Source organism: Tetrao urogallus (assembly GCF_951394365.1).
Source record: "Tetrao urogallus genome assembly, chromosome: 6".
Classification (NCBI taxonomy): domain Eukaryota; kingdom Metazoa; phylum Chordata; class Aves; order Galliformes; family Phasianidae; genus Tetrao; species Tetrao urogallus.
The window spans coordinates 27,121,819-27,265,997 of record NC_136819.1 but is presented as its reverse complement, the minus strand read 5'-3'; the positions used below and the strand labels follow the sequence as shown (position 1 = coordinate 27,265,997).

The 144,179-nt window shown below is 37.8% G+C and overlaps 1 protein-coding gene across 1 annotated transcript; it reads left to right on the top strand.

Moving 5' to 3' along the window:
- Window positions 1-72,796: 72,796 nt before the first annotated feature.
- SIPA1L1 (signal induced proliferation associated 1 like 1) lies at window positions 72,797-137,880 on the top strand (the record flags this gene model as incomplete). Its single annotated transcript, XM_079537272.1, has 20 exons — window positions 72,797-74,294; window positions 78,657-78,787; window positions 79,428-79,616; window positions 83,944-84,118; window positions 91,796-91,899; window positions 93,291-93,448; window positions 96,250-96,826; window positions 98,162-98,436; window positions 101,339-101,617; window positions 110,719-110,868; window positions 115,594-115,718; window positions 118,457-118,575; window positions 120,989-121,428; window positions 126,851-127,090; window positions 128,110-128,275; window positions 131,603-131,846; window positions 134,051-134,197; window positions 136,273-136,387; window positions 136,879-136,960; window positions 137,737-137,880. 20 exons carry the CDS (start codon window positions 72,797-72,799, stop codon window positions 137,878-137,880), a joined length of 5,358 nt encoding a protein of 1,785 aa, XP_079393398.1.
- Between the last annotated feature and the right edge of the window lie 6,299 nt (window positions 137,881-144,179).

Genomic DNA, 144,179 nt, shown 5'->3' with positions numbered 1-144,179 from the left:
TAAACAATACTTTTGTTGACTTTCTTTGTCCAAAGAGGCTTTGATGTAGTCTTACCTTGTACCTTTGGTTATTATAGACTTTCTAGATCTGACATCAGCCTATGGTGCTTGCTAACTCTGTCAAATACAGCATTTGTGGCTATGACTTTATTTTGCTTTAGTTCAACTTTTTTTTTTCTGCTTAGCTTGTTGAGTAGAAGACATGGTAAATCAGCTAATGTAATGCCGTTTTTTGTCTGTCTGTGTCCGGGATTAGTTAAATTATCCATGTTTTGTTCTCAGCACAGCAAAAGGATGCATTTTCAATAGACGTATTCTTTGGATGCCTGATTAAAGGTTAGAGTGACACAATCAACCTGAGCTGAGAAATCATGTGAAATTTCACATTTTGCTGATACTTAGCCATTTTCCCCTCCTGTGTCAGAAATGCTTGTACCAGTGAACATATTGTGAATGAAATTGATCAGATTGCATGAGATTTCAGATAACTGCATTTTCCTTCTTTCCCTTCTGCAAAAGAGAAAATAAGTGGTAAAAGTGAGCCTCTGCAGTGTCTTGCATTGCCCTCCAAAACTAATTATTTATTATTGTTTATTTTATTCTGTAAATATAAAGGAAGGCAGCATTCTGCTTATTTGTACTTAGTAAATTTAGTGAAACTAGAAATAAGTGTGAATTTAAGTCAGTGTAATGTAGACTTAGTTAGAATTAAGAATTGGGAAGAAGCTCCTTTTTATAAACAATTTCTTTGGATAATAAAAACTAGAATAATGAGAAAAGAAACTTGCTTTTGTCCATTAGGTGAACTGGCAAATGATGAACCCATAACTTGTATTAAGAATATGACCTAAGCTCTGAAGTGTTTTTGCTTCTGTAATCAAAGCTCTGCAACTGTGACTGCGTGCCATGGGTAATGCAGTTGTGCCTGGTGCCCCAGAGAATTCAGACTGTCATGGTGGGAACTTCAAGGAGGAGTGCTTGGAGCATCAGGAGAAGTAGCCTGAGAAGTCCTGTGTAGAATTAGTTCTGTTCTTTATTTGAAAATGTATTTATGTTTTACTTGGTTGCATTTTTCAGTCTGCAAATAGCTGCTTTCACCTGCTTTTCAGAGAGGCCATCTGAGACTCAAAGCTTTTGTCAAACTGGCCTTTATTAGTCTTTCTTTTCCTCATTTGAATTATTTTCATTCTTTTCTGTTTCCTTAAGAATTGGTAGTTGTAGAAAAGTGTCATAAATAGCAGGCTGCAATTTAAACCATCATATATAAATAAATGGATTTCCTAGGAAAATCCCTATTTAATGCGTAGGGACACACGCCACCTTTTGGGATATACTACTTTTCCAAGTGATGACCAAGAAAAGAACCACAGAAGATTGTCCTGACTGATGCTGTAGATGGCTGAGTATCTTCCAGTGGAAGTTCTCCTCCCTAAACATTTGAAAGGGGAATAGCATGGTTACCACAAATGACTCTGGCAGCAGTTGCCACATGAACTGCAGAATGTAAATGAGCTGTGGATGAAATGTCTATTGCACCTGGAATACAAACCGGTATCCACCTCTTCTAGACTGACAAGTCAGCATCTTGTGTGCATGCATGTGCATATACATATACGTATATATATGTATCTATATGTGTGGGTTTAGAAATGCAAGCAGAAGATATCTGAAAGAAACATCTTTGTTTTAGAATTGTGAAACTGGATAACTCTTTTTCTAAAAGATGCACTGAGTACTACACCTCCAGCACCCCAGCTGAAGCTGCAGCTCCTGTCTCAGTGTGAAAGCCAAACTTTCACCTAGCAGCACGCTGGGAGATTGCACTTCCATCTCTTTGGCAACATTTGCAATGAATTTATGAAGCTATTTTCTTATGCTCTGTACAGGTTATTACTGCTAACTACCTGAATTTGTTGCCTTTAAAACGGAACAAAACAAATGCTGATTCATCATTGAGCACTGGATAGGAAGCATTTGGAAACAGGTGTGAAAGTATAAACAGCGAAGTAGGAAGAACTTAAATTGGTGGTCAGCACTCTTGTTTTATATATGCTGTAGTCTTTGCATGTAAAATAATCCAGAATGTTAAAAAAAAAAATAGGTTTTTTTTTTGAGTTTCTACCACAGTTGTGAGATTTTTAGTATTTTTAATGTCCTGTTTCTATGTAAATGACTTTAAAAATAGTTCCAGGCTTTATATGCCCCAAAGTGTTATTCTTATCCTTCAGTGCTTACCTGTTTTCTTGAATCTGGCAAATATACTGGGATGAAATGCTCTCAACATCTAACCTTAGAATAAGGTAATGCAAGATTCTGAAGGGTATTTGCCAAGACCTTGTGCATTGAATGTCAACTTATTCTTTGGTAAGCTATTTTTCATGTAAGCTACACGTCTAGATTTTACTATTTAACTGTATCTATTTAAGGAATATGGGATTTTCTTCATTTGTGTAGTGTTTGTGATGTTCTGATGTGTCTTTTTTTTTTTCCTTCCTGAGCACCAATAATGCACACGACTGAACCTGTCAGATTCTCTTTTGATGCACATGACAGTCAAGTGTTTTCAAATGTGTCACTTGTCAGTAGAATTTCTTTCTGATCTAAGCCCTCTATTGAGTATACTTGCAGCAATGCTTTAAAATGCTTATTAAACTCAATCTTCTATTACTTTAACTTTGAAGTATGAAAACAATGCTTACTTGCCTTTTTTTTTTTTTTTTTTTTTTGCTCTCTGCATGTCTGATTTTTTTAAATCTGTTATTCTCTTTAGGTGCATAGATGAAGATTGAACTGTATGTGTGTCTCTGTTTATTTTGATTTCTGGAAGTAATTCTGGAATTCTGTTTCACTGATAAAGTGGATGTGCTGCTTAGGTGGCCTTCCATATCTTTGTTACTGCAGCAACTGTGCTCTTAATTGTTTATATTTTTAAAGCCTAAAATCTTCCCATTAATTTGCTTTCCTTTGTATGCTAAAGTAAGTCTTTTAAAGATGTAACTTCTATTGATAACTTGAGAGTTAGTGATGTATTCTTCATGCTGTGGCACTGACAAGATGTGACTTATTTGGAAACTTCTTTCAAGTGCTCTGTATCATCACATAGGAGCCTGCATGTCACTTACCTGTTTCATCTGTTTGTTGTTGATGAAATCAGTAACATGTTAAATACAGAGGAGCAAATTGAAATCCACTGGCATTATATGTATTCCTTTTCACCACCCCCACTACCCCATACGGTATCAAGTCACTGTATACCATTGTAAATTTATGACCTCTTCAGGACTTAGTAGTCTTTGATAAGATCTGTTTTGGTCTACAGGGAAATTACCAGTATTTCAATCAGTGAGAATGATACCCGGTGAGAAGTATGGTAGTTATCCTTACTGGGTCAGAGACAATTAAAAATCATTAATACTTGTTTCATTTCCCTTGTTTTAAAAACATGAATTTGTTCCCTACAGCAAAGTATGTTAGGTATTTATAGTTAGCATGCCTTGTACATAGGACAATGAAGTCCCTTTGAGAAAATGTCTATAGTAGACTCTCAAAACTGGAGGCATAATCAAAGCGGAACTGAAAACTACTTTGAGAGTCACTGAACATACTGCCTGTATAATTTCTTCCTGATTTAGTATATATGGCTGAAGGTTTTGGGGAAGCGTGTTAATAAAATAATAGAATGAGCCAAAGAAATATTTTAAAGGGAATTTTAACATCTCTTAGAAGAGAGTCTTGAGTAGACAGCTTTATGAGCAGTCAATTTGTGGATTGTCAGCTCAATGAGTAGCGACTGTCAGTTCATGTAGGTTTAAAAAAGAAAAGAAAGGAAAGAAAATGGAGAAAAGGAAATTGGTTGCATTCTCCCAAACCTAATAAATGCCTACTTACTCTTTATAACCAGTTCTACCTCCTGAACTTTTGACTACTGATGTCTCTGTTAGTTGTGTTTGATGTGGGTCAAAGTCTTCATGTGTGTTAAATATACTTTTACTAGGCTTTGGTGTCATGACTGTGGATGTTTTGGATTAGACCCTGTTGTACATGTTGGGGTAATAGAAGAGTATCTTGTTTGAAAATCCTACTTTGATTTTCTTGTTTAGATGTTGTGCACATAATTGAATAGGAATGGAAGCTGGAGGAAACTGACTTGTTGAGGTGTAAGTGATTAATATTGTGCTTCCTGGACAATGTTAATGCAGCATGAATGGATCCGAGTTATTGCAGAGAATTGTGCTCTTCTAAACTGTTGCACATTCCCATCTACTATTCTGCTTGCAGAGGCACTCTGGTAGCTATTCAGTGAATTGGCTAAAAATTGTTCAATATTGATGTTAACTTGTTAAGGAAGAAATATCACCTTCCCATTGCCTTAGTGTTCTTAATCTGGTTCATTGCATCACCAAGTGACTCTTAATCAGAAAGGGCTGAGAGAGTGGGAAAAGACAGGACGACGTTCCTCTGCAGCTCCCGCTTGTTCCAGACGATAAAGTATGCATGGAATTAGACTGGAACAGACAGTTTGACCCTTAAGGGCAAAGCTAGAGTTTCCAGTACCACTTCAGTGTTTGTGTCCAAGTGCTTTTTTAGGCAAGTGTATCCTTTGGCGTATTCAGACCTTAGTGTTTTATTGTTTATTTATTTTATTTTATTTTTTTAAGATATTTGTTCCCTTTCCAGTAGTGAGTAATTGGAGAACTAGCTGAGAACTTGTTAAAACGCAGCAACTCAAAACAGTGAGATTCCCTAGCAGTGACAGTTAACTCGCATTTATTTCAGTGTAGGGTGCTGTGCAGTGATGCAGTGACTGTCTTGGGGGGGGGTGCCTGCAGGGGCTGTGCTCTCACTGCTGAATGACTTTCACCCTCAACTTGTCGACCTCAGCTATGTCTCTAAAATGAAAGAATTGTTCTTGTTTCACGCAAGTGTAATAAAAAAGAATACTTGAATACTTCAGTAAGGAAGCTATATGTAAAATTTGATTTAGTCCTGTGCTTCAGTGTTGAGCAGTGCTTTCCATAACTCATGCAAAACCAATATGCTTATGTATTGTTTTTTTTTTTTCCCCTGTGGTTGGAGTAATAAAGACCATGCAAGTTAGACTGTGACCCAGTTAATTCATTTACCAGACTTGCATTTTGTCTTCAAAAGAAAAAGAATATTTAATCAAAATTGCAATATGAAGACAACTGATAACTTGTAAATATTTCACTTTCAAACTCATATATCACTGGCAGCTGTTTACTCTCAGTGTTGCTGAGACTGAGAATTTTAAATAGTTAGAAGAGATCAAGTTAAAATTGTATTTTGGGATTTAGAGCTCTATAGGAGTAAGAAGGCAGCTTTTCATATGTACAGAAGAATACCGAATATTTTCTGATAGCTTTAATAGAATGAATTACAAGTTCAGTACTTTGTTTACTGAAGGGCATTGTCATGGCTTGTTACTATAGTGCCAGCATCTTTAACCTATGAAGTTGGTCGATAAACATCCTTCTTTGCTATAAACATCCTCTTGACCATCTGCCAACTATGGCCTGAGAGAAAGGAGGAGAAAGGTAGAAACTTTCACTTAAGAGCTTCTTTTAAGGCATATATCCTATTATGTGTTTTGCAGAGAAACAGGTGGCTTGAGAAATCAACTTACAAATGAAAAAAAAAAAATTCATTTGTGCCTTCTTCAGCATGCTATTTGTCCTGTATTCATAGGACATGTTATTCATAAGGATGTTAAAAATATTAATTGTAGTTAAAGATAAATTGTTTGAAGACATTAGGTTGTATTTCTCAAATCTAAAGTTATATTCGTAAACTTTCTGTAGTCCACAACATTTATAGGAAACAGCCTTCTCAGGAAGTTATATCAAGACATTCTGTCATTCTCCCACTTCTTCCTTTATATTTCCAGCTCACGACGCAATTATTGGTAAATTAGTGAATATGAGCCATAATTTTATTTGGTGGTGAATTAAGTGTAAACTTAGCACTCACATATCTGTAGATGTTTTCTAAGAGGAGTGTTCCTATGCTGTTCTCTTAGTAGTTATCCCTATTTTTTGTTCATTATTACATATCCCAAGTAGCCTTCCTCTACTAGCACATGTTTTGCTGGGGTTGACAAACCTGGAGATGGCCTGTGGCACATTGTGGGAATGGCACGTGGGCCTCACAGGTATCTATGGTGCTTCCTTCTCTGCTTCTCATCAGGAAGGAAAGTTTTGAGAGGATCTTTGTTCAGGACTGGTGTTTAGTGTTGGCATCACTCCTCTGATGGGTGTTTTTGTTGTTATCTTTATTTTGATGGGGTGGTTTTTTTTTTTTTTTTTTTTGTTAGAAATGCTGACGTTGATCACTTACCTTTAACGTTTGTAGTTACAGCTGTGTCTTTTTCCTGAAGTGATAGTTTCTTGTGGGCATTGGTTGTTTTCCTCTCATGACCTGCCTAGTCAGTGAAGGTTTGATTGGCAAGATGATAAGGTTTGTTTTCTGTAACTTGTGTGACGTGAGTGAGTACTTATGGGGCTGTGCTCTCCTGGCTGTGGTGTAGTGTGTTTTTGTAGGCTCATTGAGTGGGATTGCTGCATGCATGGCAGGAGAAGGTGAACATTTCCTTCCTGAGATGTGTGCTGGTGAGAGGCAGGTGGGTTTTCAGGAGAGGCTGGTACTAGCAAGGTTCTTTACATGTTTAGTCTAGATAGGAGGGAAAGAAGCCTTGTGTTTCACTGTGCTACCTGTGCTGGGCCCTCCCCAAATAGGGCAGTGCTGTTTTCTTAACACTTTTGTGCTGTGTAACTGTGGTGGTTGAGACCCTGCTGATGGGGAAGCCCTTTTAGGTCAGTATAGTTCAAAGTATACAACCCACTGGAATGTCATAGATGTGTATGTTAAGCTTGAAGCTGTTCTCTTGACAACAAAAAACCTTCCTGTTTTTTCACTGAATCAAAACTACAGCATGTATTTATTCTGTACCTGAAGACTGAAGTGATACTTAGGATGGACCTCTATTCTGAATTTCAAATGCTTTTCAGTAGAATATACTGGTAATTTCTATTTGCGGTGTTTGAAAATGAGCACCAAACTATTCTTGTATGTAATTGCTGGAGAACCATTTCTGACCTGTCTGAAAACTAGCTTAGCAGAGCATTTTCACTTATGAATTATGAGAATATGTGCCCCAGGTCAGATTACAATATGTTAACAGGGTGCATCAGACTGGGCTTACTTGATTTGTCTCCCATCTCTGGGATGTGAGGAGTGCAGAGGCCCCTCATCAGTTCCTGTCATCAGTCAACCTAGAAAGGGGAACCACAATATGCGGTAACTAGATCTGTGGTGTTTCTTTCAAATGCTTCTGCTGAATCTCTTAGACTAAATCAAACTAAATGATAACCTGACTTTAAAGTGTATTGGTAAGTTTTGAGCTTACTTGTGCCTTATGAAATTAGTATCTTGAAGTTCTGGTATTTTTGCCCTCAAAATTGGTGAACAGCTGGGTGAGGTAAAGTCAGGGGTAACTACTTAAGCCCAGGGGATAAGATTTTTCATTTGTGTGTCTCAGAGCTCAGCCCTCTGTCTTGGCAATTGCCTTTTTAGTAGTCTTGGACTGAATCTGTGCTTTCCTAGCAGAATTGAGAATGTTGCTTCCAGGAAGCTCAGGATGTGGCGGTGTGGCCGTGCCGGTCTGGCATGAGTCTGTGGAGTCCCTGGGCAGATTCGTCTTGCTTCCATCATCCCCTCTGTTTGGTGTGCTGTGCCTTTCTGCCTCTGGATGTTGTTCCGTACCCATTTGCAGTGGGCTGGGACCGGAAGTTGATCCTGCTGAAAGCCAGCTCTTGTGAAGACAGGGGCACGAGAGCCCCCCACGAGCACACGCATGCTTTTATAATGGAATCAAATGCTCTTCTATGGGCCTTTAGGAGGTTACGGAAATCACTTGCCACTTTTGGTACGTCTGTATATTTTTTTTTTATAAGCAGAATTTATTTAAGTTCTGCTTGTGCTGCACATTCCTGCTCTAAGTTGTTTGAATTCTACGTAATTCATTACTGATGTTTTCTTTCTCATGCTCTTCCTAATCCTGTCTGAAGATTACCACTGTGCAGTTGTAACGGCTCTGTCGTGTTGTTAGATTATATGAAAGCCTTTAAGACCTGTCTTAGCCTCTTCGTGGATGTTACCTGGGGAGATGAAGGATCATGTAATAGCCCTAAAGACTTTCAAAATAGGTATTTAAATACATGGAAAGAAAAATCTGCTGCTGGTTAATTCAAATGGCCGCAGTACAGCTGAGAGAATCTTTTCTGAAAATGTTTTCCTATTTTGTAAAGTTGAAACTGTTCTCAAGACAGTGAGTATGAAAGCTAATCTTAAAATTGTTCAAGAAATGCATTTAAAACTTGAAGAGTTTCACAGTAGGTGCACCGACAAGCTTTTGTAGATAAGAATAATGTGGACAGTACCTCAGAATGATAACTTGTTACAAGGACTGTTTGTTTTGTTCAGTGTAAGAGAACAAGCAATTATTTTCAGATGTACTGGTGTCTGTAGATATTGAAAGATGCCCTGACACGCGCAGTCCATAATTTCTATCTAATAGTGCTGCTTACTAGCACTTTTGTTAGGATAGCTCAGTGAGCTCTGCAAGTTTCAGTTCGGCAAGTAGATAACCTTGCTGTTTTGTTGTTATTTTAGTTTTCTTCGTAATTTATTTTCCTTTATTAAAAATTTCCTTATCTCAGTTTCCTTCATGATATGGCAGTTTCTTCAGAAACAAGGGTGCCTGGATTTTGATATGCTCATTTAAAATCATGAACTGTTGGGTAGTGTATCTTCCTTTGTATTCAATGCTGTTAACTCGGAAAGGTTTCAAAGAGCAGCGTTTTTGGGGAACCAAATCTGCTATTTTAGCTCCCTCTCTCTTGTCTAAAATAGTAGGAACCCCTGCCAATTTGTTTTATATCCTCACTTGGGTTCAGCCTTAGATCTTGTACTTACCTGATCTACCTTCCTGTCACAATGCTTTTAAAAATGCTGCGTCCACGGACAGGTTCTGCATCAAGATGGACAAAGTCCAGTAACTGCTCCTGGTAATAACTTTGGCAGAGACCCTTTTTCAGAAGACTCTTCAATCTTCATGAAGTTTATACAGACTCCAGAAATTAATTCAAAATACCCGAAGTATATCTATTGGAAGTAGTCCTAATTTCTTGGTGCTGTGTGTATGAGAAGAGCAGGAAAAGTACACATTTCTGAATGAATGGTCCTATAGGATTATGAACAAATGAATCTCCTATTTCAATATGAGACTTTCAAAATTGCTTTGTTTTTAATGAAAGAACTGAAGGCATGGACCAGTTTCTCACCTATGGCCGGTCAGCCTGGGCACAAATGGTTCTGTAATGGCGAAACCACCTTAAGAATAGTAAACAAGCAGTTATATAGAATGAGGGCTGCTCTGAAAGTAATGCCTCCTATTTTCTCATATTGCACAAAGTGCTATTATGCTCTATGTTATTAGTCCTGGGTTCATAAATACTTTAATACATTTCTTTTTTAGTTTAGATTTATTAAAAATAATAAGTACAGAATATTATGTAATTCTCTTCCCTTTTTTCTCATGGATAAATGAGAACTGAGTTTTCAGAATGTTACATCTTGGTTTATTAGTGAAGCTGCTGCAACTTTGGAATGGATGAGAATCAATTCCGAAAGTTGGTGTGTGTTCAGATAAAAATCTAACATTGAAGAGGTTTGGTATGCAGTTTGGGAGAAATTATATTAACATTGTTTCCTTTATTGTGTGTAGTTTTGTTAATATTCATGCAGATGCAAAAGTAGCTGGTTCTGCTGCAACTCAAGTATTTTCTCATTTGAAATTAATGTGAAACGTGGTTTGTTTTTCCTTCATCCTGTGTACTGAGATGCATGATATTGCATTGTGTTTTAGGCTCAGGATCTTCATGGACTATAATTATTTGGCCGCTGTGAGAGAGATGTTTTCATTAAGGGGAAAACTTCAGAACAGAAAAGTAAAATTGCTTGTTTGAATTATTTAGAGCTCTTAGATATATGGTCAAATTGCTGGACTATGTCTGTTTTTAGTAAATTCTTAACAAAAATTCATGTAAGCCTTAGTAATGCTAAGCAGGTCTACATGTGCTTTTCTGATTTTTGAATTACACAACTAAAAGCATGACCGTGAAATTTTGTTTACAGAACACTTTATCTTGAAATGCAGATAGATGAGCTTCTCTTTGAGAAGAGTACAAAATAGTTTGTAATTTTCTTGACAAAGCATGCAAAGAATCCTCTTTGGTTTTTATCTTAACCTGGCAAAGAACTAACTTTCTGCAAAGAAAAACTGATTTTTAAAAAGGCAGTATTGGGTAGCAACAAATAAGCATGGCTGCTTCTTTCAGAAGGTGTATGATGAAGTGGGTCCTGCATTTGTTGTTGGTTTTTTCCTTTTCAAACTTAAGTATTTGCTTTGCTTACTTTAGAATGCTAACTGTTGTCACTGACAACATGTTTTCACAATTGTTCTGTGAATACATCGATGTTTCAACTCAACTGGTTCCATCACAAGACAAAAGTATTAGCTAACAGATGAGAAGCTTTTCAAGCCACTGGTACTTTCTTGTACAGATACTAGTGAGAAGTACAATTATGTTAAAGGTCAATGAGAATTCTTTTATGCTATTATGTTCATGTGCTGTGTAGCTAGAAAAATCAGCTTCTGAAAGTGTAACCCATTGTGATTGTGAATAATCAGGACAGGTTATGGCTTACAGCATTAGGATGATGTGAAATGAGAAGAAGCCTTTTCAAATAAAATGAAAAAAGGAAATTTTATTCTGCAGTCCATTTTGAGAAAAACGCTAGGAATTACAGTAACTGACTCCTGTTGACAGAGCAGTAAAGTGGTTAATGAATTAAATGCAATGTTACTAATTTTGATTTATGCTTTAAACCCGTATTAGACTATAAATCTGTATCAGGTTTCCTTTCTTGCTTTGGTGAAAGTAAATAAAAAACAACACAAAATGAGAGAACTCAGAACTACAGATTCCCAAATGTACCAACTTGGGATGAGTCTCCGATCATTAAAAAAATTGAAGCATAATTCCATTTCAAATCTATTTCTGTACTGCTATTGCTAAAAAGTAAATGAGAGACTAAAAAGGTTTTGCTTGCTCAGCTTTCTTCATTGGCAGTATCGCTGTAGAAAATTTCCTAAAGATCCTGAAAAAGCAAAAGGTAAATATCCTCTGCATTTCAATGTTATTGGCTGTGGGAGTCCTGTTGAGTTTTCTTCATTCTTAATGGTTGGTCTCAATGGAAATCTTAGCACCTGAAGGTAGAATGCAGCTTTCCACATTGCCTCCAACTGTTCTGTAGAATGCTAAGAGAAACTGAAACATCATTTTACCTGAAAAATAAAATTGTGGAAGAATGCAAGATATCAGATCATTCTGGCAGTAAGCCTCAAAGCAAATGTTCTTTAGCTTGACAAGCTAAGCATGAAAGTATATGCCTTATTAGGATGCAAATTCTATGTATATGACTCATTTGTTGTGTAATGTTGTCATGCTTTTTTTTTTTTTTTTTTTTTGCTTTATTAGAATCATATATGTATTACTATATAGAGAGACTTTTAAATGACTCTATTTCACTGTTCAAGAGGATGAAGGTCAAGGTGACTGTAATTTCAAAGTTTAGTAGCAGTCTTGTATGCCTTCTTTTATAACAGATTACTCCAGTTCTTGCCAAATCAGGGATTTTACTTCTTACTACTTCACACATCCCATTATTTGTTTGAATTTGTTTCTCCATTGCCTTATTTCTTCTCTTCCATAGTTGTTTCAGATTGTCTCTTTCTCCTGAGGCTCTGATGGTGATGACTTTAACTGCTATTGGTATTCCTACTAACTTGGGAAATGAATGGACTTGGAAAGTGCTTAGGAAGTGGAGGAGATGATTTTTAAGGCATCTGAGAAACACCTGAACTTCTTGCATCTACTGTCAAAATTTCTGAGTACTGTTAGATTCTGATTAGAACAAACATTGCTAATTCTTATTATTTCTAAAATTTAATTTAAGAGCTGAAACATTCTCTTTCTCCTTGTTTTCTATGTGTGTGTTGTGTTTTTATTTTTAAGACTTTAGATGTAATTTCAATACATTCTGATGTTATTAATTATGAAAGGCTTCTGGAGCTTTGAACTGTTATTGTGCAGGTGAATTTCTGATCTGAGAACAGCTTTTGTGGGAGGTGGCAGAAAGGAGGGGAAGCAAAGCCGTTCTTGTTTGGGAAGCAGGATTCTGGAATGAGGGAGGAGATGAAGCCACAAGGATTCCTCAGTGCTTATGGTGCTGGTATTGACATCTGGAAGGTAGAAAACAATCTGATGAATGCTGTTCAAGTAGCACTTTTTAATTCTTTCTAGGGTGATATAAGAAAATAGCCTTTCTCAGTAGAACCGAGTTCTTTCTTCTCTCCCCCTATGTACGCCTACACCAGTGTTTTTTCAGTTCTGCAAGTGTGTTTTTTCTCACTCACCCTCTGGTGTGTAGGCGGCCTTCCCAATCACAACTGAGCTTCACAGGCAATCTCTTTTTTTTTTCTTTTCTTTTTTTTTTTTTAAAGTCATCTTTACACAGCAGGTCTATAATTTAACATCAAAGAAAAAGAGAATTGAGAGCTCTGGTTTAGAATTATGATGTGTCTCAGTAATGGCTGAGTGGAAGAAGTTCGCCCTGAAGAAAGCAGGGGAAGTTTTTCTTGACCAGAAGGCCACCACCTGTGGAAATTTACTCACCTGCTGCCAAAATGAGTTGTCAAACTATCAGAAGTGCAATCACAGGCAGACTTTAAACACTTCACTTGTGTCATTAGACTGAGTTGGGATTGAACATTTCTACTTCCAGATTAGAATGTGAATCTACTTGCTTGAACAGGCTTGGTTTGTTGGTCAGTGGAAGTTTAAAAGTAATTTTTCTCTGCCTGTTACTTTTAAAATGAGCTCCATTTATAATTGAGATTAGGCTGTAATTACTTTCGCAAGCCCTGATAGTGCTGCCTGGCACATCTTAAAGAGTTTTGGTCTGCACTAATGTTCTTGCTATGAGTATTCAAACTTTACTCAACTCTTGAAATACTGCTGGGAGGGTAACAATAGGTGGGTGACTTGAATACTTTTCAGCAACCTGACATTTTGAAGATCACTGTAATGAAAGAATTAATGCTTGTGCCATGGTTATACTGCAGCTGAAGCTGGCATTGCAGCTGACAGCAGCTGTCCTTGACTGCTTGGTCTGTCCCATGCTGTCTCTACTTTACATCAGTGCAAGTACTAATGTGGTCTTGCAGTGAGCTGCGATTTTGGGAAACCAGATTGGAGAAATGATCTAGGCCTTCTTCAGGCTCCTTATTTAGAGTGAGGTTTTAATCCTCCTCTGGCATGATTCACTGAGCATCTCTACTAACATATGAGTGTGGTGAGAGCTGAGGATGACAACATTCAGCGGCAGTTTGTGATCCAGCTCCTGCTTGTTCCTCCATGGAGTTCCTGGGACTGCAGCATCAATCTCCATGGTTACATCTGCTCACTCAGTCTAAATATAGAGGGCTCCCTGCATCTACGGATGCAAATTTTTTTTGTAGCAATAGACAGAGATCAGATGGTAAGGTTAATGCTGAAACAGTACAGGCTTTATTACAGTGCAGTGTAAATAGGAAGGACTAATTTGGAAACTTTTCTTGCTGCTCTTAGAGACTTCTTAAAAGTCTGCAGTTGGTGACTTAGATAAATTTGCTCCTGCTGTCCCTTGTGCTTGACGTGTGATTAGCTTTGTGCTGAATAGTGAGGAAAAGTGGGCCACAGCACTCAGAAGTATCCTGGTTTTTTAGGTGTAACCAAATGTTTGTTTAATCCCCAAATGTTTGGCAGAGTATGTACCAAGAGAAAATCACTTGATTCAGAGAAAGGGTGATAAAAGAAGGTTGGGATTGTTACAGTGAGAAACTTCTCACCTAAGCATGCTGAGAAGAGGGAATCTTAGCTGCAGAAACTGAAATTTATGGTATTACAAATCTTCGGGTTCCTTCTGGCTTCTGATATTTCCTAAATATCCCTTTACCTTTTGAGAAAGATTTCACCTTTTGATTTCCCATTTGAATTTTGTTCCCGTCTGTGTAGTCTTCCTGTTTCTGAGTCACTGGCAGCTTTCGTTTGAGCTTTCCTTGTCCCTTCAGGAAGCTGAACAGGTAAGAATGCATGCTCTTACTCCGTGCTGATGGTTATCCTTTGCAGCAGTGCTCCTTGCCATCTGATCAGTGTTGGCTTTGCAACTGCTGACAGCATGCACTGTTTGAAGCAGTGTGGGAGGAGGGTGCTCTCCAGAAGGGTTAATGGGGTAAACTGCCTTCCTTGGAGCACCAGCCCATAGCCACTCTGCAGCTGAATGCACCTGCTCTGTGTGAGAGCTTTCTTCATGGGGGAGATAGGAGGGTACTGGATGATTGCTCCCTCCTCACTTCCTGCTAGATGTTGTGGGTGTGTTCCTGAAAGCAGGTTGTGCTCTGTTCAGGCAGTTACAGAATGCATGGCTTTGTCACATTATCAAAAGCACAGCAGATCTTGTAGGTGGTTTATTTTTATCTACCTGTGGAACTGAACTCGTTGTAAAGAAAAAAGGGATGGTTATTCTGAATATGCCTGCTTGATTCTTGGATCACAGGCTAAAAGCCAGTCTCTGCCATTCTTTCACTGAACCTGTCATATACTTTTAGGGAGTTAATGAAAAGATAAAGATGACGTTGCAAGCATGAGATACTACAGTTCTGTCCGTTCAGCCTTGCCATCTGCCTAGTATCTGTACAAACCCATCACAGGTGTGCAATGGCTCTGGTTCAAGAAGGCGTGGAAGACTGGAAAATTGCAGAGCATGGTTTTGGTTTTTGCCAGGGGTTGGGGAGTGGTGGTGGTGGTGGTGGTTTTGCAAAGATAGACGGGGTGGATTAGCATTCTCACTGAGCAGCTTCCTCATCTAACTCAACATGTTGCACAAGTCGTAGTGCTCCCTGGAGGGAAACAGCCAGGGTACTTGTGAGGGACCACAGTGAGAACAGCATTGAGGTCTGGATGAAGATCAGTTGGAGCTGATTTGCAACCAGGCAAGTCATTGTCAGAAGTGCTGTTATGGCCCCCTCCTCCAAAAACATTATAATGATGTGTTTATTGACAAATGCTTAAATATACAGATGTGGGGTATGCAAAGGAAGCCCAGATTTGGAAATGGCAAGCACTGTAACAAACATTGCTACTAAAAAAAAATACCCTATCTTGTAACCATCAGTGTGTGGTATGTTTAAAGAAACAAATAGAACTTTTATTTGAGAGAATTAGTTACGCAACTTTTGTTCATTATTTGAAATTGTTTCTGGAGGAATTGTTAAAATTGCTGAATTCCAGCTCCTAACAGCAGTAGTTACAGTTCAGTCTGTTCCACTAGCAACTTTTCTTATTGTTTGTAAGCTCATAAGATTTATATTCCTGTACGCTCAGACTCATATGCTGAAATTGATTAACAAGTTAACCATAACATCAAGTAACTTTTCCAGAAATTTAGATGTGCTCCAAGAAAGCTGAATTTTCCTTGTTTTTAATACCTTTACATATCTGTTTATATTTAGATGGAAGGCATTCGGTAGCTTTAACTTATTGTTGTCTTTAATATGTTTGTGCCGTTTTTGATAACTACAGCTTCTATCTGTAAATGGAATGGAATTGGGGAAATGCCTGGTATTCTTACCGTTCTCTTTTGTAAAATGCTGCAGAATTAATATTACTGATGTTGTCGAGAGATTGTTTGTACTGTACTGGAAAACAATTGCAACTGGACCCTTCAATTGAACAAAACTTGATAATGTTCTTAATAGCTAAGTGTGCCCTTAATAATAGGAAATATGTTCATGAGAAATCTCACATTCATTTCACTGTGTCTGAGGCTGAATGAAATGTATATTATTTCAATTAAGTGTATGAGAGTAAATTTTTGAGTAGCCGTAAGGATTTTATGTTTAGATCACTGTTCTCTGTTGGTCAGGAACTGCAGAGTGGGTGGGATTGGCAGGGCCAACTGAGTCCATCTGCCCAGCCTTTGATCCAGCAGGGATACCCAAAGCAGGATGCCTGGGGCCATGGCTGTGTGCCTTCTGAACATCTCCAAGTTGGAGACTCTACAGCCTCTGGGCAGTCTGTGCCAGTGCTCCATCACCTGCACAGCACAGATACATTCCTGGTGTTTAGAGGGAACCTCTCATGCTCCACTTGTGTCCGCTGCCTCTTGTATATGCCTATGCATATGCTGTCTCTGCAAACTTCCCAATTTCAAAATGGTTAGACACACCTGAATTAGCTTTGATCTAGCTAGCCTGGATTAAAAAAAGATTGTGTGGATTTAATAGCGTGGATTTTAGCATAGCCTGTTTGAGACTGCCAAGCAGTGTTGGAGCTTAATCTCTGCAATCCTGTGCCCTGGAAAACAAATGGTTTTTGTAAGGCTTTAATGTTAGAGAATTCTGTAGCTCACATAGGTGTGGAGAGCTGTGACTTAATGTAGTACATGTATTGTTTGCCATGTGCGACTTTCCCTGGCTTATCTTTAACAGATGGAATGCAGTATACCTTAGAACTAGCAAGTATTTACTTCATACTGTGTAGAATCATAAATTTACAGTGATTACCAAATGAGATGTGTACTGTGATAGACATTTTGTGGGACTGACTGGTGAAGCATTAGCAACCTGGGTATCTCTGCAATCCTTAGCTTGCATGTTACAGGGGCTGCTCTGAAAGTAATGCCTCCTATTTTATTACATTGGCCCATGATATCAAAGGCAGATGCTGGTGATATGGCAGGAGAGGTTGAACCTTTTCCCAACTGTTGCATTACATTTTGTTGCTGTATGACAGATGGCAACAGAGGGGTGGTCTGGCAGAATGGCGTCTGACATGGAAGTGTGTACGAAGCAAAGGTGTGTCACTGAATTCCTCCATGTGGGAAAAATGGTGCTCACTGACATTCGTCAGTATTTGCTGAATGTTTATGGAGACCAAACAGTGGATTTGCACGCAGTGAGGTGGTGGGTGGTGCGTTTCAACAGAAATATGCTTGATTACTTTGTGAAGTGTTTTGTGAACAAAAGCAACTGCTACTACCACAACTGCATTGACCATAAAATTTACTAAATTCATGCTTGAAAACAAATATCTCTAGTTGAATTACAGGATTTATTTGGGAAGTATCCCATTTGAATGAAAATATTTCTGGGAATTTGGCAGTGGGCAGTCCTTAAAGGAATTCTTATCTCCCCAAAAGGAAGAGAAGCTTCATTGTAGCCTGCTAGGTGAAAGATCAAGTTTCTTCTCCCTCTTACTCCTGACATTCTTCCTGCAGGCATTTTATTTTTTCTTCCCTTTTTTAGCATCATTCTTGAATTGCGAAGGGAAGAACTACTTGTAGTTTCTTTATGCCAAAGTAATGTAACTGTTTTGCTCCCTTTTTTTGATACTCTTGTTTGTTAAATCATTAGTGGATTGGCCACAACTTTGTGTTTTGAGTTTTCTTTTGCAGATATGATAGATTCAAGGAGGCTAACTAATAAATTGCAGTAACACACGAAGCTGTCACCTGTGAAGATCAGAGTTCATTCTTTCCACTTGAGATCAGAGAAGATCAGCTTGCTTTTCAGTCTAATTGCATTCACTGCTTATGCATAATGCAAAACCACAACTTTAACTCTGTTCTATGTGATGAAAGATAAAGACCAGTCTAAGACAATATGATATTAGCTTTTCAGATCCCATAGTGTGAGTTATGTCTTTTTATGTATAAAACATAACATACGCGTACATACACATCATAATGTGAATGATGCCATGTAACTTCAGCATAAGCAGCAGTGCAATTAATAAATAGCATTTCCTGTTGGTCTTAAATTGTTTAGATTTTTTTAGTGTGTTAATATTCATGTATGTTATTAGAGGATGGCCATTAATTTATATAATTATTTCCATATTTGAAGGCTTAGTACTAAGGTGTAGTTCTTTAGAACATTGATGCTCTGCTATTTTTTGTGCTGATTTTTTTTTATTAGCACTAATATTTATTTGCTTTTTTTTCCCCCAGCATATGTGAATGACCACATTTTTATTTTAAAACAAAGAAAGTTTATTAGCAGAAATTGCAAACATTTTCTAGGTTCAGGTTTCTGGAAACTCATCTTTGGTTTTGTGTGTGGTATATTGGAAAATGTCACAGAATAATTTTCTCCAAATTATCCAACTCAGGGTGGCAAAGTCTCTTCATGTTGTGGAATAAATTGGATAGTATAAAAGGTGTATATAAAGGTGGTTTGGGGGTGTGATGTGGTGCACTTACTGTTCTTACTGGTGAGTATTTGTACATGAGCAGGCCTTCCCAGATCTTATGAGGGTGGCCCTTTCATCCATCCCATCACTGTCTTGTCATCTGTGAGGCTGAATCCCTGGATCTGTCTGGGGCTTTCAGCTGTCCAGAACAGAGCTGGCCTGGCTGGCCTCTGGTTTGAAGCCAAAAAAAAGCAGCTTCCTCACCTGTTTGTTGGATCATCTTATTCTCTTGGTCTCAGCACATCTGAATTTGTTTGCAAACTTCTGGTTAGGCAGCTGTGGTACAAGAAATACTGCAGATGACCTTTTTCCCTCTTTTCTTTTTTATTTTTTTGAGTTTTCTAAAATCTTGTCTTATTATTCCTATAATGTGGCCCTTAAAAATCTTCACTTCTTAATATGACAGTCAAATGTTGGGGTAAGAGCCACTGCTGTTCTCACTAATTCATGCTTCTGCGAGGTCAGCAATGTTTGTGAAGATCACAGCCCATATTGCAATGTGTGTGTGTAGGGCATACAGGAAAGATATGATCATTCGTAGTTTGAGGAAGTACTGAATAATTATTGTTTAAACTCAAGTTCAACATTTGTTTTTTTTTTTCTTCTTGCTCTTATTTTCTTCTTCTTTTGAGGTGTTCTTCTTCAGAATAACTTCCTCCTTTAGTACCTCTTCTACTCTCTTCTAGAACCAGTGCTAAAGGTCTTTGCAGAATGGAGGAAAAGTTGATGTTGAGAACCAGCACATAACTCCTTCTTTAGAGGTGGAGAAAATACTGCTACAGCCTCTTTTTTTTTTGAAAACAATTGGCTATTGGGAGGAGGTTGTTTGGATAGAGAATGAGCTGTGAAATAACTGGAGACTGAATGTCTTCCCAGCTGGGATTAATTTGGAATCAAAAGTTTATAGCATTCTTTAAACGTTTACATGCTAGGCTGGGAGGGAGTAAGCAGGGACAGGCATACATTCCTTGCAACTCTGCTTTTTGCTTCTGTCCTTGACTATAAAAGGGAAGCAGGAATAGGTATGGTAAGATTTGAGGGAAAGGAGAAGGAAAAAAATAGAGAAAAGTTAAAGGCAGTGGCTATTTAATATCTTTACTGTGAAATTAAAATTTGGGCCAAGTACTCCCTCTGGGATTGTTCTGCAAAGAAGTCATCGTGTCTTCCTTCATTGGTAAAGGCTAATCCGGGTTTTTCAGCTTTGCTTTTATTAAAATGGCTTGGATATAGAGAGGAATGTTGATACTCGTGACCAACTTAAAAGAGCAGGTTAAATATTTGGACAAGTTGGATTCGTTTTCTCATACATTAAAATCCTAGCAGTTGTCTTTCATCCAGAAATCACATTATAGCTAGCTTATCTGCTTTTGGTTGAATCAAAAGTCCCGCTGGCCTAGTGGTGCTGCCTCTGACAGAACCTGGCAACAGTTGTACGTGGAGGAATATGGGAATGATTTGTAGGCTTACTTGGTGACTTCTGGCTCAGGAACTGAATCAGGGCCTTTTTTACTCTTCATTGCCTTCCTCGTTCTCTTTTTCATTTTTCTTTCATTTGGAAAGAACAGCGTTGCATTCAGTACTCAGGGTAGAAGTTCTGTGCAGTGACATGACAGAGGACCAGTGTTCTCTTCGGAATAATTCACAGTGCTGTGCAGGTACAATACAGGTGTGTTTTGTTGTTGCTGCCATTTTTTTTTTTTTTTTTTCCCCCAAAACAAGGGATGTTTCCTTCTTTTTCTTTCAGGAGGCATCGTTCTTTCACCCTTTTTTTTTTGGTAGAACCAATTCTTGAAGTAAGAATTTGTTCTGAGTGATCCAGCTAGAAGCATTATACAGACTGATGCTCATATTGTTGCCCCAAATGCAAATACCATGTATCTTTAGAAGAACTTAATTCTGTTTTAGTATCTATGCAGTGACGATCAGTTCTAAATTGAGTGGTTTAATGTTGGAATAGTACCTCTTGGCAATCGGATTGCCGGCACATCTCAGGATCACACCAGTCATGGTCTGTGTGAATTTACAACATCTTTCTTTTGTGCTTTTTTTTTTTTTTCCTTAGCTAATCTGTCTGGACATGAAATACAATTTTCATTTTATTTAATCAGAATTTGTTGGCTTGTATGCAATTTGACTTTGTGGCTTATACTATCAGTTTATTTGTAGTGCAAGCACATCAGACCAATAATATCAGATTTAGTATTTGGAAAACAGTTTTTGTCCAGCGAATACTTTTGGCAAGGAATTATGGAACTATATTTGAAATGTTTTTAGGAATGAGCATTATAAAAAATGAGAAACAGCTATGTCAAGATGTTGTGCTTTGCAGTAGAGCAGCTTATGTGGTATGGAGTTTCTTCTTACTTTATAGTACCAAACTTTAAAGCTTAGTGGGCACGGAGTGATTATGTTGTACCATGCTATACTTTGTGTTACAGAAAGTGGTCTTTCTTGTTCCTGGGTTGAACAGCTGATAAACACCCCCACCTTTTATTTTTCTTTTCCTTCTCTGTACTAAGGAATAGGAGGATCCACCTTCATTCTGAAATAATGGTGAAACTATTGGAGATAATGTGCTGTTAAGTAAGTTTAAGCTTGTTTAGTTGAAGTTACTCGTTGTATATTTTGAGGCTGAATCATTTTTGTTCTGAATCAACTCTTGTTTTCTATTTAAGATAATAATTCTTTTCCACGGTGCAGCCTTACTGAAAGGAGAGAAGAGCAGCTGTGTTTACTGAAAAAAATAAAAACAAAACAATTACAGAGATTTGTTTTCATGTGTGGAAACAGTGTGGCAAGGTGTAATGTTTAGTGGTGATCGTATCTTTTTGGTATTGTAGTAGTTCAGAGATACTCGGTTGAAATATTTTTGTGATGGGCAGAAATACGCTTACTTTGTGTGTACATACTGTTTCTTAAACCTGCTTTAATGATGACTTGCCTTTCCTAGCAGCTTTTGAACTTGCTGATTTCAATCATGTTTAGTGGATAGGTGCAAGTGTCAATTATACTAAGTTCCAGACAGCTTGTGCAGGATAGTGGCTTGAATGGAGTTGTGTTGCCCAGCTGGAGAGTGCAGTGCGAGCGCCTCTTGGGCAATGGACCCAATAAGCTGAGTAAATGAGGAGAGAGGAAGGTCCTTTGAAACATAGGACAGTATTCAGTAAGAAACCAAACCCAACTAGGTTTCTTTTGTTAGTCTTGGTGTACTTGGTTTTTATTATACTATTCTTACTTTACATTGACCAAACAATGTGGCTCTGCTTGTAATCCAGATTTACTCAAGGATATCTGTGAAATTAGTATTTTTATTAATGGGAAATATGCACCTGAATGATCTTGTAAAAGATTTGGTTGTATAGGGTACTCTTGAATAACACACAGAAAGTTTTTCCTTAGGGATTTTGGAGATGAGACAGTTTGGATGTTGATTTGAGGAAAAATGTATGTAGAAATTAGAAATTCTGATGAAGATACAGAGACCATGGATTGTCAGGTAATGGAGATATTAAGGGAGTACTTCAAAGTTGGTATTCCTTCATCATCTTGCCACGTGCAGATCTGTGCTCCTGACACCTGATGCTTTTTAAACAAAGGCAATTGTTTCACTTGTCATCTTTTGTTGTAATGTGATCTGTTGGGAGTTTACGTGGATCAAAGATGACCCAGAGTGTAAGATAATGTTGTCCTTACCTTATTAGTAAGAAAGTGTGTTGTGTTATCAGCTAGAATTAGTAACTATTTCAGTAAGTCCGTTTTGTTAGTCTGAGAATCTTTATAATGTGTTCTAGTGCATTCATTATACTTGTAAGAGTAAACAGTGTAATCATAGATCTGTCACAAGCAGGAACAGAGGCTACCTCAGCATAGTTTCCTCTTTATATCAACAGGATCAGTATAAAACATAACACCTTTCGGACTAGTGTTTGTTTTGTATAAACCAGATGGTGCTTTCCTGTATTTTGATGGATTCTCACTTAGAAATTCAGTAATAAACTTCTGTGTGTCAGAACAGGATCTAATGTATAAGCATCTTCATTCTAACCAAAAGAATGTAAACAAGTACATGAAAAAGAAGCATAAGTATCCATCCTCTCTATCCTTCAAAACAAAAGCAAATCCCCAAAATACTAGGGAGTTTTGTTGATGATATCAAGGTGCCTCTGCCTAACCTATTCAAGAATGAAATCCCTCGCAGTGATGTAGAATTTCTTTTCTGGACTTCAAAAAATGTTTAGACAGCTGTTTATTCTCTAGTGTAATGTTTTATTTTATTTTAGTACTCCAAGTATAAAAGCACAGATTTTTAAAAATTTACCCAGTATGCAGACCAAATCATTGTCTAAAAATGGGAATGCTGGACCAGGAGTCACAAGCTTTGAACTATATTGCAGACTTTGCCACAGATTTCTCTTTTAATCATTAGTCTCTCCATACAAAGCAGTTTCTTGCCTTTTAGAGGCATTGATCCTTCATGGATTTTACACAATGACCATGTAACTTGGCAGCTCTTGGTGGCAAAGACCTGTTGGTGAATAAGGTTGGGGGTTCAGTACTGAAGAGCTCTCTGCTGGTTGTGCAAGCTTGCAAGATCTCAATGTAGAGGGGAAATACTTTGAGAATTGTTTTCTGATGGAAAACGCTATGCAAGGAGAGCTCATCTTCTCTAGGATGATGATAATATTGTCCCTATTCTCTATTGTACTTGCATACCAACAAGTGCTTGTATCCCTTCAGGAGTAGTGGTGTCCTGTACATGTGGATATTTCTAACTTGTTCTCTTTTACTACAGTGTTGTTTTTTTCCAGCTTGCTGGATTCCTGATGGTGGCTTTTTTCCCCCCACAAAATTAAAGAACTGTAGGAGTTTGAAGCAACCTTTAGAGATCAAGTCATACTCTCCTGCTAAAATAGATTCTGTACCACAGGTTGCACAGATAGGTGTCCAGATGGGTCTTGAATGTCTCCGGAGAAGGAGGCAACCTTTCTGGGCAGTCTCTTCCAGCATTTTGTCACTCTAACAGTGGAGTTCTTCATTGTTTTATGTTAGTGTTGAACTTCCCATGTTTTGGTGTCTGGCTGTTGCCCCTCGTTCTGTTGCTGCATGCTGCTTGTACTATTGAGTCAGCGCCATTGACTTAATTCCCACACTCTAGATATTTATAAAGGGTGATGAGGTTGTCTCTCAGCCTTCTCTACTCCATACTTTGAAGAGTCCCAAGTTTCTCGGCCTTTCCTCGTATGGGACTTGCTTCAGGTTCCGAATCATCTTTATTACCCTCTGCTGGACTCTTTCTGGGAGATCCCTGTCTTTTTTGAAATGAGCCCAGAAGTGGACACAGTATTCCAAATGTGGCCTCAGTAGAGAAGAGTAGAAGAGAAGATGACTTCCCTTAACCTGCTGGCCTCACTATTCTTAATGCACTCCAGGATACCATTGGCCTTCTTAGCTGTAAGTGCACAGTGCTGGCTCATGGCCAGCCTGTTGTCCATCTGGGCACCCAGATCCTTCTCTGCAGAGCTCCTCTTCAGCTGGTCAGCCTCTAACCTGTACTGATACCTGTGGTTATTCTTCTCCAGGTGCAGGAGTCTACACTTGCTCTTGTTAAATCTCATTAGGTTACGCTCTCCCCAACCCTCCGGTCTGTCCAGGTCTTACTGAATGGAGCACAGCCTGCTGGTGTGTCAGCCACTCCTGCCAGCTTTCTATAATCAGCAAACTTGCTGGAGATGCAGTCTATCCCTAGATAGACCCAGTACCAACCCCTGGGGAACACTGCTAGGCCTTCAGCTAGACTCTGCACAGCTGATCACAACCCTCTGAGCTCTGACGGTCAGCCAGTTCTCTATTTTTTTTCTTCTGTTAATGCAGATGTCAAGAGAGAGATGTTAAGAGGATTAGTTAAAAACAAACACAACACATTTATTCTATGTACCAAATTAATAATTACTGTGTTTTTAGTTTCTGTAAGTGGCAAGTTAGTGCGCAACTAAACCACTGCATTCTGTCCACAGAGTCAGAGAAAACAGTGTGGTATATATATTTCTTTCTGTCCAAATGTCAGTGGTTACTTTCTTTACTTCTCTGGCAGTACTGCAAGTACCTTTCCTGGAATTGGGTTACTTTTTCATTCCTTCAGGAGCAGGTCTGTTGGATCAAGAAGTCATGTTTTAGTTTCACAGGTAGTTTAGCATAGTTCTGGAGATGTAATCAAAGTCTTTTTCTGTCCTTCAGCAAATATTTTCACATGATGTGTAAAGAGTCTTGGGTTTCCAAATGGCTTTGCATGTTATTCCATCTTTTCAATCTCTGAACTAGTAAATATGCATGCTTTTGTAGAAAAAGAAGAGTAGTGTCTATCTCTAGTTTTTTTTTGTTTTGCTATTGCCAGTGCCTGTTTGCCACTGTGCATCCATCTACCAGATCACAGAAGCTGATCTGTATATGTGAAAAATGTACTATTAAATTTTTCCCAGCTAGGAATGTTGATGAAAGAACTAGGGGTAAAACCTAAATAAGAGTTGATTAAAGTCTGAATTCTGTGAAAAGCTGAAAGATGGTGTCACATTTTAGTATGAAGCTGTTAACGCTTCCACTCTGATAAATGCTTTGATTATCTCTATATTTATGTAAATTTGTGCCAGATTTGGCAAAGTTTGAGTTGGAATATTTTTGATGTTTCAAAGGAAACTTGAAAAATAAAATTGGAGCTAAAGTACATCTGTGTACGGTGCTAAAATACATGTGTGTCCACAGACATCTGGTAGGTAAAATCCAAATTATTTCATATTGAAGGTATATATACAAAGTATGATGTGTTTTGACACTTTGAAAAAGCAAAAAATGAAAACCTTCCCATTGAAACCAAATTTCAAAGTGTGACTGCATGGAATACTGCCAAATGTGGAAAAAAAGTGCAGATAGCGTTAAATCTATTGCAATTTTCTGATATCTGCGTTGTTTAATTCTAATTAAGGTATTTCAAGTTAGGTTTACAAGGAGAAGAACTTCAGTTGGAAGGAATTCTCCTATTTGAGGAGAGGAGGCAGAGAGAAGAGTTATCAGTTTAGATGTATTGTCACTTAAAGTAATTCACAGAAATGCGTTTGTACTTAAAGGCCATAAAAAAAAGCAAGAACTTTATTTACTTTAAACACATCTTGGAAAACCAGATATGCGTAACTATATATTAAGAAGATGAGTTTCTGTTTGTGGCTGCTTTCTTCGTTTTTAGTAACCTTAGAAATAGATTTTAATATATGTTTCTCAGAATGCAGAAGAATTATCTGCATGGTATTTCATAGCTAGGGCTATTTGTTGTGTAGACTTACAATATTTCCTTTCAATTCTCGTGCATCATCATCTCTGTACTTTCCAGAATGGTATCTGCCTGAGTGGAGCATCATGTTTATGACTTACACAGCCTGTGATCCAGTACAGCTGAGTTCTTTTCTGCTTTATTACTCATTAGTTGACTATTTCCTTTTTTTTTTTTTTTTTTTTTTTTTTTTTTTTTTTTTTTTTTTTTTTTTAAATTTGTTTATCTCTTTCATACCTATAGTATTTTGTTTTGCTTTCATCTGAATAGACCATATGTTGTTGGCTTTGGAATCTCTGATTTAGCAGCCTCACCTTTAATTGCAACTATCTCCTATATGCTCCTTGGTCCTCTGGTTTGGTGGCACTGACAGATTCTTTCAGTATTCTCCCGGTTGGGTACCCGCAGTATTAATGGAAATATGAAGCAAAACTTGATACAGGACAAGTTTTAGCAGACTCAACCTGAAATGCTTTAATGCTTCCCCTGTATTTTTATTTTTATTTTAAACTAAGCCGCAGTTTCAGTTCTCTGAAAGAAGATTATCCAGCAGTTACACTCACATACAGCAATTATTTCAGATACATGATCTGCAGATCATGTTGGATGGTGTCAGAGGCATCACTTACATAAATCACATCTGCCTGCTCCCCTTAGACATCTGCCCAGTCAAAAGTGAATATTTTATTTATAATTTGATTGTAATTTCTTTAACTTAAATTGATTTCTCCCTTGTTCTTTTTCCTCCAGGGATATTTCCAAATCTGTCTTGAGTATCTGAGTTATTGTATTTGTCCTGTCACTCCTTAAATTCACTTTCTCCACTTAACTGTTGTTGAAAGACACATATAATATTCTGGAATCTCTCAAAGCAAATCAGTAATGCTATAGGAATGATTTAGACTAGTCATTTATATACTTTAGGATAGGTTATTGTAAGTAAGTAGGTGGATTAAACTGTTCGAGTTTTCGGATGCACTGGTAATTAGATAAGCAGGTAAAGCACTACAGATTAAAAATGTAATTCGAATACATGTGCTGGAAGCTGAAACCACTGTGACTAGAAACTGTCCTGACATCCCTAATGCCTCCTTTCATAAATATTTGCTGTTTGACAAGTTTATTTTGTGGAATACTGGGCTAGTATTTGAGCATCCTTTAGTGGTCCTGCCAGTGATGTGACTCAGACTAAAAACCCCTACTCTGAGAAGATAACATCTTTCTTACTTAATTCCATTCTATGGAGTAGAACTAAATTTAAGCAGTGAGATCAAGATGTTAAAGAGCAATGCAAAGCTAAATAAACCGATGTGGATTCAGTATGGCTTAGTAGATTTTTTCCATGTAAGTTTTCTGATAACTTCTATTTGAAGAACGGGCTTCTGTTTGGTCTGTCACATCTGGGAATGCACTCTAAGTGCAAAACAAGTAGAAAATAATTCCAAATAGCTGAAAATGTAGTTGCACAACAGAGCTTAATATTAGCTTGCTTTTTCTAACTTGAACGAAAATTTGAGGACATTTTCTAAAATCAAAAACTGCAAGGCCTAACCCAGTAGGATTACATTACTGACTATAGGAAGATATACTGCTGAGGGAAGGTTGATTTTCTTTTCCGTCTGTGCTCTTCTCCCAATTCAGCAGGGATTAATGAACAGCTGGAAAAATCCATGAAGTTAAATGCAACGTCCTGGATTATGGCATACACAGGATTTCACTGAACGTGTTTACTCGGGTGCTGGCTTTGAAAGCAGTGGTGCTGGCACCGCCGTGTGCTGACTGGGGTTGGTTGAGAGGCCTCACACCACAGGGTGGGAGGGAAGAGGCCTGAGCTCCAGTGTGAAGCATGCGTTGATGCTGCGTTGAAGTGCGTGGTGTGTCTTGGCTACCTTGCTGAGTTTAGCTAATGAGCTATATATTTCATATAAATAGAAGAGAAATAGAAGGAGAGCTGTGTTGCACCAGAGGTTTTGCATGCTTGTGGGTAAGCCTGTCCTATGCATCAAAAAGCTGTTCAGGGGGCTCTTGACCTGTCCCAGTTTAAGCCTTTTATTTCAGTGACTTTTAACTTGGGCAGATGTTTACACATGATTTAGTTTACTGCTCTGACTGTCAAGTTTGCTGAAGAACGCACAGTTGGCTTCACTGCCTCACGATTTGCAAACATGGCTACACTTGGCACATGGTAGCAGAGCACCTGAGCCTGCCCTGGCGTGGCGCTGCTGTGTCTGTGGGTCTTCCACTCTAATTGCTTTTTTCAGAAGTAGGTTCTGTTAGCTGCAGGTCTCAGCACTGAGCGTGCAGAGACAATCTGTTCAGTATACGTGGTGCTTTCTGTGCTGGCATCAGTGTGGTGTGGAGGGAGGAAGCGCTTGTGATTCACATACCAGAGGGCTGAAGAACAGAAAGAAAAAGATGCTTGGCTGGGAGACAGAAGGACAAGCCACTAGGAGGAGAGAAAGAAAAGAATGTAAGAGCAGGAAACCGTTGAAAAGAAAAAAAAAAAAAAAAAAAAAAAAAAAAAAAAAAAAGGAGGAGGGAATAGGAGTTTGAGTGAAGAGAACAGAAAAGTGGGAGGAATGGATTCATGAGCAGCAGAGGTTCTGGGAACAGCGAAGTGCATACAGTTGTTTGGCTTTGAAATGTATATGTGAAAGTACTGCTGCTTGATAGCATTGCTGATACAAAAACCTGGGATTTTGTGGCATTTGCTCTTGGTAGGAGGCTTCTTTGTCAAGAATTTTGTTCTTAGACTCTTTGGCTGCCTAGCTCTTGAGTTAGTTAACTCTGAACAAGAATATTTTATCTGTATATTTTGCTTAGTTTTCTCTCTATTTTACCAGCTGCTACATCTTTGAAGAGAGATTTCCTGTGCCCTTCCTCAGATGTCTGTGATACTACCAAGAGGAACTGTCTTTCTGTAAGTAGAACTCTTCTGTGAATAGTACATTCATAATCTGAATTAATTGAAAACACTCATAGTAATGTGTGTTTGCAGAGAAGACCGAACAGTTTAGTATGTAAAATTATTTGTCTTATATTCTGATTGTCTTAACCTCAAATTATGTATGATTTTTCATGGCTCATAACTGAGAATAATGATAGATGCTCAGGGGAAACTCCTGTTATTTTTTGCTTTGGACGTTTGAAATGCACAGTAAACTTCTATTCTTAGCTTAGACAGTGATAATAAAAGCAGTACGTGTCTCTGTCAACATTGGTGAAAAATAAGTCTCTGGGGATTTTTGAATGTTTTATTTAATGATGAGAACTGTAAATCTGTCCTGTGTGGTGTCTGAGTGAGCTGTCTTATATCAAAACATCATTAATTCATTTTTATACTTTACAGCAGTGTTTTGGGAATAAGTACTGGAATGAAAGCCAAAAGCTCCCCTCTAGATTGCAAGAATCACATTGTAGGGATTGTTGAGGGGTTGATTTATATTTTTTGGTTTAGTAATTTTAAACAGGAGGAAGAGGGAATGGTCTTGATCTGCTTACTTAGCTTGGTTTGGCAGTTTAATCATGGTAGTGCAGCCATCAGACCTGTGCACATATTTGGGCACTTGAAGATGGGGCACCCAATGAGATCTTGATTTGCATTTATACTTAATTACTTAATTACTATCAAATTGTGGAAGTAAGGACTTACAGAAATTGCATTTGTTTCTTTTTGAATTGAATTTGAATTTGTTTTTATTTGAATAGTGCATTTGTTTCTTCAGTAATACAGATTCTTACGCTGTGGACTCTTGATTTTAATATAGTTTGAGCCATGAGTTTTTTTTTTTTTTTAATATACGTGTGTTGTATTTGGCATTTTTCTTAAACTTGGAAAGTGTACGCACATCCCTCAAGTCTTTAGGATAATAATGAACTTTGTTGGAAGTCTCTGAATGTGTTTTACAGCTGGTAGCTTTATGTTACAGCTAAACAGTACTGTGAAAGATGGGTGTCTTGCTCCTGCTCTTTCTCTTCCTTGTTCTGGCACTTACCTGAGCCTAAGCTGATGTGACACATCAGCAAAAAGAGGCTGTTTTTGTTTTTGTTAGGAGCTAGTTTTCTACTGTTTTCTACTATGTATTTGTAATGCAAGGAAGTAAGCGTGTGCCTGGAAAATTCAAGAATGGAGCAAGGGCAGGAAGGAGAATTAATCTCCTTTCTCTTAAGCCCTTAAATCTCATTTCTGGAAGCCAGAGAAATGCATCTGCTGGATATGCAGGAGGAGATGAGTAGGGCCAACACTTGGAAGCAGGAGCTGGTTTAGGCATAACATGAACAGCAGCTAATCTGGGAGTTGCAGGGATTGGGATGGAAAAGGCAGAGGGGTGTGCAAGACTGCTTGGCTCGTGCAGCCAGAGGGGGGACTGCATGGCCCAGGTGACAGCTGCTTGGAACAAGCCAGAAACAGCCCCACGGTTCCCCATCCCGTGCGTGAGGGGAGTGTCAGGGAGACATTTTCAAGGGAGGGAGGCTCAGAATCTGCTGCGGTGATCAGTCAGTTTGCAGAATACTCAAGCCAGGAAAACTAATGGGCTGCCTGTACTAAATGCTTTCTGCTGAGAGGGAACAGTATTGCGGTTATAAATGCAAGTGTAGGAATCGAGTAGACGCAGTAGTGGTACCAAAAAGTAGCAGTTGTGAATGCTTTTACTTTTTACGTAACTCAAATTTTGAAATTTCAGGGTTTTTTGGTATGCAGAATTAATGGCAAGCATGGATGGCTTATTTTGTGAGCCTTTTAATGCTAAAAACAGCAAGTAATGAGATTACTGGATCCTATGTCACAAACCCTTGACATTTGTCTCCCCTCCAGGAAGGAAGAAAAAAAAAAAAGAAAACAACCCATCCGTCTATTATTTCCTATTTGTCATTAGTTAAAAAAAAAAAAAAAAGTCAAAGCTTTGCTTATTGGTCTGATTGCTCATACTTAAAATAATATCATAAATTAGAACATCTAAGTGATGTTTTAGGTGTAAAACTGTAAGAAGAAATTTGTGAAAAGGAACTTGACCTATAAGACTCTTTAGCCTTTATAATCTGGTGTAAGTGAATCAAGCAAAAAATTGCAGAGCTTGCTTTTTCTCATACCTACTTTACATAAGTGTTCTTTACTGGTACCAAAACTGTATTTTGTTTTCATGAATTTAATAGTCTTTCCAGCAATTTCATCTGATCATTCACTATTAGGTTTGTGGGTTTTTTTTGTTTTTTTTTTTTTTTTTTAAAGTATTAGATTTATTTTTAGAAGTTCAGACTCTTAGGAATGAGGCGATATCACTTGAGTAGGCCAGTTACTGGAGAAAGAGCCATACACAGTGCAAAATATGAAATAATGGGGCTAGGAGCCTGTGCTGTCCCCATTCAGTTTAAGATAGCTGGAAATATAATAAAGTAAGCAAATTATTTGATGAGTTAACAATGAACCTAGCTATAACAATTCGAACAGAAGCAAGGATAGCCAACAGCTTGTCAATGTGATGGATGGCCCCCTAAGTTGTGTATGTTTTTTTTTTTTTTTTTTTTTTAAAGGAAATCACTCAAATCTATTCCTTTCATAGGATTTACCAGTGTGTGTGTGTGTGTGTGTCCTCAGCTTCTGGCTTGGGAGTCACCAGTGGAATGTAAAGCCTGTCCATCATCTGTGAACTGAAGTATTTTCAATAACCATGCAATTGAGCAGTGGAAGAGGAATAATTAAATGTCTTATAAAATGCTGAAGAAAACAATTAGCAAACAGAAAACTTGGAGGTCAATGTAGAAGCATCTTCCTGGTGGTCCCCAGGCTAGGCAGCATGGCAGTTACCTCTCCAGCTTTTCATAAGTGAGGCTACCCCAACTGATTTCAGTTACAAACATCCTTCCTTGCCTATGCTGTTGCATCACACTGTGCAGAAGTTGTTCTGTGTGCGCTAGTGGTGTCTTGGCTGCTGGAGTTGTTTGAGGTCGTGCATGCTTTCCCTCCCTCCCCAGCCACATTCGTCTCTGTGATGCATTTGACAACGTTGCCCTTTTAGATGCTCATGTCTGATTTAATGAGGCCAGGGGTGTTGTATCAGAGCTTCATGGAAAAATTGCCTTGAAGGAAGGCGTATAGTGTGCCATGAGCTGGTTCTAATTACCAGCTTTGTCCCAGAATTTTCCTTGGAAAGAGAGGCTTTACATCTTGAAGTTAGCCAGTGGGAGATTTTCATAAACCGAGCGAATGTGGCTTTGTGAATCTGTAAGTGCCAAGTGAAGACTTCTTTTTGCTAAGGTAATGCATTTGTGAATGGAAATTGCTTTGCGTATGAAGATACAGGATTGGTTTTTTTGTGTTAAATACCAATATCAATCTGTAGATGATTGTCATTCTGCTTCTCAGTTACTGTTAGCTGAGACATCAAATACATGTTAAGGGTACTTAAAATTGCTCTGTTTAAGAATACGCAAACAGATGTGTCCTATTGGGGATGCACTCCTAGGTGTAGGAATTTGCAAGTTACTGTAGCCAGTTGGTTACAAGTTACTGTAACCAGTAATACATGAATACCCTTCTGAAACAAGAGCCAGTGAGAATCAGGGCTGAGGAGTTTATGCTGGTTTATGTGTGTGTGTATATATATGTATATGTATATTCCCCTCAATCTGCCTCCAGTTCTATTTTGGAACTGTTCAAAATTGTGGAGTGGATGTGCCTTACCTGCCCCTGAATTTTCAATGCTTACAGTGGTGTACAATATTTAGGGAAGTTCAGAACAGTAATGTTACCAGTCCCTCAAAGCAGGGTTCAGTAAGAACACTTGTACTCCAGGTGCAAATGATTCTTAGCAGCAACATTTGTTGTTGGAGAAAGTGATTACAGCTTCAGCATTGCATTGTGACCGTCATGCTCACCATAACTTCAAGTGTAATTGGCTATCACCAAATACTGTTGATCTTTCAATAATTTTTAGTGGACATCTTTCTTATCTTTCCTTTATCACTGTAAAATCTTTTCTTTATGAAGACGTGCTGGCTGCTAGAGTTATTCGGATGTTTCTTAAGGTCTTACTGTAGCTCTTTTAATGTGTGCATGTTAAAAGTTTGTGGTTTGATTTTTGTTTGTTTGTTTCTCAGCAGAGTATTTAAAAACTTTCTGTATAGGTGCCATATTATCAGAAATGCTGTCTTACCAGTAGAATTTGAAAAAAAATCTTGAAGGAAGCACCTGAACAAGGAATTCTCCTAAAGAAAATAAGATTGTTTCTTGGACTGATTAATGTATTTTAATCTGTTTTCTCTATCTATAATCAGATTTGGGAATGCAGGTTTTTCACAGTATACCTGCACTTTTTTTGACCTGTGCTTAAAATACACAGGCAAAAGCTACACCTAAACAGAACATTCTCTTACCTCACATGTGAGGATAAAATGTGATACAAAGTGTGCTGTCACTGAGGGAAGATATCTGAGTGGTGCCTAGTGAGTCAACACATTGCAAGTCCATTTTTTCCATGTCTGTATGGGAAGGGAGGGAGGGAAAGTGATGTTTTGAGTGGGAGGCTTCTTCCAGATTTTTCACTTCATTTTAGGTGAAGTCAGTGATTTACATTTGTTAATGGCAAAAAATCAGTTCAAGAAATGGTTTTAATTTAGTGAAGCTTTTGTATCCTTGATTTTTTTTTTTCTTCTAGTACAGAATATTGTTGCAACAATTCTTTTCTTACACTTTTTAACCAAGGAGAAGAAATTACCAATATGCAGTCAGATTTTTGATAAAATAGTTGATGTGTTCTTTCATGTGACTTGAGTTCTATGGAGTTCCCCTAAAATGCTGTGAATACAAGTATTTCCAAAATACCAGTGATTGTTTTTTAGTTCAGATAACTTACTGTAAGATAGTTGGTTAAGAAGACCTATGGTCTTCTTAAGAACAAACATAGTGGGTCAGGCTGTGCATTCATTTACTGTAGCAGCCTTCTTTAGATTGTCATGCTTACTGAGTGTCACATGCTTAGAGAAGAGCATGAGAGCAGGGGAAGCATGCAAGGATTGGTCTTTACTACCTTCTTCACTCTTTCAGCAGACTCTTGAATCAGTGGAAACGTATGTACATAACATGCTACAGTAGATTATGCTTTTGTTTATTCATGTAGCAAGAAATGTTTCTAAAGTCTAGTAATATTCTATTCTGTGTTGCTTGTACAGATACTGTCATTGTTTTGAAAATTGTATCTACTATTTGCTGCCCAATGTATGTTAGGAGAAAAAGCGAATGATGATTTCCTATGCCTCTTTTCCATGTTTTCCATGATTTTATAGACCTTCTGTTTCTTATCAACTGTCTGCTTCAGAGCAAAGGGCTCTTAATCCCTGGCAGACGCTGAAAGAACTTCCTGCTTGCCTGTTCCTGCTTCCTTCACTGTCATTAATGTTCATACAGTCACACGGAGACACAGATTGAGGGAACAATCCAGCTAAAAAGTTCTTTTCCCCATCCTTACATACTTCTAACAGTTCAGCTTAGCTAGCCCATCCCACTGTGTGATGCATGGGCATGTGATGGCACAAACAGGAATAAACAGATGGAGACATCCTTAGCTATGTGGGCTTCAGCTCCGTCTGCTCTCTGAAAACTTCTTGGAGGTATTCTCTCACCTGGCATTAAATGAAGGTTGCTTACTTTATCATTGATTATACACTTTAAAAAAAAAAAAAAAAAAAAAAAGGTATAGCGAAATCATTTCCAAGCAGTAGACATGAAGTTAAATTGATCTTGAAATTGACACTGCAACTTTTTCTTTGGTGTTGACACCAGTTTGATCTTTTAGCTATCAAACTGCCAACTTGTCATTAAATTTTAGGAATACAGCACCACTGAGACTTCAGAGTCTTATCCAACTTGGTCAAAACTGATGTATGGATAATTGGTTTAATTTATTTGGAGAGGAAGGGTAACAACTATGACTACTGAAGTCTGACTTGCTTAGGAGAACTGGAGGAGGATGGGAGGAGATGAATTCTTTATTCAAATCTCAGATGGCTTGTTTTGGAGAATCTTGTGCTTTTTATTTCCTTTTCCCCTCTATATTGCTTTCATTGGTTTTACCAGTACAATAATCTCTTCAGATCATGCTGAAAATTGCCTCTAACATTTATCTAAACATGCTGATTTCTTCTGCTTCTATAAATTTCACTGTACAGCTGGAATAGCTGTGCTCTGCTAACTCTACATAAAACAGAGATGCATTTACTAGCTCCATAACGTTTATGCTTCTGGAGCTAAGTAATCTTTGCATTTGGTGGAGTTTATAGAGGGCTGTTTTCCCAGTAGAGAGACTGGGGAAAATACATCATGCAAAATCTTCAGGAATATTATTTCCAGTAAGTCATGAATGAATACCAGATGGCTTTGAAACCTACTTAGCTATCTGTTTTTGTTAATCTTGCTTTGCTTGCTTGAGACCTCAAAACTTATTTTCCCCACCTGCTGATAAATACAGAGTCATAGGAATCACCGTATTGGGTCAGACCATCTGTTCTTTAATTAGGACTTGTAACAGATGCTTCGGATGACTATGCACAAGAACCTACAATAGCCGTTATGATATTAATATTCTCCAGGAAATCTCTCTCTGGGTCCTGTTAGTTCAGCTTCTTGTATCTTTTCCAGGTCTTTATTTTTAAATATTTTCTATTGTGATGGTGTTTTATCTTTTGTTCTCTCCTTTAATGTTAGCAGGCTTTCAGCTTTGCAATCCTGTATCCCTCAGCAGTGAGTTCCCTGGGTTAACGTATGAAGAAGTATCTGTTTGATTAATGGTGAACTCACCAACTTTCAATTTAGTTGAACGCCTTCTCTGGCTCTGACAGTATTCTGAGAAGTATTCTTGATCTACCTTTCCTGTTCATTTTCTTGGGAAAATAACTTAATTCTTGCTGCTTCCTCACTGCACGTTGAAACTTCTGTGCTTCTGGTTGTTCTTGGTTCCTGTCTCTGAAAAGCCTTCAGCTGAGCTGCTTTAACTGGATGATTCAAATTTCCCACCAAGCTTCAGTTGAAAAAACACTGTTCTTGCCTGTAAGAGAAAATTTATCTTCTTATGCTGCTGGAGGTGCGTAATTCATAGGAAATACTATTAGTATTTTAGGTTTTATTTGAGGAAGATGTGTTGTGTTGTAGTAGTGAAGATGGCCTTGCAAGGGAGATACCTATGTCTGCTGCTATAACGTTGCAGCAAAGAGAAGGGTTCTTACACTGCATGTTTTCAAAGCTGCTTTCAGAGAGCATGGCACTAAACTAAAAGGTGGGGAGAGTTCCTTTTCAGGGCTAGGGCTGTGCCTGTGTTTTCTTTGACAGTTCTAAATCCAGATCGAGATACAGCACTTTTCTACTGCAGTGTGAGTGATATTGAAAGAATTGTGAACTGGGGAGCAAATGTTGTTTGCTGGTAAGTAGCATTGATGTTAACATCTTAACAGTAGCTTCCAAGCTAGGGGTTGTGGGCATGGGACCTCAAAGAGCTTAGTGTGCTCGGCTTTTTTTTTTTTCTGTATCCTGTGCTGATCTGAAATAAAATTAAGAGCAATTGATGTAGAAACCAGTTTATATAGATAAATATTATAATTTTAAGTGCCTGAGCAAAAATGGATCTTTAGCTGTCTTTGCCTTTTTCTTTTTCTAATGGGGCCTTTTTTCTCCATGGAGTACTGTTTGTGAAGTACCGCCCTCTTTATATCACTTACATTTTTCTATACAGATTCTTAGAAAACTCAATAAACTTCAAGTTGAGTGTAAGTTAGTAGCTGAAGGAATCAATAAGTTTTGAGTGAATGGATGTGAAGGGAAAAAAGAAAATTAGGAGGAAGAGGGACAGATTGATGTTGGATACATTCATTGAAAAATGAGGTGTTGCACCTTATCCTGACTAGCAAGGGAGTGCTAGAGTGGGAAGCCTCTGTTATGTTGTGCTCAGGTTTCCAAGGAGATGTGAGATATTTTTGAGAAATTGAGAAATCACGGAAAAAGGAATTTTAAGTTGCATGTCAAACCACAAAATGCAGTGGCAGGAAGATTTGCAATATGAAGTATTTTAAGGGTAGAGCTTAGCTCCTCTGTAGCTGAAATACTTTTTCACCAGTGGTAATGATTAGTGTTTAACTGAGAGCTCTTTTAGTTTGATAAACAGCATTCTTTTCATTTTTAACTGCTTGGAGAGAAGACTAAGCACCAAAGATAAATAGACTTTATTTATCCCAGTGTCTGGAAAAGTTCTTTATTCAAAATTAAAAACCCTAAAAGCTTTCTGAAAAAAAAAAATAAATAAAACTGAGATGGTTGAAAAATGCTGGAGATACAATTCTTGAAATAGTGTTTGGCTTGAGAGTGTTGAACGGGTAGGTACTACAGACAGAGCAGTCAGGAATGTACTGTGTCTGAGACGCTAGAAGCTACTTAAGATTATACAAAGTGTTTAAGTCAACTTCTTGAGCAAACTGGAAATTTTCACTTGACAATAGCATGTGTGTAGCATCCAGCATTTTTGCAAGCAAGAGATAAGGCACAATGCGATAAAACCTACTCAAATATGCTTTGGAGCTCTGGGTAGCTACAGTAAGTCCTTTGAAGCCAGAAGAGCGGACTAATGTTGCTAATTATATACATGTGCAATGTTCTGTGAGAGAACTTGCAAATTAATGATCAAGAAATGGACTTCTTTGTGCTGTCTTGACACTCATCACGTTCTAGAATATTTTAGTGCAGTGTTGCTAAGATTTAATTCTGCAGCAGACTTTCTGATACAGAGAGAGACTGAGTAGCACCTGTGCCTAGGTTACCTCTAAGTATATACTTTGTGCTGCATGTTATGTATAGTCTTAAGATTTGTCATTGCTGTAGATGTATTATGGTTCTTCTGGCTTTATTTCTGTTTCATCTGTTAATTTGAATCATGTCTTCACTTCTCTACTCATGTTGTCACAAGGTCGGCTGATCAGCATCTTCCTCACTCTTGTATTATTTCTGCATCTCAGGTTGGCTAGTGGGCTGGTAGGACATGTAGCAGGCAATTTGGGAGAATGTCTGAACATCTGAAAATTCAGTGGGATTGGTAAGTGGAAACTGCGAATGCTGTCATGAGCAAATAGTAAAAAAAAAACTTGGTTGTTTCTCACAACTGCACTTCCTATTTCTGCTCATAAATGAGTTGATTTTGACTTTGAATATGTATAAGTGGTGAAAGTGGAGGAAATAATACAGGGGTGAAGTGGAGAAGGACAGGTTTTTTTTTTCCTGTTGGTATTGGCACCTGGGTTACGTAGGGCACAGTGAGCTCGCATGCCTCAGTCAGCACTTCAGCTGTGCTTCTTTCAGGCCTGAAGACAGCAAAGTGAAGATTGTTTAATAAGCAAGGTTCCAGTGAAACCTCAAAGATGAGAGAAATTCCAAAAGGAAAATAAAACGCTCATCTGTCAGGATAGATTTGCTGGCTGCCGTTCAGAACAGAAAGCTGCAGAATGCTTGTGGCCAGCTACATGAATATGACCATGTTGAACTTTTCCATCCCCTTGCATGCGTAACAGAACGTGCTTAAATCAAAATGATTTAGGCAGGCCGCAGTTGGTTAATGTGCACTTTGTGTTTAAAACTTTTTTGAAAGTAAATAGTTGTTTTTTATATCAGTTTTATTCTGAAGGTTTTGTGAAGTTTTTACGGTGCTGAGGATTTGTCTCTTCAGTTGTCTCCTATATAAAACTGTCATTGAGTTTCTTTAGAAATATGGTTTTGCTGCTATAAACACTTAGTTTATCAAAGCATGTGGGAATGGCCCTTCTTAAATGCAGGAGTTTTTTAGTAATTTTATTCTTTAAGACTAACGAATAGGGTATCTCAAAGCACAGGGATCTTGTCCAAGGAAGGGTCTTCACTGCAGTGTGTGCTTTGATGTAAAGTCAAAAGAATTACTATCTGCATAAGATTTAGCAATGAAAATAGTAATCATGATTCTGCAAAAAAATTTTTTTTTTCTTTTTTGCTTTAGAAATCAGTATTCTGAACTCACCAGAGATTTTGCAGGAAGAAGTGGCCATCTAAGGAATTAATTTAAGATTTATATTAAAGTTGTCTAAACAGCTTCCAGCTAATTGCGTGCTGCAATTTGCGTGGCACTGTTCTCTTTGGGTCTTGCTTCCAGCAGCACCCCAGAGCCATGTTGCAGCCCTTGTTCTGCATTGGACACTTCTGCTCATTTTCTCTTCTCCCTCGTCAGCTGTGCCAGTGTGGAGTTGGATCAGGAGTCAGCTTCAGTTTGTCTTAATGAAGCAATCTATTAAATGCATTCTTCGAATTCAGACCAGTCTGTCTGCCTTTCGCTGCAGGAGTTTGGCTCAGCGAGGCAGGATTGCTGGCACTGCCACACAGCTAGGCACTGTGACACTCAGAGCTGTTCTCCCTTGGTCAAGCTTTGCTTATTTTGCAGAGCATTTGTAGATACAACTTTAAAGAATACTGAGGGGAGTAAATATCTTTTTTTTTTTTCTTTTTTTTTTTCTCCAGAAGGATTTGAGGGGAAACTAGCCATTTTTTTCTTTGTTCCCATTGAGTGGTGTTTGGGCAGTTTTGCATGTAGTTATCATTTATCACTGAAATCCTCCTTATCTCTTGCAAAAGTCCACTTTGAAAGGACAAGAAATCAGTTGTTGGATTCCTGTTCTCATGCACAACTCACTGGGAAGCAGAAATCCTTAGCTGGGGTGCTTCATAAGCTTTTCTGTTTACAGTAAGGTGTTTGAGGCTGGCCTTTTACTAGACATTGGCTTTGAAAGGGAAATACCAATGCGTGATGAGAAGAAATGTGCCTGCCTGTAGAAAAACATGCTATATGAAGTAATGGGATGCCCATAGGACAACGTGAATATGCAGTTAATGTGTATAAAAATACTGGTGAAACAGCACTGCTTTCTTAATTAAGGGACATTTTCCCCTTGGAGATCTTAAAGGTGGAGTGACTGCAGTGAGACATCTACACCTGCCTTTTCTCCTTGCCAACCTCCTTGAGGCGTTTCATTACTGTGCTGTTAGGGAGTCACCTTTATGGTGCTCCATGCGTAGCATTACCTGTAGTGTTGGAATTATCGTTCAGTTTGTGAAATGAGAACCTCACAGAAGCCTTTGGAACTAATTAAATGCCATCCTCCTGGGGGCTGTCCTCTGTAAGCAGGAACAACAGAAGCACGGTGCTGTGCTGAGCCCCTGAGCGGCTGAAGTGTTTCCCCAGCTGCTGCTTCTGCCTGGGCTGACAACTTGTAGCCGTTTTATCACTCACATTTACATGGCAGAGCTCTAAGCAGAAACCTCAGGGCACACTACTGCTTAATGTATAATAAATAATATTTGCTTTCTTTAAAAGACTAAACGAAATGTGTATTCTGTGCTTTTAACAAGAATCTCTATAAACATTTTGTACAGCTTCAAAATCCATCTAATCTTTAATGGGTTGTTAAGAGATCTGATTAATAAAATGTATTTTCTTAGTACTGCTGTCACCAACGTATTTAAATAAAAATGCTGTGGCTGAAAGCTTTAGAACAATAAACAATTTCCTAATGGAGCGGTGTTGAGAATAAAACAGAAGTGCTCTAGAAGGCACAGTGTTTGACAGTTTGAGGAGGCCAAAGGAAATTTGTTAGTGACGCTAAATCTGGAAGGTGACTTATGCAGATTAGGACCTGGTAAGGCTCAGGGAGCCTTTTGCTGCTTGTTTGAGTTGTCTGCTTCCTGAGAAGTTAATCTGATGCTTATGGCTTCTTACAGCTGCTTGACTTGCATGAGCTAATTTTAGCTGCTTTATGGTATACAACAGGCATGTCACATATTACTCTTTTTTTTCCTTATATTTGTGGAGGAATTAGGGAAGCATTTCACTGAATGTTAACTAATTCTCTGAATCAAATCTTTCAACAAAATATTAAAGAACAAAAAGCAGTTTTATTTTCCAAGTTTTTTTCCTTGGATATTTAGCTTTCATCAATGTGCTGTTTGCTATCAGTCTTCCATTCAATACAGTGTGTTTCAGTTGTTAATATGAATAGACAGTGCAGAAGGCATTTCCATGGCTGTGCATCTATTTCTTCCTATACTTGAAGAGAGGCATTAAGATCTGTGTCTTCAGTGAAGCTTTGAAAAAGTGACTGAGACTATTGCTCCACTCTAGGGAAATGATGTTTTCATCTTCTGCGTTTAGCTCTGTGTCATGCTGCTGTAAGAATTGCTCACTGTTATCCCTGTGGGTTGCTCTGGTGAAAGTGTGTTTGTAGGACAGGCCCACAAACTTTTAAGTGTGTGTTAAAGGAATTGCTGAGGACGCGTTTCAGGTCCCTTTCAAAGATACAGCATGCTTCATCTACAGGCTTTCAGTGTTTGAAACCATAGATTCAAACAAACAAAATGCCCTTCTATAAAGTGGGTAGTGTCTATTAATGAATGCACGTGTAGTGTCACAGTGCTAAGGAGATCAGTTTCACTAGATGCTCAGCTGTCTCCTAGCTTCCAGCTGCTGCTTTCCCTACATTTCACACCCAAATTGCACAAAAAGTATTTATGGCAGGAGGGAAGGTGGAGTTAGGTGCATTTGGAGCATCTTGGGCTAAAATAACTAGATATTTCTTGTTGTACTCTTCAGAATAGTTTAATCTGAGTGCATTTTGAAATGGCACTGTAATATTAAAAGAAAAGCAGTGCTTACAGTAGGAAACCTCATCCACTTCTTTTGATCTCTTGTGTAATTTCTTCTAGTGTATCTTGCTGTGGGGTGTGTGTGTTTTGTTTTTTTTTTTTTTAACATGTATCATTAAAGCATCACAAAAGAGCTTATTGTCCGAAGGGCTGCGTATGTGCACAATATCTGTAAGGGTCTTAGCTTTCAAAAAAGTCCTGTATCACATCTCCTCTTTTTTCATTTTGTTCTGTGAAACTTATATTTACATTATTCTACTCCAACGCTGCCTACTTTTAATGAAGTTTTCATATGAAGTGGTACGTTTGTGCTTTCTTTGACCTCAGTTTTTTGAGCTCTTAGTCTAGTACAAAGGTGTCTGTAACAAACTCTCTATTGTATGTGCTGTTTCTATGATTTATTCTCATTTGTTGTCATGAAGAGCTGTGGAGTAAATAGGTCCCGGAAGATACACGGATTAGTAATGGCTTTAATGATAGTTTTTCATGAGTAGCATTTTTACAAGGGAATTTAGTTCAGTAGTGCTGGTGCTCTAACTTGGTCTGTTCCAACAGCCGTTACTCATAGTGCAATTCACAGCGCAGCTGGAAAATGAGAAGGGACAGCTCCTTGTTTCACTGCAAATGGCTTAATAAACATTATGATCCACGCCAGAACTTTTAATTGAGCACTTTGTAAATAAGTGTTATTAATCATTCTGAAATACTGGCAAAATGAAGAGGAAAATGAAAGAAACTACTTTGATTTTTAGTTAAATGCGTGAATTTTTCTCATACCCATCTACTTGGCACGCTTCCATAGAATGCTGCATTCAAAGGCTCTTACCAGATTTTGGGGATTCTCCCTTTCACTGTCTAACTAGCATTGTAAATACATGCATGAAATGTGTATTTACAAATTATGTAATTTTTTGTGATATTTAGAGAGAAAGGTTCTGAAATTGTGTGCATGTTTTTTTCTTCCTCATAAGCAATATGTTATTATTTTTCATAGTGATTTGTTAATACCATCCTGTACTGAAATTGTTGTAGAACTGCTGCAGCCCAGTCTGTCTTGGCCAAAATTTTCTTCTAGTTTAAATTTTTTTTTTTTTCTCAGTGAGCCAAGTGGGATATCTAACTGCATGTGGATAGTTCAGTTTTGTGTGTCACCATAGTATCTACATGGATATATCTGCTGTATAATATAATGTTCTGCTTATATATTTAAAGGTTAAATGTAATATTTTAAAAAAATTTAAAGAGGTCTTGAATTGTCATCTTCAATCATTAGTTGGTTTTTTTTCTGCTCAAAGTTTTCCCAAGAGTTGCAATAAATGTCAGAAATCTGATGTACAGGAAGATGGGAAATGACGAGAGCAATTGATAGGAACGAATTTTTAACTGTTACCACCTAGCTTTAAGGAATCAAAATCTACAATTGCTTTTGCTTGAATTGGAAGTTGCTCACAGCTAAGATGAGGCTTTATAATTCAAGTATTTGATAGTGTTCATGATAGATGATATTGATGTCCCAGCTTTCAGTATTGCAGATGTATTCTTAAGATTGCGTATCAGGATGGATTATGCTTAAATGGCTGATGAATTCTTGATGAAAATATCAATATGTTTAGTAGAATACAATGCTGGATGGGCCTGCCAGCATTTTATGCTTGTGGAATTTAGACCTACAATTCTTTATCTTTAAAAAGTAGAGTGTATCAATGAGCTTAAGAGTTTTGATAACTTCAGAGAATGAACTTCTTTCATTAAATGGCTGTTACGGTTTTCAGATTCACCTAGTGAAAGTAACTATATTTTAAAAGATCTAGCACATTTTTTCCACTGCTGCTGTGGAGCTGCACAAGTAAACTGCAGGCACCTCTATTCCAAATTCTTCTTGCTACTGTTCTAATATGTAAGAAATCTTTCTGAGTAACTATTATTGCATGGAATACCCCTGGAAAGCAGCTGTGGACAGAGTGAAGTACTTCATACTGGCATGCAAGTAGTGCTGTACTTGCTGAATAAATTGCTGCCCAGCTCACTGTGCTTTCTGCTGTACAGCACCTAGGCCAGCTAGAACAGAGCCCATGCCAGGGTTAAGTCAGCTACTTGTTCTGCCCTAGCTTGTGTTGTGCCCATCTTGTGTTTCCTTTACCATTGCCTTCTCTGTGAAGCGCTCTGCTTGTTGCATTTCATCTCTTGCTGCTTCTCAGCCCTTTTGTAGGTTGCAGAACTACTCACCTCTGTGTGCGCTCACTCTGTACTTGAATTTATCTGCCTGCCTTGGATTATCAGCTGTTGGAGCTGGAGTGGGATGAGTTATCCAAAAGGGATGGTTCTGTGCTATGTTTGTCTGTGCATTTTTTTTTTTTCAAGTTAATAAACCAGTGTATGATATGCTCTGTTACATTTCAGGTGAAGATTGTATAGTTTCCAGTTTGTGTTCAGATGTTTTGTTTGAAATGAAGTTAATTCTGTTGATGGAAACTGTTGGTAATTTGGCATCTGTTGAACATTTGTACTGTTTGTTTTAAAAGCAGTTTCTATTACTGCCTTGCTGTGCTGAACTTGAGCATTGTTCTAAAAATACAGGTTGTGTTTTTTTGAATGTTAAGGATTGTGTGATTCTATAGTTGTCTGTATATAATTGATTGCTGAAGAAGAAGATGGTGGTTTTTTTTTTTTTTTTTTTTTTTTTTTTTTTTTTTTTTTTTTTTTTCAGTTGTTGATGAGTGCAGTACTTTGAACTGTGCTGTATACGTAGGGATGGAAAATGACCTTTTGGGGTCCTATCTGGAATCCTGGATCCACCACAGAAGCAGTGGCCTGGCACGAGTCAGTTGAGCTTAGCTGCCCAGGGCATGTACGAGTGCATTGACAGGGAAGAGGGTAGGAAGGAAGACACCAGCTACCTGTGGTTCCTTCTCAGAGCATGCAGTTAGTCTTAGCATCACCGCTTTGTGCTTCAAGGGCCTTCATAATTCACTTGACAGTGAATCTGTTACTTTTTTTTTCCATTGTCAGGGAATCTGCTAATTCCTCTTGAAAACTGTATCAGGCTGAAATATTCCCAAAGCAAACTTTTTGATGCAGGAAATTTATGTGATCTGGGTATTGGATCTTTGAGACATACAAAAGGATGTAGAGTATAGTACAGATTATCTTTTCTTTATGAGTAAATATTTCTGATGTCTCAGATGGATTGTCTATTATGAATATTTTTTACATGCCTCGATTTGGCCCATTTTTGTGTCTCAAGTTTCAGGGTCTTCTGTTTCAAGTGTTTGTTGCAGTTTATTTTTAAATCTGGAATTCCACTAATGAGAAACTTCCTGCGATTGTTTTGGAGCCAGCAAAGCTCTCCCTTGGCTTCACCTCCTTCTCCCCTCAGGACTTCATTTTTGCGGAGCAGAAGTGGTTATAGCTTCTGATAGCTCACAGGACGACAGCATCATTCCACAATGCTGGCTTAAAGCATCCATCTAATTCTGTTTACTTTCTGATTGGACTGAAGCTTTTGCCTCAGGACTGCTAGATTAATGAATCTGGCCCTTCTTAATTTAGAAGAATGACTTCAGGTTTGCAGAAGCTCATTGACTCTTCTTTTGTCATTTGAAGAAATTTCCTTTCCTTTGAGTGAATCAGAGACTATTTCAGCTCCTCTCGATCTCTTCAGGACTTCTCTCTCATCTTTCTGATATTCGCTAAGCCTCATTGAGTCCTACATTTCTGCATCAATGTGGGCAAGTCAGTTATGCAACTACTGTTTTATTAACACGGCTCTAGAAAATCTATTTGTTGATCTTAAAGCACGTGACATGTTAATGTTCTTGGAAACATATCTTTAATTGATCATTATATATAATAAAGCTTCCAATGAGCAGAAATTTAATAGTATGCCTCAGTGAGTTTGTCCGTCAGAGGAAGTCAGTTTGTTATGCAATTCAGCAATTATTTCAGTCTTTAAGGTTTCACTTTATTTATAGAAGACCACCCTTACCTCTTCTGCTAGAGACAAAAATCAGTTGGGTTGCTCCTGGGTTTGAATTTTTTTTTTTTTCATCGCTAGCAAAGTTTTTATGGTTATTTAGATAAGTACTAAATTGCTTCAACTTTTATGTTTTTGACAGAAGAACAAAAATTCTTGCTTAGTGAATTTTCAGTGCTAATATTTAACAAACAAGTATGGCTCAATTTTTCCAAGCTTGATTTGCATTATGTAATAGACAATGCTTTTCAAATCTGCATAAGGGTATTTCAGCAAATGAAGAAATTTCAGGAGGTGCTTGGGAGTTTCAGCTCAAGTGGCTCTCCTAATCTGATAAACCATTTGTGGTTTTATGATGCAGTCCAACTCCTGTGGTTTGTGGAAAACTGTATGACGTGGCTCAGAGTTTAAGTAGCTTTATTCTTTTTTGCTGATGGTTGTTTGTATCAAGAAATAGGTAACAGTTACATAACAGTTTTATCACTTATCTTTTTGAGGATTATCTTTACCGGAAATGTTTTGTTGAAGAAAAAAAATAAATATCCTGTTTGAGAAGGGAATTAAATGAAACATCTTACCATATTGCAAATCGAAGGGGAAACAGTGAAACATTTATCTGTAGCATGGAACTGCAGTGACTGAGAGAGGACAGTCAGGATGAAATCTTTCAAAATCTCAGTGATGGGCAGAAGTTATTTTATTGGTACTGTGTTTTTATATATTGACGTTTTCTCTCCAGAGCTTTGAGAATCAGCTTAGTTCTTTGAAAGTAATTGCATTGTAAGATTGTGCCTTTAGGGAGCCTGGATCAGTTAGTAACTTCAGAGAAAAATGAAAGTACCAAATAATAATCTAATAGATTTAGATTTTTAATAGTCAGTGGACATTGCTTCATCTACTCAGAGTGATTTCATGTGTATGTAATTGCCTGGACCACCAAACAAGTGGGTGACAAGTTGAGCACTCCATCCTGTTCTTAATGCACCCTTTCAAATACAGCTGGCATTAAAAAACAAACAAACAAACAAAAAAACATCATAAAAGAAATTAGCAAGTCGAAAAAGCTTTCTTGAACTCTGCCTCGTTTGTGGGCTTTAACAAGATTTGACACAAATGCTGACAATAAGTAAACATATATCAATGGTCACAGAATACATCTGAGTTTAAGGCTGATACAGTGATTGTAATCTTCTGAACCACAGTGATAGAGAGTATCTGATGCTTTCTGTTCTTCAGTTTTGGGTCCAGCGGCATAGTATCTTTGCTGAAACCTTGACCTCCCAGTTGAAAATACTTACAAACATTGCTCTCAGTGCCTCTGCTGTTACCCATTACTGAGTTGTTGTTTTCCTCAGTTACCCACTTGCAAAATAAATTGTGGTATGAAGAATGCAAAGTGGGAGTATATTTATAATCTGAGTATTGCAGAATGGCTCTTCTTTGGAATTTGTACATTCTGATTAAGATTTGAGTCAAATGTTCTGTCATAAAGATGCAAATTTTACATTTTCACTGTAGTCGCTGTGAAGAGAGGAGAAAAGGGCAAACTGTAGTGGCTGCATGAATGGTCAGGAGAAATTTCCCTCTGGTAATGTCAAATTATTTAATTAAAAACTTCTTCCAAGGTCTTGAAGGATAAACTCTTCTAGATACAAAATGTTTTTAAAGTTCCAAGAGTTTTTTAATGAGTCTCATCATCAGCCTAGGCGAAGCCATGAAGTAAATTGTTGATGTTAGTGCACATAGGCTTTACTGCAGTTTTGTGTGTTCTGTAAAGTGAGACATTAGCGTTCAATTAAGTTTTCTCTTACTTTTGTGTTTCAAGGTTGTACTTGCCATTAGCATTTTTCAGTTTGAGTTCCAATTACTGAAATATCTTAAGGGCCGTGATTAGATATGATACCTATTTTTTGCCCTAAGTATATTTTCTGTGGCACACCTTACCTACAGCATACAGTGTTACAGTATTTTGGAAGAAGCTGACTGCATTCATAGTGATGGCTCTGTAGTCAGATCTTTGAATGACAGTAAGAAAAGCACAAGTTCCAAGTATGTTGAAACTGGCCTAATACCCCAGATAGATTGGTTGACTGAATGTGCTGGAAATAGTAAAACAAATAGCTTTTTTTTTTTTTTTCCCCTACTGAAGAATTTTATTGCTGGCTTGGTATAGATGGAGCAGTTATCACAGGACTTTATAGATGACACTAATGATTTGACTTCATGGTTTTTGCAAGATTAGTTAACTTTGGTTGTTTTAGTTTTGTTTGAGAGTCTGTACTGTAAATGCTGAATTGCAGTCCCTTAAGTCCCTTAAGTATTAACCTGAGTTCAAATATGCCAGGAAAATTCTAGCAAAAATGATCCAGTGACTTCCAAGAATGAACTTTTTGCATGTGTGTTTTAAAATATATACTGTACTTTGAACCTAGACTGTAATTGAAAGAAGCTGTAATGGTTGTGGCTTTTTTCCCGTTAATCTATAAGTGTTTTCCACCCCTCCTCCCCCAGCCCCGAAATACTGTAGTCTTTGAAAGCCTTCAAGAATTGTCTGCATTTACCCAGCGAGACTTTCAAGAGGTGAAACAATACAGCAGCAGATGCAGGAGCTCTCTCCAGATCCTACTATTTGATTGACCATTCTGTGAACCTGACTCCCCTCTGCAGGAAATTGAGCAACTTTCCTCTTCCGTAGCTATGCAGATATGTTTACTAATATTTGTGTAACAAAAATGTTCCTGAAACTTGCTTTAAAGATACAAAACTTAAAACCTGATGTTTCCAATATTAAAAAAAAAAGAAGAAAAAAAAGAAAAAAGACACTCTCTCAGAACTATGAAACACTCAGAATGATTCTGGATCGTGTAAAACAAATATTTGTGGTGGCGTTATTTAATTCCATAAGTTCTTGTCCCCTTCCACAGCTGGTGATAAATATGGACTCAAATAAATCTCGTTGACTCTTAGTCTCAATTCTTACAAAAAAGACTCTTGCTTTGCTTTGTATTTTGTTTACTAGCTTTTCTGCTTGGACTAGAAGAAAAATTTCCCCAAATCTTTTGGAAACAGGAATTCACAGGGTGAAAGAGAGGTCTTACCTTGTCACTCTTCCCTCTGTGGTATCCTGTAAGAGAGTAATTTTGCCCCATTGCAGACGTGTTAAGCTCTCGTTGCATTTTCCAGCTTTGGGCTCTGGAGAAACTGCATGTTCCTTGGGAGTCTCATAAAGGATACCTGCATGTGGATATTCAAGGGTCTCGTTGTACAGTTGATTTGAGCAACCTCTCTTCTTGCAGAGGAATCCAATTTTATTTTGACTTTACTTTGGTGTCTTCACTAGCATTATGAAATGTTTACCTACATCTCCAAGGCTTTGTGATGCTTAGAGTAATACTTTCCTACGTTTATTTGCATGTACAGCAGAGGAAGGTGTGTGTGTGTGTGTGTGTGTGTGTGTGTGCGCGCGCGTGTGTGTGTATACAGAACTTATGGGAGGATTTGCACTGTTTTAATCTTTTTTTCCCCCCCAGAGATACTTAGTTACCATGACAACACAAGGTAATTGTTCAATGCAAGCTGAGGGTTCTTTTTTTTTTTTAGTTATTTCTTTGCTGCTCATGTTTGAAAGTGTATTATATGTAGAATGAAGTCTTCTCAGTCACGCAGAAGTGATATGATATTTCTGTTAATGGTTTTTATTCTGGGACTAAAATATTGAATTGATAAACATGAGCACATATTTAGAAATAGCACCTTGTTTCTTAATACTGCGAAGTTAACCCATGATGCATATTGGTGTGTAGATCTCTATTGAACCCCAACAAACAAAAAAAGAGGGCACATGAGATGTGTCTGCTGGCAGTCCTTGATAAAAAGTACAGTTGTAAACTATCTGAAATGCTTCTGGGTTTTATGTAGCCAGATCATTGTGGCATATTGCAGTTTGCTTACTAAGTTCTCTGAATGTGCTTTGCAGCAGTGAGAACTATGGGTCTAAAGTACCTGTCCAAGGAAAGTGAAGAAATAGAATTCCAAATTTACTGCAACTTCCTGTGCATGTTATCTGCTTGTGTATTTTAGTGTGCTAGGCTAAAAATTGTAAATAACGAACAATACATGTTTGCTGAAAAGCAAACATTTGTGTTTATATACTGAACTCTGTCCCTGGCACTGACTTCTGAAAGTGAGGGAAGCACAAATGTTTACCAAACTTAACAGTAGTTAAACAATCCACAACTTGATTGAGCGGAGTAGAATACGATGACAGGAAATGCATCTGTTTTTCTTTGTATGACTTTGTAGTGGGTAGAAAGCCCTGTATTGGCTTAACTTCAAACTCCAGAAAGGACATAACTATTTAGAATTTAAGCCAAAATGTGAAGTTATTTCTGTATGAAAGTTACATTGCACTTCAATTTGTGGGGTTGCTGAGGCTGAAGATCTGACATTTCAGCAGCAGAGTGATGTCGTCTTAGTGATGATGAATACAGGCTGAGTCATATAATCCTCCGCTTCAAAAATGAAAATTAATCTGCTGTATGTCAAGTTTTTTCTTCGCTGCCAGCCCACTCCGAAAATATAGTTACACAGTATTTGCCAGTGCAACTGCAGCAGTTTGGGCTGGATTTTCTGTTTTTGTTTGTTGTTTGGCTTTTGTTCCTCTCTTTCTCTCAAAAAGTGTTTCTAGCAACTTGCCAACACTTTGTATCTAAACTATCATGTCACTTTTTCTCCAAGTGACTGTCTATGCCAGTTGTTTATGATGTTCAGACTTTTCCTCTTATTGTGTTTGATCAATGTCTAAAGCCAGCTCATCAGAGTCCAAGTTGAACGTTTTCTCTTTGTAGGTCAGTTACAGTAACTTTGAGGTTAAACAGTAATGTGAAGGCTTTTTTCTTTTCTTTTGGCTCTCCAACTTTTATTCAGATTTTAAGCAAAAATGCTTTGTTCTACCTCAAGTTCAATGATTTGCTTTCTTATGCAAAATAGGAATTGGGGGGCACCTTTTTGGATGGTTATAAAATACAATGAAGGGAATTTCTTTGCACGTACAGCAGTATTTTCATGAGGCAAAAGCAGAGGCAGAATATCTGAAATCAATACAACTCTTAGAACCAACGAATGATTTTTCATGGGTGCTGAATAATCATGTGGGAAACATTCATTGCGAACAAGCTGGTAATATTTTTATTCCACACAATTCTGGAAAGAAATTTGTGGTAAGAGACTTGCCATTTGCCAATTTGGTCTTAAATTACTTTTTCCTCTCTGCTGAAATGTAGTTTGTTCCAATGGAGATTACAGTTTTATTCTATCGAGTATCTTTTTATGGAGATATAAATGCTAGCCTTGCAGATCACTTAAATTGTGTTGTTTTTCTATTGTTCTGGTTTCTTTTTTTCCTTCTGCCCATTAAAAATGGAAAGAATTTGAAGAGGAAAATCACATGTAGAATTTAGCTTTAAAATTTCCCCATAGTTTACATGAGAAGTGTGAGTAGTCTATGGCATAGTTTGATCTGAAGCTGCCTCAGTGATGTTAATCAGGGCTGAAGAGATCAATAAACAGCTTGCTGCCAAAAGACATTAACATCATACAAATGCAGTTTATTTGGTTGCTATTGCCTAAGTGTAAATACTGAGTTATTTATTTATAGCTTAATTGTTGCTATGGGATTGAAACCTACATAGAATAAATAATCCCTACTGTGTGATACCTTTGTTGTGAGGCTTTCCTTGAATGAAAGAACTGCCTCTTTCCATGATGCATTAATGTTAAATGTTAACTGTCTAGGTTTTGATCACTTTTGAACAATTTTATATTGAATAAACATTTATATTGGAAATATTACTAAAATACTGGAAGTAAAGCTAAAATCTTTGCCAGCTATGAGGTAGAGAATATGTGGCTTGAAAAAAGACGTCTTTTTAACAGGCAATGATTATTAAATCACGAAGGGATGTTGTAGCACAAGGAACATTCCTTCAGTCTGTTTGATGAACATTTCATCTTGGGGCTGAAATGGTGTGGCATCTCGCACTTAGCCTACACATCAGCTGTAGGAGGTGAATGATCAGCATAATTGAGGCTGAGCTGGCAGAGGCTCAGGGGCTTGCAGCCCTGTGAGCCCCATTTCAGATGCCATCTGACTCTGGTAGTGAGTGCCAGAGTTACTGATGAGTGGGATGGGCTGTGCTACAGAGTGCTCTGCCATCCTGGTGAGGAGCAGGCACTGTCTCTGCTCGCAGCAGTGGAGAACAGGTCTCTGAAGAGAGCTGAAGGTGAGTTTGCAGTGTGCGTCAGTGTGAAGTGACCTTCTGCTCCACTGCAGCACAGCATCCTCTGGAGCTTATAGTGGCAGGTAGGCCTCTGTGCTGTTTTAATGATTCTTTCCACTGGCTGTCTAAGGGTGCGCACAGAGATGTGAGTAAAGCAGAATAATAATGAACTCTGAAATGCACACTTTCACTTCATTAAAGAGGTGCTTTTAGAAAGACCTTAATTTTTGCATGATTTTGACGTGAGCTACTTGTGAGGAAACTTTTCATGGTCTGTGCTGTTACCAGCGTAATGCAGTGGAGTCATGAAGCACTGAAATAATCCAGGGGGAATTACAATTCTTCTTGTTCTTTGAGCCTCCAAAACTTCAGTACCTGCTGCTGAATTATTCCCCACTACAATAATGTAAGTATTATTACTACTTGCTAGGATACAGGCTGTAGATCATCCTATCAGATTGAACAAAAAATAATCCTGCAGGCCACCATTTTAAGGAGCCATCTAAATCTCTAGATTAAATGCTCTGAAGTAAAGCCTGGACATCAGCATGCCACGAGATTGATTAATAACGCTTTCTGTCAAATGGTGCATCTCTCAGGCACCTCAGTGTAGATGCTAATCTGCTGTATTTTTAGTAAACCATTAGTCTCTCATGGGGGGGGAGTGTGGGAGTAATTGTCAAAGCTGGTAATGGGCTGCTATTAAGCTGAATTGCTGTAGCAGGTATTGGGTGAGATCTCCTTCACTTCCATTAAATAGGAATTGGCGGCCTCACATATGAAGGCATGTGAAAAGCCACCCTGTCATGAGAACATTTCCTAGGCTTCATTTTGGTGACATGAGCTTATCTTCTGACAGGTATTCCTTTCTTAATTGTTGGTCTTTGTCAATGTACGTAAATGTGTACAATGTAAATCCTTTCTGTGCTCTTGCACTTTACCTCTGAGAGGATATTTTGTGTGGATCTACATTTAGCATGGGGTTCCTGCTTTTGTGATCAGGCTGTCCATCCTTCAGTCCTTTTCATTTATTTTTCCTCCTTAATTTTTCTCAGTTTTGATAGCGGGACAAAGTTATTAGGACTTAGCAAATTTTTGTAAAAATTGTTGGCAAGGAAGGGGAGGCAAGTCCAAAATCTCATGGAGAAGCATTTGGGCAAAAGCTAGGCCTGTCCTGAAGCTTGGCCAAGCAGGTTGCATCTACAGACTTGGTAACAACTGTAGAGTTTGATGTTGGAGGAGGGCTGTATGGATATTAGAACTGGAGGGAGGGCAACGTGAGGCACAAACACAGTGGACCTATTGGCCTTGGCAATTGTTGGTAATGTGAATTGCGTCTATGGAGAGTAGATGACAGTTTGGCTTCTTTCCATCCTGCAAGTACCCTTCGTACCAACATGTGTTCTTTCTTTGTCCATCTTTTTTTTTTTCCATTCTACTTCACTCTTTTCAAACACCGCTGGCTTCAGGAATTTATTCCTTCAACTTAATGTGGAAATTGAATTCTATGGCTCTCTTAAACCTGTGGTTTTGTAACTCCTCAGTTATCTTTGATCTATTGTTGTTAGAACCCCACTTGGGGAGGGAAAAAGAAATCCTACAAAAAATAGCTTAAGAAATTAAAAACAGGAGAGGAAACATGATGTAAAGCACAATTTGGAGTAATTAATTTGCTGCTTAATTGTAATTAATTGTAATTAATTCCTAGTCCAGTAGTTTATCCAAACTGCTGCTGCTGCTGCTTTGGCTGGTAAATCTCAACCAGTTATATTTGACAAGACACTGCTGTAACTTCATCAGTTTTGTTTTTTTTTCTGCCTTCTCAGAGAAGAGAGACCTTGCAAATTATGGAATTCTAAGTTCTTGTAAGGACTTGTATAAACAATTCAGTTTGGAGAAGCATGGAAGTATAGGTTGAATCTTCTGTCTGGCAGTCAGAGCTATGGATGTTGGGTACAAATGTGGTTGATAAAGCTGTGTGTTGATAATTCAGGTATGTATTGGATGATGGCCCCAAAGTTTGTCTGTTACTTAAATTTTGCATGTGAGTTTTCTGCAGTTTTAATGGTGCATAGAACTTCTGCTTGAATTTCTTGAATATGTGTAGCAAATTCTTTCTCAGCCATGGCAAGTAATATACTTCAAACGGTAGGCGAAAGAAAATGTTTTAATGATGGCATTCTTCTGTTTCATTGGTTTTTCCCTCCGCGTAGCTGTGAGTATATAAAGTACTTTACAACTCCTGTCATGTATAGTGGATCTGCAATGATGAAATCATGGTACAGAAGCACTAGAAACTGAACCTAAGAATAAGGATGTATGTTATATGTCATAGCAATGCCCTTATAATAATATGATTTCAGCATCATTTTTATTAAGTTATAATAACACACTAAGGTAGTTTGTTTGTTGAAGCAAGTTCCAGGTTGTTTTTGAATCTTATCAGGTTAGTCAACTAAGAAGTAACTATGCAAAGATGTGCATTTACTGCAGTATGTCTAAATACCTGGTTTCACAACATGAAACAAGAACTTCATTCATGAAGTTCTTTAGATGATTTAGTATGGACAAACCAGTATTTTCTGTATTCATTTTATAGTGTTCTGCTGCTGTGTTTAGTGGGGTAAAAAAAGAAAAAACAATTTGGAAGTAATAGATAAGGTTACATTTGGAATTAATTGCTCCATCTTGCATCAAATGCATGGTTGTCATATTTCTATTTTTATTTTTGGCTTGATAAATGAATCAGAATAGTTCTGCAGTATGTAGCAAAAAGCTGTGATATATTCCTATGTGCATTCTTGAGAAATAGCATGGAAAGAATACTGGTTATTGTGCAGATCATCAGAGCCACTGGCTAGAGTTTCCATCACAGCTTCACTAGAAATACTCCAAGGTATTCTTGATTTATTAATGCTGTGTGCACACTCCCATATGGTAATTGTATTTCTAGGGCTTAGTTATTTTCTTTTCTACTGAGGATTACACTTAGCTCCATCAAATATTTCATGGATTTATTGATCAGCTTTGGCTATTGATTTCGAAGAAAAAGGAGTTACGTTTTGGCTTTGAGATAGTGAGAAGACCACTGAAAAGAAATGTATGTTGAGTGAACTGATATGTTTGTTTTGTTAGGGGGATAATGAACATGTGCATCATTTCACACTGGATTTTGTCAGTGGTTGATTTATTTTCTTCCTATTTATAAATAAAAAGGATTCTAAAGACAGGTTTAGATCTTAAAGAGAAATCCATACTGCTAAGAAGTCTATTTTTATTTTACCTAATGATTTCATCAGGGAAGCAATGCATACTGCATACCACAGTAGTGGTATGGCCAAAAACGTGGTCTGTCCTTAACATAAGCTCCTTATTCGTAAATATTTTTTTGTTTCCTTAAAGAATGTGATGATACATATTGCCCTGCTTCTGTGGCACAGCAGTATACGCTGTTTGGATTAGGTGTGTACAAAGTGATTATTTTAGGTAATTATTTGACTTAAAACTTACTTTGGCAAGAGAAAAAATTAAAAAAACAAAACAAAAACTCAACAACAGCAAAAACTTAATAGAATGCCTATAATCTCCACCCTAGTTACGCTCTTGAAATATGAAAGTGGAAATACATAGAGTCTGATTTTTATTTCTGAGTTCTACCAGTAAGGCTTTTATTAATACAAAAGAGTACAGTGAATATGATTTGAAAATGTCAGTCCGCTTTTGCTTTGGACTTCTTAACCCATGGATTCCTACACATTTGTCATGATGATCTGCTCTCAAAAATAAATTCCTGGTTCTTGGCAGTACGTGGTAGATAAGGTTGTGGAAAAGGATTTTCAGGTCACAGTAGGAGTTATGGCTATAACCAGAAAAAAGAAGAAAATCTGCATGTTTTTCATTCTCTTGCCCAAATCAAGACTTTCAAAACCACTTGTAGGAACTCTGCATTTTGTTGTAGTGTTATCCATTTTTGCATTCATAACCCTTCTGCTTGAAAATATGGGAGTCTTTGGAAAGAAAAGACTTAAATGACTTCTGAAGGCTTGCAAGAGTTCAAGGGATTTTTTTCAAGAGTTTCTACTGTATATGAATTGATTTTAACAGTGGAATATCATAGTAATATATTGTTTCTGTGTTTAAACGATATGAGATATGAATGATAATTATTTACATCTCTAACGCAGAAAAAATGTTACATATTTTTCTTTTTTACTTACCTCTTTTGTTTTTTTATCCTCCTCTCTTGTTTTGTGCCAATAAGTCACTATGCGCCAGCATTACAAGATATCTGGTACTTCTCTGTATGCCCCAAAGCCTATCCTCTGCTCATTTTCTCCTCAGCTGATTAACTATTGATCATTAGCTGCAGGAATTATGTGCTAATGCTGCCTCTCAGCTGGAAGTTAGGCTGTTGAACTGAAATAATATTTGTTAGGATCAATATCCTAAAAATACAGCACTAACTGCTGTCACTTCTCATCAGTCAGCATCTGTTCAGACTACTCTCTGGATTGTTAACACCATTTATATATTACAAACAACTCAAAAAACAATTTTGTTTTAGTAATTCATCATTCACTAATTCTATGTTTTTCAAATATGTGGATGTAATTTTTTTTGGCTCATCTATATAAGGATGATGATAAAAGTGATAAGTTTGTATGGTGTTTAACATTTTTCAGCTATTGAGTTGATACGCAACTGTTTCAATCAGTAGGAGAGGGGAAAAAAAAAAAAAAGGAAAATCATTTTCTATTGAAGCCTATTCTATTTAGGAACTTTTTTTTTGTGCCAGATTTGAAAATAGGAGATTAATCTTTCTGGATGTACTCACACTGTTTCACTGTTTGAATTGATCAAAAGATTTTAAAATGCGGTAGGGAAAAGCAAAACTAATTGCAAAATCCAAACCTGTAGTTAGCTTGCTTTTCAGAGGCTTTTGTTTACTGTCTTGCACAGTAGGTGTTTAGACAATATCATACCCATTTGTATGCCTGGATGGTAAATGTTTGTGTGCGTGCTTTAATAGTCCTCTGCTGAGAGATGGAATATATTGCTGCAGTCCCTCTTATGAAATACTCTTATCTTCATGAAAAAAAACTACTTCTTTGAGTCTGTACTACGAGTGTGAATAGTTTTTGAAGGGCTCAAATGTAACCAAGCTCAGTAAAAGCTAATTCTTGTAGGAGTAGTAACCGTCACATTTTGTCCATGAACTGGAAAATGTTGGTGACATGTAGGTTTTTCCTTGAGGTCAAGTAAAACAGATGTGTAGGGTGATGCAATGGCTCTGTAAGAATAGGTATTATGATGCCAGGTGTAGAACAGTGTGGTTTGAAAAATGGCAATATCAATGTTCTTTCCACACTGTGCACATGGTTCGTTCATAGTATGTCTACTCTCGAAGTGTTCTTATTGTTACTGGAACAGGACTGTGATATAGTAACAATGCACAACATGTAACATTTGGGTTATGCAGATTATCTCTTTGAGATAGGTACTGTTAACTTGGTATATAAAATAATTTTGAACTAGAAATCAAAGCTTTCATTTCTGTTTTTAAAAGGAAGCTTTCTATTAATCTCACTTGCAGCTGTGATGAGTGAATGAGAGGATAAAGTAAAAAAGCTGTTGTGCTTTTTGTCTTCCTCTGGCATGTCCTTTTTGTTCTTTGTTTTTGTTCTTATTATTCAGATCCTCCTAGGCGAAGTAATCTTGTACCTTTCTACTCTTGTGTTTGGCTTTCATCTTATTGTTATCTTACAGGGCTTTGCCAAAAGGTCTTCTGTTGGGGAGTAGCAGGCAGAGTGCTATTCGCAATAGCTGATGCTGCCTCACTGAGTATAGTTTCTGTGGACTTTGTGTATAATAAATGAAGAGAGATTTCAAGTCTCTTTTAGTGGGGAATTCAGAGATTATCCATGAGAGGTGTTCATTTTTTAAATAGGGGAAAGATAGATGAACTTTCCAGTGAAAAAGCTTTTTATTAGACTGTTACTGTGATAAGGAGAGATAGCAGTAGATGTATTTCTCTTACCGTGATTGCATACACCTGCAAATTGCAAAATAAATAAATAATAAATCCTTGTTTTAGTGATTTTACAAACAGCCTTGCCAGTAGCTGACATCTGAGCAATAGGTCTTAAATGAGTGTTTTGAAATCAGATTAGTTCTGAAATTAAATTAGTTTCCAGAAGCTGCAGTAGTCTGTACTTCCTTAAGCCTGCTGTTGGCATCTTTTCCTAATACAATTGTTTTCTTCTTTATTTCTTTTTTTCTTCCTACCAAGTCCCTTCATTGGGGTAGCATGTTTAGTTTGTAAGGCAGTTAGCAATAGCCAAGTTTGTAATTCAAACTTCGAGACATTGCAAACGTAGCAGTATTAAGGGTTTTTCCTACTGCTTGTTATCTGAAATAGCAGTATGAGTAGCATGTACTGCTTTCAGCTGTTTTCTCGTGATAACACTCCACAGTTTAATAAATCTTAAGTAAGAGCGTAACAGTAGCAGTTCTGAATCAGCCAACTGATGTCTTTCTGTGTGGAACAGGAAAAATGAAAACAACATGTATGTGCATCTTACATACCACTTGTGGTGTATTTTCCTAGTCTGTAGAAGTCTGAGTGAAGAACTTCAACAGCTTCCTGAACTATTTACGCAAGAATTTCTTTAAAGGAGAAAAATTGGAAGAAAATACAGATATTTTCATTGTAAGCTTTTTTGTTTCTAAATACTTGTATGATCCTAGAAATCTGTGCTTGCTAGTCAGTTTTAAAACTCTTTTTATTTTGAGCCATCTCACCACTCAGAAATCAATTTTTTGCCTCATTGAATTTGGAAAAGGTTGACTGGATGGTTTGGGGTGAAAGACAAAGCATTAAAAAAAAAAAACAAAAAAAACACAACAACAACAACAAAAAAAAACAAACAAAGAAACAACAGAGCAAAGCAATGTATTTTTTTATAGATACTACAGCTTTTTTCTGCATGTGACCTTCTCCAAATAGATGCATCTGCTCTAATCACATCGCTGTGCTCATGGTAGGCTTGAGGATTAAAGGAGGTTTAGTGAGGGCTGCAACCCAAAGTGAACTGACAGAACCTGATTCCCAATCCTCCCCCTCCCTCCTGCCAGTAAATACGTGCCTGTAAGTCAGCTTAGTTATACTGGCATTTTTCTGTAGAATTCTGGAGGCTTAAATTTCTGTAGGTATTGAAAAAAGGATTTCCTTCACTGACAGAATAAACCATGTTCAAGAGCTCTGCTCTGATTTCCCCGTCTGCTTGGTTTCTGTGCTTTGAAAATCTTCCTTTTCACCAGGCCTATGGCAATGGAGGAGTAAATTTGGTCTCATGCCACAGGAGGCGTTTTCGTGTTTCAAACTAGATTCAAAGGCTGTAGCTTGATGCTCTGTCACTTTACTAATGGAACAGCAGTAACAGGAAAGAGTTCTTACATGTATGCAAAAACAGAAATGCAGAACTCTGCTGATAATCTTATCTCCAAGATCAGTTGAAGCACTGATTTGTGCGTGGCATTCAACATTTGGCTGTATTCCAACCCCTCACACGGGGTATGTTCTGCCAAAGGGTGCTTGTCAAAATAGGCTGCTGTTGTCTTAACCAAGGGAAAATTTTGCTATTTGGTGAATTCTTAACAGTGCTAACATTACTTGAGTTACTCAAGTCAGCTACTAAAATGGTTATGATAGACAAGCATTTTTCCTAAAGGCTGTCACCAGGGAAGAACTGCCTTAGAATTCTGTTCCCCTGCAAATGAGCTCATTTCAACAGTAGTGGTAGCATGGTGCAAAGCTTCCTTGATGTAAGGATTTGTAAAACCATTTCTTCTTTATAGGGTGAAATCAAGACCTGATAGACTTTGACATGTAATGAGCAGATCGTAGCAGGTGGGGAGGGGCCTGGAACATCTCCCTTTCCTTGGAGAGGGCTGAGAAGAAAAGGCTGAGAGGGGATCTTATCAATTCTTATTGGTATTTAATGAGTGGGGGTCAAGAGGATGGGGCTGGGCTCTTTTCAGTGGTATACAGTGACAGGAAAAGGGGCAGTGGGCACAAACTGGAGACCAGGGAATTCCATATGAGCATGAGAAGAAAAAAAAATGTTTACTGTGAGGGTTCAGAGCATGGGAGCAGGCTGTCCAGAGAGATTGTGGAGTCTCCACTGGAGTCGTTCAGAACCCTCCTGGGCTTTTTCCCATGCAACCTCCTGTACGGGACCTGCTTTAGCAGGAGATTGGACTGGGGGATCTCCAGAGGTCCCTTCCAGCTCCTACAGTTCTGTTTGTGTGATTATCATACAATAGCCATCCTTTATAAATCATACTAAGAAATTACCTGTGATGCTACACAATTGCTGACAATTATCAGGTAGTTTTCGGATACTGGTTTGCGTAACAGGTAATGTGGCACTGATAAGATTCCAGTTTGATAGTGATACAAGAATATAAATACCTGATATAGGCATGGGCACTTAAGACAATGGAGCCCTTTGAATTGAAAAGGACATATTTTGCTTCCAAGTCCTTCAGATGGAGCAGAGCTGTCTCCAGCTGGTGCAGAGGAGATGTACTAAGCCTTCAGGATCATCTTTCCATGGAGGCTCTGTGGAGAGCTGTGGGTTGCAGTGCAGCTGTAGCCAGTGCAGGGATTGGAGCCTTTTATGAAGTCTCACAATGCTGGTGGAAATGCCCTCCTCATGTGCTCTTCTCAGGGGCAGAATCGGGTTCAAGACTTCTGTTTTCATTTTTCAGAAGGGTTTAAGAAACATTCCTACTGAACTGGCATCAGCATGATTTTATATAATAAACCATAATCAGAAATAGTATGCAAGGCTGATTAAGGCTGTTTATGCAGTGAAACTGGAATACACCCACACATGTACTTTCTGTAGGTAATTTGCTTTTCAAGGTTTAGTGTTGGAGTCTGAATGATTTCATATCTGTTTTCATTTTATAAAATGTTTTGTATGTATGTAAACCAGGAGCAGATGTAGATACTTCCCCTTACTGACCATAGCTGTAAAAATGAAACTCCATAACACAAAAAGTCTTTTGCATGGTATTTGCGAAGTTTTTAATGCGAAAATACTCAAGTTGATGTGCTGGACTGCTTTTGGGATTCTGTTAGAAAGTGTTGGAGGGAGTTTTCTTCCAGAGATTATAAGCAATTTACAGGAAAGACAAAAGCTTCTAAACAAAAATTTCACTTGAGCTAGAAGGGTGATTGGTAGAAGAAACAGCGTAGTGAAACTTGAGGTGCATCGGCATGGACAGGTGGGCTGGTCAGACAGAAATGAACTTCTTACACTTCAAGATAAATAGCAACTGCCAACCATCCACCTAAATTCTGCCTTTTCTGTTTAAAGATGTCTGGGTGAAGTGCCAGTACTGCTGGCATATGTGCACTTGTAATAGACTGATTCTTATTTAAATTGCAGAGTGTGTTTTTTAGGTGTCACTGCCACCTTGCTTGCTCTTTTCAGTTTGTAGCCTGCTTTGCCAGCATGGCTGTCTGGATTCGTGACTAGAATTGTTTATGCTGCTTCTCCCTGGTATTATGCTTTGCTTTATTTAGGTAGCTTTACACAAAGGCTTTTGCACAAACTCTCACAATCAGTTTTTAGCAATTCATACTTATGTCCACCTAGATATTGTTTTCCATTTGTAGTTACAAGAGATAATTGAGTGCCTGTTGTAGGTGATTCATACAGGTATTACAGAAAATTAAGTGCTGCCTATTTGGATGTTTTCAATAGTTCTAACATGCTACATGATACAAGCTACAGGAAAGGGTCTTGTATTTTTGTGGGAACAAATTAAAGGCTGCCTGTTGGTCATTATAGATGTATCTGTGCAAGAGAGTACTTCTGGTTAACGAAAGACCCTTTCTGGACTTTCCTTGTAGGAAGACTTCTTAATCTACTTAAGTTTTCTGAAATCCAGCCTGAATGTCAACTCCTAGTGCAGTGCTCACAAGAAATGAATCAACCAAAAATTTTTTATCTAACTTTATTACTTTCTAAACCATCAGTGTTTCAGTCATGCATCGTGGAGATTTCTGCTGAGTAACTGCATATTTTGAAAGGGTTTTTATTCCCTCTTTCAGCTTTAATTCCCCTTTCTTAGGACAAACTTTTTTTGTCCTTTTGTAGAATAAATATTTGATATACCTTATATTGTGTCCTGTGGATGTTCACAGATGCAAAAAGAGTGCAGTTAGCACAGTGCAATGCTTGTACTCTGTTCCCAGGTAGTTTTTTAGAGGTACTGACTGATTTATCCATCTTTCGTTTTTGCATTTTGCATTGAAAGTTTCATACAGCCCTCTCAGTTTTTAAGTTTTATTACCAGATCCCTCATGTTCAGAAATTCATTTTGGTTGCTTACAGATCATCATCCATATTTTTCTAATAGATTTGCATACCCCCAAATTCTGTGTATGTTTGCTTAAAATAATGTTTGTTTTTGATTGCGGTTTTAAAGAATGTTGGAAGCATCCACAAGAAAATCAACTAGAAAATTGGCATAGTGCTGTGTGGAGGTTGTGCTGTTTATTCCTCTGTAGCCAAAAATGCTATTTTGCAAAATAGATATGTGATTCGTGAGGTTGTCAAAGAACAAAAAGCTCTTTACTGTTTCTGAGGCAAGATCCATATGCTGAATTATCCCCAGGGATCTCTAATGTCATGCTTGTTTATGTTATATAAGAGTTAGAAGCCTAATGCTTTTTCGGGATCTATGGTTCCTCGTAAGTTCAGACGTGTACAGCATGTGTGACAAATTTTAGCCTAAGATGATTTTCCTTTTTGGTCTGTGAGATGATCCCCTTGGTTAGCTCTGAAAGGAACCAAACATAGCAAATAAATGTATTTCTCTAACAAAGGTCCCAGACTTGTTGCTTTAGAAGCTGCCTTTGTATTGGAGGAATTAGAGGGGATGACATGGGCGCCAGGAAGTGACTTTCTGAATTGCTCACTGTGACATCTTTGTGAACAGTGTAGTCCACCACAGAAGAATGTTACTTCCTGAGTTTGTAGTTTGTATTTGTATCTGTGCAGGCTTCAGCAAACGTAAACATCATTTCAGAAAGAAACCCTGTTCACTTTGCTTCTTTGGGGTGGAGTATATCAGAAAAATCTTTACCAAAAAGTGGTACAGTAATCCAGCAGCAGCAGTAGAGTCTTGTGGTGGTGACTATGGTTTAGAGCCTTTTTCAAATTAAGCTAATTTGGCAGCCTGTGTTCCTATGAAGAGATGAGAAGACAGCTTGTAAAAAAGGATTGTGTATTGTTTCAATAAGTGAATGCAGGCAAGTGAAGTTGAAGTTAAGTTCTAAGAGAAGTATGAGAAGAACAGAAAACATGAGAAAGTAAGGAGCTGGTGGAAACTATACTTTTACATAAAATCTGTTTCCTTTTTTCCTTTTTTATCTTTGATTAGTATCTAAATTAGTATCTAAATAAGGATATGAGGAATAATCTTTCTCAAACCTACTTTATTATGAAGGATTTTTTTTTTCTATTTTATTCTACGCTTTTTAGAGAAATTAATTACTCTGATACACCAGTATTCTTTTGAGGGCTCATAAGTATGGTAATATACATCTCATCATTGGAAAAAAAATAAAATGGCACACAGTTGAATATGATGTTAATGAGTTTTATGGTTTTTATTTCATTTTTTAAAAAAGGATTTAATGTGGAAGGCTATGGAAGTTTCAGCAGTGGAAGTTTTCATCATTTTGAGCTTTCCAGTTGTCCACAATGATTTAAAGAAAAAAAAAATCCTTTCTGAAACACTTAAATTTTTTGCTTACAAGTCTGCTTGTAAACTCTTCAGAGTTTTAATTTACTAATTTTCTTTGTGTTGAAGGCTTGGCTGTATGCAGCAACCATTTGAACACTGAAGTTCTGCGTGCAGAATTGTTGAAGGGTTGCATGCTTCCATATCTGCTCTAACATGTGAATTGCTAAAAAGATCTGTCTGCTGTTCTCTGTAATCCTTGTATTACCTTATAGCCTGGTCTATCATTTTTGTTATCTGTATTTTTAAGCTGCCTTTATTTGTCCGAAACTTGAATAATGATAATATCTAACACATTTCTGCTGTAGAATCTGCTCCAACTTAGTAAGTCAACATTACCTATGGAAACTTACGGTGAAAATTCAATGGTATTTGCTTTCAATGTGCACTTACAATTTACCATGCAGTAGTACATTAAAAGCACTGTAGATGCAGAAGGAAGGACCATGGGAATGGCTGGAGTGCCAGCAGCTGGCCTTGAAGCAATGAGATGGTTTGTGACTGCACACTGCAGAGACCCGTGGGACTGTTTGGAGGAAACACGGCCACATTGGGGAAGTGAGAGGTGTTGGCAACTGTGGCAATTGGGAATGTTTCACGTGGCACTCTCTAGGTGTGCCAGTGGAGAGCAAAATCTGGGTAGATTATTTGAACAGGGAAAAGGAATCACCTGTGACACCAGAGGGGAGGAATGAGGAGTGACAGGAGGTGTAGACATGGGATAAGGCACTGTGTTCACACATACATCCTGATATGGGAGGATCATTGGGAAAGAGTAATTAAGAACTTCTATTAGCAGAAAGGAGGAAAGACAGCAGAAAGGAGGTAACAAGGTAATTTTGAGGAAAGATGAAATCCCTGTCTTCTTCCCACCTAGCTACAACAAATATGGGATGGATAAGCCTTTTTTCTTTTGAATACATTTCTTGCCCCTCCGCTGTTCGTGGCTTCCTTGCTTTGTAGAGTGGAAAAGTCAGATCATTAGTGTTTTATATTGAAAGAATTAGCTAAGAAGTTGGAGCTTCTTTAAGGTAAAACAATGTGATAGTCACCAGAGATGTCATTTTCCAACCTTCTCTTCAAAAACAAACAAGAAAAAAACCTAACAAACTGCTAAAACAGTGGCTTATGAAGAAGGATCTCAAAATTATGAATGTCTATAAAACAGGATTGAAGCATTATTGTGCTAAAAAGAATTCTACGTGAGTATAAGGCTTTGGAGAATCCCTTCATGAAAGCTGTAAATGCTCATTAAAGTTAAGGAATTATTCAAAAGTTGCTTTTTATGAACAACTCCAAAAGTGGAATTACCTATTTTCTGGCAATATTATGACAAGACTCTGTTCAGTCAGAAATAGCAACTGAATTGCTCAACTTTAACTCTGGCTTAAGCAAAAATGCCAAAGACAGTGACTTCCCTGTTGTCAGCCTGCCTTTCTTGAGAAGAGTTGCACATGCATTTGGTTTGAGAAATATTAAATTCCCATGTTTGCAGGCTCTGTTGTTGAAGTCCAAATAAAGACAGGTTCTGATCCTTGCAGTTGCAGTTTCTAATGCTTTGAAGTAGGTCAATTAAATCACAGAACCTTTAAAGAAGTGTGGAGGCAGGGGGCAGAAAGAGGAAAGCAGATTTATTTCTGGTGTGGAAGCGTCTTTAATTTTGAGGTGTGAGGCTGATGGCCCCATACTGGTGAATATAGGTTTGGACCCAGCAGCCAGCTTCAGGGGTGAACTTGTCTTGAGGAAGCTGCAGAGTGCAAGGTCAACAGGTTGTCAAACCACATGGCAGGCTTGCCAGTAGGAAGTAAAACATTGGAGATTCTCAGTTCTTCTTCCATTGTAATGGAAAAAACTCTGAGTAACATCTACAAATTCTGAGCTTGGCTCTACCTTCTCACAAGCAGTTAGACCAGATAACCTGTTGAGGTCTCTCCCAATGTAAATGAGCTTGTGATCCTCAGCTGGGTATGGAAGATAGCCCTCCCTTCTCCCTCAGCCCGTGCACCCACAAGCCAAAGCTTTCAGTGGGGTTAACACTGGGTTGAATGTAGACTTGAATGAGCCAGTGAATGTGAGAGTGATAATAAATAAAATGTCCAATTTTATTTCCATTCCATAACCTTCTCTTGCCTGCTACATTCCTGTTAAGTTGCACAGCTTTCTCATCACTTTGCAAGGGGATCTAAGGAATAATTCCTCTGCTCCTGAATTCTGCTATCCACTGCTGCAGCAGCCCCTTGAACTCCAGAGCAGTAATTGTGAGAGCATGTTTTTCAGGAACGTGTGGTAATGGGAAACTCTGTCAAGACATAACGGCAGCTGTTGGAAATGAAGCCTCTTAATTTTAGGTGAAACTTAGCTTTCACTTTTGAAAAGTTGCGTTTCTTTCTCCCTGAAGCACGTGATTTGATAATCAACCTGTAGAGAGGCAGCAGTCTGTGGAGGCTTCGGAGCTTAAGGACTTCTCACAAGGAGAGCAGAAGAGCTCCTTGCAATTCTTTGGCCAGATTGTGAGTTTAAGGAGACAGTGATAGATTAAAAGAATAAAAAGATGTTGAGGGAAAAAAACTGTAAACACCAGCAGAAGAATAATGCTTATTTTATGTATCTATAATATATATAACAATAATGGTTCATATACCATTATATATATGTGTGTGTGTGTGTGTGTATGCTTATATGTATATATATTGTTATATGTATTAAAATAAGCAATTACTAAGGTAGTGATAGACTAAGTCTAGCACCTGGCACAGAAAAATTTAGCTGTAATGGTTGCCCTCAGGGCTGCCTGGAAGCAAACAGGAGCTTTGAGGTAGTAGGTAGCAGCTACTTTTCCCACTATTCCCAGTTGAAGTCTCTCTCAACTCTGATGTTGGTGGGATATCTCAGGATTGTTGTGTGGGGATGACTTCCAACAAGGCCCACGCAAGCAAGTAGCAGCCCCTTTTCTTTTGGGGCTTGCTTCTTTGGAACCACTACCAAGGGGTGCAGTGTATCAAAAAGAAGAAACAGGAGAGAAACATCTCTTCAAAAAAGAAAGTGTGTGTTGATGGGTGCAGAGGTGTTATTGGAACTCTTCTTTGTCAGTGCTGAAAATTTATGTTCTTAAGAGGTGGTGGTACCTGGGAGCTCGAATATTTTACTGTCGTGTTTTGGACCTGGTTTAGAATTGCTTCTTAAAGAGTAGTAGTGTCAAAAATAAACTGTTGCTGTTAACCATTTCTTTCCAGGATCAGACTACAGTGTAGAGTACAATCAGACTCCTCAGTTTCTTTTCTTTTTTTGGCTCACATAAATCAGTTTCCAGTAAAGGGATTCTGCACTTACTTTACTATGTGAGTGGTGCTGGTACCAAAATGGAAAGTGTGTTGCAGAAGGAACCACCATGTGCTGTTTTCTCTCCCTCCTCCTTTCTTTCTCTATTAAAAGAACAGTTTAAAGGGTGTTCTTCAGCAACAGTTACTTGTACATGTGAGTATTTTGATATTTTCTTGATTAATCATCACAAAATCAGTGTGAAAATAGGGTGTAATTCTGACTTGAGGTATTCTAGTGGTTACTGAGCAAAAGGTGCTGAAATGTACAGAATTGCAGTTTCCTGCATTCCATGCCAGTCTCAATGCGGTAGCTTTTTGTACATCTCATTTACCATCCTGTTCAGTCGTGAGCACTTTACCACTGGCTGGGAGTGAACATGATTACTGTGAGTGGCTTCGTCATCTCTTGCAGAGAGCCAGGCTGGCTCTGGACTGACCACTGGGTTATGAACGTGGCCCGAAACCTGAGCTAGCAAATGCTGCTGAGTGCTACAGCATTTTTAGCTCGGCCTCCAGCTGTTTCACAATGTGACAGAGCAAGCAGAAGGCATCCTGCAAGTATGCAAAAACAGACAATGGGGCGTATTTAGTAACTTCAAATGAACTACTGTTACCTCTTAAAATCAATGTAACCTTTCGTAGTTCATATATGTTAGTTTGAACTACTCAGCAGAGCGTGGGGCCAAGGATAACGCAGCGTTGAGCTCAGCAAATCAATTCAGGTGATCCTTCTGCATATAGCCACAGATGGCACTTTCTCCTGAGACTAGAGGTTTTCTTCCTAAGGTCAGGGAACAATGAAACACAGCAAAGGAAGGCAGAAGTGCAGATCTGCTTATGTGTAGATCAGTGGCAAATCTTTTAGATAACATAAACGTGTGGCTAGCTGGGTTGCCTTGATTTGGATGGGAATGAAAATTTAGGGGGATCTGTCTTTCATTCTGTGCAAATCTGTACAATTGTCAAAAGTTCAGTTAATCCCAAACCAGCAACTCCTCCAGTATAACAAAAATAAAACTGATAAGCTAATAAAATACCAAACACTGTTTTTCAAGTAACTTTACAACTATAAATCTTCTGAAACACAAGCATTTTAGCTTTCCTTCAGTTATAATGATGAAAGTATTCATGGAAGAACAGAATTGAGTTAATTATAGGCAACCACATAAAGCCAAGTGTTACTTAAGATTAAATTGAATTTTTCTCTTGAGAAATTCATTTTATGAAATTAGATGTTATTTTGTTTATGATTAATCAGCTGATAAATTAATATTTTCCTCCTAGAATTTGATCTGAGATATAATTCAAGCAAGAGCTGGTGACACAAATAGAAAAGGCTTTCACATATAAAACACTTTTTGATCTCATTTATTTTTCTGATTTCAGAGGAGCTGCTAGTTTTAAGCTTTTATGGCTATGCCAGTTCTTTTCCCAGTGAAAGTTAACAACAGTTACCACCAGTAACTTGTCTGTGTTAGACAGAGTTTCCCAGGCTGGCTAAATTTCAGTATAGTCTGTGAAATGAAGATGATTTCATTTACATTTTTTAAAGCTACTTGCTGCAAGATGTTATTCTAGTTCCTCATCCTACAGTTTTCAGTATTTTAGAATATCTCTGAAAGTGCTGCATTTACCATCATCATATTTTACTGTTTTGATGTTTGGGGATGAGGGAAAGAGTAGGTTGAGAGGGAAGGGTTGTGGAGTTTTGGCAAAAGTGAGACTTTTCTAGAATTTGAAAAGTGGTGCCTTCATCACCAAATCTTTTGAATTATAAAATGACACTTCTTAATGAAGGCTGACAGTGAAATATGAAGTCTTTCCTCTGGAAAATTATGAGTCATAAGTAATTCAGTGCCTGCAAATCAATCTGTGTCACTATCAGAGGATTAGCATCATTAGCATCTGTGATTTGACAATCCTAAATCCAAGTAGGTAACGGTAACCATAAAATCTCTTCCACTGAGTCCTGCTTGCAGGCAAAGTTGCTATTTCCTTTGTAAGGGAAAAGAGCATGATCCCACTTAAACTAAATCTAGGGAATGATGGTAGAAGGTCTCTGAATTCATGCATCTGGCATCTCTGTTTTTCCGTTCATCTTAAAAAATGCATTTTGGATTATCGTATTCTGCTGCCTGAATCCACTATAGAGACTGATTAGAGTACCATATTTTGTTTGTGCTTTGACTATTATGAGCTAATTTAAACCAGGCATTTCTTAATCAAGTGCTTATATTTGCTGCTTTTAATTCAAAGGCCTCTGAATGAAATCTTACTGTTAGGTCATCGTCATTTTCCTGGTGACTAACTAAGTGTGAGGAATAGCAAATCAAGATCTCTTATCTGTCTTTTAAAAATGATGTAGGATGAAAAATCTCTCTTGGAATCTATCTCCAGACTCTTTCGTTTTGATTAGAACAGGCTGTTGTACAGCTAGAACCCCAGTTTTTGAGGAGGGATCAAACTGATGAAAGAGGTAGAAACAGAAAGGGAAAGAATGAAAACAGCTTTCTTTGTAACTCATTGTGACTTGAAAATAGATACAAAATATTCTGTTTCTCCTAAAATGTACTGACTGTATTTTGTCCTAACAATTTGAGAGACCTGTTTGAGACCTGTTTTGAACGGATCCCAGCCCTGCTTTGTTATTTCCAATCTGATAAGCAGATTGTTGGTTTTCCAAGTTGTTCTCTTTATGACTTTTAAATTGCAGTTATCAGAACTAAATTTTAGCGTGCCTCTTTTTGGAGCTTTTTCATGTGGTTTCTGTTTGTCTTCTAAATACGTGGCTGCTTATCTGCATATTTTGCTGGCTCCCTCAGTAAGTTCAGACAGATTGGAGAGGCCTTCCTTTTCCTGTAACTAATTGCAGTAGACAGTGTATTTTGAGGTCTATTAAAACCTGTGTCTGTTCAGCAGTTCTGCAACTAAGTATTTAACTTCTGCAGAGTTTCCAGCATATAATACCATCCAGTTGTTGGTAACTTGTGGTCATTTAAGTAAAGCTTACTTCACACTTTGTTGCTATCCTATTTTGCTAGTAATTAATATAAGAAAACAATGGAGTACAGATTGCAGTTATTATTTTCCATTAAATCTATTACAGTGTGTAACTAGAATCTAAACTTGCTGAGTTTTTAACATTATCATGCATGATGGTCTTGCTTTATTTTGCTTAGAGCTAGTCAGGTCATGCTGTTAGGTCTCAAACAAGACACCGGGAGCAAGAAACTGTAGTGAAACAACAACAGAAAGGTACTTACAGTCTCAAAAAAATTTAGTTTATGTGATGTAATTAATATCAACAGAGACGTAGACAAGACGTACAATTCTCAGAGTGTTTCATTAACTATGTCCTTAATCATTTCTTATGCCACCTGTATATTCCAGCTGCTACAGCATACGAAGTAGGACCGTTGCAAAAAAAAAAATGAGGAAAATGGAGCTGCGGGTCTCCAGAGTAAGGCATCTTCAGTGCTGACTCAGAAACAGAGAAAGTGCTTTGTTTGGAAAACGTACAGTCTGGTCGTGTAACTAATGAATGTAGTCAAGAATAACTTCTGCAGAATGCTTAATTTTTTATGTATATAGTATGTATTTATGTATATAGATTACATCATACACATGTCCTTAATTATTTAGAATAGTTGTCCCTGTGGGATTGGGTGGGTGGATGGAATGGACTTGAACAGAAACTAGCAGCGTTTTCAATGTTTATATGGTTAACACCAAGCTTGGGAATTTATAGAGCTATGCATGAACTTCTGCCCTTGAGTTAATGAGAAACTTGTACAAGTGGGTTATCAGTTTCTGAGATCAGCATTTGTTGGGGGGGAAGCAAACATATATTTTGCTTCATAGGTACTGATGATAGAAGAAGAATGGTGAGGGCAGAAAGTTTGTATTTAGTTACAGGCTGTGGAGAGGAGTTTATGAAAGTAGACAGCTGTTCCTTGTTTGGAACACTACCATCAGTTTAATCCTTCTCTATTCCTTGTAGCTCATCTTCCTCCTCTTCTGAGTTTTCTGTTTATTTTTTTTCCATTATTCTATAAAATGAGTCTATATGGACCTTTTCAAAGGGCTATACAGTGCATAGAATTTGTTGCATAAATATTTTGCTACAGCATAGGCAGAATTCTCAGTTATGTACAGGTGCTTTGTTCCTCTAATCTATAGATGAAATTTCACCAGCTTCGTTGCTTCTCAAAGTGGACTCTGTTTGAAAATTATAAGATGCTTAAAATTTGTATGGCTTCAAATTCAGTAATTTTGCAACAGCTACATAAGTAGACAATCTGTCTAATGTATTCTAATTATTTAGATGGAAAAAAAGCCCAATTATTCCATAGTTCTTGCAGCAGAACCAGAAGGAGAGTAACTGTGTGCACTGCAGTTAGCTTACATTTAGAGTATTCCTTGTATGTGCAGTTTTATATGAATAGCAACTATTATTTCCAAACAGTGTAAGCTATGGCTAGTGAAGTTAAAACATGCTGTCTTAGAAGAAGAAAGTGCCCTGGCTTGATATTTTCATTACTGTGGAGCAAAGTACTATACAGTTTTGAGTAGAGACTGGAGCAAGCACTGGTTTCTGTGGTAGCATCAGAAAGCCTTGATTTGTAGACAGTACTGTACTGTCAACATGCTGCTGGTTCAGCAGCATCTCTGCATACGTGATTGGCAAATATTTAAAAGGCCACATTTTGTGTAATTGGTTCAGCCTTTGACAATTATTAACTTCTTTGTATTAAAGGATGTGCACAGCAATGCAGGATTTTATCGTGACAATCTCATGCTTTTGTCTTCCACCAGCAAGGGCATATTTGTGGTTGGGTTTTTTAGCTCCTCAAAGGATGGTATAATGCTTTGTAATCACTTTGGTACTGATGAGGTATGGGAAAACATTTAAGTTTCATAGCTTTGTAAAGCTGGATTATACAGGATCTGTGGCAGATGGTATTTTGTTATCTGGGGAAATAAAGGAAGCTTTTCATATCAAGTTGTTTAAAAGTATGTGTTTCTATTTAGCTTTAGTTTTCATATACATTGTGAAATCTGGGCGGGGGAATACATGCTTTAGGACTATCCAGTTAATTTGCAAATAAGGCTGTCTTAAAACAGAATAAATGTTATTCTTCCTTTTGTCACTTTCTAATCTGTTTGCTAATTAGCTTCCTTCCTTTTTTGTTAGCGTATGATGATTGTTTATATTAATGGAAAAATTGAATAGGCGTTGTTAATACCTTGTTGCAACCAAGGATGTCTGACTTGCAAATGGTAATTATTTTGTTTATAAACTTTTTAAAAAATTTGGATTCCTGATCTGTCTCATTTATAGATTGTACAGGAAATGGATGTTGCATGTGTCCTTCAGCTGTGGAAATAAGTTTTCTACTTGTGCTTTGTATGACTGTCCACTGTATAACTTTTTTTTTTTTTTTTAAGAAGACACCAATATCCAGAAATCTCTATACTACTGCATAACACAAGCATGCATTTTTGAGATGGTCATTGAGATTTAAAAGCGTGTATGTTAGAAATATTAATTTTGTGTAACAATTATTCTGATAGCTACAGTTATGAGTTGCATATAAAATGAATAATGCTTTTATATCCTTTTCTCTCTGTTCTAGGATTAAAGGAAGCATAAACAACTGGATTATTGCTCTGATGTTTTGGAGCACAAGTGATGTTAAAACATCTTGAATGTATTGGAACATGGCTACTTCTTAAGATGCAAAAGTTAAAAGAAGTTGCTACTTCTCAAAACCTACTGAATATTTGCATTTTCTAGAGGTTTTGCATTTAACTGTATCCTTAAATGTCCACGGTTAAGATCTCATGCAACCATTTTATGTTTTGGAGTCTATTCTCCAGAAGAGAACTGTGCATTTAAAAAGCCGAAATGACTGTATTTCCTTTTGGAACTTACTGAGGTTGAACATACTGAAAGATCATGACCAGCTTGAAGCGGTCCCAGACCGAAAGGGCTGTTGCCACTGGTGTGTCAGTTGGAACAGATGGCACCACAAAAGTCCACTCGGATGACTTTTACATGAGGCGCTTTAGGTCACAGAATGGCAGCTTAGGATCCGCAGTCATGGCTCCAGTTGGACCTCCTCGCAATGAAAGTTCCCATCATGTTACCTCTACTCCTGGAGTCCCCAAAATGGGGGTCAGGGCAAGAATTGCTGATTGGCCGCCTAGGAAGGAGAACATCAAGGAAACAAGCAGGTCTAGTCAAGATATTGAAACTGCCAGTTGTCTTGACAGCATATCTTCTAAAAGCAGTCCTGGGAGTCAAGGAAGCTCTGTTAACCTGAATGCTAGTGATTCTGTCATGTTAAAGAGTATTCAGAACACACTTAAAAGCAAAACCAGACAGACTGAGAATCTAGACTCCAGGTTTCTTACACCTGATGGCTATCCCAGTTCCCCCAGGAAAGCTCTTCGCAGAATAAGACAGCGCAGCAACAGCGACATTACCATAAGTGAGCTTGATGTGGATAGTTTTGATGAATGTATTTCACCCACGTTTAAATCTGGACCATCTCTGCATAGAGAGTATGGCAGCACATCTTCAATAGATAAGCAGGGAACTTCAGGGGAAAGTTTTTTTGACTTACTAAAGGGCTATAAAGATGAAAAGTCCGATCAGAGAAGCCCAGGCACAACTAAGCTCAGTGAACTTCTAATTGCCAGTGGAAGCAAGGGTTCAGGCTTCTCTCTAGATGTGATTGATGGACCTATTACTCAAAGAGAGAACCTGAGGCTCTTTAAGGAAAGAGAGAAGCCACTCAAGAGACGTTCAAAATCGGAAACAGGAGATTCATCCATTTTTCGCAAGCTGCGTAATGCCAAAGGTGAAGGGGAGCTTGGGAAATCTTCAGATCTTGAAGATAACAGGTCAGAAGATAGTGTCAAGCCTTGGACTTGTCCTAAGTGTTTTGCTCATTATGATGTACAGAGTATTTTGTTTGATTTAAATGAAGCAGCGATCAACAGGCATAATGTTATTAAAAGAAGGAACACAACAACAGGAGCATCTGCTGCTGCTGTAGCATCACTTGTCTCTGGGCCCTTATCCCATTCTGCAAGTTTCAATTCTCCAATGGGCAGCACTGAAGATCTGAATTCAAAAGGAAGTCTCAACATGGATCAGGGGGATGATAAAAGCAATGAACTTGTGATGAGCTGTCCTTATTTTCGTAATGAGATTGGTGGGGAAGGGGAGAGGAAGATAAGCCTTTCCAAATCTAATTCAGGTTCCTTCAGTGGATGTGAAAGTGCCTCATTTGAGTCAACTCTGAGTTCTCATTGTACAAATGCTGGAGTGGCAGTTCTAGAAGTTCCCAAGGAGAATTTGATTTTACATCTAGACAGAGTGAAAAGATACATTGTTGAACATGTAGACCTTGGTGCATATTATTACCGAAAATTTTTCTATCAGAAAGGTATGTAGGTTTTGTTTATTCTGGTGCTAATGGTTATGTTCAATCTGATGTTAATGATAATGTTGTGTTAACCAACATATAAAGTTAGGCTGACGTATAAGAGTAATACTTGCACGAAGTTTTTATATATATATATAGATATAGATATATATATATAATTGTACATATGTGTGTGTATATACATATACATAAAATTATATATATAATATATATATATAAAATCGCTACTTAAACATTTTACCTCTTTGCTTCTTCGATCAGAACTTGCTTTATCTAATGGAATTTATGTCTGAAAATACAGAGGATGATTGTTTTGTTGTGTGATTCTGTTGAAACCAAGAAATATCATTTCCGTTGGATGTATGAAGGAGACAATAAATCGGAACAAAACTTCCATTCCATAGGAATGAGCAAAGCCCAAACATGATCCAGATACCTCCTCACCAAAATGATTCTGGCACTGCGATGCAGATTGTACAATGATCTGTTCTTGGAAAAAAAAAAAAAAAAAAAATCAAAAATAATTGCAGACTAAATTCCCTTGAGTTTAAAAAAAAAAAAACAACAACAAAAAACAGTTCTGTCTGCAGGACTGTGCCTTGCTATTGTGTCTCATGAAAGACAGCGTTGGCTTAATGAGTGACCTGACAAATGTTTATTCCTTGGATACTGGTGTCCAGGATTGGGTTTCATTTGCTTAATGAAGGCAGCTCTAAAGAGCTTGTTTCCTGCAGATTAAAGCAACAGGAATGCCTAGTTAAAATAAGTGGATGGTCATTCCGGAGAAACTTCAGCTCATTAACTGTGGATTACAGCTAATGATCTCATCTCCCATTTTTCCCTTGCCTCTTGGTGTATGTCCATCTTCTGTCTCTTCTTTCCTGCGTTGTCCCTTGGCTGGGTGGTTCTTGTCACATCTCTTCCTTCTGCAGTCTTTTAGGGCTGAGAGACAGACACTGCTAAATGTTTTTTGAGGGTGCTGGTCCGCATCATTTGAAGAGAAAAGAGTGCTGAAGAATATTGATTACTTGTAAGCCAGATGCATGGTACAGGATGAAGTATGTTTGGAGGGGAGAGTCTGTGCTTAGAGAGCTTTGTCTGCAGCCCCTTTCATATATGCTCCCTCTGACGCAAACTGATTCCTCACTACTCTGGTCAGAGTTTAGCAGTCAGCAGCAAGCAGTGCAGCTTTTTGTTGTAACTGACCTGATGAGCCGTGTTTCAGCGCTAAAAGTAAGGCTTTATTCTTGCCCCTTTCTCGTACCAGTCCTCTTGTTTTCTCAAAATGTGATAGGGACAGTTCAATCTACATACCAAGCAGAAATCTTGCCATTACAATAAATTCCTTTATGTATTGTTTAGGTTGTTTTTATTTTTTTGCAGTTCTGGTGAGTCAGATCAGGTTTCCTCACAATCAGTAATGCCAAAAGCCAGTGCCAGGTGAGCAGAGAAAGCAAATAGTATGACAGGAAGAAGGTATGAGCAGGGTCACAGCAGTGAAGCCATTTCCAAAGGGAAAGCACACCCTCATGCTAGTCTCTTGGCAGCCACCATTATATTTTCAGTTATTTCTAGTAGCTATTAACATGAATTAGATAAACTCAACATAATCTAGTCCTAAGGCTAGTTGTGAGAGGTAACAGGTATTAGTGTCAATGTTGAGGCTGAGTGGAGAGGAAGAGCTGTGATTTCTTTTTTTTATTAGTTTTATGGCTTAAAGAAATTTTAAAAAAATGGCTTTTACCTGAATTTTTAAATGACTATGCTTCTGTTTGTTTATAGAATATGAGTCAGGGAAATTTTTCTTGCCAGTGATTTTGTTGTGTTGGCTTCTGTAAAAAGGCATCCTTCAGATATGTTGTTAGATATGCCAAAGCCCCACAGTTATAAAAATACCAAAAACATTTTTTTTTTCCTACTGTCCTTCCCCCAGAGGCATGATTGTGATAGAACTTCAAGTAGGTCATGAGGAACAAAAAATCAAGTAAAATTGGTTCAAATTGACAGTTGTCTCTAATGTGAAACAAGTGATGATGCAGAAACATCTTTATTTGAAGAGAAGGTTGCATCTCTATTATGAATATCACTGACAGTGAAGAAAGGTGGCTTGGGTAGTCAAGGCAGCAGGCCCTTTTAATCTTTGTGTTTTTGAAAAAATAAAAAGGTTACTGAATGAAAGTAGTTTCATAGACACAGTCCATTTTACTTTCAAGGTAATTTGGTGAGATGCTCATGGTGACTTGGTTGGAATCTATAATTATGTGGAAGGAATAGATTATCGTTACAGGTGTTGTTATTGGATGATAGATGCAAAAGAAACTCTAGTGTAATTTTTGGACTCTTTTAGTAGGTATTAATAACAACTTTCCTTTGTTTCTCTGGCATTTTCTGTTGTGTAAGTAAAGGTACATATATATTGTGCAGTGTTTTTAATCCACCGAGTTAGGATGGAGGTAGCAAAGCTTACTCAGATTTTGGAAGCTGCAGACTGTACTGAAGGAAAATTTGTCTCGGGTGGAAAGTTGATCTTATATATATAGAATATATATACATATATATTCTCAGTGATTGTTCTTGCCTCATTCTGCAGCGGACTGTTTGAAGAGTTATAAACATCCTGGGGTGAAAAAATATAGGATGCTAATAGGACGTCTTGGATTTTTAAACAACAGAAATTCTCTGGCATCTATAGGGCTTTTATCAATTGAGTGATATAAAGATTTCATTAGGCTTATGTGTATGCTTTAACTTATTCCTGATTTACTCACTTACTACTAATTCAGTCGCTCAAGACCCATGACAATATTTACAGGTTATCCTACAGGATAGAAAAAGAATTTTGAATGTTAATGACCTCTGTGCAGAGTATTGGCTCTTGAGGACTTATAGAGGAATTCAGTAGAAAGCACACTTGCTTTCTTTTGGGTCTTTTATGCTCTGAAATCTTTAAATGGAAAACACTGACAAAAGGCAGAATGATAGTATAGAGACCTGAGGGATGAACAGCCCAGCCTTTCTTTGTGAAAATAAGCGTGTAATTCTAGGACATGCATGGCTTCACAGAGAGAGAGAACCTACTTGAAAAGTGTGGATCTGTTGGAGAGAAGTGTAACAAGAATCGGCATGGATAATTAAAAGAAATTTTTTTTTTTGAATGCACCCAGATTTTTTAGATAGTGATTTATGCTTTGGAAAAATTACTGCCATTCACTTGGGAAGGAGTGTGTTTTGCTATCTATTTTTAGTATATTTGTAGATACATTTCTTGATGGTGATATTCAAATATTTTGCACTTCATCCCTGCAGAACAGCTCAGAATGCTGCTGAAGTGATAATTCATTTTGGTTCTTTTATGAGTAACTAATAATGTGTATATGATGGTGGACAGGCAGTACGGTTAGATCTCCTTTCTTGTTATCATTCCAGGGAATTTCACATTTCTTCTTTCAAGTGTTGAAATTTCAGATAGCTTTGAATTTCCATTTTTGTGCGTGTATAAATTCATTCATATATGCAGACATGCACCATATGGAATGAGATGATGTAGGACTTTTTTCTTGTGAAATGCTTCACTTCTATTTTTTGACATTCTCTTAAATTTTCAAGTATTGTATTTTTAAGTTCAATTGTTACTTCAAATATGCGCAGCTTTGTTTATAAGTTACTGAATTCATGGTAATGTGACTCCACCATCAGATAGGATTCGAGGGTTTGGCTTTATAATTTATGATTAAATAAATACAAAAACATACATCAAAAACCCACTACTCAGCTAGTGAACAATTTCTCCAACCTTGTGTTCTCCTCTCTGCCATCACCCCAGCTATACTAGTTTTAGACTCAATTCTTAACACTTAGCTGTTAAATAGTTATGTTTTTCTTTTTGTGTCTGTGTTTTCAAGTTTAAAGACAACTTCATCTTCTTCTTCAGTTTTTCACCTTTCTAGTAACTTATAAGACTATCTCTTCTTCTGATGCAGAAATAAGTAACTTAAATCTTTCGAACACAACTGTTTACTGCTCATATTTTTAATGTGGAGTTGTGAGTTTCTCACTTTGCTGTGTTTGGTTCCCTTGTTTTTATATTTTAGGGAGGAAAATTTAGCTCAGTGTGTATAACATGGATTTGACTTTAAAAACCAATACAAATCCTATTTTAGTTCTATTTGTAAAAATGCAACACAGAATTTCAGCCTTTTTGTACACATGCAGCTCTTTAGAGAACAGAATGACGAGAACAAAATCCTGGTACCAGAACTGACTCTAATGCAATAGGCAATTTGTTTCCAATATGACAGCTCAGTGTGAAAATGCAATTGGAAAGTAAGTCTGACTCTGTTTTGCTTGTTTTTAATATGCAAGAACACTGGAACTATTTTGGGGCAGACGAGAACCTTGGTCCAGTAGCTGTGAGCATAAGAAGAGAAAAACCAGAGGAAATCAAAGAAAATGGACCTCAGTACAACTACAGGATCATTTTCAGAACCAGTGAGGTAAGCAGTTCAGGAACAATTTAAAATGAGACTAGAAGAGAACAGGCTAAATCACTTGGGGTGTGGGTGTGGTGTTTTTTGCTTTTCCATGTGGATAGATTAGTCTCCTCATTATGTACGATGCAGGAATTTCCTAATACTACAACTTACATCACAAATACTACGGACAAGTATGACAGTGAATTAGTAATTTCAAAATGTCCGGAAGGAAAACGTGAAGGTTATTTTGGTTAAAGTTTGAGGAAATTACTAGAACTATACTAGCTACAAACTAGATAAGTGTAGGAAAATTACTTCCTTCAGTTTCCTGTGTGGCAGGTGGTTAGACCTGAGGAGCACACTTTTATACTTTAAAATGTTCCACTGGAAATATTACTCCTAATCTTTTCCAATTAATGCTTTTTCCTAAAATAAAAATGTGAAGAATTGTGAATAATTTGAAATATTCTGAGTACTGTTAGCTATCAGGATGAGTGACATTTTGTATGTCAGTGTCTGTTTCATGCAACATGAAGTACCTGATGTCCTCATACTCCATGGAGAATCATGGAAAAGTACATTTTGCTCCAGTGCTTTTGCTAATGAACCTTGATTCTGTGCATAATTCAACATGCAAGCTATTTTTGTTCTCTGTGTTCAGCTTATGACATTAAGAGGCTCTGTGCTGGAAGATGCTATTCCTTCAACTGCAAAGCACTGCACAGCCAGAGGACTTCCCCTAAAAGAAGTGCTTGAGTATGTGGTTCCTGAGCTGAATATTCATTGCCTAAGGCTGGCCTTCAACACTCCTAAAGTCACAGAACAGCTTATGAAGCTGGATGAACAAGGGGTAAGTACAAAGTTGTAGAATGTCTTAAACTTTCAGATTACTGACAGAACGGCAAAACTACCTATAGTTTTAAGTGATTCAAATCAGTTTATTAAAATGTCCCATTAAAACTCAAGTTTGTCTATGGGGAGAGTTGTGCGTCTTTTCTCCCTAGTTTTGCAGTATATTTGGTTTTAGTGAACTCACTTACTCTCTAACTAATCACTCACGGCAGGAAGTATTCTAACTTTTTATATTAATGTTATGGCAGTTGTACATAGTAATTTACTTTAAAAGAAATTAAGTGATTGTTTTTCAAAGATGGAGCAGGGACTTGTTTTCCTCTGTAGTTATTGCTGTTATAATGAAAACAGTAATCTCCAAAGTCACCAAATGATTTATTAGAATATAGTAACATTGTATTTGGCACAACCATTATATTGGTATGCTGCCTATGGATCACTGTGGGCTTTTTGAAACACATTACATGACAAAATATTCTAAACCTCTTTATGTAGATGATTTTCAGTTGAGGGGTAGTCCCCTGTTCTCTTTTAAAATGGAACCAAGATTTATTAGCTGTATAGCTTAGGCTTAGCAAAATGAAAGTCTCTGTGTAAAATGAATTTTATTAAAAATCTTGACAGTGATGTTTAACAGCTCTATTTTTGAATACTGAGACAGTTGTTGTCTGTCTTCTGGTCTTTTTTGCTACTTACAATCAGCCTTTTCTGCACAGAATTGAAATCTGTTACTATTTCTTCTTACTGTCAGTCTGACATTTTCAATTATAGAATGGCTATATTTCAAAGATTGAATTATCTGCATTACAAAGGGGACAGTATGGTTCTTATAAAAAATATTGGTGACTACCATTCATTATTATTTGGTCAGCTGTTCTGTACAAGATAGAGAATCCTCAAATAAATACCTGCTGGAAGGAAAACAAGCTAAGCTTTCTGCCCTCTAGTTAGTTTTGTATGCTCGTTTATTTCAGAAAGAGCATGCCATGATGTGTTGAGGAAATAGATGGCTGCTGAGCATCCTGGATTAGTGGCTCCTTGAGTGGGCGCTGGAATGAGCCAACAGGTGTCTTAAGATGAGGAGAGATGAGCTTACGCAAAGCGTGCTAAAAGAAAGAAAGAATTTTTAGGAATTTCATATTCAGTATAACTTTCTGCTTTCACACAGTCAGAAACGAATAGGTTTGAGGCATTTTTCTGCGGCGTATTAGAGCAGTGTTTACAAAAGCATATTTAGTATTAATGAGTTATTCCTTGAGACTAAATGGAATCTGCTTTTCATCCAGAATCAAGTTTGTCAGACAATTTGAACCAGGCACATCTCTGTCTCTTCCCAAAGTTTTCTTTTTCAGCAGGGAAACAATGGTGGAATTTAATCCAAGATGGCTCCAGAGATGATCTGCTGGATTCTAAGATAAGGTCCTTATGGAAATGCCAGCCAAGTACCTCAAATTTAAATAATATTGATTGGAAATCTTCTCAAGGGGAAAAAAAAAAAAAAAAAAAAATCAATAAGATAATTGAAATACATAGTGAAAATATTTCTATTGGATTCCTAATTAGAAAAGCTCTTTTGCAAAATTACTTCAGAAAGTTACAAAAGTTGAAGATGAAAATATCCTTACTCTGAGTCCTGTATGTCATTGCAACCTACAGTATGTTGTAGCATGGGGTTGTTTTGTTTTTTTTTCCTACTGCATAAACATTTGAAAATTATTAAGGGCAGGTGATAGTTAAAAATGTACTTTCTACATCAAAGTATCTTTCTGTTTTTGTGGTAATGAAACAGTTTGACACTTTCAACAGCAAAAGATAAGCACACTCTGTACTAATTAGAAGCTGCATTTTTTATCAATTTCAAGCTAAAACAAATTTGGGTAACAGCTGCTCCACTAATTAGGTACACAGACTGTTTATCACTTTTTCTTGCTGTGTGTGTCACACTGTTTTATTACTACATGAACAGGTGCCTGTTTGATGTAGCAAGTAGGAGGTTTTGTTAAGAGTTAGGGCTATAAGGTGACCCTCGTCTGACTTAGTTAATTTCACCCAATATCCCCTTACTTCTGACAAATTTGTATGCTTTAATAAAACTTATTTGCTAGTTTTGATTAAGCTATGGTATCTTTTTTTAAAATATTTGAGTGAGATTTTAAAGCAATTGTTAGTTTTCATATTTATGAATTTTCACATATTGACGTTGATCTTTCAGTTTCTAGACTTTTCTTCTGATATTTTTCTCTGCTGCAACTTGAGTCATTTTGGTGTGAGATTTTTTTTTGTGAAGGTTTTTACATGCAGTGATTAAATCATCTGTTGGTCTTGTTTATGATAAACTAAACAGATTGCACTTTTCAAGTTTCTGCCTGCAACATATTTTCTCTAAATTTTGTATATTTCTTTATGGCTGAGCTCTCTCTACTAATCTTTCAGTATCATAAGAAAGTAGATACCTGAACTGAATATGATGTCCAGTTTCAGAATGGAGATATAGTGCAGAGGCTAGTAGCTCTTCTTGGCCCAGTTCTTGCACTGGTGTTTTATGTCAAGTTCTGTGTCCCTTACTTCCCTCAGATTGTTAATGTCAATGTAACGTCTGCTGTTCTTTATATACAGCCCACATTGCTCTCACCTAGCTGTTCTTCTAGTGGTGTTATTAGAACGTGTTCTTTTGAATGGTTCTATATAAAGAAGCAATCTAATCAGTCTGTATGGCAGTGGTACCTTCCTGACTAATTAGGATCTACTGTTTTTCTTGAATGCATAGTTCATGGTAACTTCAGGTTTGTGTTCTAAGGTGATTTAAAAATTTGAATATCAGGATAGTTGCTGATTTATTCCAATAAGAATTTATGGAATTACTGTACTATGTCACTTGGCTTTTAATGTAAATCTGTATTTATATTATAAAATTGCTGACTGGGTGAATCTGAGATGTGCTTTCTGCTGTCTTTCAGAGTGTTACATAGATACTGAAAGTGCACTTCTCCCCCATATTTATATATGGAAATGCTTCCAGATTATTAAAATGAAGCTGCTTCTCCAGAAGCTTTACCACACTGCAGTTCTTCCTTCAACTCCTCCTTTCTTATTTTGAGTTATACTTCTTAAAAAAACCTAGATTTAGAAGGAGAAGTTGTATTAAGGGGGCTGAGTGTCTGTCTTCCAGCAGAGCTTTATTTTTCTATAGCAGCTTGTATTGTCCTTAGGAATTCTGTTGGTTTTGGTTTTGTTTTAATTTCATCAGATTTAATATGGTATTGTACTTTTTCAGCATGGTCCTTAACTCTTCGTGCTGACATTTTCAAAGGTGCAAAGGGCAGCTATTGCATTGCTTCTGGAAGTTGAGGATCCCTTTTATGGCCTGGAAAATCTTTCCTTCATTTAAAATTGAGAATTAAATAGTGTAGGTGTGCTTAGTCCTAATTTGAGTGAAATTTCAGAAGCTTGCCATTAGCAAAACAGCTAAAGCATTGTGGTTCCAAGAAGCACCTTCACCCATCGGATTTCCCTTGGAGAGGGCAGAGAGCACACATCTGAAGAATGAGTATTCCTGGACAGTCTCTGTCAGGGACTCTGCTGATAATGTGGGAAGTGCACTTGTAATTTTGGAAGTTGGCCTGTGAGTGTTTCTTCCATAAGTAATAGATTGATAAGTATTATTACTTATATTACTTACAAGTAATAGATATTTTGTAAGTAGTAGATATGCTGTACTCATATTTTCACAAAAGAAATCAGGCATATTTAGAAGATAAAATTTTAGTAGTTACTTTGTCAGAGGATAAAAGAAAGAATGTTTTGTAGGTGGCCCAGAACTGTGACTCATTACACGTGCTCGATTTCTCCAGCCAGAGCAACTAAGCCTTTACGTTTCTTCTTTCCCCTGCTTGTTTTCTGATTTTTAATACTTTGTCACCATTCGTTTTAGATAGTAATAGTGTTGTGCTTTTTAAAAATTTTGAATTTTAAAATGTTTCATTTAGAGAACGAACAGAACCGTTTCTGAGGACTTCTAAAATGTCTCACTGTAAAAATAATAAGTTAAAATTAGTGAATTTTAGTTGATTTAAGTTTGTCCGTGTCATCTCAGCAAGTTCCAAGATGCTGTCTGGTGACCTATTTCAGGAACTTTCAGAGCAAATCACTGTATATTCAGATAAGTTTCCTTCCAGAAAATCAGAAGCTTTTGGAAGTTGGACTGATCGTTGGCATTTTTCTTTGTTTATTAAGGGTTTAATAAAAAACAATCTGAAGTGGATACAGTAAATGAGCTATTATATCACTTGTCATACGTACAAAATTTTGTCTTTGTCTCTTTGCAGTTAAGTTACCAGCTTAAGGTGGGTATCATGTACTGCAAAGCTGGGCAGAGCACAGAAGAGGAAATGTACAATAACGAATCGGCAGGTCCAGCCTTTGAAGAGTTTCTTCAGCTCTTGGGAGAACGAGTTCGGCTCAAAGGATTTGAGAAGTATCGCGCTCAGCTGGATACGAAGAGTAAGGAGTCTTTTTTTTTCTCCTACGGGAACAAAATAAATAATATAGTTACTAATCAATTTTTTTTCCACAGCATTGTTAAATGTAGGCTCTTTGCAATGGGAAGAAGTTGTTCACTGTTGAAAGTGAAAGCTGAGCAAGTATGTACATTGACCCAGACACGTATGGTCTTGATAATTATTGGACTTCTTGGAATTTTATACTAATTTGGTGTGAAATTATCACTAAAGCTGCAACAAGAAACCAGTAGACTGTGGAACTGTTATCACCATTGCAAGCCCCTCATTACTGTATTGTGTAATGAATTATCAAATCAGTTGGTATGTCAGGAATTTCTTGAATGATGTGCTAATGAACTGGCTCAAAGTTTTGGGATCCCAAATAATTCCACCTTGACAAGTTGATCTATTGCTTTTATGCTATGCCTGTTGCATGTGATTTCTTCTCTAAGCTGTTTTTTCCTGCTATCAAATGTATTTTTGCCTGATTTTTCTGTAGATTTATAGAAATTAGACTATTTTTGACAGCTATAATATCAACTTAAACCATAAAACATTAAATAAAACACAAATGCTGTTGAACAGTGATTTTAGGTAACAAACTATAAAAGAAATATTAATTTTTTTAGTAGAGTTTGTGAAATACCTGTTATCAGCTACTGCTAGTTGATTCCATTAGTAAATATATATAAAGATGCTTGAGACAAATTTGGTCCATCTTCCTTTCCTTCAAATATTGGAACTAACCAATTCCTATTGAAATTTTTGGTATTTTATTCACTTGCAGCACAACATCTGATGTTAACCCATTTAAGGAAATGAGTCCTAATAGCAGAAAAGCATTCATCAACTTCAGTGCATCAAAAACTGCTTTTGCCATGACTATCCTATCACAAATGCAGTAAACTGCTCTGCTTTTACCCTGTGTGTTTGGTGCTTGCAGAAAACCTGTTGCCATCTCCTCATGCTATTTTTGATCAGCCTAAGCATCACTACTTGGAGGGTTAGAAAACTGCCCATGTTTTTAAAATAAATTTAATGTGTTTCTCATGTTTACCATTGAGCTGACTTTGTCTTTTAGTTGCAATGCTTGAGTTTCCCTTGCTGCACTTATTTTCTTGAGCGCATTTAGATATTGCAGTTGCTTCCTCCGTGCTTTACTGATGTTAACCCTAATAGACAAGTTGTTTTTATTGATTAGGAGATGTGGATTTCTCTACTTTCCCCATGCACAGTATTGCCTGGTAACTTCCTTTTGTACTTATCCGAGTTTGAATACAATCTCATTAATTTTAGTGGCCAGAACTACATATACTATTCCAAATGAGGTCCGGGACAGTTTCTTTAACATTTTCTTTCCTTTACTGGAGGTACATCATATGTTATATGCTAGGGTTAAGATTCTTTTTTTGCAACACTGAAGTGTTAATTTGCCATAAAAACAAGCCAAGTCAAAATCAAGGGTACAGAAAATGAAAAATATTATTCCTGATTTCATAGCTTCTGGCTTTATATTGTAACCTCTTTTTCCTTTTAGTAGGTACTCTAAAATAGTGTCTTCCCTTTCTTTTGGTCTAGTTTTTGTAAGACATCTGAAAAAAACCTTTGGATTGTTACCAGCTTCTTTGGTGACAGTCTGCACATCGGTTTCTAGCACAAGAAATGCCATATGATGAGGAGTTGATTCATCTGATCAGACGGACTATAAAAGCTACAACTGTCTTACATGCTTGTTTGAAGTTTGCTCTTCAGTGGCAGAATTTTCCAGCAGTGTTTTAGTACTTTCTTGTTCCTTCTGACTTGGGGAAAGAATTTTGTCAAATTTTGTTTGTTTGTTTATGTCCACCTGTTGGGTGGACATGGAAATGGAAGAAAATAAATGTTTTTGAGGACACAGCACTAAGCTCTTTGGGATAGCTTCATTTGGGAACCGTTACTGTGTATTCTGTATAGACACAGATTGTTAAAAAGAAACATCAACTTAACAGAAAGTCTCCAAAGTAAATATTGGGGCTGCTATAATTGGCTGATTATTTAACTTGACACAGCACTAGTAAGCAGCAGCACAGGGAGGAAGGAAGCACGGTGCTGGGAGTAGCTGCATGGTGATAGAAGAAGAAAACCGAAACTTTGTAGTGTTTGTTAAATGACAGTATCCGAAACCTGTCTCCATGAGAATGGGACAGAAAGCCATGTGAGACATACTGAACAGCCTAAGGACATCTATATGAATTGAAGGGGAATGTAATTAAAAGCAGGTTTATCCAAGAGTTTCAGTGGGAGTTTTATTCCTTGATATTTTGTTAGGAAATGAAGTTCGTGGTAACAGAAGTAGCTGTTTTGGGAGCCCCTGCTGGTTCACAATAGTATAGCCAGGTCTTTGCTATCTGCAGCCCTGAGAAAGCATGCTGTCTTGCTCATCATGAGGTGGCCAGAGCCTCAAGCAGGCACAGTGTGCCAGTCCTGAGGACTTGCAGGTGGCTGAGGAGCTGAGTTCCTCCCTCTCAAGAGCAGCTGCATGTTGAAAAGCCTGTCATTGCAGATTTCTGCTGCTGTCGTCTCCAAAGATCTGCATTCTCAGCTGAGGAAGAGATGGAAGGCTGCTTGAACTTGCTTCTTGTTTCTCTGAATGCATGCAGGCAGTGCATATTGGATAGTTGCCATAAGTAACTAACCTGTCTTTTCTGCACTTGTCCTCACATGCAAAGCCTGTGGAGCAGAGGTGGTGGTTTTGCCATGACTTAGGTTTATAGGATTTTGTTGGAATTCCTGTGGTATATAGAGGCCTGCAGCCTAGGAAGCTAGCTTCTGTCTTCTGCTTCTGTGCTCTTGTGTTGCTAGAGACCACCTTCATGAAATATTTCTTGTGCTACCACCATGTGTAGTTCTAGTTGTTCAGGACATTTTCCTGAATAAAATTTCTTTCATGCCGAAACAGCTGATTGTATGATGCCCTTAACAACAGATGATTGTTCATCAACTTGCAAGCAAGGTCAAAGCTATGTGGGCTGCTTTGCCACTTTCTATGCTTTTGCAATACTTTGTGACCTAGAAAAAGCAGATGCATGATGCAAGGAGGACTTTCTCTGTGTGGAGGGAAGCTGATTTCTATGTCTACTCCAAAAAAACTCACAAAACTTTTGTATTTTATGCAAATTAGGAGAAGTAAAGTTGCTATAATAAAACACAATTTCAGAACAGTCGTTCTTAGAAAATTCTAGAATTATGGGCCTAATTGGCAAGTATCTGTAACAGTGCCAGCTTTTAAAAGAAGGAATCTTATTCATCCTATTAATGGAAAGGCTATTTAAGTATATTGGATCCTGTAGGAGTTTTAGCTTTGGATCTCTGCCAGTGCAACGGTGGAGAAGAACTGCTACTTTTAAAGTTTTGTTTGTGTGTTTCTAGCATTACCGCAGGGGAAACAATCTATCTTCTGGCAGCCTGAAGACTTTGGATAGGAAATAGAGCTTGAAAATGTCACCTCTCCTACAGTTGCTAGGAAGTTTATAGGCATCACTTTAAAGTAACAAGCACCACAGTAATCTTTTGAAATTGTAACTTCAGTCGTTTGGCTTAATTTTCCAATTGTACCACATGAGTTATTTTCCTCCCCCTTGCTCAGTCTTACTTCTCAGTGTTTTAAAATAGTAAATTAAAGCAGCTGGATGATGCTGGGCCTGGTAACCTGAGCTGCTTTCAGCAGTGTCACAGTGCCTGTGGTTCAGGAAATAAATCTGCCTGATGAGATTATCAATTTAGCTGATAATGATAGGTTTTTGTATTAGATATTCATATTCCACGATTTTTTGTTTAAGACTTTGGAAGAATATTAAGACAGCATAGAATATATTAAATAGGTGAAAAGTGTAGGAAATGGATGAATTTCAAACTGGCATTCAAATCAGGTTTTTTTAAACAAACAGGAATGTTTCTAATGAAATAAACAGATTACTGTGCCCTTCTTTGTAGCAATTTGTAAGAAAGAATATTGGGTCTGAGATATTCAGTGGGAGTCTAAGGGTAAAAAATAATAGTGATAAATAAGAAGAAAAAAATCAAACAGTCCTGGACTGTTTTAAAAATGGGAAAGGAGAAGGAGAAATTTGAATGTCTGCATTTGTGTTACATGTAAATGTTTGTATGTTACAAAATAAAGGATTCTGCTCTGTCCTCAGAAATGGTATCTGAAAACAGCATGACTGTTATGGAAGTGGAACGTGAATGCTCAGTGTTGTCCTTGTGTGTAACAGAAAGGCAGGCAGGTCTGATAGGTGCTGATGTTGGGCCAATAACTAGGAGAAAATAGGAGCAAGTCAGGACATCTTGACGGCAGATGTAAATGGGAGCAATATGAAGCTCTGAAGCATGTAGTTCTTGTGCTTCTGTCTTCTGAGTGCTGCTGCAGTTTGTTGTAATGACTGTTCTTTCTCCTGCCCAATTGGAATCATTTATTTTTTGTTTACCTACAGTTCTTTGCAGCTTGTTTTCCTTCTAAATACTGAGTTGGGATTTCTACTTTTACTGCTTCTACGAAGTTTTCTTAGTATACAGTTTCGGAAAGCTGCTGTAGGAGTGTGCTGTCAAAGTTACACAGCTTCAGTGAGGTTCTGCTCGAGTTTACCAATGATTTTTGTCAATAATGATTTTGGGCACTGTTTGTATTGAAAAAATTATCTAAATGGGGATCCTGTTAAGATAGTCCTTGTGTAGGTAACTAAAAAAGCATTGGAAATGCAGACCAATGGGATGGATTTTTAAAGTTGAATGATGGTGGAAGGAAAAGTCTGTAAGTCTAAGTAAGCACACCCAGTACTTGGACAGGGCTGAAAATACAACATCCATGGGTATACCATAAGGAGATGACAAGAAAGCATGTCCCCAGTGTAAGACAGTTACTCATGAATCTGTAGAACCCTCAGGCCTGTATCAAATACAGGGGAATTAAAGGCAAATGCAGTGTTGGCTGACAGTTCCCACCATGGAATGATGGATACTATTCCAGTGCCCAATCTTTGATTTTGCTGCAATGGCATTTCAAGCAAATATCAGTAATTATTTTATTGTGCTTCACTGGTCTTGCAAGAAAGAGGAAATGCGAAGGGTGAAGAAGATACACAGGTCTGTATTGGATGTGGACTTCTGTTTATATTGCGTTAGAATAGGAGGGATTTAAGCTGTGGAGTTCTGGCAAAATTATTGGAATAATTAAGTTATTAGGATTGTATTTTACTGAATTTGCAGAATCAATACTGCTGTGAGATTTCTGTGCACTTTGAGGTGGGTAGGACAGCAAAGAAAAAACCTTTTTCTGCCCACAGCGAACTTCACTCATGAAAGTTGGAAGTTTGGCTTAAACACATATTTGTTGTTCCAGAGTATTATTTTTAATAATGAGTCAGAGTGCCCCCCGTTCCTCTGCATTCTCTCTAATATTTCTGTCACTTCTAGCAAACATTAAGTACGAAATTGCATACTTAGGAAGGGAAAAAAAAAGACTGAGTAAGGAGGAACATTTGTGTTTGGGTGACTTTCAAGTGCATCTGCCTCCTTCAGCAAGCGCTGTCGTGATCAAGCAGATGATGCAAACTGCTGCAGACTGAGCACAAGATGAAATGACTCCACTTCAGCTTTTGTAATTAGCATTAAAAAGGAAATATTCAGCTGTTAGCTGATAGTGGTTTTTTTTTTTTTTTTTATGGCAATGTTGTGTGTTGAAGAAGAGAACCCAAACTCTTTGAAGCGTTTAGTGAGGTTTTTTTATAAGATTCCAGAAACACATTTGCTTTCTTTTTCTCTTTTTATTAAATACTATTTAATACATTTGTAAATAGATTATTTACAAATGCAAAATCTCCATGCAGTTTATGATGTAGACGTTTTTGCATTTCACTTTACAGATGATGTTGCAGTTTTTAACTGATAGCAGTGCTACCTTTATCTTTCCAAATTTGACAGGAAATCAGAAGTTTAAGTCAAAGTTTATTTACATAGATTATGGTTATAATCAGTGCACATTATTGTACATACTTCACCAACAGTCATTTCCTTAGTAACATGAGTTCTGCTAATGTGAAATATTCCAATGTGCAGTATATAAGGGCTTATCAACTTTTTTTTTTGCTGTAAGTGGCTGAGATTGTATAATGTAATACCATGTTTACAACTTCAGATATGCAGGATGCTTTTTTCTATATGCTTTTTGCACTGTGGGTAGCTGTTACATATGTTGGAGTATATTTACTATTTCAGCTTTAAAATGTGTTACATCTTTAATTTAATATCTTCGAGTTTTTGTTCTTTTTTCTTTAATACTTCATAAACTTCAATGTTATCCCCTTCTTTTTTTTTTCTTTCTAAACTTTGTAATCCTAGTTATCTCTCCACATGAAGGTCTCTCCATCCATGTACAATTATTTTTGTGGCCTGTTTCTGAATTCCTTCCATTTCTTCTATAAATTTTAAAATAGTGAAAGTACCTTTGATTAATACACCAGCAGTATGGCATTGCTGTGGGCTTTTTCTATCACTGTCTTATAAACATGCAAAAATTCTATTTTGATTGCTCTTTTCCATTTTTAGTATCATTTTTAGTGAAGACTTTATCTTACTCATTAAATTCAGATTCCTGGCATTTATGTTTAAAATAATCCATTCTGTTCTTTTTCATGTTGTGTGTTATACGTCCATCACTGATTACGCATGAGATCACAGCACCTGTTGAAGTCCTTTCCACATTCTGTACCATTCAGTTTCATTCTGATTAGTTTGAGATGATAGGTGGTTTCTGAAAATGATTACATCTTGTTACTTGTTTTTAATTTCCAGAATATAAATGAACTTTTTGCTTTCCCTTTCTAAAGAAAGAATCCCTCAACATACCAAAACGCATTTTATTTTCTGTCTACTTTGAAAGTTGGCTATTGGTTTATTCTGGTTGCTTAGTGTTCTGCAAAAGTACTTTTCCATTTCTGGATGAGATAGTGACAGAGTTGGGTTCTAACCTCTCTCTCCACCCCTCTAAAAATAATAAATATAGTTTTTAAAAGCATTGCCTCAAAAAAAAAGAAACAAAATCCAATCAGTACAATTGTTTTAGAAGTGAATCCCCAAAGAAGGGTACAAAAGCAGCGCCAAATAATGTGGAAGTGACTTTCTAACCATGCAGATCCAGGTGACCCGCTAAATGAAGCCAGAATGCTCCCTTAGCTTAACACTAAATAGGAAAGTTTTTGTTTACTTTGTTCTATGTAAACTAATGCATTCCCTGTGAGGAATGCCTTTTTTTTTTTTTTTTTCTTCCCCTATTGCATGACTCTTAGTACCTAGTACTGATATATGCATGCTAATAGTGTATGTATTTCTATAGGCTTATACCCACCTATATTCATACATATATATATGGCTTGTGTTTCTTCACCACCTTCCATTAAATAGACTTTTTTCACAATATTCTGGGAAAAATTCCCTGTTCCTAGCAAACTCATCACTGACAAAAGTATGTCAAATTTGACAGGTGACAAATTCTAGGTAAGTTTTTATTTTGCTTTCATGTAAGCTAGGATTGAGGATGAATAGGAGTTCTTGTCTTGTCTGGTGATTTTGCTTGATAGTAATGAAACCTTGTTTTGAACTTGTTTTTTAATAATGCTCTTATTTTCTCTTTGTTTAACTGAAGCTGATTCAACAGGTACTCACTCTCTATATACAACGTACAAGGACTATGAAATCATGTTCCATGTTTCTACTATGTTGCCATATACTCCAAACAACAAACAGCAGGTAAGATGAACTGAGACTGCTTACAATTAATTTTTCCTGTCTCAAAAGTAGGTGAAGTAATGAATAATTATGACAGATGTTATTTGTTACTAGCAAAGAAAACACTGGCCATCTGCATCACAAAGATGAGCAAGGCAGGTTATTATAGGTACACTGCAGGTGTCTAGCTAGATTTTTCTCCGTAAGACTGTTTTCTGTCTTATTATCCATTATTTAGTAAAACTTTAAATGAAAATATGTGTGTTATAATGTCAGTAGTGCATTTGTGTTACATTTGTGCATACATGACAGTTTTCAGCCTTGTTCGACAAGGTCAGTCATACTTTGATTCAAAAAACAGTAATGTGTGCAGAATCAGAAGTGACAAGTGGGAACCCAGAACACTGTGCAGCCACTTGAAAGATGTTTTTGTATGTTTTAATACACTGAAGAAGTTTGTAGGCTGTCCTGTTTTGTTATTTTGAAGTTCCTGGTCTTTAAAAGGAAAGAAAAGCTAATCAATTAAGGTGGCTGATAAAAGCAGCCAAAAAAAACCCAAAAAACAAAAAAAAAAGTTTCTTCCATGCTTTCCTTGGACTACTGCAGAGTTTAATTTGAGGCTATCATATTATTTTTGGAGAGAAATAGTGACATTTTCCTTTATCTCAGAGAAAAGCCAAAGACCAGTGAGGATCCCATCACACCTTTTTCAGGAACTGTGCTGTTAATCTAAGTGTACTGTGTGCACATGAATTCCCTTTCTGATACAATTGAATGAAGTTCATTGCATTTTTCTTGTTGAGTCCTAGACCATCTTGTTGACTATGATGTGTATCCATTTTATTCTAAAGACTCAGTTTGCTTTTCTGCAAATAAAATTGACATTTCCTTTAATAATAAAAAAAAAACCACAGCGTTCTTTGTAGCTTCTTTTTATAGAGTAAATACTATGCTATAATTTACCTTTCTTATTTACTGTAGTCTTAGATTTGCTGAATGGATACTGCATAAGAGAATTGTTATAGGCTGTTTTAACAATGATAACAATTTTAACTTGAAATTGAACCTTGTAAAGATGTGTGAAGTGGGAAATGTTTTCCAGCTTCCATGTATTACTGATTGGTGAGTCTGATTACATACTAGTAGGTGTTTGTTATTTTTTTTCACGTTTCCATTTAGCTTAAAATTTTCATGTGTGTATATATATATATGTATACACACACACACACACACATATATATATACACACACACACACATATATATATATATCATCAACCATTTTCTTTTTCAGCTTGAAACATAGAACTGAACAATAGTAATAGGAAAAAAAACCACTAAAGACTTTAAAAACTGTGAGAAAAGTTTTAATGTGTGCTTCCTTGATTTCTTTTTTCTTTTTTTTTTTTTTAGCTTCTGAGAAAGCGACATATTGGAAATGATATTGTGACAATAGTTTTCCAGGAGCCTGGAGCACAACCATTCAGCCCAAAGAACATTCGATCTCACTTCCAGCATGTCTTTGTCATTGTGAGAGTGCACGGTCCCTGTACTGACAGTGTTTGTTACAGGTAACTATCACTGGTTTCACTGAAGACATGGAACTGAATGCAGAGGGAGGTGTAATTCCTCTTTTCTCAGTAGGAAAATGTGATGAAAGATTGAGGTTGTGGAGGTTTTGGGATATGTGAATTTAAAACATTGTTTCTTAAAAAGTATGTAGGCACACACAAGTATCTGAAGGAGCCACATTCAGTGAGGAAATGGATTTACTCATTTTACTCACTCTCTAGTCAAGCATTCACGAATGATTTTAAAATTTAGTTCTCATTTTTCTTCATAGCTGTATTTGAGAAGAATTTTTCCTCTGATTTTTACAAATGCACTTTTTGTTCCGATAATTCAGGCATCTAAGCATATATGCCCTTTTTGGAATGCATGCAGTGAGGAAAATATGAATAAGCCTTCAGAAAGAAGCTACATTCTTGGAAATATTTTGTCTGAAATACCTTTGGCTCTTTATTAGTTTCTCTCCAAAAATACTATTCCAGAGCATTATGCAGCATATACAATATAGTGTAACCTTACTAAAAGAGAAAATGCTAATTGATAGTGACATATAACAAGGAACTGCAAAATGAGATTCCTACTTAGTGTAAATTTTGTAACTATATTAAGTGTAGAAATAATGCTTTTGACTTTAAGTTCAGTCAAACTTCTTACCTTTGTTACATCCTGAACTCTTGCTGTATTTTTAAAATCTCAATTAATTTCAGCAAATTCTTATTTTTTAACTTAAAATAGGAAATGTCAGAGCAGTGGATTTAGAATAATCATCTGGAAATGAGGGAACCTTAAAATTGTTTTTACTGAAATAGAAATGTGTCACTTCAGTCTATAGAGGAAGAGCTAAGGCAGTTGGGTGCAGTGTCCTTGAGATGATATATTCATGTTTTTCACATAATTATGTTAAGGTTTGAAGGTTTTTCCCTCCCCACAAGCTTGTGGCAATGTTTCTTGAAGCAGCAGTACTAGAAGCAATGCTGAATTTTGTATGTGTGTTACACTTTACTGAAGTAGGCATGTTTATATTGATACTTGCTGTAAGGCAGGTTGTTGACTGTGTATAACTGGACAGACTTCTTTTATCCTGAAATTGTTTCCTGACCCTTTATACTAAAAGACTACAAATTGTGAACCATTTCAGTTAGAATGTTTGAGAGGTTGCTTGGGTTTTAAGTTTGCTTACATCTCTCATTTTGAGTTGCACTTCTGAAGGCAAGCTGCTACTTGGTTTACGTACACATGTTCTTAAATTTTGTCAGATTGATTTTGAGGGAAATAAAAAGTAAGAAATCCTAGGAAATCCACAAGGACTATGAATACATTTTCCAGCTGAATTTGTATATGTACAAATACAGACAGATCTGCATTTGCTAGCTGTTTCAAATACCGTGGCTTGTGGTTTCATGTTTTTTCATTATATAGAGCAAGGTAAAGATTTATACTCTTTATACTACAATAAATTTAAATATCTCAGGACTCTACATCTAGCATAAAGGCTTTCACGTCTCTTTATTTTTTTCAAATGTTTGCAACTGAAAAGGATAGAATCTTACTGATTCCTAGCAATTAATATAATTATTTGAAAACTTCAGCTTTAGTGACACAGATCTGGATTTTAAGGGGAGGAGAGAGATGGGGAAAAAAAATGTCAGTATTGATTTTAGAATTGGCTAGGTGTTAAGTGCCAATTTTGTGGTTTTCTTCATCATGTTGGCCTTCAGTCCTGTGCGCAGATGAGACTGACAGATGAGATGGATACTGCCAGCGCGTTATATGTTCTTTGTACTGTCTTTAAAGTCCTTTCAACTTCTTTTCTTTATCCTCTCGTCTCGGTACAAACACTTGATTTAGATTTATAGAATTCCATTATGAAAAGTTTTTCTAGGAAAGTTTTCAAAGTAACTTTGACCTCTTTTTCAGTGGATTGTTGGGAACAGTCACATTGATCATAATCCTAGACTAAACAGGAAGCAATATAGCATAAAATTGTACTGGAATTTGTGTAAAGAACTGCATAAAAGGAATAAAATCAAGCACTGTTTTTGCCAGTGATTCTCCCTCCCATGTAAGATAAAGAACATTTCAGAAGCCTGAAATCACTTCAGGATTTCAATAATTGTGTTTAAGGAGTCAGACAGGTTAGAATAAAGTGGAAAACTAGTGACAGCCAACCTTCCAAGGGAACCATCATATACAATTCTAGTGTATTTCGAAGTGTTTATTTTCCTTATAAAAACTCCATTACTGTGATGTTTTGGCCAAAATTAGTTAATACTTTTTCATGCTTTGACCAGAATATGCTAGATCAGGTTAGAACTGATGGAATGGTGGTTGTTACAAAGCTGTTGCAGTGATGACCTCTACTTAGGACAGACTACTGAGTGAACAAGCCTTTCAGCAACTTAATTTGCCTAAATTAAATGCTGGAGTAATAGAACATGTCAGAAGTTTTTTGGTTATAATAAGAAAGAGCAAGAATCAGAACTATAGTACCAGACTGATTATTTTATCTTTCCCCTCAAGAAGTGCAGGATTTTGCATTTTAAGTTCTCTTTAAGCTGAGATACTGAGGATGGCTCAAAAAATTCCTAGATGCAGAAATATTTGGCCTTCTGTTTATATGCAAAGGAAGATGTGGTCTGCAAACTGGCAAGATTAAAATGTAAATAAGGGTATATTACTGGGAAATTAAGAAAAAACTTTCAGGGGTTATGGAAAAAGGGAAATACATTTATGTATTCAAAAAATGCTGAATTCACATACAGTCAAACTCTCTGCTTCTTCCTTATTTTCATATTTCTTTTAGTGTTGCTGTGACAAGATCCAGAGATGTACCATCCTTTGGACCACCTATTCCAAAAGGCGTCACGTTTCCTAAATCAAACGTGTTCAGGGACTTCTTACTAGCCAAAGTCATTAATGCAGAGAATGCTGCTCATAAATCAGAAAAGTTTCGTGCAATGGCCACCAGGACCCGTCAAGAATACTTGAAAGACTTGGCAGAGAAGAATGTCACCAACACACCTATTGACCCTTCTGGCAAATTCCCCTTCATCTCACTTGCTTCAAAAAAGAAAGAAAAGTCCAAGCCTTATCCAGGAGCAGAGATCTATAGTTCTGGTGCTATCGTGTGGAGTGTCCATGCAAAAGACTACAGCAAGGGTATGGAAATAGACTGTCTCCTAGGTGTCTCTAACGAGTTCGTAGTCCTCATTGAACAGGACACAAAAAGTGTGGTGTTTAATTGCTCCTGTCGAGATGTAATAGGTTGGACTTCAACAGACACAAATATAAAAATATTCTATGAGAGAGGTGAATGCGTTTCGTTGGAGAGCTTCATCAGCAACATTGATGACATCAAAGAGATCGTCAAAAGGCTGGAGGTTAGAATGTGTTCTCTTGTTTGCTTCCTCTTTCCTTTCTCATCTCCCCCCACCACGAAGGCTTCAGAGTTGCATCAGTGTTTGGGATGCCTGAAGCTGTCCTATTTGCTAATTGTCAAATCTACACAGACTTTCTTCCATTTATTTCTCAAAATCCCTTACTGATCTGATATTATTTTATCAGCCAACATTAACTGGCTCTGTCAATTGTCTCTGTATTTTAAAAACAAAATAAAACAAACCAAAAAACAACAGGGCCTTCACATGCATAAATTGATCCTGCACAATAGATACTGATGTCATCATTTTTCTTTTGTAGGTTTTTCCTTATTTTCTCCGGCTTATAAACTTGTTGAAACTTGTTTCAAATGAAACTAATATCTTTGTCTTATTAATGTGCTAGCAGGGTGCAGTCCCAACTCATATTGCAAGCTTAAGATATTCTCTCAATATGATATGATAACATAAAAACACAGTGAATCATGGTATGCAGGACTGCGACAGGGTAGCAGGCTGGTGGAGTATGCTCATTTTTTATCCAATTAAGTCATGAAAGAATGTGCTATATTTCACTATCTTTCCTTTAATTTCACAGCCTAGCTATATAATGACCAGGAAAAAGGAAAAAACGTGTCCTGTTAAATTATTCTTAACTGTATTTGTGTTCATGGTAGACAGACAAGTTGGCATGGATTACAGTTTACTATGTCTAGTAGCTTATGCCACTACATTATTATTCTGTTGGAAGGAAACTTGCAGTTTACTAAAACAGCTGGAAATCATAGAATCATAGAATAGTCTGGGTTGAAAAGGACCATAGTGATCATCGAGCTATGAGCACGGTTGCCAACAATTAGACCAGGCTGCCCAGAGCCACATCCAGCTTGGCCTTGAATGCCTCCAAGGAAGGAGCATCCACAACCACCTTGGGCAACCTATTCTATTGTGCCACCAACCTTTGTGTGAAAAACTACCTCCTAATATCTAACATAACCTTCCCCCTCCACCCCCCGTCTCAATTTAAGACCATTCCCCCTTGTCCTATCATGTATAGCATGGTTGATTAGTTACCAAAATGTATAAGATAAAATAGACACACTTGTCTAAATCCATGTTTTATCTGTTGCAATCTGCTTTGTTTTTTTTTTTCCTAAAATTCCTGTGGTTTTGATAAAAACTTCAAGGCAAAACATGGATTACCAGACTCTACTGAAAATACCAGTTCGAGTGATGAGATCATTTCACTTGATCGTGTACCCAGGACTTAGATATATATTTTCCCCTATTGTATCCTATTAGTGTCCTAATCATTAAATTTCCCATTTCAATCCACAGCTCATGACTAAGGGATGTGAAACAGTGGAGATGACTCTGCGTAGGAATGGTCTGGGTCAGCTTGGCTTCCATGTAAACTATGAAGGCATTGTGGCAGATGTTGAGCCCTACGGGTACGCGTGGCAGGCAGGACTGCGACAGGGTAGCAGGCTGGTGGAAATTTGTAAGGTGGCTGTAGCCACTCTGAGCCATGAGCAAATGATTGATCTTCTGAGGACATCGGTAACGGTGAAGGTTGTCATTGTCCCTCCATATGAGGACTGCACGCCACGCAGGTACTGTGTGATAACTGCCTTCAGTCAGTCAGAAATTATAGTTTGATTTGGGGGATGGTGGAGGTGGGGGAAATGCTGGAGAATAAGCGTTAACCTTCAGAAACCGCTGCATGGTTATAAGACAGCATCCAGAGTTCTAAGGTGAAAGAAAAGCTAAGGAAAATTTCTAATATTCTGGGCCCTGCAAAATATTTATTATATGCTGCTGCTTAATAAAATGTCAAAATAAGCTTACGTATCCTTTAAGCTATATTGATCTGGAAATCAAACAACATATAGAGAACTGTGCATTTATATGCATAAAAAATGTACATTTCGGTGTCTGTGGATGTAGTTCTGGAAAGCTATGAATAGACATATAGTTTTCTCCTTTAATGAATAAGTTAGGTCCTAGAGTCTATCAAATATGTGGATCTGAGCAGAGAAATTCCTCTAAATTGCAATTTTTTTCACTCCATAGAAGATCTTGCTGCATGTCTCTAACTTCCAATTCTTGTTAATCTTGAGGCTTGTATTTTTGCTCTTACAGGTTTTAAATGTAGTTTAGTCAGAAGTAAACATTAATGCATGCTTTTATTCCTGAATTGCATATTATCTGCATTTTTCCAGAACTCATACTATCTAAAGTTTTTTTTTTTTTTTTTTTTAATTTTTTACTGGTCCCCTGAACTCTTCAATTGTCTGTAGTTTCAACCACATTCCCAGTGTCTTGTGTTAATTTCTTGTAAATGCTATGTGATTAAAATGGGATAATCTTTGATGGACTAAGTTTGCCCAGTGGCTAGCTTTAGATTTGTTAGGTTTACCAAGAAAAATGTGTACAGTTACACAAGATCAATATGTTTCTTGCAGTCAGACAGTAGGTTTTGCACTGTTGTGTTCTAATCAGGTAATACCTTTATAGGGATGGATCTTAAATCTTTTTATAATTAGGAACATTAGAGCTAAACTTAAACGTGCATTTATTACATTAATATGAAAATACATCTCTAAACAAAGACATATTTACATAAACACTAGAAGAATTCATATTTGTTTTCACTGCGAGCCATTCTAAACCCTGTTGTAACTGATACCAAACAGGAAAGAAGTTTTATTTGTCCCCTAGTTGTCAATGGAAAATTGAATACGTCAGGGATTAAAATGCACAGTGGCACAAGGTCACCCATGAGGTATTTGGAAAGCTTTTGTACAGTATTTAGTAGCCCAGGCAAATGGAATGTTCAGCTGCAATCATAGCAAAAGGATTAGAGCAGAAAAATCTGTGTGGAAAGCCCAGATCCTATTATTTCTGAACTAAATTAAGTGCAGCCAAAAGCAGGCCTAGCATTCATGTATCCATATGCACAGCAGGAAGAGAAATTACCGCACTTTTAGAAACACTGTTCTCAGCAGTCGTGGGTTTTGTTTTCTTGCATGACTGAGTGTTCATAGTAGTTTATTACCTAATTATAAAATTTTTAAAAGTTATTGTTTATCCTGCTTGCTTTATCCAAAATCATTAAGATTTAGGAACTGTGTATTGAATTGGTGGTTATCCTACATGAATCACTGAAGATTTGGCTTAGATCTTTGCACAAAGCATTATCTCTTTGGCAATCAATTTTTCAAAACTTGTATCCTTCACTGTGTCCTCTGGAGATCATTTAGCATTTCTACTACAGTAGCTTATACAGACCATTAGCTAAAATGAATATTGGTATAGTACATTCACATGAGAAGCAATTCCTATCCAAATAAATTGATTGACATAAGTTTGGAGGAAGAGCAGGAATGCAGTTAGGTGAGCCGACTTGCCAGCAGTCACGTATGCAAGGTTGGTAGCAGATTTAAAAAAAAAAAAAAAAAAAAAAAAAACCCCACCCACATCATATAATCATAGAGTTGCACAGGTTGGAAAAGACCTTACAGATCATCAAGTCCAACCGCAACCTAACCAACTACCCTCTCTAACAACCTTCTGCTAAACCCTCCCTGAGCACCACAAATTGTTTTTAAACACATCCAGGGATGGTGACTCAACCACCTCCCTGGGGAGCCCCTATTCCAGTGCTTAACAACCCTTTCTGTAAAGAAGTGTTTCCTGATATCCAGCCTAAACCTCCCCTGGTGCAACTTGAGGTCATTTCCCCTCATCCTGTCACCAGTGAGAAGAGACCAGCCCTGCTCTCTCTGTAATCACCTTTCAGGTGCTGGAATAAGGTACCCTTCAGCCTCCTTTTCCCTAGACTAAGCAGCGCCAGTTCCTTCAGTCTCTCCTCGTAGGGCATATTCTCTGAGCCCTTCACAAGCTTTGCTGCCCTTCTTTGGACCTGCTTCAGCATCTCAATGTCCTTTCTGTACTGAGGTGCCCAAAACTGAACACAGTACTCATGGTGAAGCCTCACCAGTGCTGAATACAGGGGCAGGGTGACTTCCTAGCCCTGCTCACCACACCATTCCTGATACAAGCTAGGATGCCATTGGCCTTCTTGGCCATCTTGGCCAAGGTCACGTTTATTTTCCAAATCACTCTCCCTGCATCTTACATGAACTATGTTAGCTTGTGTCCTATCTTAGTCCAGTTTTTGTGCTGCTCTGTTCATGTTTTGTCCTTAGGAAGGAGGGGATGTCTTCTGTTTTGGCATCTACAATTATTAGCAAGTGTTGTATTTTCTACTATGATAACTTTTGTGCAGTTTTTTTTTTTTTTTTGCTTTTGTAGCACAGTAATCAGATGAGCAGTAGCAAAGCTCGTTAAATACATGTTTATTAAAAGAAGGCTTGCATCTTCTCTTTCTTGTAGTTGGCTCAACTTCTGTCTTCAAAATTTTATCCTTGTAGACAAAATATATTTGTTTTGCTTTACAGAACAGTGTTTTTTATAACAACATTTTGTTTTGTTGTCCTTTTTCTTTTCCAGAAGTTGTTCTGAAAACTACCGTATGCCAGTGATGGAATACAAAGTGAATGAAGGAATGTCATATGAATTCAAATTTCCCTTCAGAAATAATAACAAATGGCAGCGAAATGCAAACAAGGGACAGGGACCTCATGTGGCTCAGGTACCATCCCAAGTTCAAAGTCCAGTGCCATCTAGGATTGGCTCAGGGAAAGGAGAAGGGAAAATGCCACCTCCAGAACGAGCAGCCAACATCCCACGAAGCATCTCTAGTGATGGGCGCCCATTGGAGAGCCGGAGGTACCTATCTTCTTCACACATTGGTTTTTATTGCTGCTCAGAATTCTGTCTTAAAAAAAGCACAATAGGTTTATCTAAGCATCTAAGGACTGTTTTCTTTTCTTGTCTGTAATTAGTCAAAAGGCAATATGAATATGAGTGAAACAGCCAAAAGGAAATACGTTTGCTTGGCTTGACTAACCAGAAAAAGAAGTGCTACTGGATTGATAGGATATGTTTCACTGCATTGAGTGATATTCTAAAATTCCTACATTTTTGTTTAATGTTTAAGAGAGTGATGTCAGAGTTTTAGATCTAAATTTTCCAGAACCTCTGCATTTTAAAGAAGTGAATTTAAAATTCATAGCTTGTTTAGAGGCTTGGTGGAATAATCTAAAGCTCCTGAGGCAGAAATAGCATTTAACATTGGTATTTTCTTACTGAACAACCTGTGCAGAAGGCAAATTTATTGACTGGGACACTTTCAGACTTCTTAGGCTGAAGAATAGATTGTTTTAAATTTGCATTTCTGTAGAGGGAATTTTTTGTTTGCTTTTTAAGAAAGAAAACAATTATTTAGAAAGATATCAGACATATCCTGTCACATTTTCAAATGAACTGTCATTGTTTTGCTCATCTGTACAAATCTGTTGCATTTCTGCATTTACAAAGAGACTTGTTGAGGGAAATAAGCTCATGGCTCATGTTTTGGAGAATTCCCTAAGAAAAAAATATAGTAGAAATAACATGTATAAAGTAGAAAATTTAGAGATGCAGTGAAAGAAGGTCAAGCATTTTTTTGAATCAAGAAGAACTGAGGTTAATTAAAAATAAAAATAAAAAGATGGTAAAGCCAAGACCAGAGAACTACCAACGTGAAATCATTTGAAACTTGTGTAGGCTAAATATTAACAAGTGGCAGTAGTTGGTAAAGACATTATTTTCTTGCTTAATTTTTCATTGAATATTGTCATACTTCTGCACTTAAACTGATTAGTTTGTATGTCTCATGCTTCCCTACCCTTGTAGCTTTCTTATAAGCTCAATTGATGTGTGCTTAGAACTTGCATCATCAGAAAGTTGGCAACTTTGAAATTATTGGTAATATATGTTATATGCCTAGATACTGTGTGTGTGTGTGCATATTTGTATGTATTCTTTTAATTTTTCTGGTAAAGTTATTTGTGAGGGAGACTGCAAAAGCTAGTGAGGCATTGGACTTTGTTCCCTCTCTTATGGTATGTTTGGACCAAGATAAAAATTGCATGGCTTTGTGCCATATTCCCCTTAGAGTTGGAGACAAATAGGTGATGAATTTGAAGGAATGGGAGTAGGTCTGTTTTGTTTTTGGTGGGGTGTGGTGTTTGTCTTTTCTTCCTGCCTGTCCGGTGCTGTAGAATCTCGCTCTGTAATTACGGGAGGCATAGTAATACCTGGGCAAAGTTTCAGGGAGTGGCAGGACATCAGGTACAACTGAACTGCTGGCTTTTTTTCCCAGAAGCATCTGATGCTTCATGGCACTAACCAGAGAGTTTTGTCCAGAATCTTGAGTTGTTGCTTTCTTTCTTTGTGTGGAGGAGGGTGAGGCCCTGACTGCTGAGAGGTGTGGTATTATTAACTGTGCTTTTCTTGCACATAAAAATCCTCGTGGACAACACCACACCCCTAAAGCATCCAAGATTTATCCACTCAATGGATGCTTCTAGAAGGGAGTTCTGGCCTGACCAGTGTTTTGCAAAGGGAAGATTGCATTTCCGTATATTTTGTATTTGTTTCCAAAAACTGAAACTTTCCATTTCTTTCATTTTCAAAGCATGTTAGCTGGTTTTTTTTTATTGTTGTTTTTTTTCTTTTTTTCTCCAGACATTCTTTGTTTTTTGGTTTTGTTTTTGCTTTGGAAGGGCTATAGTGGATTTTTTCATCCTGAAGCATATATTACCAAAGTAGCATTCTGTTTGGCAGGGTTGGTTTTTTTTATTTTTTATTTTTTGGAATGCCAAAAAAATACATTTTATGTCTGCTCTAAGCATGTTAATCTTGGCTGGATCAAGTCTGAATATAACAGCAGCTGCATGAGATTAATGTGTTGCCAGTTAAAGTGAATAAATGTACTGTTACATCATTTGAAAGGAATATGGAATAGGGAGGGAACAAACCAAACAGTAAGATTACTTCAATAGGATTACTCTATTTTTCATTTTCTGCACAACAAAAGCATTGCATTTTAGAAAGCTCAGATATTTCCATTGTTATTGTGTAAAATGTCTGAAATGAATCAAGATGAGACTTTCATAGCCCTCTTACTCCAGCGTAGCCCTTTTTGTGTTCCCATTGGCAGTGATCTCCATTAATGCTCAGGGTAGGGCTGGCTCGTTTTGTTTTTTTCAGCAATCCACTATCGCCTCACTAGTGAGAGTCTAAGCTGAAGTTGTTACCAGCCTACCAGGAAGTAATTTTATTTTTATAAAACACCTTATCATTCTATTGGTTTTCACTTACTTTTGTCAGCCATCTGTCGAGAACCCAGGAGAGAATCAGAGGAGTGTTATAGGTCCTTATTATGCCTCATTAGCAAAGCTGTGCAGATTGCCTCTCTTTCCTTACTACCATTAGGGCTTCACTTTCCAAAGGAAAGTGCTGCCTAATTGTCAATGGGGCTGGAAATTCACCTGTGAGGACCAAAGTCATTAAGCAGTTTCAGAAATGAAGTACAGCTGTGCTCTAGATTTCACTAGCTATCATTTCTGTTTCTTCAGTGCCAAACCCCATGTAAGACTTGCTGATGTCTGACCGATTTTAATGCTTGGTTTTTTTGAAATTGAAGGTGACGTATATGGTGCCTTGTTCCTGCCATTGACAGCACGTTGTTTGTTGACTGCAGATCAGTCAAATAGAAGCACTGTAGTATTTCTGATTTATCAGGCCTTACACGTTGAAAGTTTTTTTTTTAATTACCTGCTAGAAATATTTGACTGATGATTGCTTCATGCAGCTAGTTTCTAAATACAGATACTTAGTGAAACAAATTTAGATTTTTGCCTGTTATTTTTGCTTCAGCTCATTTATCTATGTTAAGTAAAAGCAGATTATCAGTCCTGCACACAGGAGGATTTCAGTTTTGTATCACATAAACCTGTTGGCATCATTAAAGACCTGCTACTGTAAGTGGAAGAGTAACTTACTTGACAGTCCCTGATGGATGGCAGGTCAGTGTCTAACCTGCAGAGTTCTTTTTGCCTTTACTGAATTGTCTTCATGCACGCAACTCATTTGCGCAGACTTAAATTCTCACTATTCCTCATAGTGTCCTGCATCCTTGAATGTAGTCATGAGTGATGTGCATGTTTGTAGTAGCAGGAAAAATAATTAAAGACTGTATATATCTTAATATAAATATCTAATTTTACTGTAATATTAAGATTGAAAGATGTCATAATATATATACAATAAATTCCTTTCACGTTAATTAGTCCACATGGGACACTGTGCACTCTATAGCCCAGAATAAATATCAGATTAAGACATGGAGGAAAGCAGCAACAAACCACATATATGAAGACTACTCCATAAGTAATGCCTCCCACTTTATTATGTTGGCCCTCAGTGTCAGAGGTGGATGTTGGCAGGTACGGCAGTAGAGTTTGAACCTTTCCACTAGAATTGCATTATGTTTTGTTGCTGTGCTGTGATGGCAGCAGAGGGGCAGTCTGACAGAATGGCATCAGGTGTGTAAATGTGTCTGAAGCAAAGGGGTGGAGTTCAGTTTCTCCACATGGAAAAAATGACACCCATTGACTTTCAGTTTTTGAACATTTATGGAGACCAACCAGTGGATGTGAGTGCAGTGAGGCAGCGGGTGATGCATTTCAGCAGAGGGAACAGCAACAGTGCGTCACCTCTGCTGACAGATTTTTACAAGTGCAGCATCCAAGCTCTTGTTCATTGCTGGTGAACATGCACAGCTAATGGTCATGACTATGTCGAAAACATGTGTTTTGTAGCTGAGAACTTGCTCTATCAAGTTGTGTCGTTGTATTCTTTTGTATCTGTTGTAGTTGCCATCAAAATAGACAGGTGACATTACTTGCAGATCAGCAACTTACGTATATTTTTAAGTATACTAGAGATTGGAGAAGATGTAATTTTGGATTTACTTATTTTTTCCCCCCTCTCACTATTTTGAACGTTTCATCCAGTTGGCTTCCAGACTTTATTATGAAGAAAAAAAATGTGAGGAAAGGTTATGAAATAGTGCTCAGTGGTAATCTCTTCTTAACTTATCATAAACTGAAATTAGTCTTAACTAAAACCTGACTCAATAAACATTTGGAAAATGTGAAAACAAATGAGCAAAGCACCCTGGGGAACTTGACTGGACCTCATAATGTGATTAAGTGCTGCACTGAATGGAAACTTGAGACTCTGACTTGAAAATACATGACCACGGTCAATATTTCAAACCAAATAATGAACTGAATTATGGCATGACTGCAGTCAAGCAATGGCCACAAAAATCCACAATACAGAAATATTGGAACAATGTTCATTAAGAGTGGTTTAATTCTAACTGAGGACTATGGAGTGCAGTTTGGCCCTGAAACTTCTTCATTCTTCAAACAGTATTTGTTAATAGTTGGTGGCAGTAACTGTATAACAGTTTATAGGCTAATGCCTGCAGGCAGATTCTAGCTTAAATGATTCCTATGTCATAAAAAAAGCCTAATTTACTGTTGATTAGCTTGCATCAGTAGCTTTTTTCATAATACAAACAAGCAAGCCTCCGTGCCCATCTCACTGCCCATTGAATGAACGTTTTCTAGCACATGCATTTCCTTCCATAGTGATTTCAAGTTTTCTTAACATCCCTCAAATTAAAATTCAAATTAAAATGTGTTTTCTAGTGACGCTAGGACCTAGAACTGGATGTAGCAGTGAAAAAACAGAAGTTTGTTACAATTATTATATCTTCAGCCAAACTCACATTCCAAAAATTTCTGAGAAGTACCACATTGTTTGTGATCAAGAGCTGGTCTCTTGTTTGACAGTGGCCATTAGCAGGGACCAGGGAAAAGCAAAAGAAATATTCTTGTGCTATGGGCATAACTGTAAATAAAGATGACTTTGTACCAGATCCAGCAGTCTCCTGGTTATCTGTAGTTTAAGAAATTCCAGAGTTGGGTGCATCCATATTGTAATTTAACAGCTGCGGGTGGTATCTGGGTGCCTTTACAGTTTACAGTTCTCCTGTCCATACTTTTGTCATGAGGAATGATGAATAATGTTTTGTTTGCTTAATCTAACGTAATTCACATTTGGGCAGACAACAGGCAGAAATGATTAAAAAAGAAACAAAACAAACAAACAAACAAAACATCTGAAGCTTGTTCAGTTTTCAGTTTATCTTTGTACAGAACCTATTCTGTACCTCCAGTCACTTTCTTGTCTCCCTTCGTATCTTTCCTTGTACTACATATTTTCTGAAATGTGGTAATCAAAGTGTAGAAAAAGTGTAGAAAAATATTCATGAAGATATGCAGTGTGGTGTGAGAAGGTACAATATGATGGCATAATTGTATTTTGTTTTATCTATCCCTTTCCAGACCTGCTGATGTACTTTCCTCTTTTTTTTTTTTTTCTTCCCCTTTCTAAGCAGTTTGTTTCCCTTTTTAACCTGAGAGCAGGCAGTCAGTGTTTTTAGAGAAATGTTGCGTGCTTCAGTACGATTAGGACTGTAAAATCAAGTTCTTGGAAAGTAATTGTGCCAGAATTAAGATTTGCTGTGCGATTTTATTCAAGTTCTTTATGTAACCATACTTTTTGATACTTTCCCTGATTAAATTACAAGATTTTTTTCTTAACAGAGAACATCTGCCTCATTCACTTCACACAGTTGAAGTGAAATTGAAGTGAAGCTCATTAAGGAACAGCTATTTAATATTTTTCCTCTTCATTACTCCATCCTTTATTTACTGGATGCTATTCAAATCCCACTGTAAAGATGCAATTATTAATTCCCCACTAAGCATTACAGTGGTGCCCATTACTGTAGTTTCTGAATGCTTCACACGTATTAATTAAACTGAATTTTCAAAACTCTTGTCTGAAAATAGATTTCTTTGGACCTCTTCAGATTAAGAACAAAGGTAGAGACAGAAATTATGTTCTAATCATTTCTTATGTTCTATTTTGAGCATCTCAAATTTGGAAGTGTGCCCAGTATTGTTAATATTTTATGTATTCAAATTACAGCTTCAAATTAAAGCTTCAGCTGCTTTGGTAAGTTCTCAGCACAGAATCAAATAAGGCCTCAGAATCAAATAAGGCCTTTGGGAAACTTGCAATTAGTGACAATGAATGAAAAATTGTCTTTAACGAATACACCAGTGATCATACAGGACTGCTGTAGCAAGTGTAAAATGAGAATTCAGTTTGTTAAGTCAGCATGGAAGTGCCTCTAATATAATGCCAGCCTTTCCCTTCTGTCAGCCTGCACTTCCTGCATGGCTGTGCAGTTCTTGTAGAAGTTGTTCAAGGACAAAATAAAACCGTATGACTGAGAGGAGACCAGGGTATGATCTTATGATTAAAGAATGACTTAGGCCATAGACACAAAGCATGGTAGGGTAACATTTTTCCTGTGATGTTTATATTACGTACATACGCAAGCTGAAGACTTGAGAAAATTACAGCAAATTAAATTAGTAAGAGCAAGATGGATGCTTTCAATGTCTTTGTCATACTAAACAAGTATATGCCCATCCCACTCATTGTTTCCACAAAAGATGTTTTCTCCCCATACACAGCAAAATTCAACTAGTCCTTTCAGGATGAAGTAGGTCTCTTAGAGCTAACTCATGCATGGTCCAATCCCAGTTCAATTGACTGTAATTTATTTGTATCTTTCTAATGCAGTGGTCGCTTGGCCTACTTTTAAGTTCAGTTATGGAACTCATGCACTTAACCATTTTGGAATTTCTTCTCAAATTTGTCTTTTAAAATAGATAATGGTCTCTTTTAGTTTGCTATAATTATATATAAAAAAACAAGCATAGAATGTCATAACTACAGGGCCATACTGCTAACAATATCTTTTTTGTCTTGGGAAGTGATTTTCATCAACAGATTTCAAATCGGCTTAAAAAGTCAATTTGAGCAGATTTACTTTCATGTTCTTCTGTCTTCTTTGCTTGTTTCATGTAAAAGGAAAGTCTTTCCCTATTGATGTTTTTCAGCAGTGCTTAGAATTTACCAGTAAAATGTATTTCCATTTTAAATAAATAGGATGTCCTTCCTAATTGGCTGTTCCTTGGTGCTGTTCAGATCACATTTATAACAATTTTGTTTGCCCTTGAGGTCTTTCAACTTTGTAAATGAATTATAATTCCATGACACAATTCTGAAATCCTGACATTCCTTCTGAACAGTGCTGTTGCTTCTGGGTAAGGCACAGGGGGTAAAGAAAAGGCACAGCTGATTCTGAATTAAAAGTATAATCATTTTTTCAATAGAAAAAATAATTTCACAGAAATTATTGAAGGGTTTCCTTGCCGTTGATATTAAATTAAATGTATGTGCTTAATATAGACTTGTGAATGCTATTGAAAGCACATATTTTTGTTGGCCAGACTAGGTTTTGGGGGTTTTTTTTTTTTTTTTCTTTATAAAAATGCCTCTGGGAAAATGAACGCACCGCTCCCCAAATTTTCAACTTTTGAACTGTTTACTTTACAATCAAATAATTTCAGAAATGTTGCTTGATAAATGTGAAATAAAGTAAATTCCTTTTAGTAGACTAGAAGGTAATTAATTGCTTGTACTTGCGATGGTCAGGAGTTGAGTCGTTCATTTCTTGTCTGGGAAAGAGTTACTGTTACTAGTTTGTACTTGGGGAAACTGCAGTCAGGAAGTTGGGTTCTTGACTGTCCCATTGCTTTTTCTCCCTTTTTAAGATTTAGTTTGCTTTTTGTTTTTGTTTTTAAATTGTTTCAGTATACATATACTGGAATGTACACACAATAAGCTGCTGGTGTATCTTTTTAATTTATTTTCAGAAAAGTTTTTGAATTTTGAAAGTACTTACAGTGAGTGTGAGTGAGAGTCTGTCACTTGTTTTCAAATGCAGGTTAAGTGAGTAGACTAAGATCTTGTGAATCTCTGGGCCCAGTTGGTGTACTGAGACAGTCGGCTGTGTGTTTCTTTAGAGTTAATAAGCAGTTTTTAAGCAGTTTCTAATGTGTAGGTTGCAGGGTTTTTTTTTCCAAGTTAGAATGAGGAAAGATTTGTATTCACAGTAAATTTTATTGCTCATGGATGGCATAATTCAGTCATCTTAGCTTGCTGCAGAAGTGCTAAATGACTCCAGTCACCGCTGAGTGGAACAAAAAACTTAATGGCAGCACTGAATTCAGTTGGGGCTTGGGAAACAAAGCAGAAAATGATCTAGAAAAGACTTCAACTGCAGAACAGGATATACAAGTAAATCGTTATAAGCGTGTAGCTTCCAGCCCAAATGCATTTTAGCCAATTTATTTGCTGCATTGTTTTTCCAACAGACTTCATAGAACTCAGGTCTGTACTTTCAGTGACCTCTAATATTTTATATGAGAACATTAAGTTAGGGAGAATTTAAATATATTCTTAAATAATATTTCATTTTTAGACCTTTAACTTGAATGTGGACAAGTTTGGTGGCATAGGTGTGTAAGCTTGCTACTCTGACTTTGCATAGACAACTTTAAATTCCAGGCAAGAGTTTGTGCTGAAAAGTAGAAATAGATCGCTCTATTTGGTATTTGGGAGAGGAATGTCATGCTTCATTATTCCTTACAATCAATCTGCAAAAGCAACTCAAGACTTTAGAAAATGTGATGCTTTCCTAGTGTGTGCTGAGATTTCCTTCCCTTCACACACTTGCCTCTCTTCATTTGCTCCTCTACATCCACCTTCTGTTAGCTGATTTTCCTCAGTTTCCACAAGGAATAGATTTACAGTGACTCTCTGCTGTCTCCCTGGTGCCATGTTCTTAGCTGCTCTGACAGTTTGCATTAGACAGTCCATCATGCTTTGCATTACGCTACTGCTGTTTGAATTGCTGATGTGACCGATTCCTCTGCTCTGAACAGGTTGTCTCCTGGTTCTGATGTCTACGTGACAGTTTCATCCATTGCATTAGCACGGTCGCAGCAGTGTCGCAATTCTCCAAGCAACTTATCAACCTCAAGTGAGACTGGCTCTGCTGGGAGCACATACAGACAAAAATCTATGCCAGAGGGGTAGGCACTAGACTTCTTTCATATTCTTTTTTAGGCAGCCTTTTGTCTCTGTTCCATTTGTTGTAATGTATGTTAAACTGAGGGAGTGCTTACACAGGCTCCTGCCAAATGTTCTTTAAACGCATTAAAGCATGTTTGTACTCAAATATAATTGTCATGCCTGCTGGAAGTCGCATTTTAAAATTCTTTGCTTCCGCCTTTTCCCTTCGTGCCCTAACCTCTATCATCTCAATCCACAACAGAGCTCATGTTGAAAGCTCATAAAGGGACATATATATCTCTCTAAAAATCTAAATTAAAGGTACTGGTCTGATGTTGCAAATTACTTCCTTTTTCAGATTTAGATTCTGAAAGAAAGTAAATAATAGGTTTGGGGATTTGCAGTCTGTGCTAATAGTTGAAGCAATATAGCGGTGACTCCAAACGTGTAGGCGCAAAGGTGCTGAATAATACATAGCTAGATTTTTTTCTATGTATTCATAGCTGCCTTATTTTACGGCACTCTCATCCAACTTTCCAGAATTCTCCAAACTCTGAAGTGATCCAGTGTCAATGTAAGGAGCAATCTGCAGAGGAAGAAATTATGTCTCTATCATTTTCAGAGAACACTGAAAGAAGCAATAAATCAAGCTTCTCTGAGTAGGGGAAAAAAAATAATTGGTAGTAAGAGAGTTATCTACCATATTCCAAATTATTTCCTGTTGAGAAAAGAAAGGACAGAAGTGCTGATAGTTCACACTGTAAAGCTTTCCTGTGAAATCTTGAGTACATTGCTTGTCATTGTGTGTAATTAATTCTATTTTGCATCTTTTATAAAGTAGAATATCGTTATTTTTAAAAAAATCACATAATTACCAAGATTAAATATCGTTTCTTGGAACTGCTTAGTACAAGCTACTGCTCTTTTTATTTATTTCTTTAAGCGCAAGCAACAATCTTTTGCCTGTTTAAGCATCTAGGAAGGAACAATATCCAGTATCAGCCCAGGGAATGCTTTTCAGGGCATGTATTTGAACAGGTGTTGCTCATTGTTCCAGAGCACTGAAGATTTGTCCTCCAAGTATTCTCCTTCTAGCCTGGTTTTAGTTTTTCAGAGGAAGCTATCTCTTCCCTGTTGACATGTTCATGACAGCCTTTATTTGTGAGACTATTACTGTTCCAGCCTGCTGACATTAGGAGATTTGCTCAAAACCCATTGATCTTTATTTTAAGCAAATGTACAGAACTCTGTAGCTCAGAAGAGCACTTCAACTTTTTTTCTATGCTGCATCCTTCTGTCTCATTCATGCCAGCAGCAATTGTGTTGTCTTCAATTCTGAAGAGCAGCTTGTACTCTCAGTATGTTGTCTGCTTTTTCCAGCTACATCATTTGCTCTAAGAAGAATTGTTGCTGCCATACATCCATAGACCATAACTGCTTGAGTAGGAAGGGATTTTCACACGCTGTGTTTTCATTTTAAATTGGCCTCATAGCACACCAGCACTGTTCCTCAGCCCTCTTCCTTCTTTCAGGAACTGTACACGTATGTTCACTGCAGCATCTTTGAGCATTTTGCAAGGTGATGCATCCTGGAAACCTTGCATACACAATTTGTTTTTCAAGTTTTAATTTAGTCCAAGTGAACAACAGTTTAATGGAATAATGAAAGAAGTATTTAATAAATGAGCTTTGTTACTTTAAAAAAAAAATCATTTATAAAACTCCAATGATGTGACTTGTCAATTCTGTCCTTAAAGAAATGCACATTGCATCTCATACTGTCCTTGTACACACAAATTAATGTTTACTCAAGACTTCCCAAATCTTATCAACCAGGCTAAAGAGAAAGCACAAAAAATATCATTAAGAATGAAATTTTCCCATGCTTCAGTAAGCAACGGAGCATTTGTCACCTTGCTAAGAAATTCATTACAGTTCCTTGTGCATCTTTTCCTAAAATGTGTATGAGACTAAATTCCAGGCAGCCCTGCAGAGGTGTCTGCTATGCCAGATAGATCTGGTCAGAGAGTAACCCATATATATTGCTAACTAGGGGAGAGAGAGCATCATTCAATTGTTGAGGTGTCAGAGTAAATACTTGGCTGAAGAGGCATCGTGGCATGAAGGTATTCTTCCTGATGTGAAGCTCCATGTGCTCTGGGTATGCCAATCCCTGTGACTTCCCAGTGCAGAAAATCTCATCCACAGACTCTGTGTGCATGTTTCTTTCTCAATGCGTGATGTGATTGATTTTGAACAGTTTGTGAAACTTAAAATGACTGAAAATGTGGGTGTAAATCCAACCTTTGTCAGACATAAGAGTAGTAGTTGCTGCCTCTTCTACATTATGGGTCCGTATCCTGACTTACGTAGGGATATAAGCCCAAACTTTGATGCCTTCAAGAGTATCCAAATGGGTCCTGATGTATGTATATTTTTTCATATATTCGTCCTGAGCTTACCTGAAGGTATGTACATGTCATAAATGATAGCAAGCGTAGTAAAAATACTGAAATAGTGAGTTTCTTCTAAAGACTGTGTATTATAAATGTGTATTTAAGCCAATTCCCTGTTCATTTAGTCTATCTTGATTTCTGCTTAGTATTCAGGTTCCTCGCTACATACTGATGGGTTGTATATTTAATCAGGATAGTATATGGCACAAACTTGCACTTCTGATATCCAGTTTTAAACAGCTCACTTCATGTCATTGCATTTTTATTTATTCATTTAATAACATATTTTGCTTTTCAAGTAGTACAGCAGTGGTTTTAATGAAATAAAGCTAGCAATGTGATATTTTTCTTTGTGATGTCCAGCTATTTTTAGAGATAAAGTATACAAAATAAAAAAATAACTCTTCATATATATGAATGTATAGGCTTTAGGTAAGAGAACCACATATGGAAAGTAAAATATGGATGCAGCGCAACTTGGTCAAAGTAAGATTTCCTGGATTTGGGGCTTTTTCTTTTATGTACCGATGTCTGGTTACTTCACAATGAAAACACACTGCCCAGAATGCTTTGCAAGTCTTAGAAGCTTGGAAAGTACCTGAGATCAGTGTTTAAAGTATACCAGCTTTTAAAGTATTGTCTCCAAGGCTTTTTATGCATTTATTGAATTGGCAATAATTCATCGTATTTAAGTATTTGATTGAGTGAACTTCTAGCTGTAGTGTATGTAGAACTTGGATGGATAAGGAAAAGCTTGACCTACATAATGCAATTTCAGTTTAAAGTGTTTGTATTCACAGGGTAGGTGTCCAGATGTTCTTGACTTTCTCTTTTTTTTTTTTTTCAACAAATCATATACTGGCTATGCCAGGGGAGATGAAAAAAGGGTCCTGTTTGTCTAAAAAAACAATGGAAGGCCCAAGTTCAAATTTTGACATTTTGGAGCTATGCTGGATGTACATACGTATTCCAGCAGCTTATCTTTAAAGGTAGGAGTGTGATTATGTTCTTCTGAATTACATAGTCTTTGATGGGTTCTTTTGAGTTCGTGAGTTGGAGAACTTTCAAATGGGATCGCAACACTGACTTACTTCTGATGATTTGGCAGATGTCATTTTTGTAATAGAGGTCATGCAGGCAGTCTGTAGCTATTGATGTGAGTAGAAATCAATTTGGGATGTTTTATTTTCTGTTGCTATGTCAAGCACTGACAGCTAGAAATAATACTTGATATACGGAATGTATTGGTTGGAATTCTTTTGGGTGTTACACTTTGCTTGTAGTTTGGGTTGTTTTTTCTTCCTCCAGCGTATGTAAAATGTTTTTGTTTTTTTTTTTTTAAAGAAGAGAAAAACATTATTCTTGAAGAATTCTTAATGATTGACCTGCTAATTCAGAACCCAACTATGCAATACAAAATTATAGCTGTAGTTCTTACAGGCGTTGCATATTTGTTCAAAAATCCATCTGACTAACAGGATTTTCAAGTCTCATCAAACTCACTTTTATTTTGCTCTTCATGCTTTCTTTCACAGCAATAGATATGTGTCCTTGTTTTCTGCCTACTAGATTTGGTTTTTGCTAGTGAACTCAAGCTTCTTAATGATCCAAAAACTTTACATGAGAACTCATACCTCCTAGGTTTTGGGAGTCCTTAACCAACTGTCAGCTTTGTAATATCTTACGTAAAATACTTAGCAGTATGATATTGCCCCAAATAAATGTGTGTTTGAATCTGTGTGTGCGTCACTCAAGTGCGGCCGTAATATTCTTTTGCTTAGAACCAAAGACAATGGCAGAACTGCCCTAATGAACTTCTGATACTAATTGGTACTAGATTCGGGGTAGCAATTTCTAATTTAAGGGGATCCATCCTTGAATTCCACTCCCAGTAAATTCACTTCATTCCTCTATGTGACTTTTATGCAAGCTTTCACGTTTTACTTGTGGTCAATTTTTGTAGTAATGTAAGTGCCTTGTCACCTGCCTGTGTAAACAAAAGCCTGTGATGTTATTCCTGGATGGTTTGGATCTAGTTTTGACTTGTATATACTGTGTAACCAAATGTTCTTGATGAAAAATGCTCAACAAAATAATGTATACTGTGTATCTTATTAAAGGTACTAAATAGGTCCTGAGCACAACAATTAAATGGAGAAGGAATAGTGCTATGCGTTACTGTGGCCTACAGTTTCACACTGGCTTCTTATAAGTGCTCTTTTTTCCTGTACGTGAGATCTATGCATATTTAAAATCACTATCTGCTTTGTTTTTGGGATGTTACAACAGGTTTGGAATTAGCCGTAGATCCCCTGCTTCCATTGACAGGCAGAGCACGCAATCAGATACGGGTGGTAGCGGCAAATCCACACCCAGCTGGCAAAGAAGCGAGGATAGTATCGCTGACCAGATGGGTAGGTAATTAATTCTTTACAGTGAGCAAGTCATGCTAACCACAAGGTGACTTTGGCAGTATTTCTCTTCGTGCAGAGGGATAACCCTCTTAAGCACTGTGTCTTTGGAAGTTTAACCTTGTTCATCAGGATGAATAATTAGATGTTGAGCATAGACTAGCTTCTGCAGTCTGTGTCCTTGAGACCTATGAATATCACCTGAGGAAGAACTCATTTCAGTTCTGTATTTGGCTGTGGGACTAGACCTACCTTAATGCTTTTACCTTGAAACACTGTGTCCTTTTAGAAGTGGTTGGGTAAGCGCACTTACTAATTTGCCTTGCTCTTAAGGACTTGGTTGACCTCACCTGCTCTCCTGAGTGACTTAACTTAGTTTAATTTTTGCTTAGGTTGTCTAAAGTGCTTGTGATACTCCCTTTCAAATAGTGCTATATAAATGCAAATTGATTGTTTGATCATTGAAGCTGTAAAAATACCACGTACAAAATGAGAAAAAAAAAAAAGCAATTAAAGTCTAAATAGTTGGGTAAATCTATAGCTTGGTAATCACCTTCCACCAGTGTATACATTTTCATTGCACTTGGCAATTAAACTGTCAGTTGAGAGAACATATTAACTATACGAAACAGCTGGGTACTGAGGATTTGCATTGTTAAGCCTTCATTTGGAGTTTCTGCACATAGACCTTTTCCCTACAGCAGTGCCTTAGCTTGCATGGATACCAATGAGGTTGACACCAGTGGAATTGTACTATCTTCAAAAAGCATTGATCCAACATGACGAACGTGGTCAAAATTTCTAGACAGTTTTTTTTTTTCTAACTTTATTTTTACCATAAGTTAAACAATTCCATACTTTTTTCCATCCTTGTATATACAGATGATTGTGCTGCATCACAGCTCTTTCTTTGTTTTATATAAGTCAAGTTCTGATGAAAACAGAATAAAGTTCAGCAAATTCAGCAGTACTTTAGTAAGGGAAATGTGATCTTCAGGTTCTGGAGATGCACTTTGTTCGCATACCTTCACAACATCAGTGAGCTATTCCTTGTTATTGAAACCATCTGTCAGTCCCTCCCTCACAACTCCCCCCATACTTCTCACTAAAAAGCTGTGATTATACCGATCTGCAGTTCTCATTTTGACAGAACAATTTTTAATCGCATATGTTTTGATACTGTTGTGATGGTAACGACACATGTAAAACCGATTCTTTTCTCAGCATTACTTTTGCAGACCAGCAGTTGTGTGTTGATGCTGGCACTGAGAAGAGCTGCCAGCAAGATCTGTTCTAAAATGTCAGGAGTCACCATATTAGCAAAATAAATAAGTAAGGCCAGAAAGAGCAGGAAAAATTGCGTGGTAGATGAAATGGCTCCGATATTTAGCAGAGGCTGAGAAATGTGTGCTGACGTATAATCCCTGCATTTTATCTCTTGTGGATTGTCCTGCGTTCATAGAGTGCCAGTTGGAAACCACATCTCCGACTGCAGACTTTATTGCCATTCTGAATCTAGGTGAAAGTTTGGTTTAATGCCAAATAAGCACATTTCCACTTGGGATAATCTGTATCAGGTTAAATAGGGCATTAAGTGCAGTGAATTCACACTCACTCCTTCCTGCCCACTATTAGCTACAGAAAATCTGTGTTCTTTGTGCACCAACACTGCTCATTACTACTTGCCAGAGGAAATCAAGTTCTTTTTTTAAAATAGTAATTTTAAAAGCTAGTTATATTGCAGATCAAGATGAAGAAACCATAGCTGTATTGAGAAAGCTTTAAAGAACTGCTAGTAACAATGGCTGTTGTTAAACATATACTCTATTTAAATGTGATATTTCTAGAAATGCAAAGTATTGCATAAGCACAGGACTAGAATATCTATATAAAAAGCTAAAAATAAGATTATTTTGAATTGCTGTTCTTGGGCTCTGAGAAAGCAGTTACAGGGCCTAAAGGGTCATCTGAACATCTTCTAGACCCCCATAATTATCTCCTAAGAAAAGAAATAGCCTAATTGGCAAAGGGTACTTCTGAAACTGTCTATATAAGTTGAGTAGTTTGATTTCAGTACGTTTTTTCCTAGGTTAGTAAGAATTCAATTCTTTTGAACATCTGTGCAGTTTGCACATTCACAGCCATCAATTTTTACAGGAATATTGTGATTTCAACAAATTTTGCTATTTCTGCAGCTAGAAAATATTTACTTAGTTCACCTTAACTTTGACAGGAAATTTGTAGTAGTTCTGTTGGAGAAAAACATGAATTTCAGCAGTCACTTTAGACTTTTGCTATTGTCCTGCCTTGCATAGAGTAATACCATGTAAGGAAATGCAATCTTCATAATTTTCTTCTAATCCTATCCTCAGGCAACATGCATAATGATGTACAATGCCAATACACTGTGAATATGAATATCTTCTGTTTTAATATTCTGAAATATTGCTATTGGACAAGGAGAGTGTGGCACTGCTCAAGTTGTTTTAAAAGATAGCCAAGTTTTTTGCATTTTTTCATGAAGTCTTGCTGATTTATGCTAGGCAAAAATGGGCCCTCGGTTTCTTGCCTGTGCTTTGTCTCATGTATAGCTTTTATGTGGAATGAATTTCACTTTGGTTTTCAAAGTCTTTAGCTAATGGTAGCAGTGGGAAAAATTGCAGTGTGAAATCAGAGTGCATGTTTTCTTATTTCTTGTGCTGCGTAGGCTTTTCAGTACATTGTTGTATGCTGTATTGCAGAACCAACATGTCATCTGCCAGCAGTATCAAAAGTACTGCCATCCTTCAGAGAGAGTCCCAGTGGAAGACTGATGAGGCAGGATCCTGTGGTTCACTTATCTCCAAATAAGCAGGGTCATGTAAGTTATTCTGAAAAAGGGATTATTTAATATTTTGCTCGTTTCAAAAGCTCTTCATACCAAGTATATTGTTCAAAACTATATTTAGAATGTCAGTTGAAGACGGATGGAAAAGAAAAAGAAATCCTCAAGCCCTGTTTTCTGTTAAACTTTGGAGGAAGCGATGAAGCAGATGTTACTTCCTGAACCTCACAGAAGCTACCCAGGGCATACTAAAATATTTATTAGTTAATAAAGTTTTGTTGACGGATGAACAGCACTTTTTTGTCTGTTATCTTGTGATAAGGAGAGGATTTATGGGAGTTTACAAAGCTATTCCTAGGCTTCGCATGGGAGACATGAAGTTGACAAATACATTGTGTGTTGCAAAACTCAGAAAGCTGCTTCTTTGAAATGGACTACAAGTCTTGCTTTTCTTTAAATTTCCTTCACTTTCCTCATCTGCTGTAACTATTAATTCTTTTCCATAATCAATCTTGCACACTGTTGGAAGAGTTCTTTTGAAAGGCCCACTAGAATCTGCCTGAGAAGTCTCCTATTTATATTTAATTTCTAAACGGCAAATTCTACCTTTCTGCTTCAATAGTTAAGTGTGCGCTTTGTTTTGGAGACTGGCACTTTTTGTATACAGAGAGACAGATTAACTGCAGTAATATTCATGAATTAGGAATATCTTGAAAATTAAGTCCCTAGAACCAAAGAAAGAAAATACTCTGTAATCTGCTGTTTGTTATGCCAGATGATCGCCTTTATGATCAGCTAAAATATAGAGTTGTGCTGACTGATTACACTCAAACTATGAATTGCATTTATTTAGATCTTTCGTTAGTTCTTATTATTTACTTCTGCCTACCAGCATTCATCTTTGAATGCAATTTGCAGTGTTTCTTTTAGATTATTAATTCAGAACAACATGCCCTCATTATTTTAAAACAAACAAAACACCTGTCTTCCTATTCTTAGGAGTTTTTGTATTTAGATTGACTTGTTTTCTGCGTGATTCATTTGACCATATAATAATGTGATAGCTACATCATTAGCTTGTGTGCAAAATATAACACTGGATTTACTGATGCTTGCATTCTTCTCATTTAGTCTTTGTTATTGTAAATCTTTATTATGTAGACAGATGGATGAAGGGAGTGATACAGTTACTAATGAAGAGCAGTAACATTAATTGGAGATAACTAGATCAACTTAATATTCTTCCTGTTTTTCTGTCAGTTCTTGATGTAATATAATAAGCAATGTGGATACTGAGATTTCCTCCTCTGGTTATCAATCCATTCTCTTTCTTCCCTCTTTTCCAGTGAGCGTAGAAACAGTATCTAATCTTTGATGTTCTATATGCCCATTTCTCTTTGGTAAAATTCTGCAAGTAGGCAAAATAGAAAGGGTGGTTTTAAATGTCCTTTCTGTCTCTTCTGTTATTTCGGGGCCATCTCGTCACCAAATAAGTCCATTTCATAATGGAAAAACAAGTTTTTCAGTCTGGTTGTTTAGATGATCAGAACTTAGATGTGTTCTTTGAATGGGAAATAAAACTAAGAAATAGAGAGGAATATAAATACTTGAAAGGTGAGCTACTAAGTAGAGATGAGTATAGCAAGAAATTCCTTCTGTAATGGGACATTCCACTGATGCCCACTATGGAACTGTGGACATCGTTGGAATTCACTTTTTTCATAACAGTTGGCTGTAACCAAGGGCAGAACCCACAACCCAGCCAGAAACTGCCATGTCCAGATGGGGCAATTTCAAAGCATTGAACCAAAGCTGCTTTTCTTGCAAGTTCTGCCTTTTGGAAAACAACTTACAAATAGTTAAATGGCATTTCAGTGGTCCTTTGCAAAGGATGGTCCTGCTGAGGAGGAAGTAAACCTACCTATTGCAAAGGGATTGGAAGAGCAATGGTTGTTTTTCCCTGTCTTAGTTTTTTGTTATGCAATTGTATTGTTGAAATAATGTGGATTATGTATCATGTTCTAAAACATTAGACTGTAAAAATTAGAATATCTTTAATTACAGTAGTTACAAAACAAGTCAAAGTGTACACAGCTCTGTCAGTTTCATTGGTTGGGCCTGAGTAGAATTATACTTGAAAAAAAAAACAATGTGAAGTATTTTATGACAAAATTATGAACTACTCCGGTTTTCCCTGCATGGCTGAAACATGGCTTCCACATCCCTGTGAAAGCATCTTATGTGCTCTGAGACCAGAGCAATAGTCACTGGGTTAGAATGAGTTTCCAGAGCTCTAGAGTCTCCTGATTGTATCTATCCAGTACCTGAAGGTAGAGAAATTTCTACTGTACAGTGGGAACTTTAACCCTTTACTTCTCTTCTTCCATTGCCATAATTATGAAGTAAACCTACATATTTGGGATTTTTTTTACTGTTGTTTCTTCTGTAGTCTGACAGCCACTACTCCAGCCATTCCAGCAGCAATACTCTCTCCAGCAATGCCTCCAGTGCTCACAGTGATGAGAAGTGGTATGACAGTGGGGAGCGCACTGAGTCAGAGCTGAACAGCTACAACTATCTTCAGGGGACTTCGGCTGATAGCGGCATAGATACCACTTCCTATGGACCTAGCCATGGCAGCACGGCTTCTCTGGGAGCAGCAACATCTCCCCGAACAGGGCTAACAAAGGAAAAAGTGACACCACTGTGGCACAGCTCCAGTGAAGTGGTCTCCATTGCAGACAGGACATTAGAAAAAGAGAGCCACATTGACCGAAAAGCTGAGTCTTCACTGAGTCTGGATATTCACAGCAAGAGTCAACCAGCCTCCAGTCCTCTAACAAGGGAGAACAGTGCTTATAGTCTTAGTGATGCTGTCTCACATACAAGGTAATTTTCACTGCTTATGTGATTGACACTTCCACATTCATTTTCATATTCTCATTCTCTAGCCTGATAAAAGCGAGCAGCAGTTGTTTAAGTTGAGGCTTCTATTTGACCAGTCTATTGACCAGTGTTTTGGGAGATCTTACTGTGCAGAATGTTTATAAATTAAGACTATTTTTAGTCTTTGTGTCTGTTGCTATATCTAACACTAATTTCTTTGACAACATATTCCATGCTACTGCTATTAAACAAGACAGATGAGTGCCTGATGTGTTTGTAAGAAATATTTTGCGAGATCTGCAGTTGGTATACAAATTAGATCAGTACCTTTTAGTAATGCACAATTTATTCTGAATTTCTTTTTTTTCAGTCTTGCAAGTCTGTGTTTCAGATGTCGTCTTCTTTTTTTTAATAAATCTTTTTGTTTAGGATTCTGCTTATAGTCATTATGATCAGTACTGAGAGCAAGTTGCTTGAGAGTGCTAGCATGTAGATTTTAATCTCATTCTGAAGCAAGCTGCGGGTGTGACATGTTACTGTCATATCCCCTCTTTCCATTAGTTTTGCAATTTTTAAAATTGGATACACCAAGTATGGGTATAAAGCACCCAAACATCTTAGATGGAAGATACCCTCTTTATGAGTTCGTTTGAGTTGCTAGAGACAGACAATATTTTAGACCATTTTTCTAAGCCATTTCCAAAAAATATTCAGGGTACATTTTCAAAAATACTTGATATTGTATGAAAAGGAAGAAATGGCTATTTTAGGAAAGTGTATGATCATAAATATCTGTTGCTTTTACAGAGACTGACTATTGCATTTTTATTCTTAAGGATGAAATCTTCAAGCATTATTTGCTGTTCATTTTGAGCAAAGCTACATTTAGGCAAGGATAGGTGTTTATCAGGCAGTTTAACAGTTCCTCGTATAATAGCTGCAAATGGAGTTTGTTATTGAGATTGCAGTGTAATGAACTGTCTCCATGTACTTCGTCATGGTGATTCTTAGTAATTATCTATTAGTGGTGGTCCCACTCTGGTTTTCTGTCTCTTTTTGGTTGACTGTTTTTGGCAGTAAAGCTCATGTTATTCTATCCAAGTCCTTGAGACAGGTGTTTCCGACAGCTACGTGTGCATGAAGGATTTGAGCAAATCTTTAGAAAATACTATGGAAGGCAATTTACGTAGAATTTAGGCAATCTTACCACTTTCCCATTTCTTGGAAGAAAAATCCTGTGGTGGTTATCTACAGTGTTATAAGTTTTATTTTAAGACATGCATGTTTATATGTATTTCTTTTTGATGTTCATTAGAATTTATCAAGTGCCCCACAGTACTTGTCTGAATGTAACTAGCAGCAGCAACATGCATGTCTTCACTCTTCCAGCTCTTACCTTTGTCTTCTAAAAACATGATGTTTTCTCTGGTTGACTTAGTCTAATCTAATTGGTGTTTGTGCAGTGACACTGAAGTAGTCTTCTACATGTTTTTTTCAAGCTAAATAAAATGAAATTTCTTGTTCATTTAAAGATCAGCTCTTCACAAAGAAGAGAGGTTGTAGCAATTTGTAGAATACGTGGGACATGGCACCTATGCTGCAAGCACTGCATCCATACTGTTTATTCTGGTGGAGACAAGGACAGACTGACGTGAAGATGAGAAAATATGTTTGATGCCTTACAATAAAACAAAGGCACAGTCTGGGCTGACTAGCTTCTGGTTCGTTTCTCATGGAGTCCTCAGTTGGTGGTTACACACTAAACAGTAGTGCTGATCTGAGGAGACCCTGGGTGCAACTGTCAGCTGGCTGACCTGGGTAGATGGGCAGCAAGGGCATGGCAAAGAGCAGGCAAGGGCTTGCTAACCCGGCACTTCCAAGTGTAGCCACTGCTGCCTGCTTCAAGGAGAAGGAGAATGAAGGATGATCCTGAGAAGGCTGCTTTTGGTGAAAAATTAGAAGCTTTAATTGTTGTCTCTCTGTCAGCTTCTAAATTGTTATCCTTTGCTGCTTCTCACACTTTACTTCTTGCCTCGTTCATACCTGAACACCTGTGACATCTTTAGAGTTGGGTTTCTGACAAGAAGAGAAGGAATTTTGGCCCTGAAAAGAACTCAGTGACAAAAGAAAAGAAAATAGCCACAAATTAGAGTGTTTGTGTCTATAGAAGACAGGAGCAACAATTAGTGTTACGATCATTTGGTGGTACGTAAAAGAACTTGTACCTGAGAACTGGCGGCAAAATGTAAATTATAGTGATTAACTTTTACAGCAGAGCTTTTGGCTAGGTTCTTACTTCTCCACCCCCATTCTCAAACTCCTTCCTGATGATTGTGCGTATTTCTCATAGCATCCCAGGAGAACTGCATTATGTAGGCCAGTAATTATACAGAATCATTACAGCTGAATGTCATTAAATGAAGCCATATGTGCTGATGGCATTAATTCCCTAGGAAAAAATAAATAAATCAAACTTTCATTTCCACCTAAAATGGGTGGTTTCTTACGTCCCTTTTAGCGAAACTAAAATTATGAATATTTCTAATCCAATATATTTTGATTATAATATTTTTAATATATTTAGTCCAAAATGATTAAATAGTATTTTACTTTTATGAAAGACTCAACTGAAATTCTTGCAGATTGTCATGCGGTCTCTGAAATATTCCCTGATCTAATCCTTCTTGTCCCTGTACTTCAGCTGGGAGGTGAGAGACCACCAGTGTCAAAAGGCTCTCGTCTCTCTGTCCTGGGACTGAGGCTGAATTCCTTCCAGACCTAAGCAAGCTGGTCCAGCTGTCTGTTACAGTATCCATGCTTCCTGCTGTCAAACACTATATAACTCATCATCAGTACCATAAAGCTTCAGCTCCAATTTATCCTAGGGTTTATCCAAAGCCTTTTGCTCTCCAAAAATGCTCCCAGTTAACAAGTGTATCTCTGTCAGTATGCTGTTGACTTGCCTTTGTATGTATGAAGAAAACTGCAGGCATTTTCACAGTTCTGCATATAGTTCCTGAAGCTGTGTATCATCCCAAAATATTATGTTGTAAAACCACAGCTCAGAATATTCTACTCACTTTAAAGAAAAGTATATTAAAAACTATATGCTAATTTTCTTGCTCATCCACCGGTCTGCTATTGTCATGTATTGTGCATGACATGCATTATAATATTTAACCAATAGTGCTATAATATACAGTATTTATATACAGGATGATATATAATGCGATGATTAAATATGTGCACATTTCATATATATATATATACAGTTATATATTTATATTATATCTCTATGCATTTCATGTGAAACATATTGAATATCATTTTTTGTGTTCTCTACATAGAAATATTCAGATCAGCACTACCAACTTATTAATACTTTTTATCAATATTTTTTTCTCACAAATAACACTTCCTTGAGATTGACCCAGTAAGATTAAAGTATTTAAGTGTTAACTTTTTTTTTTCTATGCTGAGGCAACTTCGCCAATTCTTGGATGCCTTTAGAAGGGGATAAGCATTAAAATTAGAAATACAAACCAAAAAAAAAAAAAACAAAAAAAAAAAACAACCAACCTTTTTTCTTCAAAGAGGTACATCTTCCACAAATCTTGCTGTTTTAATTTTGCAGTGGTGATGCCTCACAGATGGGCTGTTTTGCTCAGCATATGTAGGAGTTCTCTTTTCAGTATTGAAAACAGAAGGAGGAATGAAGAGAAATTTACTGCCTCTTCCTCTAGCTCCTATTTTTCCCTGTTATTCTTGCTATAAATTGTTTACTTGTGTTGTAAATAAAGGCCATGGTGTGCAGCAACCAAATGTATGGGATTGATGGACAGAAATATCTCTTCCTTTGCTTTCCTAGTCTGCCATCTTTTGTGAAGGTCTTCCAAAGGTACAGATGAGGGAGAAAAAATGAAAATAAAATCTGTATTATTATCATCTGATTTGTGTACATACAAGGAGATGCATCTCCCCTCTAATATGCATTGCCATCCTCATGTACACTAGGTGAGAGTGTGGGCAACAGCAGGCGGTGCTGTTTGAGGCGGGAGGCCTGCCATCAGTGCTTGTTAAATCCACATTCCTTAGCTGTTGGGTCCTCACTTCTTCCATCTGAAGGAGAAAGATATAGTTGAAGGTGACTTCAGATGCCATCTGTTGTCAGTAGAGAGGAAAAACTGGAAAGCATAATTCTCCCTAGCTGAGACAACTGGTTGAAGGTGAGGAGAATTACCTGCAAGGGTATTTCCCTCTCCATTGGCTACAACAGGAGCCAGACAATTGGCATAGGTTATCTAACCTATTTCTGTAAGGTTGAATGCAAGTGAGATTATTTTTCAGGGAGCAATATTAATGTAACTTAAATATTTTCTCTTTTTCATTAGCAGACAGACATAAGAATGGATTATTTTATCATGACACAAAAACAGCACTGAAGAATCTTCTATTAAGCTAAGAATGGGAAATTATTCAGTGACTTTGTTCAGCCTCCCAGCTAACATTTTATTTCTCAGTCAGAAACTATTCTTTACCACAGGGTTGGCCGTCTGTTTAAAATTCCTCTTTGCAATGTTGGATACATGGACAAAAATGTGACTAAGTTGTGAGGAGAACTGGTGGAAAACTGGTTTATACATATTTAATGCTATTTCAGTACTGTGGATGTATACAAAGCTTTGCTTTATCACTAGAAGTGCCTGACCTTTTAAGGTTGTTAAAGTAAATGTTGTTTTAAGCACTAGTGCTCCTGATATTGTGCAAATTGCATAAGGTTTTAATATCATCCTATCTGAAGAATAGCTCCTATTTAAAACCCCCCCACTATCACCTTCTTCCAGTGATAAGTTGCAGTTAGTCACCTAGACAAATAGTGGCATATGCCAACTGAGTAATTTCACTAAGTCTCTTTTTTTTTTTTTTTTTTTTATTTTTTTTAACAGTAACTGCTTTTTAGGCAAAATCCAGAACCTCTCTTTTGAAAGATACATGGGTATCTCCTAGGCTTGTTGCTGTGGAGTCTCAAAGGGGGACATTCCCTGTTGCTTAACTTCCTTAGCAATATGTTTTGTTCCACAGCCAGGAATTCTAGCAAGAAGTTGGACTTGGGTTCTTGTTTCAAATTCAGTTACAATCTCATGTGTTACTTTAAAGCTGCTAATCACAACGAACCTTAGGTTTCTTATTTGTAAAGGAGGGAGTGGGGCAGCTTGATATGTTGTTTCCTTAGAGGTAACAAAACTTTTTGTGACTGTATGAGGTACTTTCAATAAAACGTTGGTAGTAGAGCCTTAAGGAGGCTGAATCGGTTTTGCTTCTTTACTTACTATTGATAAGTGCAACATCATGTGCTCCCAATTTTTCTTTGCAAATGCATATATGCACATTAGAGGCAAATTTTGTCTTTATGTTTCTCTCCCAGTACCATGAGCTCACGACACTCTGCCAGCCCGGTTGTTTTCACCAGTGCCAGAAGCTCACCTAAAGAAGAGCTTCATTCTGCTACTTCTCCCCAGCTTGCACCTTCTTTCTCCTCCTCCTCTTCCTCCTCATCTGGTCCTAGGACTTTCTACCCTCGCCAGGGTGCTACCAGCAAGTATCTGATCGGATGGAAAAAGCCTGAAGGGACGATAAACTCAGTGGGGTTTATGGATACAAGAAAGTAAGAATGATTTTTAATTCTCGTCTTTGGTTATTGGGTTTAATTGTATGGAAGCATTAAAATCTGTGACATTTCTCTGTCTAAAAAAGCTCAAGGCTATCTAATAGAATGCTTATTCTACAGTAGAACTTAGTCTCCTAATGAGTTCTGCAACTCATATCAAATATTTGATAGTTAGCTAATCTTATTCCCTGATAAGATGCTTTTAAAAATTATTATTTTTGCTGCACAGTATGGGTTTCACTTCTATTAAAGCTTATCTTTCCTTGGGACTTCTTGAAGGAGACTCAAAATGTTATTTCAGCAAATATTAAAAATCTTCTTAAGGTAGAGGCTGAGTTCTTTCCTAAGCCTCTCACTCATGTAGTAGTACTGTGCACGGTGTGTATTAGCTCTGTGGCTCTCCACGTTGCTCCCAGCATGCTGTCTAACTGGCTTAAAGCAGTGTTACAATATTCAGCCAACTCTTTCAGAACAGAAACAGAGAAGCAATTTTCTAGTGAAAATACTGTTTCTTTAAGTCTAATTTGAGTTTGAAAGCAAGTGATTTGGAAAGCCCACTTCAAAATCTATCCTTTGTTTATCCTTTCTTGACTTCTACTGAGTCAGTGCAGAATTCCAAGATGATGCCAGTAACTGATTATCAAAAGGAGATGGAATTTTGTGAAAGTTGCAGTAAAAAGGGAGAGAGAAAAGTTTAAAGGAACTTGCTGATATGTTGCTCCTGCACTGACTTTAGAAATATGTTCTTTTTAGTTTTGTGCAAAATACAGATTATTTTAGCAGATTTGGTCCCTTGTTGAGAAAATGTGTCACAATAACTTCAACGTATGTCAGTAATTGATTGCTTCAACAGGTATTCATTAAGATGAGGCTCTGCTGTAATAGGGAAACTCCTTTCTCCTTTCATGCCCTCTACCTATGCTCTTTCTTTTTGAGGATGCTATAATTCTTGTTTTATCCATGCCTCCTGCCCCAGGGCTTTGAGACCTGAATGTGTCTGTTCCATTTCATTTAAGACGTCACCAGAGTGATGGCAACGAAATGGCCCACCCCCGGCTGCGGGCATCAGCAAGAGATCTGCGAGCATCACCAAAACGAGCATCAAAGTCCACTGTTGAAGAAGACTTGAAGAAACTGATAGATCTTGATAGTCCAACACCTGAATCCCAAAAGAATTTCAAGGTATGTTGACAAGTCTGGATATTTTTTGTCACAGCTGAGTGAAATCTGAGAATACCTTAAAAGCAATGCACACATCCTATTTTGATTCAAGTCATAATTCTGTTGACGCAAAACACAAATTTGTAAAGCTGTACTTCAGGGGAATTTGATGAGGAAATTCATCAGTGCCTGGACACATCACTGATACAGGAAAAGGTGTCACAGTTTGGAAATGGACGAAGGCTGTGAAGCTCTAAAATATCTGTGTAGAAAATGCTGAATGCTTTCAAAACAGCAGAAACTGAAGTGTTCTCTGCTCAGTACTTTGCATTAATGGCTTCTGAGTTTCTCAAATAGGATCTCTCCCGTTCTCACCCATAATAAGAAAATGAAACACGAGACGTCTGAATTATCATCGGCGGAAAGCAATCTATTTGTCACAGACTGTTCTTGTGAGAGGAAAACATTTAGGGAATAGCTGCATTCTTCCAGTCACTGCAATATTCAACTGTGTACTTAATTGCAAAGAACATTTAGGACTGTTGGCATATGAGCAATCTTGTGATGTTGTCTTGTGCGTTTGAATTGCTCTTCTCTAATTGCAGCACTAAACTGCAACTTGTTGACAGTACTGAAACTCCTTGCAATATGTGTGCTTTCCCACTTCTCTAATCCTGTTCCTTAAGAAGGGCCAAGAATGCTCCTCTAACTTAAATATTTATATAGAATAGTTGTGCAAACATTTACTGAGGTGTTTGGTATTTGTGTATAATAATCATAAAGTGTATATTTTTAAGAATTTATTTTAAGAATCCATCATTTTGAAGAGAATCTCTTGATTTCTACAGTTTCCATGTATGTCGAGTCAGTGCATCACAGCTCACTTGCCTAGATGGTTTCCACAGCAACTATGCAGGAGAGAGAGCTTGCACCTTCTTTCTCTGCTAGCGAAAGCCCAAAATGGCTTAGTAAAACTTAAAAGTTCTAGATTCTATAGACATACTATTTCAGATGTTACATTTAGGGCAGGTTAGATGAAGTCAAAGTAAAATAACTTTCTCTTAGATTTGTGATAGTTCTATGTGTTGAGTGAGCCACAGGCGAGCAAAAACATCCCGTTAGTTGTTTTTGAGCAAGCTGATTATTGTCATTCCAAGAAATTCCCTTCTGTTCAAAGAGGTGACCTATAAAAGAGGCCTATAGAGGCACTATAAAAAGTATGAACATTCCAGATTTTATTATTTTTTTGCTTTGTGTTGAGCGAATCCATTCTTACCTTAATTCTAATTTCTTTGTAACAGTAACAAATATGTTAACTGAGGTTGTGCTTTTGATAAATTTCAGCAGATTACCAAGACTATCACACCAATAAATAAAATGTTCTGTGTTTTAAACTGTCATTTCTGCCCACTGCAGGATTTATATTTCATCTTACAAAAAAATTGTTGCTCTGAGAAAATGTTGACAGTTGGAGGGGAAAAAAAAACAAAACAAAAAAAAACAAGGAAAAGTATGATAATGCCTCTCATGTGTTCACTGCACAAAGGCTGAAAACCTCCCTCATTTCTGCTGACTGCTTTGTATACTAGTAGAATTTGTTCTAGGCTATGACTTTGGGTTGTTTTGCTGTCCTACCCAGTCTTTCTCATCTTCTTACCTACTCCTAATTCATTGTGTCTTCTCAGATAAGTCACCCTTCTTTTTCCTCTCTCCTAACCCTATTACCTCTATTTTCTGACTCCTTCAGTTGTTTATACCTGTGCAAACTTTTAATCTTAAGGTCTGGTATTAATTGTTGGTTCCAGCTCCTAATTGTTTGGTGGAGTATGAATTCCTTAGCACTATGTTAACTATAGGACCCTCAAGTATATGACGTAACAGCTCTTTCTATTCGTTTGCATCTTCAGAGCAAATGCTGGGAGTTTTTAACAGATCGTAATGTGCACCTGCTGATTGAGCTTTTCAATTTCAGACAAAAAAAAACAGCTTGATCCCCAGCATAATGCAGTGACAGCTGTGTGCCAGAAGTTGTCATTTTTGTAGCATTAATTGCATATGCAAGGTTCCTACTGGTGTGGCCATGAGTTCTGTCCTACAGGAGGCAGTGCAGAAGGGAGAGGTTTACCTAACAAAGCTGGCATGGGACGTGACTTCTTTCCTTTCTTGTCTTTCACAATAGCAAGTTTTTGAAAGTAATCTTAGCTGTTCTAATCCTTAATCCACGAAAAGCAAAACCTACAGCAGACTTCCAACGTTAAAATTTGGAATGCTTTGACAAAAAAAATCTGGCAGATCATTTTTCACGGTACAGTACCAATAGTCCTTTCTCCATGTTCTTCTCCCACTTATAGTGTGGGTTTTGATCACAGGAATAGAGTACCGTCTGTTTAACTTTTTTTTCCCTTTTTCTGAGGAGAGAACTGTTTTTCTATGCAGATGAGTAATGCTTTATAATGTTTAATCACACTTTCCAGAAATTGAATTCTTTCCTGTCTTGTTCAAACATGTTTACAGAGCAGATGAGGGTGGCAAGGTCTTTTTCTCGGGTTGCCATCTCTCCATGAAAGCCTTTGGACCAAATTTCAAGCAAACCATAAAAAATGTTGTGTCTCAGAGGTGGTTATATTGCCACAGGTTTCATGAACATTTGTGGCTGGTAGAGTTGAAGATCGGTGTCTGGACTGGTGGGAATGGTATGCATTGTTTGAAAGCAGCTTACTAGCACTGGCCAGTGAGCATGTAGCTTCAGACTAACCGCAGCATTGCTTCCTTGTGTGCCAAGCTTGGAGGAAGCTGGGATTATGAAGGGGGTGAGATTCAAGTTCTCTCATGAGGTGACTCATTTAATTTTCTTTCAAGTAATTCTAAAGAACTGAAGTGGTAGTGTTGTTCCAGGTTGTTCAATAAGATGAGACTTTTAATTAGTCGGTGTTTGTTGGTGCTCTGCGTGCAGGAAAGCAGCCTCCCCAGGTACAATGAGGGCTCATTTATGCAGCATTTGGTTTATTTCTGCAAACATAATCTTTGCTACATGAGAGCTCTAGAATTCATGAGGGAGGCTGAGATTTACTCCTTAGTGAAATCTGGAAGAATACTTAAAAGCAGAATTGTAAAACAGATTGAAAAAGACCTAATTTGTTATCTAGTTATAATCTCCCTCAAAGCAGATTCCTTTATTTTCTCCTTCCACGTTGAGGAAAAAAAAAAAGTCAAAACAAAATGATGCTAACATTTGCTTTCTCATTAAAATAAAAAGTCTTCAAAAATCACTTCATACATTTCAGAAGTTTCTGTATTGATTTTTTATTTTTATTTCTTCTTTTTTTTTTTTTTTTCATGAATGTATAGTCACACACTCTGTCCTGTCAGTCTCCCTTTCCCAGCACTCCTACCACAAGGCGTGCCTTGCAAAGGACTTTGTCAGATGAGAGTATTTACAGTGGTCAAAGAGACCACTTCTTCGCCTCGCGGGCCTCGCTCTTGGACCAAGCCATGCCAAATGATGTCCTGTTCACCAGCACATACCCTTCTCTCCCAAAATCTCTGCCACTACGGAGACCGTCGTATACTTTGGGAATGAAATCACTACATGGTAAGTGTTTCTGATTTTCCTATTTTCAAAGAAATCCATCGTAATTATGTCAAGGAAAGTGATTTGTTACAGCCATTAGTACTTCTGTCTTGATTTTGCTGAAATGAAGAGTCAAGTCACACCTGCCTGGAAATACAAAACAGATACACAATTTTTTTCCTCGCTTCAGTGGGTATGAGGTTGCATGACTAGCTAGTCATGTAGTGATCTTGTGGAAGGAGCACAATAATTGCCTCACTGGCTGTAAACTTTCACCATTTTCTTGTCATCAGAATGAATTGAACCAATGGGTAAATAATGTATGCTTGGTTATCTACCAATGACAACTTCAGACGGCATTTACTTTAGAGTGGGATTGTGGGAAGAAAACGCTTTTAAGGAAATAATGGTATGAAAGCGTATAAATGCTGGTGGACTTCTGAATGTATGACTACACTAGAAACAGCTTTTATTACGCCAGCTATTTTTCAGTTCCTCTCACTTGGCTATTCATCTTACAGGATTTGACTTAACTCTGGTCACATTAGCAGTTCTTCAAGGGAGTTACTTGTTAAACTGTTGTCAAGAAAGCACTCAATTTCCCCAATTAGTCTACTGAAAAGTCCCAACAAGATTTTGGGATAAGCTGTGTTACTGTATTTGAATTTTCTCAGCTGGTGAGAATGGGAAATTCACAGATTCCTGTTGTATCTTATAACTAAATGTGCACTAAGCGATTCTGCAGTATTTTTTTTAGGGCTTTTCAGATTTATTCACATTTTCATGTTTCAGTGCAAGACTGTCAATAAATTCAACTCATTACAGTAGGCATTAAGCACTGTCTGTACTGTTGTTTCCATACAGCATGTTAAGAAGCCAAACTCTTTTCGGTTTTTCTTTTTATATGTGCTAAAATGACTTTGTGGACTTGGTCATATGCATAACTGACTGATAGACTTAGCTTCTGAGAGTTTGGGGTCAGAAGATTAATGATGCCATCTGAGTAGAAGAGGAAGGCAGCATGTGGACTCTCTTCATTCAGATGTCTGTATTTTCTAAATTGAAAAACCTTCTCTCACTGTCATATTCTTGTCCACAGTGAAATGATTACTCCTTCTAGCACATAATCTTTGTACTTTTGCCAACAAAATAAGACGTTTTCTGTGAGATGTAGGCCTGCATGATAAAAGCCTGGCTGGTTGAGTGACACATGAATTGTCTTCCCTTCCCCCTCCTCACTTGCCTTTGCTCAGAGGAAGGATTAAGTAGTACTGGGTATTTAATGCCTCTAGTATTTGTTGGCTTCAAGTTATTCAGAGTTATTTTAATTTAAAGATCTCAATAACAAAGACATTTGTCGCAACTTCTTTTATGCTTCACCAAGCCCAGGGCATGAGGAAGCGGGCTGTTGCTGCTTCTGAGCTTGCATGTATGCTAACTGACCAGGCATTCTCTACTTATTGATTCACTGGCTAGCAAATAGAAATATAACAGGTAATTAATTGCGTGTTCAGGGTTTGCTCTTTCTCTCACTAGAGGCAATAATTTAAATATTCCACTTTTTAGGCAAAAGATTACACAAAAATTACAGGAACTTTATTTCTTTATCTTTTTTCAAGCTTGCCCATACGTTTGTTGTTGTTGTTTCTCTATAGCAGGGCCATATACCAACTCATGGATGAGCTTGGGTATTTTTCAGAGTTACCTTGTTCTGAGATGTTTTGGTTTGCCTAAGTCTGCTCCCACTGGCTTACAATATTGTAAATAGAAGATGAAGAAGGAAAACCACAATCTTGCACTTTTTAGAGCAGCAGATAGGTACCAGGGAGTGGAGAAGCCCCAGCAAGCTGCAGCACCCTCCAGAGTTCCTTCAACTTGTGCAAAGGCGGGAATCATTGGGTAGAAGAGTACTGCCCCCACCTCAGTACTGAGAGGAGATGGAAGTTGACTGTTTAAGTGGTAAACTGTAAAGATTTGAGCAGATTCAGAAGGAATTTAATGTTCTGGTGAGAGGCACAATCTCTGAAAATATAACATGCTCTGACTGGTTAACTATGGTTGATCAAATGTTCTGTTGAGTTGTTTAGATCTAGAAATGATATCTTCCGCCAAAATGAAAAGGAGATACTTTAGTATTAGGAAAGGAACTCTGTTTTGGTTTGGGTTTTTTTGGTTATTTTGTTTTTTATGAAGCTTACCTTTTATTCTACATTACTCTACTCTAGGAGAGTTTTCTGCCTCTGACAGCTCCCTCACAGATATCCAGGAGCAAAGACGGCAGCCCATGCCAGACCCTGGTCTTATGCCATTGCCTGATTCTGCCTCTGATCTGGACTGGTCAAACCTGGTAGATGCTGCCAAAGCCTTTGAAGGTAAATTTTCAGAACATAATACTTAGAAAGCTGATCTTTCTGCGTGCTTCATAAAGGACTGTTTTTCTTTTGGAAGGGGGGAGGTGTTTGACCCTTAATTTTGTTGGCTTTGTTGGTGTGAGCCTTTAGCTCTTTTAAAACAGCGACTCAAGGCTTAGCAGCCTAGAACTTTGTTTGCATGTATAAAGTGTCATTTCTTCATGCTCACTTCCTTTCGTTGTGCTGCAGTTTGGCCAAATATCTGTGAAACTGGCTGTTTTTCATGTCATGTAAAGCAATTCCAGACATTACAGCTAAGAAAAACATTTGTTGCAAGTGCAAGATTGAGTCAAGGAGCAGAATAAAAAAGCATATGAGCATATTAATGATTGTTTGCTTACTGCATGAGCAAGAAGTTTCTGTAGTGCAGCTGAAGTGCAGTTCTCAAGGTAATTTGGGAAATGTGCCTTGTTGGTATATAGTTTTTGTCCTTCTGTATGCCTCCACATACTCCAAATACATAGACTGCACGTAGGTGTCATTTCATCCTGTAGCACTTTCCACCTCCTTGACCCTTAGTAAAACTAAGAGAACTGTAAGCTGCCTAGATGTATTTGAATTTAAAATGAAACACTCTTCTGCCCAAAGGGAGTTGTTATAATCTGGTGGAATGTTCTTCTAGGTGCATTAAACAGAAGTACCTTTTGCTAATCTTTGCACAAATGCTGACCCACCTTCATGAGAGTGTTTTCACTGATCTTGAATCATTAGAACATTACTCTGCATGGCTGGAGAATGCTGTGGGATAACTTGTTTTCTTGTCTGTTCTCTGCTAGTAGTCAGACACACCATTAAGGTAGTGTATGCATAAGTTAGCGTTCAAGACATCGTTTGTGCTCTACTCTGTTGCCATGTTCACAACAACATAGGGATGAAACTCAAGTTTTAATACACTGCACTGTGTCAGTTTCTGTTCAAATGATCTCCTTTCTTAATTTCTCCTTAGATTTCACTGCCCTCATCAACCTAAATTCCTCATTTCTGTAGACCCCAGGCTCATTTGCATTTCTCTTTAGAAGTGTGAACAGAGTCAGTGTGGTGAAGGTAACAGGCTGACACTCAGAACAAGAAGAGCTGGGGTAATGTGTTTGCTGGCAACCTTATCTCACTGGTATAAAAACATATTCAAGATTTGACATGGAGAGGGAGCAGCTGTCTGTAGTCTATATAATCTTAGTCCATAGTCTCTGCTAGATGCCACCAGGGGCTGACAAGCACTGATCAGTCCCGTGCACTCTCTTCTGCGTGGTTGATGTCTTTCGTACAAGCCCTTAGAGTTGTAACTAGCGATACCTGCAACCAGCTGGAACAAAATCTACTTGGATTCCCGCAACCCTTATGTCAAAGGGAAAAAGAAAGGAACAGGAATCACTCAATCATACCAGCGCCTGTTAATATTAGCCTTGGTAAAAGCACACAATAAAAATTCACCAAGCACAAAAAAAAATAAATTTCTGTTTCCAGTGTGAGATCAACAGCTGGGGAAGGAGAGAGGTGTTAATTTATTAAGCTAAAAAGCGTTCACATTTCTGTTTGTGCTAGGAAATCCAGGGGCAAGGGCAGTTGCTGACTGCAGTCACACCACATGGTAGTGATTTAGAGATGTGTTAAAACACAGCGAGGGAGCAGTTACAGGACAAAAAAATATACGGATATAAGGCAGGAAAGGGATTTCACATTTCAATCTGAAAAGATTTTATAATAAGGCATAAGGAAAAAAAACTTGCTTCTGAAAAATGACAGTGGTCTGTTTATTTTTCACATATAAGTTATGCAGAGTGAGCTTTACTTTTCTTACATTGTTTTTTGGAGTATGCCACAGACAAGGGGATGTAATGCAGCGTTTTAGGTGTCTCCTTAGCAATTTGTGCTTGATTGCTATTGCTACCTTCCCATACGTTACAGAGAGCGTGTCTGTAGTCTTGAGACAGACTTCTTGGATTGCCCTGAGATCTTGTAGTGTAGCTATTGCACCGTGCTTGAACAAATCTTCATTACTGTGGTGTCATTGCTGATCTCTGTGTGTGCCTTTTCAGTTCAGCGAGCTTCATTCTTTGCTGTTACGGATGAAAACCACAGGCCTGTGAGCGCTGCCTCCAGTGGTGATCAGGCTGAGGACCAGCTTACTGCACAGATAAAGCCTTATACAGGGTAAGCAAGTATACCACATGAACACGCATCCTCAGTTACAAACTGAGGGAAGGAGTACAAATACCTTTGTCTGGAAGCTGTTTCTAGCCTTTGTAGAACTCTTTACAAGTTCTCATGATGTTGGGAAGTGAAAACAGAAGAACTGTAAGTACAGCTGAACCTTTTTGCAGGTTCCTTCTTGTCTGAGGTGTGTATATGAGGCTGTCCAAAGCTGTGGTAACTCAAGGCGGGTGTAATGAGCAGAAGTTGAGATAAACTGTGTGATGGGATGGGATGGCAGCACTTAATCGTGGGTTGAGTTTGTTCTCCTCGATAATATGCTGCACATGTTCCATGTGCTGTGTTAGGTATTTTTTCTTGGTTGTGTGAATTCATGACATACCTGGGAGCACGCTTACACAGAGCTGCTTGGTACAGAGAAGGCTGCTAGATGCCCTGTGTGAAGATGGTAAAATCTGTGAGCACTTATTCTTGTTTCCTACTTCCAATAGTAAAGAATCTCCTCCAACTCTCGCCTCTAAAGTGGACCAACTTGAAGGTTTGCTGAAGATGCTGCAAGAGGATTTAAGGAAGGTACATTTTTGAGCTGCAGAAAACCTGTAAGGCATATATTTGGTTCTGATAGGTGATAACTAATTACCACGTAATTCTGCTTTGCCGTGCCTGAGCCTGTGACAGTCTTTTTGTGAGAAAATGACATTTTTTTTTTACTACTTTTGTCTGGCTGTGCTTCCAGTTATGCAAGATGAGGGTGCAGTGCCTAAACTGTAGGCATCTGACCCCTCTGCTTAAATTAGGAGAGTGATTCTGAGTACCTACACTCCTAATTCAGGTGACTGTTAGTCCGTGTAAATACATACTGCTGTGTAAATATATCCTGCCAGTGCTGAAGAGTGAGACTGTTACTGAACCATGTAATTTCTACTGTGAAGACTTTTAGTGTTATGTTACTGCCTGCTTGGTCCAAGAAAGATCTGCCATGGTTGTGTGAAAAGTCTTTTAGCTAGGGAAATATTTGCAGAAATGTGTCCTATCCTTTATTTAATTAGGATCTGCAGTTCCATATTTTGTTCATACAGAGCAGGGCGTGACTGATTTCACTTCACCACTTGGAGAGGCAGCTGCAGCCCTCTGCTTTGAATTTGCTAATAGACAAACCTTGACAGTTCAAGCAAAAAGTGAGGAATGAAACATAACAAATCCACCTTAACTATAAGACTGTCTATTACTGCACATAAAATCTTTGCACAGTGTGAGACTCGTGCTCGCTGAAATTCCTGGCACTTCATGTAGATAGGAAGCATGCTTCGGAATTATCACTAAGATCTGTGTTTTTCTTCATGCCCAAGGAAAAAGAGGACAAAGCCAATCTTCAGGCTGAAGTGCAACATTTGCGGGAAGACAACTTGCGGTTACAGGAGGAATCCCAGAATGCGACTGAGAAGCTGAAGAAATTCACCGAGTGGGTTTTCAACACAATTGATATGAACTGAGAGCAGCGTACGGGGAAACTATCTGTATTAATCCTGGGACTTAAGCTTTAATGCCACCTTAATCATGACATGTGAAAGTATAGTCAGAGCACTTCCCCATCCTCCATCCTCCAGTAACCCTTTTTTGCATCTCTGCGCGCACTCCGAACAATTGCAGATCAACAATCAATGTCTGCCTTTTGTAGAAAAACAAAGTAAATAATTTTAAAGAAGTAAAATAAAAGTTTAACTGCTAAAATGTGAATGTCTATTTTTTGCACATTGTTTCTTTATCTGTTACGTACAAAGCGATTTGGAGGCAGGGTGGGGCTTGTTGCTCCATCTGCCTCTGGTTCCATTATCTCCTTTCTCTCTGTTTCAGGTAATCTGCTTTTCCTTGCAGCTTTGGCAAATATTATGACATCTAGAAAATTAGAAAGAAATGTTTATTTTACTGCTTTTCTTACATTGTTTTCTGAAGTATGCCACAGACAAGGGGATGTAATGCAATGTTTTAGGTGTCTCCTTAGCAGTTTGTGCTTGATTGCTAGTGCTACCTTCCCATACGTTACAGAGAGCGTGTCTGTAGTGTAGGTACAGTACAACCAGCATCACAACACCTGGAGAGAGATGAGAGACCTGAGCCGTGGGTGAGGCACATTATCACACATCTGTTGCATTAGCATTTCTGGCAGCCTTTGTTTCCTGTGGAAGCGATGGCTGCAAGTGACTTTACAAACAGCAAAACGAGGCATGCTGCGATTGGTACCGTGTCGGGCAGGCTGAGATACCAGGCACTGCTGCTGTACCGCTTAAGGATCGTCCCCAGCCCTTCCAGGGGAGTCTGTTACTGTCGTATGTGCAGAAGACTTAGGCTGAAGTTGTAAAGAGATTGAGATTTCCTCTACACACCCCAAAACATTTCCATGAAAATCCACGTAAGCCATCTTGGTGCACCAGCCCTCCCGTTTCATTTCTCCACTCTTCTCAAATCACTGCAGATCTGAGAAATGTTCGCTAAGCTTTTGTTCAATGACACGGGAGGTCTTTAAATCCTTTGTGGCCACGAGTGGAGGAATACGTAAAGGTGAAATTAGAGAAGTACATTTTTCCTAAGTGCTGGGATAGGATTGGAGCTCTGAAATCCCCAGTTCCCAGTGAAGCTGTCTAGCGTGAGATTTCCCAAACTGCCTCATGTCAGGAAAGTTAATTTCACGTTCTTTGAAGGAAGAGCCGACTTGCCACAACATATTACCTCTCCAGAAAATACCTTTTAGGTGTAGGCGCTGCAGTTTGCACAATCATTGAGCTGTGCAGTGTGCTGAGAAACCTTTTCTGTTCCATTCTGAGTACACAGTCACTACCTTAAGAAATTTGCCTTGCACAAGGTGCAGCAAATTTGGAGTGAACTGCAAGAACAGACCTCCCTGCCCTTTACCACATTGTTAGACAGGATAAAATCATTGGGCATAGGCTTGTCACAGAAACTTCCACGCTCTTTTCAAATCCCCTTTTCATACTCTTTAATTTTGCTCCACACAAGTGCACACTACACTCCAACCTCAAACTTCATTTCTGATGCTAATCCCCATGGAGTTCTTCTCTAATGTTTTGTCATGGAAATGGATCTCTTTGGAACTATTTCTGGAGTGCTTTTGTAAAGGTTTAGAATGTCTTGGGTTTTTTAATGACTTGTATGAAGGAGATTTATATAATGCCTGATATAATTTGTAAATGGGAAATATTGCTAACATCTCTGAGCATCCTGAAGTCTTGCTTTTATTCTCTTTTATTTTTAAGTTTGGGTTTTATTTTATTTCAAAAAATATTTTGGGACTTGGGGCAGACTATTTATTAGAGTTTTGCAACAGAGTTCTTCTTGTATGATGCCACTGAAGGCTACTTGTAAAATTCTGACAATAAAACTCATTTTAAAGGCTCTTCTAAACCATTTTCTTCTGATTTTGTTGGGTTTGTTGTTCAGAACTTTTCCGAAGTACTCATTTCTTCCTGCTTCCTTCTTGTACCTCTTAACTGAGTGCTTGGGAATGGAAGGGTTTTGTTCTCTAGTTTTTCCTTTTTATCCCCTGACAGGCCTTTATTTGGTTATGTACATGCGCACTTTGTCTACTGGTTTTGCTCACGTTACTGCACAAATTCTTCCCCCATTTGCCTTTGTCTGTATAGCTGAGTTTTGTAGCCTGTAACAGCTCCTTGGTCTTCACCAGGCGAATAAAGGATGGGCAGGGTTTTTTGTTTTTTGTTTTTAATGATTCATTACTTCTCAAGATTCTAGTATTTATGGAAATGGAAGCCAGTTTAGGTGAAGCCAGCCCTGCACACCTGGTTGGGGGATCACTCAGCTTTCAGCATCCTGGAGCCAAATCTGTAAGCACTGAACATCAGGTCTAGGGAAGCCAGGTATTTCCTTTGTTTTGTTTTCCAGATCTTATTCTTTGACCCAGGGAATTATCTTGAATGTGTTTTTAAGTGACGTTTCTCAGCCAAGTGAATGAGTGTTCTGCATAACAACGAAAAAAAGCAGAGCTGGATTCCTGCAGGTGGAAGAGCTGCCCTGCCCATAGCCATAAGTAATGTACACTGGTGGTTCCCACGCTTCACCTTGCAGGGTAGGTCGGGCTGAGCACCGGCACACCCTGACTTGCAGACATCTGCAGCCTGGGGCAGCTGCTGCCTGGGCAGGGGGATGTGGGAGCAGCGTGGAGCAGCGGCTACCCTCCTTTTCTGCACCCTGGGTGATGGGTTCTGCCAGAAGAGCAGTGAAGCAGGTGTGGGTATGGGGTCAGAAGGTGTAGAGCTGTTGTGAGGTGAGCTGGGGCATGCAGGACGTGGGACTGAGAGGAGAGGATGGTGGAAGGATATGGGGTGGTCAGCTGTGGGTGTAGGGGAGGTGCGCTGTGCGATGAAACATGGTGTACTGAGGCTTTATTCCTCCAGAAGTGTGATGTTGCACTGTATTGCACTGTGCTTTCTACAGAAAGCTGAGATGTGTTCCAGACCTGCTGAATAGGCATTGTGAGACAGCCTTTTTTTCCCCAGCTTTTCCCTTTGTGGGAAAGGGCACAGCAAATTTTCCCCATGAAACCAGGCACGGTGTGGGGGCTGATTTGTTTTATAAAGACCTTTATATAATTTTTCTCTCATCTCCCAGTGGTTAACAAATCCTCCTCCGAGGCGTTCTGCTGTCTCCTAGCAGACACCCCAGTATGGTGACAGCCCTGTATGTGAGCAACTCGCTCTGCTGCAAGACAAGCAGGGAACAGGGGCGGAGGCTGTTTACAGCCCGCATGGCACCTAAATTTGGGTTCCCTGGGTGAGAGGGGATGCTGTCCCTCCCCCACTGCTACCCTTATGTCAGGCTCAGGCTTTGCTGAGGTGGTTCCTAATGGGCTGGAGCAAGATGAGGAGGTTGTGAAGTCCCTCAGCTCTAAGCTATGGTGAGGAAATCCTTGCTGTGCTGTTGGTGAGGTGAAGCTGGTGAGGAAAAGAGGTAGAAATAGAAATATTTACTTCAGAGCTCTTCAGCAACAGCCACTTTCCCTTGCAGGGGTTTCAGCTTTGGCTAGAAGCAAGGCTAAAAACTGTCAAGGCCAATCTGCATCTTCTTTGTATCTTATGTCCCAGGCTGAATTTGCTTAGCAGGAGCTGGGAGCTCAGCTGATAACTCGCCTGCATGGGAGGAACAGGCTGTGCCGTGCCCAGAGAGCCGTGCAGCAGAAGCAGGTGCTCGCCTCACGCTTCGTCACTTGTGGGTTGTGGCTGTGCCTGCAGAGCTCAGCACAGTGTCCCACACTTCCGCACTGCACCGCTCTGCACAGACTGAGGCCTGGGGACGCTTCAGTTCATTTCCTCCCTGACCCACCGCACCTGATCGTAACAGTGAGAGAACATAAATGCAGGTGAAGCCATCTTTAACATTGTTTGCAGAGTGCCTGAAACCTTCTGTTGAAGAGGTTGCATTTTTCAAGATGAGCAGCAGACATCTGATGAGTGCTGCTCTCCCCAGCAAGTGCCTCACATCGGTAGGCCGCTGTGCTGCCGCACTCCTTGCAGTGCTGCGTTTCCCTCACAGCCATCTTGGCCTGAAAGCAGCGCTGAAACCAGCCTTGATTCCAGAGTTCTGCCCTGACTTTCCAGCTAGTTCTCTCAGCTGATGTCCCCCACTCAATACTTGTGCTTGATTTAACTGCAGCTTATTTAAGAAGTCGAATGTTGGAGGCACAGAGACCCACTGTTGGAAGGGTTTTTCTTTGGTTCTGCATATACACTTCTTAGATAACTTGCTGTATTGATGAGTGTAAAGATGTATTCATTCTCAGATATCTCATAGCACCAAAGAGTGATACTTGCAACCAAACATGTCTCTTTGTATTGCAATTACAATATATTACTGAAATACATATAACTGTACATAGTTGAACAATGAATGTTTTCATTCTTACATCAGAAAATGCTGGATGCTTCTTTTTTCTTCTTCTTCCTTTTTTTTTTTTTTTTTTTTTTAATTGGATTAATTTGCATTCCTGATGTCAGTTTGCACCGTAACAGTACAAGAGAGCACCTTATGATTTTTTCAGTTAAAAAGAATAACATGAAGTGACATTAAGTAACCAATATTTTTTAAGAACTTAATTTCTGCTTAAAACTAGGAAGTATTACCCCTTTTGTGGTTAACCACTTTTGTGGTTAATCAAAGCAATAGTTCCAGGATCCAAGATCCCTTAGCTTCTGGGATTGCTAAATACTGTATTTATTTTCATGTGGAATAGAAGAAGAGGGGGACAGCCTTTCCTCTTCTGTTTCCCATCGGTCTCCCAGCTTTACATAGAGCTAATAACTGCATTACGCTAATTGGAAAGCCAAAATAAAGGAAATATTTTCTGTACCTGTTCAAGGGGCACCTATTGCCAAGAGAGTGCTGTAGAGCTTATCCTGACGTTCTCCATTCTGTTCCCTATTCCTTCCCAAAGTGTTCCTGACACTTCATTTTCTGCTACCAAACATAAGCTGAGCTGACCTTATTCCTAAGAGCCAGCTCAAGAGCCCATCTTGACGTAATGAGGTCAGCGCTGCTTTTCCCATGTCCATTATTTTGAGTTTCTGGGTTGCAGGTTATCTACTCTTTTCTCACCTTGTCACTGGGTAGCATATGGCTGTTCCTCAGCTCTCCACAGATATCCCTTGTGGTTTTACTCAGCATATCCTCGTGGCACCATAAGGTTTCTCACTTCCACTACCTACTCATTTTCCAGGTAATTTACCAAGTCCACTCACTGAGCATCAAAGCCTCCGGCACTCATCCTTCCCAGACTGCCATGGTGACCTTCCTCCATTGTGAAATTTTGCAGCTTGTTTCCACCTTTTATTTCCTATCCTTTAATCATTCATTCCTTCCTTTATCACATTAGAGCTTATTTTTCTGAAAGACTTTTGGGGCAGAAGCTTGCCTCAGGGCCCTTTTGTAGGATCAGCAGATGCGTGGAGGCAGTGAGTCCATCTTGTCCGCACACTTGATGGCTACATCACAGTCCTCTGACTGGGCTCCCAGCTAGAAGACAGCCTGGGAGGTGAAAAAAGGTGCATACAGGAGAAAATGCTGCTATTACTTCCCTTTTGCAATCCAGCCTGGTGTACAGAGTTTGTGCAAGGTGCTGCAAGGCTGCTGAATCACCTCCTTTGTCCAAGGGGATTTGGAATTGCATCTCCCGGGAAAACACACCAGGTTACCAGCTGGATCTGTTTTATCCCAGCTTTTCTTGTTAGAGCTCTTCATGTGTTGACTCAGAAATGGGAAATCCTATCCTAGCAACAGCCCTTCAGGTTACTTTTATCCATTCCTGTTTTGGTGACTATTTGGTACCTTCACTTTGGTTCCCCTACACCTGAGCTCCTATGATGGGGAAAGACACAGACCCATGACCCTGCGCACCACATGTCCAGCAGGGAAGCCTGAAGGAGAGACTCTAAGGGAGGATTGCTAAATCCAGCACTGGTCTTGAAGGAGAAATCAGAAATCCCACTGAAGGTAAAGAGGGTGAGGCAAAGGCAGGATTGGGGCATGCACAGCTGTCAAGGGGAAAAGACCTACAAGTAGTTCCTGGATGATTCAGTGTGCTGGGAGCCCTCAGGTAACAGCATTCACAGAATTCAGCCTTTCAGTACCTAAAGGGGAGCTGCAGGAAAGAAGGGCACAGACTCTTGCAGCAGTGGTGTAAAAGGAGAGAGCACAGACTCTTTCTACCAGCCAGAGATGCTGCCGTGGGGTGCAGGCAACTGCCAGGCTGTGGCGATTCTCCCCC